At 46.4% G+C, this 104,693-nt stretch overlaps 3 protein-coding genes and 1 non-coding gene across 6 annotated transcripts; 2 read left to right on the top strand and 2 right to left on the bottom strand.

Annotated features, from left to right (window-relative positions):
* Positions 1-12,002: 12,002 nt before the first annotated feature.
* On the bottom strand, positions 12,003-12,131 carry LOC123461960. Its single transcript, XR_006638004.1, has one exon. It is a non-coding gene; the product is annotated as a small nucleolar RNA SNORA33 (small nucleolar RNA).
* A 38,372-nt stretch (positions 12,132-50,503) lies between these two features.
* Positions 50,504-58,795, top strand: Rnd1 (Rho family GTPase 1). The gene is made up of 5 exons (XM_004668567.3): positions 50,504-50,701; positions 51,462-51,549; positions 54,072-54,181; positions 55,625-55,759; positions 57,706-58,795. Exons 1-5 carry the CDS (start codon positions 50,582-50,584, stop codon positions 57,949-57,951), a joined length of 699 nt encoding a protein of 232 aa, XP_004668624.1. The 5' UTR covers positions 50,504-50,581; the 3' UTR covers positions 57,952-58,795.
* Positions 58,796-65,919: 7,124 nt separating this feature from the next.
* Ddx23 (DEAD-box helicase 23) lies at positions 65,920-87,816 on the top strand. Of its 2 annotated transcripts, none has more exons than XM_004668566.2 (17): positions 65,920-66,016; positions 71,699-71,907; positions 73,504-73,614; positions 77,202-77,295; positions 77,400-77,465; positions 78,961-79,099; positions 79,780-79,913; positions 80,029-80,141; positions 80,325-80,468; positions 80,562-80,787; positions 81,079-81,224; positions 83,134-83,311; positions 84,061-84,303; positions 85,152-85,303; positions 85,521-85,629; positions 86,356-86,530; positions 86,902-87,816. In XM_004668566.2, exons 2-17 carry the CDS (start codon positions 71,699-71,701, stop codon positions 87,123-87,125), a joined length of 2,463 nt encoding a protein of 820 aa, XP_004668623.1. In that variant the 5' UTR covers positions 65,920-66,016; the 3' UTR covers positions 87,126-87,816. The 2 variants fall into 2 exon arrangements, with proteins under 2 accessions (XP_004668623.1, XP_045007438.1); XM_045151503.1 differs by having other exon boundaries at positions 65,976-66,062.
* A 765-nt stretch (positions 87,817-88,581) lies between these two features.
* Positions 88,582-102,209, bottom strand: Cacnb3 (calcium voltage-gated channel auxiliary subunit beta 3). 2 transcript variants are annotated; one of them, XM_004668563.2, is made up of 13 exons: positions 102,068-102,209; positions 94,720-94,842; positions 94,418-94,540; positions 93,819-93,934; positions 93,547-93,611; positions 93,315-93,334; positions 93,066-93,146; positions 92,853-92,911; positions 92,597-92,706; positions 92,182-92,333; positions 91,849-91,944; positions 91,597-91,746; positions 88,582-89,928 (listed from the first exon to the last, which is right to left on the bottom strand). In XM_004668563.2, exons 1-13 carry the CDS (start codon positions 102,107-102,109, stop codon positions 89,614-89,616), a joined length of 1,452 nt encoding a protein of 483 aa, XP_004668620.1. In that variant the 5' UTR covers positions 102,110-102,209; the 3' UTR covers positions 88,582-89,613. The 2 variants fall into 2 exon arrangements, with proteins under 2 accessions (XP_004668620.1, XP_004668619.1); XM_004668562.3 differs by lacking the exon at positions 102,068-102,209 and adding an exon at positions 99,132-99,220.
* Between the last annotated feature and the right edge of the window lie 2,484 nt (positions 102,210-104,693).

The raw sequence follows: 104,693 nt of genomic DNA, 5'->3' as shown, positions 1-104,693 counted from the left end.
TTGTTTGCAGGAGGGCCTGGTGCACCTACACACAAGTAAATAAATAAAAATAAATAAGTAAAAGTATTTACTTTCCCAAGTAAATAAAAGGTTTTTTGTTTTGTTTTTCAAGGTAGAGTCTCACTGTAGCCTAGGCTGACCTAGAATTCACTGTGTAATCTCAGGATGGCCTCGAACTCATGGTGATCCTCCTACCTCTTGAGTGCTGGGATTAAAGGCACCACATGTGCTACCAAGCCCAGCAAATAAAAGTAGTTTTTAAAAAGTAAGTAAATAGTACTACAGGACTGGAGAGATTTCTTAGTGGTTAAGCCACTTGTCTGTAAAGCCAAAGGACCCATGTTCTACTCCCCAGGACCCACGTAAGCCAGATGCACAAGGTGGTGCATGCATCTGGAGTTTACTTGCAGTGGCTGGCAGCCCTGGTGTGGCCATTCTCTCTCTCCCTCTCTCTCTCTCTCTCTGTCTCCTTTTCACTCTCTTAGATAAATAAAAAGTGAAATAAAATAATAGTACTACAACCTATGTTAAAATTAATTAATAGCTGGGTATGGTGGCGCACGACTTTAATCCCAGCTCTCGGGAGGCAGAGCACTGGGATTAAAGGCATGCACCCTCACGATGGGCTTTCTTTCTTTTCTTTTCTGTTCCTTCGATTTTCCTCTCCTTTTTCCTTCCCTCTGTCCTTCCTTCCCTCCTCCTCCTTTTTTTTTTTTTTTTTTTTTTTTGAAGCAGGGTCTTGTTCTCGCTCAGGTTGACCTGGAATTCACTATGTACTCACAGGGTGGCTTTGAACTCATGGTGATCTTACTACCTCTGCCTACTGAGTGCTGGGACTAAAGGTGTGTGCCCATGTCCAGCCCTTCTTTCTTTTCTTTTCTTTTTTTACTAAACATTTTATTTATTCATTTGCAAGTAGAGAGAGAGCAATAGCTGATAGATGATGATAGAAAGATAGATAGATAGATAGATAGATAGATAGATAGATAGATAATATAGAAAGAATGGGCATACCAGAGCCTCTTGCCACTGCAAATGAACCCCAAATGCATGTACCACTTTGTGCATCGGGCTTTACATGAGTACTGGATCATTGAACCCAAGCCTTCAAGCTTTGCAAGCAAGAGCCTTTAATCAATGAGCTATATCTCCAACTTTCTTTATTTTTCTTTTCTTTCTTTTCTTCCTTTTCTTCCTTTTCTTCCTTTTCTTTCTTTCTGTCTTTCTGTCTTTCTGTCTTTCTTTCTTTCTTTCTTTCTTTCTTTCTTTCTTTCTTTCTTTCTTTCTTTCTTTCTTTCTTTCTTTCTTTCTCTCTCTCTCTCTCTTTCTCTCTTTCTCTCTCTTTCTTTTTTTTTTTTTTATAAGGTAGGGTCTCACTCTAGCTCAGGCTGACCTGGAATTCACTATGTGGTCTCAGGGTGGCCTTGAATGCATGGCGATCCTTCTACCTCTGCCTCTCAAATGCTGGGATTAAAGTCATGCGCCACCACGCCAGACTTCTTTCTTTTTAAAATATATTTTATTTATTTATTTATTTGAGAGAGAGAGATAATTGGCACACCAGGGCCTCAGCCACTGCAATAGGACTCCAGATGCTTGCGCCACCTACTGGACATGTTTGACCTTACACTTACCTCACCTTTGTACTCCTGGCTATGGTGGGATCTGGAGAATTGAACATGGGTCCTTAGGCTTCACAGACAAGTGCCTTAATTGCTAAGCCATCTCTCCCCTCCCCCTTTTTTGATAAGGTGTCATGTAGCTCAGGCTGGCCTTGACCTCACTGTGCAGCCAAAAATGACTTTAATCTTTCTACCTCCATCCAATTTCTATCCCATTTCTAGAACTTATTTAAGTATTTATTTAGTGTTTGTGTATATATGTGCATGAATGCACCTGTGTCGTGGTGCATATGTGGATGTCAGAGCACATTTGGGTCAGTCCATGCTCTAAGGCAGAGTCTCTTGTTGCTTACTGCTCCATTCAAAAGCTTCCCAATAACTCCCCTGTCTCCCACCTTTCTTCTTTATGCAGGTACACTGAAATTACAGTAGCCTGCCACTCATGTCCATCCATGTGTGTGTGTGTGTGTGTGTGTGTGTGTGTGTGTGTGTGTGTGGTTTTTCGAGATAGAATCTCACTATAGCCCAGGCTGACCTGGAATCACTATGTAGTCTCAGGCTGGCCTCAAACTACTCACAGTGATCCTCCTACCTCTGCCTCCCCAGTGCTGGGATTAAAGGCGTGCGCCACCATGCCAGGCGGACCCGGGTCTTTTATTTTTATTTTGTTTTGTTTTGTTTTATTTTATTTTTTGAGGTAGGATCTTACTCTAGCCCAGGCTGACCTGGAATTCACTATGTAGTCTCAGGATGACCTTGAACGCATGGTTGATTCTCCTACCTCTGCCTCCCAAGTGCTGGGATTAAGGGTGTGCACCACCACACCTGGCTCCACATTTGACTTCTTAAGGCATGAATCCTAACTATAGGATAATCAGTACACATGTTGCAGACTGATTCAGGGCATATACAGCCTTCTGGGAAATTTTGCCTTAACCCTGTAAGGCATTGCCATGTAGCTAACATGTTAACTGTATCTTCAAAAGGTTTGAAAGGTTTTGTGAAGGAATATGATAAGGCCAGTTAATGCCATAAGCATTGACCCATTGCCACACATCATTTGCTATGAAGCAAATACCTAGATGTGCGGAACACCATGATGGTTAAGGAGACATTTTGCAAGCCATGAATGGCAGTTTTGGCAAAAGCACTGTGGAGGAGGAGGCAAATCCGGGTGTGCTCTTTCCAATGTTTATTTGACATTTGGACATCCACTATTATGGTGTATCCATTCAAGTTTCTTTCCTGCTTTTACATCAGGTTGTATGTCTATTAGCTTTGTAGTAGTAGCTCATTTTATCTTCTTTCTTCCTTCTTCTTTTCTCTCTTTTCTCTCTTTTGCATTACTTGGAATTGAACATGTGGCCTCACATATGTAAGGCAAGTGCTCTACTGTTGCTGAGCCATATCCTTAGCCCTCATTTTATATTCTAAATTCTGGATAAGTTCTTTACCAATGTATTTGTCTCAATTTCTTTTCTCAGTCTATGACTTACCACTTCACTTTCTTTTCTAAAGTTTAATTTAAGACTTTAATTCAGGGCTGGAGAGATGGCTTAGTGGTTAAGGTGCTTGACTGAAAAGCCTAAGGATCCATGTTTGACTCTCCAGATCCCACATAAGCCAGACTCACAAGGTGATGCAAACATGCAAGATTGCACATGCACACAAGATGGTGTACACATCTGGAGTTGGATTGCAGTGGCTCGAGGCCCTGATATGCTAGTTTTCTCTCTTGCTCTCTGTCTCATAAAAAATAATAATTAAAAAAATTAATTCAGCCAGGCATAGTGGCTCATACCTATAACTCCAGCTCATGGAAGGCAGAGGCAGGATAATTGCCACAAGCTCAAGGCCAGCACATATCACATTACAGACTATCCAGGAATACATAGTGTGACTGTCTCAAATAATTTTTAATATTTTATTTTATCTTTATTTTTTTCTCAATTTTTATTAACATTTTCCATGATTATAAAAAATGCCCATGGTAATACCCTCCTTTCCCCCACTTTCCCCTTTGAAATTCTATTCTCCATCATATCCCCTCTCCATCTCAATCAGTCTTTCTTTTATTTTGATGTCATGATCTTTTCCTCCTCTTATGATGGTCTCATGTAGGTAGTGTCAGGTACTATGAGGTCATGGATATCCAGGCCATTTTGTGTCTGGAGGAGTCCTACCCTTCCTTTGGCTCTTACATTCTTTCTGCTACCTCTTCCACATTATACCCTGAGCCTTGGAAGTTGTGATCAAGATGTTACTCAGTACTCCAGTCACTTCTTTCCAGCACCATGATACCTTCTGAGTCATCCCAAGGTCACTGCCATCTGAAAAGAGAAGATTCTCTACCCAAAGTGAGAGTAGCATTAATATAAGGGTATAAATATTAAGAGAAGTGCTGACTGGGCAGTTTGGTAAGCATAGTATATACATTTTTCCAGACATCAGCAGATGTTACACTCCTAGAGCGCATGACTACCCCTGTTTTAAGTTTTTAGTATCAGGGATGTATTCCCTCCTATGGAGCGGGCCTCCAGTCCAATTGGAGGGCAGTCGGTTTCCACCATGACAGACCTGTCACTATTGCACCCGTTGGCTCATTTGGCCTGGCTGGCCAATTATAAGGCTTGCAGTGTCCACTGTTGAGTATCTTCACTGGTGGTGTGTCTTTCTCCCATTGAACTACATGTAGAATGGCTTCTTCCAGCTTTTTGTCAGCTGGTCTACATGGAGGAGGCTATCAGCTCAGTTCCAGCAGGATTTCTCAGTGGCTTTGCAGCCCAAGTATTGGAGTCTTCAGCAATAGGGTTTTACCATCTATTCCTGGTGGGAAAGTAAGGGCCTTGGCAATGGCCTATAATGTTTTTGGGGCATCAGGGACCACCCTAGCCAACTAATATTTTATTTTTATTCATTTATTTATCTGACAGAGAAAGAGGGAGAGAGAGAGAGAGAGAGAATGGGTGCAACAGGTCCTCTCCCACTGCAAACAAACTCCAGATGTGTGCGCCCTCTTGTGCATCTAGCTAACATGGGCCGTGGAGTATCGAACCTAGGTCCTTTGGCTTTATAGGCAAATGCCTCAACTGCTAAGCCATCCCTTCAGCTGTAAATTTTTAATTCACATGCCACCATATTTAATCTTTTCCTTTTCACTTTTTTGTTGTTCTAGTTCACTTTTTACACTTTCCTTGCAGATATCTTTAAATTTTCTGTATCCATCATTACATGATCTGTGAATAATTATTCTTTCTGCTTTTTCTCATACTTTTTACTTCTTTCTCTTGCCTTCCTACAATGGTTAGAACCTCCAAGGCAATGTAAAACAATACTGAATAGAAAGATACAGTAAGCATTTTGTTTCTTTCCCTTTACTCAGAGAGAAATTCTCTCCCCCCAGAATAAAAGCTATCTATCTATATCTATCTATCTATCTATCTATCTATCTATCTATCTATCTATGCTTTGGCTTCTTGGGGTAGGGTCTTGTTCTAGCCCAGTCTGACCTGGAATTCACTATGTAGTCTCAGGGTGACCTCAAACTCATGGAGATCCTCCTACTTCTGCCTCCTGAGTGCTGGGGTGTACTACCACACCCAGCTTAAAAGCTTTTAATAGGTTGGTATTGTATATATGTAAGTAGAATGATTGAGATGGGGAGGGGATATGATGGAGAATGGAATTTCAAAGGGGAAAGTGGGAGTGGGAGGGAGGGTATTACTATGGGATTTTTAAAAATTATTTATTTATTTGAAAGTGGCAGAGAAAGGTAGATAGATAGATAGATAGATAGATAGAGAGAGAGAGAGAGAGAGAGAGAGAGAGAATGGGCGCGCCAGGGCTTCCAGCCATTGCAAACTCCAGACGCGTGCGCCCCCTTGTGCATCTGGCTAACGTGGGTCCTGGGGAATCAAGCCTCGAACCGGGGTCCTTAGACTTCACAGGCAAGTGCTTAACTGCTAAGCCATCTATCCAGCCCGGAATATTTTTTATAATCATGGAAAATGTTAATAAAAATCGAGAAAAAAAAGCTTTTAATATTTCATCACTAATTAAGGTGTTTTCTTTTTCTTTTTCTTTTTATTTATTTTATTTTATTTTTTTTAATTTTTATTAACATTTTCCATGATTATAAAATATATCCCATGGTAATTCCCTCCCTCCCCACCCCCACACTTTCCCTTTTTTCCCTTTTTCCCTTTTTTTTTTATTATTTAGGATAAGGTCTCATCTAGCTCAGACTGTCCTTGAACTCTATATGTAGCCAAGGATGACCTTGAACTTAAAAAAAAATTTATTTATTTGAGAGACAGAGAGGCAAAGGAGAGAGAGAAAGAGAGAGAGAGAATGAGCATGCCAGGACCTCCAGCCACTGTAAACAAACTCCAGAACATGCGCCACCTTTTGCTTACATGGGATCCTGGGGAATTGAACCTGGCTTCTTTGGCTTTGCAGGCAAGTGCCTTAATTGGTAAGCCACCTTTCTAGCTCCAACCTTGAACTTTTTTTTTTTTTCAAGGTAGGTTTTTACTCTGGTCCAGGCTGACCTGGAATTCACCATGTAGTCTCAGGGTGGCCTCAAACTCTGGTGATCCTCCTACCTCTGCCTCCCAAGTGCTGGGATTAAAGGTGTGTGCCACCATGCCTGGTTTAAATTTATTCTTTCTTTGGGGGGGGGGTTGTGCAATGCTGCTGATTAAACCCAGGGTCTTCCTCATATTAGGTAAGACCTCTTCCATGGAGCCACATCTCCAGCTCGCTTTATTCTTTACACAAATTAAGAAAAATTTTGGACTGAAGATGTGAGTATTGCCTATCATGCTTGAAAGCCCTAGGTTTGATTTCTGGCACTGAATAAATTGAGTGCATGGTACACACCGGTAATTACATTCAGCAAATAGAGGCAGGAGGATCAGAAGTTCAAGGTCATCCTTAGCTACAGCAGCCTGGTCTACATGGGACCCTATCTCAAAAAAAACAAATTGAAGGCTGGAAAGGCAGCTCAGCAAGTCAGAGAATTTTCTATGTAAGCATGAGAGCTGGAGGAGGCCTGGCCTGAGAGAGCAAGTTTGATCCCCAGGACCCGTATCAAGAATGGGTCATGGCCACATGCTGCTGTAACCCCAGTCCTAGCCCAATCACTGGAGTTCAGAGCTCAAGAAAATGAAAATGCCGGGCGTGGTGGCACACGCCTTTAGTCCCAGCAATTGGGAGGCAGAGGTAGGTTGTTCACCATGAGTTCGAGGCCACCCTGAGACTACATAGTGAGTTCCAGGTCAGCCTGGACTAGAGTGAGACCCTACCTCAAAAAAAAAAAAAAAAAAAAAAAGCACACACACACACACACACACACACACACACACACACACAAAACCAAGGCAAGCCTCAGGATCAGCAAGAGAATCCAGCTTAAAAAAAAAAAAAATGGGAGAGGCTGGAGAGATGGCTTAATGGTTAAGGTGTTGCCTGCAAAGCCAAAGGACCCAGGTTTCATTCCCCATGACCCACATAGCCAGATGCACAAGGGGGTGCACGTATCTGGAGTTCATTTGCAAAGGCTGGAGGCCCTGGCCTGCCCATTCTCTCTCTCTCTCTCTCTCTCTCTCTTTCTCTGCCTGCCTATTTCTGTATCTCTTTCTCTGTCTCAAATAAATAAGTAAATAAATTAATTAATTTAAAAAAAAAAGAATGGGTGGGCTGGAGAGATGGCTTAGCGGTTAAGCGCTTGCCTGTGAAGCCTAAAGGACCCTGGTTCGAGGCTCGATTCCCCAGGACCCACGTTAGCCAGATGCACAAGGGGGTGCATGCATGTGGAGTTCATTTGCAGTGGCTGGAAGTCCTGGCGCACCCATTCTCTCCCTCCCTCTCTCTCTCTCTCTCTCTCTCTGCTTCTATCTCTGTCTGTCGCTTTCAAATAAATAAATAAAAATAAACCAAAAAAATTTAAAAAAAGAATGGGAGAACAAAAAAAAAAAAGAAGAAGAAGAAAGAAAGAAAGAAAGAAAAAGAAAAAAGAATGGGAGGCCAGGTGTGGTGGCCCACGCCTGTAATCCCAGCATTCAGGAAGCAGAGGTAGGAGGATCACTGTGAGTTTGAGGCCAGCCTTCGACCACAGAGTGCCAGGTCAGCCTGGGCTAGAGTGAAACCTTACCTTGGAAAAGAATGTGAGGCAACGTTTTGCTCTAGCCACTGCAGGGGAGCTCTTAGAATGCTACAAGGGCACATACAACATATATATACCGCACACACATACACGCTATGTTCCCCATTCAACACTACACTACATACATACCATACATACACACACACAAAGCATCACACCACACAGGTGCACACACACAAAAGCTGTGCATGGTGGCTCATGTCTTTAATCCCAGTACTCGAGAGGCTGAAGTAGAAGGATCACTGTGAGTTCTAGGCCAGCCTGGACTACAGAGTGAATTCCAGGTCAGTCTGGGCTAGAGTGAGATTCTGCTTCAAAACAAACAATGTAGTGCATGGTAGTGCACATGCACATTCGAGACCATCCTGAGATTACATAGTGAATTCCAGATCAGCCTGGACTAGCATGAAACCCTACCTCAAAATACAAAAACCAAAAATCTGGGAAAGTTAGAAAAACTAACCCAAGCACAGTTATATCTCAGCCCATCTGGAGGGATCATGAAATTGCTGGGTGCAATTAAGAGTGTTTGACAGGAACTACAAGAAAAGAGCCTTACCTTCAACTCAAAGAAACATCAGAGGGCTGGAATGTAGCTCAGTATATAGAGTGCTTGCCCAGCAAGTTCAATTCCCAACTTTGCTAAATTGGGGAGTGGTGGTGCAATCTTTAATCCCAGCACTTGGGAGGCAGAGATAGGAGGATTGATGTAAATTCAAGGTCAATTTGAGGCTACATAGTGCATTCCAGGTCAGCCTGGGCTAGAAGGAAACCCTAACTCAAAAACAAAAACAAAACAAAAAACCCAAAAGACAGGGGAGATAGCTCAGTAGTTAAAGGTGCTTGCTTACACCACCTTTCTGTCAGGGATTCAACTCTCCATTACCCAGGTAAGGTTTGATGCACATTTGCAGTGGCAAGGGGGGCCCTGGTCCCCATTCGTACACACACACACACACACACACACACACACACACACACACACACACACACTGTGTTTTAAGCAGGAGAGATGGCTCAGGAGTCAAGTGCCCTTCTTGTGCAAGCATGAGAGCCCCAGAGGGCCTTACATGACCTGAGTCTCCAGAACCCCTGTTAAACATTTGGGCATGGCTGTGCCTGCTTCTGACCCAGTCAGGCAAATGGGAACCAAGACCAGGGAACTGTTCTGGCTCCAAACCCTCAAGCTCAGGTATCAGTAAGAGACTCTGGCTCAAACAAGAACCCTTCAAGGAGCAGGACACTCACATTCTGACCTCCTGCTGGGGCCATTTCAGGAGAGCACATGAGCACATACACCATACACACCCCATTATGTATACACAAGCCAACAAAAAGAAAGAAAAAGGGCTGTGGGGTGGCCTCGAGCTCACAAGGTTCCTCCTACCTCTGCCTCCCAAGTGCTGGGATTAAAGGCATGCACCACCACACCCAGCTCACCATACACACCTTTAAGGCCAGCATTGGGGAGGAAAAAGTAGGCAGATCAAGTTCCAGGCCAACTTGAGATTACATAGTGAATTCCAGGCCAGCCTGGACTAGAGCAAGACATACCTGGAAAAAAAAAAATCACATAAAGGGCTGTAGAGATTGCTTAGTGGTTAAGGCACTTGTCTGCAAAACCTAAGGACCCAGCTGGGTGTGGTGGTACACGCCTTTAATCACAGGCAGAGGTAGAAAGATCACCGTGAGTTTGATGCCACCTTGAGACTACATAGTGAATTCCAGGTCAGTTTGGGCTACAGAGTGAGACATGAGACCCTACCTTGAAAAACCAAAACAAATAAAAACAAACCCTAAGGACCCAAGTTCAATTCCCTAGTACCCATGTGAGCCAGATGCATAAGGTGGGCCTGGAGGCCCTGGCACAACCATTCTCTCTCTCTAACTGCCATTTTCAAATAAATAAATAACTTTTAAAAAATTATCAAAAAAAATCACATAAATTCCTCCTTTTGAGCTAGGTGAGGTGGCTCACACCTTTAATTCCAGCACTTGGGAGGCAGAGGTAGGAGGATGGCTGAGTATTCGAGGCTACCCTGAGACTACTATAGTGAGTTCCAGATCAGCCTGGGCTAGAGTGAGACCCTACCTCAACAAAACAAAACAAAACAAAACAAAACAAAACAAAACAAAACAAAACAAAACAAAACAAAACAAAGCAAAACAAAACGAAGTAAAACAAAACCAAACCAAACCAAACAAAACAAAACAAAAATCCTACTTGTTTTTGGGCTAGGGTTCAAGTTCAATGGTAGAGTGCTTACTCATGCACAAGGCCTGACATTCAATTTTCAGCATTGAAAAAATAAAATAGAAAAGCCTTTCATTTTTAGATTAAGGCAAAGATTTTCATGCTACATGTATTTATTTATTGTATGTATTTGACAAAGGGGTGGGTAGAGGCAGATAGAGAAAGAGGCAGATAGAGAGAATGGACATGCCGGGGCCTCCAGCCACTGCAAACAAACTCCAGACACATGCGTCACATTGTGCATCTGGCTTACATGGGTCCTGGGAAATCGAACTTGGGTCCTTTGGCTTTGCAGGTAAGTGCCTTAATGGCTAAGCCATCTCGCTAGCCATCATGCTACCTTATTATTATCATTTGTGGTGGTTTGAATGTAAAATGAACCCCATAGCCTCATGGGTTTGTGATTAAGCCTCCTACTTAATCTCCAGCTGGTAGAGCCTTTGGGAGGTGGAGCCTTGCTAGAGGAGGTGTGTCACTGGGGGCAGGCTTGGGATATTATAGCCCATCCCTGCTTGCTACATTCAGCTCACTCTGGTGATTTGGAGGTTTGATGCTTGGCTGTCTGCTCTTGCCATGCTTTCGTTAGAACCAGAGTGTCTCCATCTTTGGGCTCTGACTGCCATTTTATTGTAACCCTCTGTTTCCCAAGAGTGACTCAGACCATCTCTATGCTCACTTTCCTGGAATGACCCCAAACCACCAGTCCACTTATCTTTCCTGAAATGGCCCAAGCCCTGCAGCAAAGTGGACCACCCTGTAACCATGGAATTCCAATTAGCCCACTGCCCCATAAATATCCCCTAGTCTGTAAGGGAAGCTGCTTCTGACCTGCCTGGGCTGAGCCCTTCTCAGACTTAACCCCAAATAAAGCCTGTCTCTGCTGTTGAGCTAAGTCTTCTCTCTCTCTTGCTCTCTCCCTCTCTCTTGTTTCATTTCCTACCTTTTCTACCAGCTTTCCTTCGCTGATGAAACATCCCCTTGAAACTATATGCTGGAAGTGAACCCTTTGCTCTCATAAGCTGCTTTTGGTTGGATGTTTGATCCCAGCAGTGAGAAAGCAATTGCTCCATCATTTTATTATCATTTTTTGTGGTGCTGGAGATTAAAACCTATGTCTCATGCATGCTAGGCAAGTGCTTTGCCTCAGCCCTTTATTACTATTTCGATGTTTGGCTTGATACTCTTTCCTTATTTGTTTCATTTATGATTTTTTTATAGTCTGGAAATGTAGCTGAGTTGGTACATTGCTTGCTTAGCATGCAAGAAATCTTGTGTTAGATCCCTAGCATCATGCTGTTGTGAATTTGTATAATCCCAGTACATAGGAGGTAGAGACAGGAGGATCAGAAGCCATCCTAGATTACATTAGAATATATATATTTTAATGTAATATATATATATATTCTATACACACCTTTAATCCCAGCAGTTGGGAGGCAGAGGTAGGAGGATCGCCATGAGTTCGAGGCCAACCTGAGACTCCATAGTGAATTCCAGGTCAGCCTGGGCTAGAGTGAGACCCTACCTTGAAAACCAAAATGAATAAATTTTTTTTTAAACAAAGGGCTGGAGGGATGGCTTAGCAGTTAAGGCACTTGCCTGCAAAACCCAAGGACCCAGGTTTGATTCCCCAGAACCCATTTAGCCAGATGCACAAGGGGGCACACACCTCTAGAGTTCGTTTGCAGTGGCTGGAGGCTCTGGTGTACCCATTCTCTCTCTCTTTCTCTCCTTTTCTCTGTCAAATAAATAAAAATTAAAAAAATACAAAATAACAAGTTATAGTAAATTCTTTTTTTTTCTTCAAGGCAGGGTCTCACTATAGCTCAGACTGACCTGGAATTCACTATGTAGTCTCAGGGTGGCCTCAAACTCACTGCGACACTCCTACCTCTGCCTCCTGAGTGCTGGGATTAAAGGTGTGTGACACCACACCCAGCATAATTCTTCAACATTATGCTATTGTAGCTGTTTTCAGGGACCGTAATGATCTGTTGTCCTTAAGGCTTATAAGATGTCATCACTATTGCCAGCTGTGTCTAAATTCCTGCAGAAACACATTCAGATAAGCAGATCAATTGGCTGGCTTTGTGGGATTTTTTTTTTTTTTTAAGATACTAGCCTTTTTGAAATATATTTCCCATTTAAGGGCTGGAGGGATGGCTTAGCAGTTAAGGCATTTGCCTGAAAAGCCAAAGGACCCAGGTTCAATTCTCCAGGACCCACGTTAGCCTGATGCACAAGGAGGTGCACGTGTCTGGAGTTTGTTTACAGTGGCTGGAGACCCTGGCGCCCCCATTCTCTCCCTCTCCCTCTTATTCTATCAAATAAATGAATAAATAAAAATAAAATATTTTAAAAAAAAAGAAATATATTTTACCATATGAAATGTGCAGCATGGGCCGGGTGTGGTGGTGCATGTATTTAATTCCAGCACTGGTGAGGTAAGAGGTAGAAGGATTACCATGAGTTCAAGGCAATCCTGAGACTACATAATGAATTCTAGGTCAGCCTGGACTAGAGTGAGAACCTACCTCAAAAATGAAACAAACAGGGCTGGAGAGATGGCTTAGCAGTTAAGCGCTTGCCTGTGAAGCCTAAGGACCCCGGTTCGAGGCTCGGTTCCCCAGGTCCCACGTTAGCCAGATGCAAAAGGGGGCGCACGCGTCTGGAGTTCGTTTGCAGAGGCTGGAAACCCTGGCGCGCCCATTCTCTCTCTCTTCCTCTATCTGTCTTTCTCTCTGTGTCTGTCGCTCTCAAATAAATAAATAAAATTAAAAAAAAAATGAAACAAACAACAACAACAAAGTACAACTTGGCTGGGGGAATGACTAAGCAATTAAAAACTTGCTAATGGGGGTGGGGGTTAGGGGTGGACATGCTTTTAATCCTAGCACTTGGAAGGCATAGATGGGAAGATTGCTGTGAGTTCTAGGCCAGCCTGGGTTTACAGAGTGAGTTGCAGGTTAACTTGGGCTAAAGTGAGACCCTACCTCAGGAAAAATAAATAAATAAATAAATAAAATAAAAAAAAATAAACAAACAAACAAGCCCTCTTGCTTCCCAAGCATGTTGGCCGGAGCTTGATTCCCTAATACTCACATAAAGCCAGATGCACAAAGTGGCACATTCATTTGGAGGTCATTTGCAGTGGCAAGAGGTCCTGGAGTGCCCATATTCACTCTCTCTCAAATAAATAAATAACAAGTAAACAAAAATATCTATTAAAATTTTTATTAACATTTTCCATGATTATAAAATATATCCCATGGTAATTCCCTCCCTCCCCACCCCCACACTTTCCCATTTGAAATTCCATTCTCCATCATATTACCTCCCCATTACAATCATTGTAATTACATATATACAATATCAACCTATTAAGTATCCTCCTCCCTTCCTTTCTCTACCCAAAAACATTTTTAAAATGGACAATTTAATAGTTTTTAGTATATACATCATCAGCACAATTTTAGAACATTTTCACTAATCCAGAAAGAAACTCCAAACTAGGCTGGGAATGTAGAGAGAGAGAGAAAGAAAGAAAGAAAGAGAACGGGCACACCAGGGCCTCTAGCCACTGCAAACAAACTCCAGACGCATGCACCCCCTGTGCATCTGGTTTACGTGGGTCCTGGAGAGTCGATCTGCAATCCTTTGGCTTTGCAGGCAAGCACCTTTACTGCTAAGCCATCTCTCCAGCCCACCTTTCTTTCTTTCTTTCTTTCTTTCTTTCTTTCTTTCTTTCTTTCTTTCTTTCTTTCTTTCTTTCTTTCTTTCTAACCAAAATGTAATAAGGGGGCTGGAGAGATGGCTTAGCATGCCTAACATGCCTGTGAAGCCTAAGGACCCAGGTTTGATTCTCCAGGACCCACGTGGCACACGCATCTGGAGTTTGTTTGCAGAGGCCCTGGTGTACCCATTTTCTCTCTCTCTCTCTAATAAATAAAAATAAGTCTTAAAAAAAGAAAATGAGGGCTGGAGAGATGGCTTAGTGGTTAAGTGCTTGCCTGTGAAGCCTAAGGACCCCGGTTCAAGTCTCAATTCCCCAGGACCCACTTTAGCCAGATGCACATGGTGGCACCCACTTCTGGAGTTCATTTGCAGTGGCTGGAGGCCCTGGTGCACCCATTCTCTCCCTCCCTCTCTCTCTTTCTCTCTCTGTTGCTCTCAAATAAATAAATAAAAATGAAAAAATAATATTAAAAAAAAAAAGGAAAACAAAATGTAATAAGGGTGGGGAGATGGCGCAGCAGGTAAGAGCACTTACACAGGCATAGGGACCTGAGTTTGATCCCCAGCACTCACTTTTAAAAAAAGCCGTGCATGCCTGTAATCCCAGTACTGAGGGGAGTGGAGACAGAAGATCAGTAGAGCTCACTGGTCAGCTAGTCTACTGGAAAAACAGCAGCTCCAAGTTCAGTGAGAGACTCTGTCTCAGAGAAATAAGACAGAACAGCAACAGAGTTCCCAGCAGACATCTTCCTCTGGCCTACACACACATACCTCTGGAGCTCACACAGTACATGCATAAATACCACACCTCCCTGGACATACACGAGCATACCACAAAAAGCAAAAAGAAAAGGAATAATAGCAGTTGCAAGTAAAGAAGCAGTATGAGAGAGTGGATGGAGAATTTTCACTGTGTGCTATAGAATTTTTCAACTTGCGAGACTAGTCAGCTAACTGTTGAAAACTGGAATAATAAATATATTTTAAGAGTAAATAAGGAAATACTTTAAAAAAGAACATTTTTATTTGGAGAGAGACAATGAAAGCGTGAGAAAATTGGTGTTCCAGGGCCTCTTGCCACTGCAAAGGGATTCCATATGCATGTAACACTTTGTGCATCTGATTTTATATAGGCACTGGGGAATCAAGCCCAGGCTGACAAGCTTTGAAAGCAAGTGCCCTTAACCGCTGAGCCATCTCCCCAGCTCAGAATTTTTTTTTGGGGTAGGGTCTCACTCTAACCCAGCCTGACCTGGAATTCACTATATATTCTCAGGGTGGCCTCAAACTCATGGTGGCCCTCCTAACTCTACCTTCTGAGTGCTGGGATTAAAGGTGTGCACCACCATGCCCAGCCAGAATTTTTCTTTTTTTACTATTTATTTATGTGAGAGAGAAAAAGAAAAATAGAGAATGGGTGTGCCAGGGCCTCTAGCCAGTGCAAATGAACTCCAGACTCATGCGCTAACATGTGCATATGGCTTATGTGGCTTCTGGGGAATTGAACCTGGATCCTGAGGCTATCCAGGCAAATTCCTTAACTGTGAAGCCATCTCTCCAGCCCTGTTTATTTTACTTTTATTAGTTTATTATACTATACTGGGGATTGAATCAAGGGCCTTGAGCATGTTAGGCAAGTTGTCTACCACTGAGCTATATCTCCAGGCTTCTCCTTTTTTTTTTTTTAAAGTGTGGGGCTGGAGGGATAGCATAGTGGTTAAGGTGCTTGCTTGCAAAGCCACAGGACCCAGGTTCATTTCCCCATGACCCAGATAAGCCAGATGCACAAGGTGGTGCAAGCATCTAGAGTTTGTTTGCAGCAGCTAGAGGCCCTGGTGCACCCATTCTCTCCTTCTCTCTCTGTCAAATAAATAAATAGAAAATATTTTTTAATGTGTGGTTTTTTTTTTTGCATGTGTATGTGTGTATGTGTGTGAGAGAGATGTGTAAATGTGTGTATGTGTACTGTGTGTATGTGTGTGCATGTGCATGTAGAAACCAGAGGACAATCTTGGATGTAATCTTCAGGAATGCCATCCACTCTTTATTTAAGCTATTTATTTATTTATTTTTTAGTGAGAAAGAGAGAAAGAGAATTGGCACACCAAGGCCTCCAGCCACTATAATCAAACTCCAGACAGGTGGACCACCTTGTGCTCATGTGTGACCTTGCATGTTGGCATCACATTGTGTGTCTGGTTTACATGGGATCTGGAAAGCCAAACCTGGGTCCTTTGGCTTTTCAGGCAGGCACCTTAGCCACTAAGCCATTTTTCCAGCCCTATTTAAGTTTTTAAAAAATTGATTTGGGGCAGGAGAGATGGCTTAGTGGCTAAGGTGCTTGCCTACAAAGCCAAAGGACCCAGGTTCGATTTCCCAGGACCCACATAAGCCAGATGCACTAGGTGGTGCATGTGTCTGGAGTTCTTTTGTAGCAGTTGGAGGCCCTGGCATGCTCATTCTCCCTACCCCCTGGTCTCTTTCTGTGTGTCAAATAAATAAGTAAATAAATAAATATTAAAATTTAAAGAAATGAGGGACTGAAGAGATGGCTTAGTGGTTAAGGCACTTGCCAGATCCCCCATATAGCCAGACATAATAGTGATATAAGCATGCAATGCCACACATGCCCACAAGGGCACACGGCACATACGTTTGGAGTTTGTTCACAGTGGCTAAAAGGCCCTGGCATGTCCATTCTCTCTCTCTCTCTCTCTCTCTCTGCCTCTCTTTCTCTTTCTCAAAAGAAAATTTTTTTTTTTTTTTTTGATTTGTACATGAGGGCTGCAGAGGTGGCTCAGCAGTTACAGGTACTTGATTGTAAAGCCTGCCAGCCTGGATTCAATTCCCAAACACTGATGAAAATGCAAAAGTGGCCAGGCATGGTGGCACACACCTTTAATCCCAGCACTCAGGAGGCAGAGGTAGGAGGATTGTCATGAGTTCTAGGCCACCCTGAGACTACATAGTGAATTCCAGGTCAGTTTGGGCTAGAGTGAGACCTTACCTCAAAAAAACAAAAAAACAAAAAAACAAAAAAAAAAAAAAGGGGGGGGTGCTGGAGAGATGGCTTAGCAGTTAAGGCACTTGCCTGCAAAGCCAAAGGACCTTGGCTCGATTCCCCAGGACTCATATAAGCCAAGTATACAAGGTGGTACATGCATCTGGAGTTCATTTGCAGTGGCTGAAAGCTGTGGCGTGCCCATTCTCTCTCTCTCTCTCTCTCTCTCTCTCTCTCTCTGCTTCTTTCCCTCTCAAATAAATAAATAAAAATTAAAAAAAAAAAAAGAAAAGAAAATGCAAAAGTGGAATGTGTCCATAGTGGCAAGAGACCCTAATGTGCTTCCCACACATATATGCATAAGCCAATAAATAATTAAACACATTTGTGTGTTTCCCATTCTTTCTCTCTGCCTCTTTCTCTGAAAAATAAAAAAAGCAGGCCAGGTATGGTGGCGCATGCCTTTAATCCCAGTACTTGTGAGGTAGAGGTGAGTTCAAGGTCACCCTGAGACAAAGTAGTGACTTTCAGGTCAGCTTGGGCTAGAGTGAGAACCTACCTGGAAAAACCAAAAGAAAAAAAGAAAGTTTGGAGAGATGGCTTAGCCATTAAGGTGCTTGCTTGCAAAGCCTGAGAACTCATGTTTGGATCTCCAGGTCCCATATAGCCAGATGCATAGTGGTTTAAGCACGCAATATCACACATGTGCCACAAAGGGGTGCATGCATCTGGAGTTTGTTAGCAGCAGGCTGAAGGTCCTGCCCCATTCTCTCTCTCTCTGCCTCTTTCTCTCCCTCAAAAAAAAAAAAAAAGGACTGTTGAGATGGCTTAGCAGTTAAGGTACATGCCTGTGAAGCTTAAGGACCCAGGTTCAATTCTCCAGGTCCCATGTAAGCCAGATGCACACACATCTGGAGTTCATTTGCAGTGGCTAGGGGCCCTGGTGTGCTCATTCTCTCTCTCTCTAATAAATAAATAAAAATAGATATTTAAAAAAATAAAATTTAAAAATGTGTGTGTGTGTGTGTGTGCGCACACGTGCATGCAGCACACCAGGGTTTCTTGCAGCCAAATGAATACCAGATGTTTACAACACTTTTTGGATCTGGCTTACATCAGGGGCTTGGAGATTGAGCCCCTGGACAGCAAACTTTGCAAGGAAGTACCTTTAACTGCTGAGCCCTCTCCCCAGCCCAAGGTTTTTGAAATGGGGTCTTCCGTAGCTCAGGATAGCCTTAAATTCACTATGTAACCAAGGCTGACCTTAAACTTGTAATTCTCCTGCCTTTACCTCCCAAGTGTTGGTATTATAGGTGTATAGCAGAACCAGCCCTTAAGCAAGAAGTCAGCCACCCTTTGAGCAGCTTAAACTTCAAATACACCTTCATCTGCAAAATAAAGAGAGTAATCCCTTCTTTATTTTTCAGGATTGGGGTTGGACAAATGGGAAAAAATAATGTTTTTTGTTTGTTTGTTTGTTTGTTTTTGAGGCAGGGTCTCACCCTAGCTCAGGTTGACCTGGAATTCACTGTGCATTCTCAGGGTGGCCTCGAGCTCACTGCGATCCTCCTACCTCTGCCTCCCGAGTGCTGCGATTAAAGGTTTGTGCCACCACACCCGGCTAAATGGGAGAATTATGTAAAGCACTTTGAAAAATGTAAAACATTAATAAGGCCTTATTATTGAGAGGCTAGTGATTTAGCAAAGGAAAACATAAACACATATAAATACACAAGTGTGTACAGTAGCTACATTTTAAACATTCATAATCTGCAAAGCACTGAGTTAAATGTTATGTATGCATTACCTCATAGGATTCTTACAATAACCCTGTGAAGTGCTATTCTTTTTATTTTACAGATGAGAAAAGTGATGCTTTGAGGGCTTAGTTCAAGGTTACGTGATTCCTAAATAACAGTTTTGGAGAGGAATCAGTCAGCTTGAATGGCCTGATGGTTCTTAAGAGGACTGAATTCATGTCCTGTCAAAGTGATTCTTTTTTTAAAATATATTTATTTATTTAATTAATTTTTATTAACATTTTCCATGGTTATAAAAAAAATCCCATGGTAATACCCCCCTTCCACTTTCCCCTTTGTCAAAGTGATTCTTAACAGAGGACTTATTCAATCATCTTTATAAACTCTTCCCCTCTCATTTTAAAACATTTTATTTATTTATTTAAGAGAGAGAAAGAGGAGGGGGGAAAGAAAGAATGGGTGTTTCAGGGCGTCTAGCCACTGTAAAGGAACTCCAGACACATGTGCCACCTTGTACATCTGGCCTACGTGGGTACAAGGACCCTGGTTTCTTAGGCTTCGCAGGTAAGCACGTCAACAGCTAAGCCATATCTCCAGCCCTCTCTCTCTCATTTTGTGTGAACATTTTCCCTTTTCTCTTCCTGTAGCACTCTGCACCACCTTCCATGACGTCCAGATTCTTCTCATAACTCTGGGAAGGATGCAGACTCTTGTTTCCATGGTGATGTGGGAGGCTGGGTACACGCATGCCACATGTAGGCGCTGCAGAGAATTAGCTTAGGATCCAAATATGTCAGCAGTAGTCCCAGGGAAAACAGATCACTGAGAATGCCAAGTCTCAAAGAAGGGACCTCCCTGGAGCTCCATCAGGGCCTCCATACCCACCAAGCCTCCCTAACTGCTTATCTGGACGATGAGCCCTGGAATGCCTGCGCAGGGGCCTGCAAAGCAGAGGCTGCTGCCTCGACTTGTTTGGCTGGCGCGAAATCTGCCCCAGGAGGGGCCCCTTTTCCGTGGCCCCTCCGCGTCGCCTCGCTCCCCTGTTTGGGGCTCAGGCTTCACGACTGGGTTCCGGAGGGAGGCGAGCGGCCGGCAGGGGGCGGAGTGTCCCCCACGCAGTGGATGCAAGTCGCCCTTCCGGCTCCCACAACACGCGTTTCCCAGGATTTTCAGCTGACAGGCAGAAAGGGCGCAGTGGATGGGTTTCAGGGCTAGAAATAGGTCCTGGCAGGGGCTGGGAGCCACGGAAGCGTGGATCTTGGTGCCGTGGACCCCACTAAAGAGAGGGGTACCTAGAGGCATAGGGTCAGAGGCTGAAGTAAGCTATACTTTTACATTTCCCTGGCAAATTCTTTTGAGATTTTTCTTGACCCATTGAAAACATTAAAAAACACCCTAATAAGGGGTAGGCTTATTCATTGAGTAGCTGCTTACTGAGTATCAACTATTATATTAACAGATGGATGAATCTAACCCAAACAAATATTTATGGAAGGACAATAGTACTTCTTAACCATTTTAGGGGTTGTCATATCTTTTGAGATTATGATTTAAGAAAAAGTATACACCCAGGTGTGGTGGAGTCATGAGTTTGAAGCTAGCCTGAGACTACATAGTAAATTCCAGGTCAGCCTGGACTACAGCAAAACCCTACCTCAAAAAAACAAAACAGGGCTGGAGAGATGGCTTAGCGGTTAAGCGCTTGCCTGTGAAGCCTAAGGACCCCAGTTCGAGGCTTGGTTCCCCAGGTCCCACGTTAGCCAGATGCACAAGGGGGCGCACGCGTCTGGAGTTCGTTTGCAGAGGCTGGAAGCCCTGGCGCGCCCATTCTCTCTCACTCCCTCTATCTGTCTTTCTCTCTGTCTCTGTCACTCTCAAATAAATAAATTAAAAAAAAAAAAAAACAAGCAAACAAATATATATGTATATTAGCCTAGCATGGTGGTGCACACCTTTAATTACAGCCTTCGGGAGGCAGAGGTGGCAGGAGCTTAGCGATCCTACCTCAAAAAACTTAAAAAAAAAAAAAAAAAAGAAAGAAAGAAGAAAAAGCATAGATTATTCACGCAGAAAGAATACATATAAAACTACAAAACTGCCAACATTTTCATATGATTTTGGTAGCCTCATGAGCCCTTGGAATTTTCTGGATCCCATAGTATAGACTCCCTCTCATTTCTTTCTTTATTTTCATTTATTGCGTGGAGGGGGGGGCGTGCACAAGCATGTGTGTGCATGTGTATGTGCATCAGGGTCTCTTACCACTGAAAAAAGATACCAGATGAGCCAGGTGTGGTGGCCCACACCTTTAATCCCGGCACTTGGAGGCAGAGGTAGGAGAATTGCAGTAAGTTTGAGGCCAGCCTGAGACTACATAGTGAACTCCAGGTCAGCCTGAGCCAGAGCAAGAAACAAACAAAAAAAACGATGCCAGGTGCATGTACCACTTTTTTTTTTTTTTAAATTTTTATTAACATTTTCCATGATTATAAAATATATCCCATGGTAATTCCCTCCCTCCCCACCCCCACACTTTCCCGTTTGAAATTCCATTCTCAATCATATTACCTCCCCATTACAATCATTGTAATTACATATATACAATATCAACCTATTAAGTATCCTCCTCCCTTCCTTTCTCCACCCTTTATGTCTCCTTTTCAACTTACTGACCTCTGCTACTAAGTATTTTCATTCTCACACAGAAGCCCAGTCATCTGTAGCTAGGATCCCCATATGAGGGAGAACATGTGGCGCTTGGCTTTCTGGGCCTGGGTTACCTGACTTAGTATAATACTTTCCAGGTCCATCCATTTTTCTGCAAATTTCATAACTTCATTTTTCTTTACCGCTGAGTAGAACTCCATTGTATAAATGTACCACATCTTCATTATCCACTCATCTGTTGAGGGACATCTAGGCTGGTTCCATTTCCCAGCTATTATAAATTGAGCAGCAATAAACATGGTTGAGCATGTACTTCTAAGGAAATGAGATGAGTCCTTTGGATATATGCCTAGGAGTGCTATAGCTGGGTCATATGGTAGATCAATCTCTAGCTGCTTTAGGAACCTCCACACTGTTTTCCACAATGGCTGGACCAGATTGCATTCCCACCAGCAGTGCAGAAGGGTTCCTTTTTTTCCACATCCCCGCTAACATTTATGATCATTTGTTTTCATGATGGTGGCCAATCTGACAGGAGTGAGATGGAATCTCAATGTAGTTTTAATCTGCATTTCCCTAATGACTAGTGACGTAGAACATTTTTTTAGGTGCTTATATGCCATTCGTATTTCTTCCTTTGAGAACTCTCTATTTAGCTCCTTAGCCCATTTTTTGATTGGCTTGTTTGATTCCTTATTAGTTAACTTTTTGAGTTCTTTGTATATCCTAGATATTAATCCTCTATCAGATATATAGCTGGCGAAGATTTTTTCCCATTCTGTAGGTTGCCTCTTTGCTTTTTTCACTGTGTCCTTTGCGGTGCAAAATCTTTGTAATTTCATTAGGTCCCAGTGGTTAATCTGTGGTTTTATTGCCTGAGCAATTGGGGTTGTATTCAGAAAGTCTTTGCCAAGACCAATATGTTGAAGGGTTTCCCCTGTACCACTTTTTGTGTCTGGGTTTATCTGGGTGCTGAGAGAGCCATAAGAAGGGCACCTACTTACACAGGGACTCAACAGAAACCTTTGGTAGAAATTGACAGGTAAAAGGACCTGAGGAGTAGGAGCTGGCCAGGCAAAGACCTACTGAAGAGCAGCTTAGACTGGGAGGAAAACACCGGTGAAGGCCTGAGGAGAGCAGGAACTAGAGAAGGCTGGAGTGGGCCCACGTAGCTGGCTTAGGTATGCTAGGGAAGGACGGGTGCAGTGAGGCTGGAGGAGTAAGCTTTGTATGTGAACCCTGGGATGCGGCACAGAACGAGGAGGCAGGAAAAGCCAGTGGTGAGGACGCACAACTGTAAGTTCCACATTGGGAATAGACATAGGGTGGTATGGGTACAAGGATCAGGGTCCAGGGCTCAGGGAATGGGGCTAGTCATGTGTTTAGTGACACAGAAAGTATCTGGAGGAAAGATGTGGACCCTCATAAGTGCACCTGGATTTAACTGCAACCTATCATGTCAAACATCTAGTTAAAATTTTTTTCGGGCTGGAGAGGGCTTAGCGGTTAAGCCTAAGGGGTCGGGTTCGAGGCTTGATTCCCCAGGACACACGTTAGCCAGATGCACAAGGGGGCGCACACGTCTGGAGTTTGTTCGCAGTGGCTGAAGGCCCTGGTGTGCCCATTCTCTCTCTCTCTCTCTCTGCCTCTCTGTCTGTCGCTCTCAAATAAATAAAAATAAAAAATTAATTTATTTTATTTTATTATATATTTATTTATTTGCTTGAGAGAGAGTGAAAGAAAGAAAGAGGCAGATACAGAGAGAATGGGCACATCATCAAGACCTCTAGCCATTGCAAACCAACTCCAGACACATGTGCCCCTTGTGCATCTGGCTTACATGGGTCCTGGGGAATTGAACCTGAGTCCTTTGGCTTTGCAGGCAAGTACCTTAACCACTAAGCTATTTCTCCAGCCCTCAAACATCTTTTTAAAAGTTTTAATTTTTATTTATTTATTAAAAATTGAAGGGGGGGCTGGAGAGATGGCTTAGCGGTTAAGCACTTGCCTGTGAAGCCTAAGGACCCCCGTTCGAGGCTTGGTTCCCCAGGTCCCACGTTAGCCAGATGCACAAGGGGGCGCACGCGTCTGGAGTTCGTTTGCAGAGGCTGGAAGCCCTGGTGCGCCCATTCTCTCTCTCTCCCTCTATCTGTCTTTCTCTCTGTGTCTGTCGCTCTCAAATAAATAAATAAAAAATTAAAAAAAAAATTGAAGGCGGGAGAGAGAGAATGAGTGTGTTAAGGCCTCTAGCCACTGCAAACAAACTCCAGACACTTGTGCCACCGATGCATCTGGCTTATGTGGGATCTGGAGAATCGAACCTGGGTTTTTAGGCTTCATAGGCAAGTGCCTTAACTGCAAAACCATCTCTCCAGCCCTTAAACATATTTTTTGAAAAATATTTTATTCATAGAGCCTGGTGTGATGGCGCATGCCTTTAATCCCAGCACTCGAGAGGAAGAGGTATGAGGCCTGCCGTGATTATGAGGCCACCCTGAGATTACAGAGTGAATTCCAGGTCATTCTGGGGTACAGCGAGACCCTACCTTGAAAAACCAAAGAATCGTTTTTCATTTATATTTATTTATTTATTTAAGAGGGGGAGGGAAAGATGGAGGCAGACTGAGAGAAAGAATTGGTGCACCAGGGCCTCCAGCCACTGCAAATGGACTCCTGATGCATGTGCTACCTTGTGCATCTGGCTTATGTGGGTCCTAGGGAATCCAATGTAGGTCAATGGGCTTCACAGGCAAGCACTTTAACTGCTAATCCAACTCTCCAGCCCTCAAACATCTTCTATTTATTTATTTATTTATTTTGAGGCAGGGTTTCACTCTAGCCCAAGCTGACCTGAAATTCATTATGTAGTCTTAGGGTGACCTCAAACTCATGGCGATCCTCTTACCTCTGCTTCCCAAGGGCTGGGATTAAAGGTGTGTGCCACCACACCCAGATCCTCAAACATCTTTTATTTTGGGGATTAGCCCCGCTTTGAAGGCTGAAGAGATGGCCCAGTAGTTAAGAGCACTTCCTGTGCAGGCATGAAGGCTCGAGGAGGCCCAGGAGTTTGATTTCCTACATAACGTGGTGAGTTCCACAAGAGAGATTTAAGAATCACCATGCTTATGAAAAAAAAAATGATACGCTTCAGGTTGGAGAGATGGCCTGGCACTTAAGGCATTGCCTGAGAAGCCTAAGGACCTATGTTCAACTCTCCAGGTTCCATGTAAGTCAGACACACAAAGTGATGCAAGTGTGAAAGGTCGCACGTGCACACAAGGTGACAAGGTGGCTGGAGGCCTTGGCACGCCAATTCTCTTTCCCGCTCGCTCTCTCGCACTAAAAAAAAAAAAAAAAAAAAGATAAGCTGCAAGATCAGTAAGAGACTCCAGCTCAAGAGCAGGGAGAAGAGTGATGAAGCAGGACACCCCACATCTAACTCCACCACAGACAACTGCACCCGACCCACACTCACAGCATGGGGTGCTACATAGCATATACATGTGCATATATTACACACATCCCACAGGCACACACTGTCGTTGAGGCCAGAGGCAATGCTGGGCAGAAAGCTGGGTGAGGAGAGAGTAACAAGCGTGGCTCCTGGCTCTCTGCTGTAGGTCTAGAGACTGGACTGGGACTGGGATGAGATCGGGAGGCAGATGATGCAACAATTCATCACCAATACTTTGATTTATTTAACAACGTGTAGGACTTGTTGTATGTAGGCACTGTCCTGAATACTTGGCAAATATTAGTTCATACTACCTACTGGAAGAGACGCATGATTATCAGCCTCATTTTATACACCTGTAAACGGGGGCACAGAGCAAATGAAGCAACTTGGTAAGGTCAAATAGCAAGTGAATATTAGGCGTGGTGATGCACACCTGTAATTCTACCACTTGGAAGGACGAAGTAGGAGGATCACAAGTTTGAGATCAGCCTGGTCTATGTAGTGAGACCCTGTCTCAAAAAAAGGGGGGGAGGGCTGGAGAGATGGCTTAGCGGTTAAGTGCTTGCCTGTGAAGCCTAAGGACCCCGGTTCGAGGCTCGGTTCGCCAGGTCCCACGTTAGCCAGATGCACAAGGGGGTGCACGCGTCTGGAGTTTGTTTGCAGAGGCTGAAAGCCCTGGCGCACCCATTCTCTCCCTCTCCCTCTATCTGTCTTTCTCTCTGTGTCTGTCGCTCTCAAATAAATAAATAAAATTTTTATTAAAAAAAAGGGGGGGGGAAGAAATAAAAGAAGGAAGTTAAGGAAGGAAAACCTTAAAAACAGCTGAGTGTTGTGGCACATGCTTTTGATTCCAGCAGTTGGGTGGCAGAAGTAGAAGGATTGCTGTGAATTTGAGGCCAGCCTGGAACTATAGAGTGAGTTCCAGGTCAGCCTGAGCTAGAGTTAGACTATAGCTTGAAAAAAAATTTTTTTAAGCAAAGAAAGAAACTGGGCCTCCCACTAAAGACAGGGAGAATTCTACCACCCTACTGTTAAGGTACAAGAACATCTACTACTAGAGAGGTCTCAAGGAATGATGAGTCCTTGTAATGGGTAGGATCTTCTAGAGACCAAGGACTAGAGGTCAGGCCTGGAGAGAGCAGAGTTAAGAGCTAAAATCTGGAGCTGGGCATGGTGGCCCACATTTGTAATCCCAGCACTTGGGAGGGAGTTAAAGACAGAAAGATCAGGAGTTCAAGGTAATCCTCAGCTACATAGTTACTTAGAGGCCACCCTGGGCCATAGAGACTTGTTCCAGTCCGGTTCACATTGCTGGTAAAAATCACCCAACTAAGAGCAGCTTGTGGGAAAAAGAGGGTTGTTTTGGCTTACAGGCTTGAGGGGGAAGCTCCACAATGGCAAGGGAAAATGATGACATGAGCAGAGGGTGGACAACACCCCCTGGCCAACATAATGTGGACCATAGCAACAGGAGAGGGTGCCAAACACTGGCAAGGGGAAACTGGCTGTAACACCCATAAGCCCACCCCCAAAAATACATTGCCTCCAGAAGGCATTAATTTCCATCAGCTGGGAACCTAGCATTCAGAACACCTAAGTTTGTGGGGGGGACATCTCAAACCATCACAAGACTCTGTCCCCAAAAGCCAAAAATAAAATAAATAGGGCTTGGGAGATTTCTCAGTGGTTAAGGTGCTTGCCTGCAAAGCCAAAGGACCCAGGTTTGATTCTCCAGGATCCATGTAAGCCAGATGCACAAGGTGGCACATGCATCTGGAGTTTGTTTGTAGAGGCTGGTAGCCATAGTGCACCCATACTTTCTCTGTGTTTACAAATAAATAAGTAAATAAAATATTTAAGGGGCTGGAGAGGTGGTTTAGTGATTAAGGCACTTACCTAAAAAGCCTAAGGACCCAGGTTCAATTCTCCAGGTCCCATGTAAGCCAGATGCACAAGGTATCACGTGGAGTTTATTTGCAGTGGATAGAGGCCCTGGCATGTTTATTCTCTCTCTCCTTCTCTCCCTCTCTATGTCTCTAATAAATAAATAAAAATAATAGCCAGGTGCAGTTGAGCATGTCTTTAATCCCAGCACTTGGGAGGCAGAGGTAGGTGGATCGCCATGAGTTCAAGGCCATCCTGAGACTACATACTGAATTCCAGGTCAGACTGGACTATAGTGAAACCCTACCTCGAAAAGCCAAAATAATAATAATTAATAATAAAAAATTTAAAATATTTAAAAATAAATAAATCTAAGGTCAAGACACAGGACAATATGGAATCTACATTCAGCCTTGGCTACATAGTTGAAGGCCAGCTTGGTCTACATAGAGAGACCTTATCACAAAAATCACCCTCCCTGGGCTGGAGAGATGGCTTAGCAGTTAAGCGCTTGCCTGTGAAGCTTAAGGACCCCGGTTCAAGGCTCAGTTCCCCAGGTCCCACGTTAGCCAGATGCACAAGGGGGCGCACGCGTCTGGAGTTCGTTTGCAGAGGCTGGAAGCCCTGGCGCGCCCATTCTCTCTCTCTCTCTCCCTCTATCTGTCTTTCTCTCTGTGTCTGTCGCTCTCAAATAAATAAATAAAAATTTAAAAAAATAAAATAAAATAAAATAATTTATTTATTTATTTGAGAGAGAGAGAGAGAAAGAGAAAGAGGCATTAAAAAAAAAGGGAGAATGGGGGCTGGAGAGATGGATTAGTGGTTAAGTGCTTGCCTGTGAAGCCTAAGGACCCCAGTTCGAGGCTCGGTTCCCCAGGTCCCACGTTAGCCAGACGCACAAAGGGGCGCACGCGTCTGGAGTTTGTTTGCAGAGGCTGGAAGCCCTGGCGTGCCCATTCTCTCTCTCTCTCCCTCTATCTGTCTTTCTCTCTGTGTCTGTCACTCTCAAATAAAAAAAAAAAAAAATCACCCTCCCCAAAGAAAAGATAGTTCTTCCTCATGGGAAAAAAAAAAATCTGATGACTTGTTTCTTTTTGATTCTGGCATGGTCTGGTCCTCTGGCAATTTGTCCTTAACAGGTGCAGACAGCTATCTGGCTCGCCCCCACCGCCCTGAAGGCTTCTTTGTGCCACCTAAACAGTTCTTTCAGTGCTGGAAGCTTGGTTTCATAACGCTCTCTCTCCTGGTCTCCCTTCTCAAGAAATACTCCCCGGGGTCAGCACCCACAATTACATTTTATTTTCACACACACCCCTCCCAGTACTCTATTGGATGGAAAGAAAACAGGTCCACAGGATGAGGGAGAAAGTGAGAAAGCAATTTCTTTCTCACCTTGTAACCAGATATATTTCTCTAGGAAATAGTATTATTAATGGTGGTTGGGGCCCCAGGCTAGTCCTGAACTAGATGCACCACTGTCAGCTGTATTCTGGGTCAAGTGGCCTTTCTGGACTCATTTAACATTTTTTTTCCTCTGGGAGAAAATGTGTTTTGCTTCTAAACAGCCAAGTTCTACATAAAGCCTTTAAATAACCAGCTTAGAATTGGGAACTGCTCTATAGAAGTATTTAGGTAACACCGAGTGGGAGCATGAAAGGATGAGAACAGAGTGGGTTTGCTCAGAAGTTTCCAAGAAGCTTTTAAAGTAAAGAAAGGAAAAATGTAAAAGACAGACAAACCTGGGTTTCAATCCGGCTTGGCCACTTCCTGGCTTGAGCACAGGCTTAATGTACCTAACCTCCCCTCAGATGCCTCTGTCTCATAAAACAAAACAAAACAAACAAACACACACCAGAAATGTAAGTTTGAGACTGGGGATGTGGCTCAGTTGATCGAGTGGTTGCTTAGCATGCACAAAGCCTTGGATTTAATTCCCAATACCACCTGCCTAAACCAAGCAGGGTGGTCCTGCCCGTAATCCCAGCACTAGGGAAGATGGAGGCAGGAGGATCAGAAGTTCAAGGTCATCTTCAGCTACATAGAGAGTTCAAGACCAGCTTGGGCTGCAAGAGACCCTGTCTCAAAAGAACAGCAGTAATTTTTACCTCACATAGCTATAGGAGGCAGTAGTCGAGAGACTGGCTTCAGCATAGTGCCTGGCACCCAGATAGCGCATGATTTCAATTTTAGAATGTTTCCAAAACGTGATCTTTCCACCTGAGACCCACGGAAGACCCTGACACTCCCTCTGATGCTCCCAGTGTGGGGTCTTGGGGTTGGGAAAGAGAGGCTCCCTCAGCCTTTCAGCAGACTCTGGGGAAGGTGAAGACTGACAGGGGGCCCCAGCGGACGCAGAGCGTGGGGTCTGAGGGTCCCTGCGGCGCTGGGTTTCCGCCTGTCGCCCGGGAGCGTCCTGTTGAGTTAGCTGGCAATGCACGCGAGCGAGCTGCCTGGCTGCCTGCTCTGCGAAGATTTCCCCTTTTTCTCTCGGGCTCCATTCCTCAGCTCTTCGCAGTTCCAGGTTGTAGGGCTTAGCTGTCTGCCCCGTGGCCTCTTCCCTTTGTTTACCAACTTGGCTGGCTTTCTCCTCTGGGGACAAAGGAGGTGTTCAGTTCTGGGCCGAGCCGGCTCCAGCTCCGCACTTTCACCTCCCGCCCCCTTGCCAGGAGGGTTAGCCCCACGTCACCCAGAACCCCTTCTGGGCTCTCAGAGGCCTCTTCCCACACTTTCAAGGACAGGGGAGAATGAGCTCTTTAGTTGGCACCCCCTTTTTCTTATCATCTGGCCCTCACTCCTGTCCCCAACGAGGCCCCTGAAGCTTCACTTGTCTACGTTGGAGACAGCTCCTCTCCCCATTGTCTGACCAGGATTTGGAAGCTCTGGTTTCCATAGCAACCCCTGGGCATTTAATTAAGGGAGGAGGCCCTTCATCTCTTCCAGGCTGGGCAGTTCCAAATCTCAGCCCGAAAAGGATACCCTGAGGGGGCGAGGGAAGACTTGTCCTCCCCAGTAGCACAATTCAGGCTTCTCCCCAGAGTCCATTATAGCTTTCCTGGCCCACTCCCTCCCACTGCCACTCCTTTCCTCATCTCACCCTGGCTGGGGAGATGTCTCAAACCCAGTTGGGCAAAGCCCTATCCCGGGAGGGTAGCAGGCCAGATGGGGAGACCCTGGCACACACACAAATAAATAATTTTTTGTTTGTTTTCTGAGGTACGGTCTCACTCTAGCTCAGGCTGACCTGGGATTCTCTATGTAGTCTCAGGGTGGCCTCGAACTCGGTAATCCTCCTACCTCTGCCTCCCTAGTGCTGAGAGACAGAGGAGAAAAGAGGGTTGGGGAGATGGTTCAGCACTGTTAAAGGTGCTTGCTGGGCTGGAGGGATGGCTTAGCAGTTAAGGCATTTGCCTGCAGAGCCAAAGGACGCAGGATCGATTCCCCAGGACCCACGTTAGCCAGATGCACAAGGGGGCGCATGTGTCTGGAGTTGGTTTGCAGCCACTGGAGGCCCTGGCACACCCATTGTCTTCCTCCCTTTCTCTCCCTCTCTCTCTCTCCCTCCCTCCCTCTTTCTCTGTCACATAAATAAATAAATAATAAAATATTTTTTAAAAGGTGCTTGCTTACAAAGCCTAATGGCGGGGCTTATTTCCCTAGTCATCCACATAAAGCCAGACTGGGAGACCCTGGTGAATGCGCACATGCACACACACACAAAATATTTAAAAAGAGAGAAACAAGAGATCAGAATGCCAGGAGTGCAGCAATTACCAGGGTGACACGCTTGTTTTAAGCACCCAACCCAAGTATATTGTTGCTTTGTTTAATGGTAAGAGTGGGAGATAACATGGCCCTGATATCCATGTTCTTTGCCTTAGAATGGGCTTAGGGGTGCTTTGAAACCCCCAAGTTGAACATAAAATATGTATATAAATTTATTACCATTTTACTTCTGAGTATTGGGTAGACTATCTTTCACCAAATCCTCAGAATGGATCATGGCTTTAGCAAGGGTCCTAGTGCTGACATTTGCCCAGCTGTAAGACCTTAGGCCAAAATTTTAACCTCTTCGTGCCTGTGACCAGTGTAAAGTGGCGATACTAGTACTTTACAAGGTTGTTGGCTTCTGGTGAGCTCCTAGTAAGGGGGTGTTGTGGTAGTGGCTATTATTACTACAAGAGGAGGAGGCGGGCACATTGTCTCTGTTCCACGCCCACAGCCCGGAGGTGACCAGGTCTGTCCTGGCATTCACCTCTCCCCCCTCATTCCTTGTCTGCCCCGCCTAGGCTGCTGGAAAATGCTCCTGACTCTGATCGGAAGCTGGCAGATTAAAGAAGTTCATCAGCCATCACAGGGTGGAATTTCCAAGCTCAGGTCGCTGAGTTATCCCAGTTCCTGAAATTCCTGTCTCAAATTTCTCAGCTGTTGCTGTGACCACTTTTCCCCATTTCTGGTTTGGTTAATGTGTGTGTGTTTCCTTTTTTCTATATTTTTAGACTTTGGAAAAAAATAAACACAGTTCACACACTAGCAGCTTCCTGATTTTTGCTTCTCAGCGTGGGTGTGGGACACTTCTTCCCCTGACCGGGCTAACCCTGCTGGCCCCCATCAAACATTATTACTTTCTGTTGAAAATTCCTGGACTTAGCTGGGTGTGGTGATTCATGTCTGTAATCCCAGCAGGCAGGAGGTGGAGGCAGGAGGATCAGAAGTTCAAGATCATCCTTCACTAAATGTCAAGGCCAGTGTAGGATATATGAGTCGCTGTTCTCAAGAAGTAAAAGAATCTTGAGAAAAATAGATTTGGGCACAAGGCCCTGGATTAGGAACCCAGCACTTAAGACAAATAAAATTAGAGTTCCGTGCTCTCCATGGCAATTCTATTTACTTCTTTAGGGAACAAGAAATGTTGGGGTTGGGGACATTGAGACTGGCCCAGCTCTGAATAGAACCCTAGCTCTGAAAATCCAAAGTTCTTGTTGAGGAAATGGAGGCTCCTGGGTTGTGGTTTGTCTAAGGTCACAAATCCGTGAGTGCTGGACCTGGACTTGGCCCTGAGCCTGCTGAATGCACAGCATTCCAACCTCAGGTACTCAGGCCAGAGCCCTCAGGGTCAGGTGGATGGAAGCCAACTGGAGAGTCCCAGTTTGCTTCAGATTCCCATTCCCCAAGAAGACTTCCTGGAGTTCTGTTGAGAAAACCTGAGGTGATGTAGCTAATGCCATCCTCATCTGAGACATGAGAAAGCTTGGAGAGAGGGGGAATGATTTACCCAAGGTCACGAAACTAGTAGCTGAGAGTGCCAGGGTTCAAACAGTGTGGTCAGTGTGCCAGTTTCAGCCCGTGGTGCTCACAAGTGTCAGAGCCAGGTTTTGAACTGAATCTGGCCTCCTCCTGACTAGAATGCCTCAGGATGTTCTCTTCCGCCCTCAGGGGACTGAGAGGTGAGTGATGATGCAGGCAAATATGCAGCACCCAGGAAGTCCACCACTGTGTTTTCCTTCATTGTGTCTGGCTGGCTCCTATCCTGCTCCGCCATCGTTTGTTCTCTGCCTAGGACTAGCAGGGTGCTTCCTCAGTATCTCAGCCAGTGCACAGGACTGTGGGCAACTAGCCTGACTTTCTCCATCTCACCCGCCATGCTGACCCTGGGAATCTGAAGCCCATCCTCTGATATGTCCTGGAAACCTAGAGGTACTGTCCAATCTTGCACATGAATGTTGAGGTCCAAAGAGAGGAAGAGCCTGGTGAGGATCATTTCTTCAGTTTACTAAGGTCACTGAGCTCCTGCTGTATTCTGGACACTGTTCTATGTGGAGAGCTGAGATGTGCCGCGCCCTAAAGATGGCGACGGCTTCCGCCTTCCGCTAGCCCGATAGCGAGCCTCTCTGGAATAAACAAGTCCTTATTTGGCTGAGGCTGCTTAACTAATTCTGCTTCCTTAATCGTGGACCTATCTGCATGGGCCACGTGGCTCACTAGGATTGGCTAGCGCAGGACTACTTAGCTTGTGGGTCGGCTCTCCCCGGGGTCAGAAGATTGTTCAAGGTTCCTGAATAAACTGCTTAAAGAAGAGCTCTCGGTCGCGTCATTCTTGCTAGTCGAGGTGGTTGCCACAGTTCTAGGTACTGATTAGGTCCATGTCCCATAGAGTTTACCCAATCATATTGAAAGAGAAAGACAATTGACAGAAGATAGGTAAACAAAGCTGGACATGGTGGTGCACACCTTCAATCCCAGCACACGGGAGGCAGAGGTAGGAAGATCACCATAAATTCCAGGCCACCCTGAGACTACATAGTTAATTCCAGGTCAGCCTGGACCAGACTGAGACCTTACCTCGAAAAACAAAACAAACAAACAAAAACCCCAAAAGACAAAAAACAAAAAGATAGAGAAACCAAAAAAAAAAAAAAAAAAAAAAAAGGATAAAGGTCCTATTGAGCACATGAACGAGAAGGCTCAGGTGGCTGTTTCAACCTGGGTTACTTCTTTGAGCAGGTGGCATTTACCTGAGATGTAAAGGAAATAAGGCCGGGCGTGGTGGCGCACGCCTTTAATCCCAGCACTCGGGAGGCAGAAGTAGGAGGAGTACCGTGAGTTCGAGACCAACCTGTGACTACACAGTTAATTCCAGGTCAGCCTGGGCCAGAGTGAGACCCTACCTCGGAAAAAAAAAAAAATTAAAAAAAATAAATAAAGGAAATAAGGTTCCAATTGAGACAATTAAAAAAAAAAAAAAAGCACATTCTAGTTGAAGGAACAGCCTGTGTAATGGTCCTGAGTTTACATTTGATGTGTAGAGCACATTTGAACAGGGAAATTGGTTGCGTCCTCAGAGGCTTTTTTGTTGTTTTAAAAAATATTTTAGTTTTTATTTATTTCTTTATTTGACAGAGAAAGAGGGAGAGAGAGAGTGAGAGAATGGGTGTGCCAGGTCCTCCAACCACTGCAAATGAACTCCAGACACATGCGCCCCTTGTGCATCTGGCTAACGTGGCTCCTGGGGAATCAAACCTGGGTCCTTTGGCCTTGCAGGCAAAGGCCTTAACCCCTAAGCCATCCCTCCAGCCCTGTTGTTATTATTTTTTTTTAATATTTTTTGTTTATTTATTTATTTGAGAGCGACAGACACAGAGAGAAAGACAGATAGAGGGAGAGAGAGAGAATGGACGCACCAGGGCTTCCAGCCACTGCAAACGAACTCCAGATGCGTGCGCCCCTTGTGCATCTGGCTAACGTGGGACCTGGGGAACGGAGCCTGGTACCGGGGTCCTTAGGCTTCACAGGCAAGCGCTTAACCGCTAAGCCATCTCTCCAGCCCCCTGTTGTTATTTTTGACGCAAGCTCCACAGACTATATATTTGAAGAAGAGTGAGAGAATGAGCATGCCAGGGCCTCCAGCCACTGCAGATGAACTCCAGACACGTGGGTCCCCTTGTGCATTTGTCTTATGTGGGTCCTAGAGAGTCGAGCCGGGATCTTTTGGCTTTACAAACAAACGCCTTAACTGCTAAACCATTCCTTCAGCTGTAGCCATTTTTTTTTTTTTTTTTAATGCGAGAGAGCAACAGCAAGAGAGAGAAAATTGGTGCGACTTCCAGCCACTGTAATCAAACTCTAGACATGTGGGCCACCTTGTGCACATGTGCGACCTTGCGTGCTTGTGCCACCTTGTGCGTCTGGCTTATGTGGGATCTGAAGAGTAGAACATGGGTTGTTAGGCTTTTCAGACAAGCACCTTAACCACTACGCCATCTCTCCAGCCCATCTTTCCAGCCCCTGAAAGGCTTTAAAAAAAAAAAATGAAGTAGAGAGGCTGGAGAGATGGCGTAATGGTTAATGCATTACCTGTGAAGCCTAAGAACCCAGGTTTGATTCCCCAGTACCTATGTAAGCCAGATGCACATGGTAGCCCATGCATCTAGAGTTTGTTTACAGTGACTAGAGGCCCTGATACACCCATTCTCTCTCTCTCTCTCTTTCTGAAGGAAGGAAGGAAGGAAGGAAGGAAGGAAGGAAGGAAGGAAGGAAGGAAGGAAGGAAGGCAGGCAAGCAGAAAAGTGCATCGTAAATGTCTTGGGACAGTTTAGAAGATATAGTATGATAAATCTACATGACTGTATATGTACAATTATATCTATATCTTGTGTCAATGTTTTTTTGGGATTGTAATTTAACATGTAGTCCTGTCTGCAGCTGTGGATGTAAAGTTTGAAAGCCATTATTAGAGGAATAAAATAAAAGTTCCACAATACAAAGAAGTTATAAATGTCTGGATTGTTAGATATGCTTATTACCCTAGCCTGATAATTACATGTTGCATAAGTGTATGGAAATGTCACACTATTCCCCATAAATACGGTCTTGGCTAAGCTCTGGAGTGCTAGTAGAGGAAGGCGGAAAGTTCACATGCTATGGTCTCTCCAGTCTCATGGTCTCTAAGTACCAGCCCAGTGCAGGGCTGCTGCTGAGCTGCCCGGGCTGTCTTACGCTCCTCTCCAGTCCTCCGTGTCCACCACCAGCTCAACCCCAAGCCGACCCAACACAGGCTTCTTCATGACTGCCCTCTCCCTGCCTTCCTGTGTCTGCTCCAAACCCATCCTTGGCCATTTCCACACTTCCTCTCTAATTCTTAGCCCATCCTTCCCTCCTTCTCTTCCCTCCCTCCCCACTCCTTCCCTCTCCTCCTTTCTTTTTTCCTTCCTTCATTCTTCCCTCTTTCCCTCCCTCCTTCCTTCCCTTCTGAAGATTTAATCCAGGGTTCTGTGTATGCTAGGTAAGTATTCTACCACTGAGCTGCATCTCACCATTAAAAAATATATATATTTTTTGAGCCAGGCGTGGTAGCACATGCCTTTAATGCCAGCATTTGGGAGGCTGAGGTAGGAGAATCACCACCCTGAGGGTACATAATAAATTCCAGGTCAGCCTAGGCTAGAGTGAGACCCTGCCTCAAAAAAAAAAAAAAATCATTTTGAGACAGAGTATAAATTGCCCACACCGACCTTGAATTCACTCTGTAACCCAGAATTACTCTGAACCTTTGATCCCTTTGCTTCACCTGAGTAGTTGAGATTACAAGCACAGATCACCACACCCAGTTTATTTTCATTTTCGTTTTTCTCTCCTTCAATACCTACTTTTATTAACACATACAAACATCAACACATATAATGGTCCTCTTCCTTAGACCTCCATCTCTTGCTCCCAAGTCATCCCGTTCCTCTAGAAAATTCCCCATACTCTAGCCAGTTCCCAGCATCCTATCCTTGCTTCATATCATAGTTCTGAAGTCTTTCTTCCATTATGTTTTCCAGGAAGATTCTTCATTTGCTTTTGGTTTCCTGTCCTGTTCTCTTAGCAGATGTAAGCAACATTTCAAGCTTCTGGGAATAGGAGCTAAGAAGGAGGCAAGCAGGCCTTTGCAGCTAGGGTCTAACTGGGCACTCTCAGGGATGCTTTGGTTTTCTTCTGTCAAACATAAGCCATGTCGCATAGGGTTATCAGGCAAGACTACTCTAATCATGACAGATCAAGATGAAAGCAAGACCTCTCTATAATCATATCAGAGCAAAGACCAAAATAAGAACATTGTTCAAGCCACAAGAATAAGTAAACATAAATCGGGCGTGGTGGTGCATGCCTTTAATCCTAGCACTAAGGAGGCAGAGGTAGGAGGATTGCCATGGGTTTGAGGCCACCCTGAGACTATATAGTGAATTACAGGTCAGCCTGGGCTAGAGTGAGGCTCTACCTTGAACAAACAAACAAACAAACAAACCAAAAACAGGGCTGGAGAGATGGCTTAGTAAGTAGTTAAGGTGTTTGCCTTCAAAGGACCCAGGTTCGATTCTCCAGGGCCCATGTAAGGCAGATATACAAGCTGGTGCATGTGTCTGGAGTTCATTTGCAGTGGTTAGATGCCCTGTGCAATACAACAACAAAAGAATAAGTAAACATGCATCTACCCTAGCTAGTATAAGTGAATGCTGCTTTGCTACCAGTCATAGCTTTAAAAAGTTGTAAACATTGTTATTTATGTATTTACAAGGAGAGAGAGAGGGGTATGTCAGAGCCTCCTGCCACTGAAAGCAATCTCCAGATGTGTGCACCACTTTTTGCCTCTGGCTTTACTTGCACAATGGGGAATTGAACCTGGACTGGCAGGCTTTGCAAGGAAAGGCCTTTAACTGCTGAGCCATCTCCCCAGCCCACTCACTATCAGTCATAGCTTTATCCTTGTTTCATTCTCCAAACTTCTAAATAAAAATTAGTTATATGTTGCTGGATATGGTGGCATATACCTTTAATCCCAGCACTCAGGACACAGAGATAGGAGAATTACTATGAATTCAAGGCCAGCCTGGGACAACAGAGTGAGTTCCAGGTCAGCCTGGGCTAGAGTGAGATCCTACCTTGAAAAGACCAAAAAGATATATATTTAGTTATATATATAACTTTCTGATAGCATCCAATCTAGAAAAATTCCTCACTTCCTTGACCTGTCCCTTAAATAGCCAAAACTAAGTTCAAACACAAGTCCCTAGTAGCTAACATTGGATGTGCCTCACTCTGTCATGGTGTGTGTTCTTGTTGAAATGAGTCAATAAACCCCAATTCTGGCCAATTTACAGGTGTCTGTTGCTAACCTTTGGCTGGAAGGCATTCACAATCAAGAACAACAGTTGGAAGCTGGGTGTGGTGGCGCACACCTTTAATCCCAGCACTCGGGAGGCAGAGGTAGGAGGATTGCTGTGAGTTCGGGGCCACCCTGAGACTCCATAGTTAATTCCAGGTTAGCCTGGGCCAGAGTGAGACCCTACCTAGAAAAAAAAAAAAAAAAAGAACAATAGTTGGGGGCAGTGGAGAGATGGCTTGGCAGTTAAGGCAGTTGCCTGCAAATCCTAAAGACCTAGGTTCGTGCTGCAGTCAGATTCTCATTACTGGTAGAAATCACCTGACCCAGATCAGCTTGTGGGAAAATGAGGTTTATTTTGGCTTGAGGGGGAAGCTCCATGATGGCAGGGGGAAATGATGGCATGAGTAGAGGGTGGACATCACCACCTGGCCAACATAAGGTGGACAATACCAACAGGAGAGTGTGCCAAAGACTGACAAGGGGACACTGGCTATAACACCCATAAGCCCACACCCAACAATACACTGCCTCCAGGAGACATTCGTTCCCAAATCTCCACAGTCTGGGAACCTAGCATTCACAACACCTAAGTTTATGGGGGACACCTGAATCAAACCACCACATTCCACCCCTGGTCTCCATAAACTGATAACCATCCATGATGTAAAATGCAATGCATTCAGTCCAACTTTAAAAGTTTCCATATTTTTTATCAATCCCAATGACGTTCATACATCCTGATAATCCAAGGTCTTTTAACTGAGCCATAATACCAAAAAATAACCTCAAAAAACCCATAATGGCACAGAATAAACATTCACACTGTAAAAGATGACATTGGGCATAGCAAAGAAATATTCAACCAATACAGGATTTAAAACTACCAGGGCAAATATCAAACTGTGTAGCTTCAAGCCCAGCAACTCTAACCAGTGACAAATCTCCAAGTTCTATAATTCTAACCAGCAACAAGTCTCTGGTATTCCAGTTCTGCCCCTCCAGCTAGGCTACTCACAGTTCTGGAAAACTTTATCTGGGGTCAGCAGCTTTCCTTAGCAGCCATCTCATGGTCCCAGCATCTCCACTGGGTCTCTACTGCAACCCAGGGTTCATCCTCATGGTCCCATGGGGTCTCCATGCAGGCATCCAGCAAACCTGCTTCACACTGCCCATGGCCATTTCCAAAACACAAGACCATGTTGCAAACTCAATGACCCTCTCTTTTCTGCATTTATTATACTCCACAATACCAGGTAGGTGCCAGTTTGTTAGTCCAGGGAGAAATAAAGCAGACTTTGAAGAACAGGACACTCCTTGAGCACTCAGGCCCCTTCAAAAGAGTCTACATTCTTCTTGCCCTAGTACAGGTTAGCTGGCCCAATCTCAAAGGTTGAAATCTCTCAACTGCAGCTGAATGGGCAGCAGTGCACCCAAAGATTCTTTCTTTCTGTGCCATATCCCTCTGCTCACACCAGTTCATTTCTATGCAAAGCAACCCTGCACAATTTCTCAGGACATGGGCATAACAAGCTTCCCACACAAACTGTTAGCCCAATCTAGGCAAAGCTCTTTCTCACCCTCATAAGTCAGACCTCACAGTCCATAGTTCTTACTGCATTCAGGTCTTGCAGCTCAGACCAGAATAGTCCATCAAGCTGTACTTACAGCATTGCAAGGCATCTCTTAGGCCAAGGTTTCAAATCCTTCCACATTCCTCTTGAAAATCAGCTCCAAAAGGCCAAAGCCAGTCAGGTGTCTAGCAGCAACCCCACTCCCGGGGTTGTTGCAGTCAGGTTTTCATTGCTGGTAGAAATCACCTAACCAAGAGTAGCTTGTGGGAGAAAAGGTTTATTTTGGCTTACAGGCTCGAGGTGGAAGCTCCATGATGGCAGGGAGAACAATAGCATGAGCAGAGGGTGGACATCACCCCCTGGCCAACATAAGGTGGACAATAGCAACAGGAGAGGGTGCCAAACACTGGCAAGGGCAAAACTGGCTATAACACCCATAAGCCCGCCCCCAACAACACACTGCCTCCAGGAAACATTAATTTTCAATTGCCATCAGCTGGGGAAGCTAGAATTCAGAATACCTAAATTTATGGGGGACACCTGAATCAAACCACCACAGTGTGATTCACCAGCACCCATTTAAGCCAGATATACATGGTGCCACATGCATCTGTAGCTAGAGACCCTGGTGTGCCTAGCCTCTCTCTCTGAAATATATAAATAAACAAAATATTTTTTAAAAGCCAGGCATGGTGATATACGCCTCTAATCCCAGCACTTGGGAGGCAGAGGTAGGAAGATCGTGGTGAGTTCAAGGCCATCCTGAGACTACATAATGAATTCCAGTTCAGCCTGGGCTACAGTGAGACTCTACCTGGAAAAAAAAAAAAAAAGACTAGAGCTGGTGAGATGGCTTAGCAGTTAAGGCAATTTCCTGCAAAGCCTAAGAACTCAGGTTACATTCTCTAGGTCCCATGTAAGCCAGATGCACATGGTAGCACATGCATCTGGAGTTTGTTTGCAGTGGCTAGAGACCCTGGGGTGCCCATTCTCTGTCTCTCTGCTTCTCTCTCAAATAAATAAATAAAAATAAAATCTTAAAAAAAGAAAAACCAAACAATAAAAAAATTAATATTTTTATTTATTTATTTGACAGAGAGGAAGAGAGAGAGAGAACAGGTACACCAGGACCTCCAGCCACTGTAAACAAACTCCAGACACATATGCCACCTTGTGCATCTGGCTAACATGGGTCCTGGGGAACTGAACCTGGTTCCTTTGGCTTTGCAGGCAAAAGCCTTAACTGCTAAGCCATCCCTCCAGCCCTAAAATATATATATTTAAATTTTTTTGTTTATTTTTATTTACTTATGAGTGACAGACAGAGAGAGAAAGAGGGAGAGAGAGGGAGGGGGAGAGAGAGAGAATGGGCATGCCAGGGCCTCCAGACACTGCAAAGGAACTCCAGATGCATACGCCACCTTGTGCATCTGGCTTACATGGGTACCGGGGAATCAAGCCTCGAATGGGGGTCTTTAGGCTTCACAGGCAAGCGCCCAACCACTAAGTCATCTCTCCAGCCCCTAAAATGTTTTTTAAAAAGAACAACAGTGTGTCGAGTGAATATACTTGTATGTCTTTAGACTACAAACTCCTATATCTTAGCATTTGAAGTGCATTTTGTGGTAGTTAAGCTGTAGCTTTTCCTTCCCATTTATATTCTCAGGCAAACCATTGCATTCATCACTTTGAATCTGTTCTAGGTAATGTACTAGCTCATTAGTACTTGGCCATATTAAATACCTTCTTATATTCAAAATCTTTCCTCATCTATTTTGTATCAAAATGGAAGCCCTGCCAGGCGTGGTGGCACACACCTTTAATCCCAGCACCTGGGAAGCAGAAGTAGGAGGATTGCCATGAGTTCGAGGCCACCCTGAGACTACATAATGAATTTCAGGTCAGCCTGAGCTAGAGTGAGACCCTACCTCGAAAACCAAACCAAAACAAAACAAAACAAAACAATTGAGGTCCTGACCAGATCTTTTCTCCCCAACACTCCTTATGCTCATAGTCTCAATCACTCACCAGGCTGTTTTCATGCCTCTTACCTGAGCTGAGACCCTTGGGATGAGAAGTTACAACTTCCCACCGTGGAGTACAGTTCCTGAGTCATATTAGGGGATGTGGTGAATGGGCTTGGCCTTGCCAGACACCTGGGAGACAAAATGGCAAAGTGCTACTTCCTAAGAGTTCCTAAGGCAGAGAAAGTGCTGGGCCTGTATACTCTCTGGTAAAGTCAGGGTGAATTTGCTATCTCCCTGAGCCCTTTTGTGCATTATGCCACTGGTCCAAAATGAGAACTTATCAGAGTAATCAGAACTGAAAAAAGATAAAGATAGTTTTGAGCTCTGACTCATTCTCTCTCTCTGTTTTTCTCTTTCTCCCTCTCTCTCTGTACAGCTCAGTAGAAGGTATTATTCAGTCTTAGTGGTTTTTAAGCTATGTTATCAGGAGTTTGTTCCTTGGAGTTACCTAAAAAGGGAAGTAGGAGCTGAATAAGCCCCACTGCATGTTTCTGTTCTGATTCAACTACAGAAGTTTCATTTTTCATCTTCTTTGTGTTTTAGGATTTTGCACAAGATTTAGTTTGTAAAAATTTAGCCTGTAGGGTTGGAGAGATGGCTTAGCAGTTAAGATGCTTGCTTGCAAAGCCTTAGGACCTATGTTCAATCCCCCACTACCCATGTCAGCTAGATGCACAAGGTGGTGCATGTGTTTGGAGTTCGTTTGCAATGGCTAGAGGCCCTGATGTGCCCATTCTCTCTCTCTCTCAAATAAATAAATTAATTAATAAAATATTAACAAATTTAGCCTGTAAATGACACCATTGGGGGATACAATCAGCTGAATCCAGAATACTATAGAACACTGGAACAAACAACCTTGTTTCTTGAAAAATAAGCTAATGAAAAGTGAAAGGTGGTAGAATTTATAAAATAAAATTCTATGGCCAGGCATAATGGCACACACCTGTAATCCAGGCACTTGGGAGGTGAAAACAGCCAGATCAAGACATCCTCAGCCTTATATAGCAATAGAAGACAAGCTATGTAAGACCCTGTCTCAAAAAAAGCTTATTAAGCCAGACATATTGACACACACCTTGAATCCCAGCACTAGGGAGGCTGAGGAAGTAGGATCACTGTGAGTTCGAGGCCATCCTGAGACTACACCGTGAATTGCAGATCAGCCTGGGCTAGAGAAAGGTCCTACCTTAAAAGAAAAAAAAAAAAAAAAAAAAAAAAAAAGCCCTTATGAAATAAGAGCCATATCCACTGAATTAAATGTGTAAACCTTCTAATTTGAATAAATCAATGTGAGACACAATCAAGGAATTTTTAAAATTTGTTTGACAACTTCCAGAATTATAGATAATAAATCATAATTCCCTCTCTCCTCATTTTCCCCTTCACAAATCTACCCTCCATCATATCCCCTCCCCCTCTCAATCAGTCTCTTTTTTAAAAATTTTTATTAGCATTTTCCATGATTATAAAAAAAATCCCATGGTAATTCCCTCCCTCACCCCCTCCACTTTCCCCTTTGAAATTTCATTCTCCATCATATTACCTCCCCATCTCAATCATTGTACTTACATATATACAATATCAACCTATTAAGTACCCTCCTTCTTTTTTGTTTTGATGTCATGATATTTTCCTTCTATTATGATGGTCTTGTGAATGTAGTGCCAGGCAATGTGAGGTCATGGATATCCAGGCCCCTTGTGTCTGGAAGATTGCATTATAAGCAGTCCTATCCTTCCTTTGGCTCTTACATTCTTTCTGCCACCTCTTTTACAGTGGAACCTGAGTCTTGGAAGGTGTGATAAAGATATTTCAGTACTGAGCACTCCTCTGTCACTTCTCACTATGGTGCCTTTCAGGTCATCCCAGTGGTCACTGCCTTCTGAAAAGAGAAACTTCTCTAACCAAAAGTGACAGTAGCATTAATATATGAGCATGAGCATTAAGAGAAGTGCTTACTAGGCAGTTTGGTGAACATAATATATGCATTCAGCTAGACACCAGCAGGCATTACACCCCTAGAGTTCATGACGTCTCCCATCATAGGTTTTCAGTACCAGGCATGTATTCCTTTCTGTGGAGTGGACTTCCAGTCCAATTAGAGATCAGTTGGTTTTCCCCATAACAGACATGCCACTATTGCCCCCATTGGCTTATTTGGCCTGGCTGGCCAAACATAAGGCTTGCAGTGTCCACTGTTGTTTATCTCCACTGATGACTTCTCTCTCTCCCATTGAACTGCATGCAACTTTTTCCAGCTTTCTGTCAGTTGGTCTACAAGGGAGGAAGTTTTTAGTTCAGCTCCAGCAGGATTTCTCAGTGACCTTGCATCCAAGCATGTAAAGTCTTCAGCAATAGGGTCTTATATTCCTGGTGGGAAACCAAGAGCCTTGGCAATGGCCTGTAATGTTTTGGTGGCATCAGGGACTTCCCTGGCCAACAACTCACTGAAAGGTATCCCATTCCTGGCATTGAAAATTTTCTAGTAACAATCTATGGCTTCTGGGTGTACCATTGTCCAAAAAAATAGATTTTTATGTGACTTATTCATACCCTGTTAGTTATTCAAGAAAATTTAACAATGTTAAGAGTATTTTGTAATACTAAGGAGTTAAACTAGTTTTTTTCTTAGTTGTGATAGTGGTGTATGGTTAACACATTGTCCATTCCTTTTAGAGACAAGTACTGAAATGTCTATAAATGAAATATGTCTAAAATTTGTTTTAGAATCATCCATACAGGTGGAGTGGGGAAATAAGTGGGTGCAGATATAGATGAATCAACACTTTGCTGTTAATTGTTGAAGCTGGATAATGGGAGCATAAATATTCATTATGTTATTCTTTTTTAAAGGTTTCTTTTCTTTTCTTTTTTTTTTTTTTTGTTTTTTCAAGGTAGGGTTTTGCTCTAGTCCAGGCTGACCTGTAATTCACTATGTAGTCTCAGGGAGGCCTCAAACTCAAGGCGATCCTCCTACCTCTGCTTTCTGAGTTCTGGGATCAAAGGCGTGTGCCACCACACCCAGCTTAAAGTTTTTAAAAAATATTTTATTTATTTATTTGAGAGAAGAGGGTGGGAGTGGTTGTGCCAGGGACTCTAGCCACTGCAAACAAACTCCAGACACATGTGCCACTTTGTGCATCTGACTTTTTACATGGGTACTGGGGAATCAAACCTGGGTCCTTGGGCTTTGCCAGCAAGTACCTTAACTACTAAGCCATCTCTCCAGTCCTTTACAAAAAAATATGTTATTTATTTGTTATTCTTTTTAAAAACTATTTATTTATTTATTTGAGAGTGACAGAGAGAGGCAGAGATAGAGACAGAGAGACAGAGAGAGAATGGGCATGCCAGGGCCTCCAGACACTGCAAACGAACTCCAGACACGTTTGTCCCCTTGTGCATCTGGCTTACATGGGTCCTGGGCAATTGAGCCTTGAACCAGGGTCCTTAGGCTTCACAGGCAAGTGCTCAATCACTAGGCCATCTCTCCAGCCCTTGTTATTCTTTTTACTATTTTACTTTGTTTTTCTTTTTCTATATTATGCTTTAATTTATTTATTTGAGAGAGAGAGAGACAGAATGGGCACTCCAGGGCTTCCAGCCACTGCAAATGAACTACGTGGTGCATCTGGCTTACATGGGTCCTGGGGAATAGAACTAAAGTCTCTTGGCTTTGCAGGCAAGCACCTTAATCACTAAACCATCTCTCCAGCCCTTTTTTGTTTTTTGATGTAAGTCTCACTCTAGCCCAGGTTGACCTGAAATTCACTCTGTAGTCTCAGGGTGGCTTTGAACTTACAGCAATCCTCCTACCTATGTCTCTTGAGTGCTGGTATTGAAGGCATGTACCATCACACCTGGCTTCCCCCCACCCTCTTTCTTTTTTTTAAGACAGGGACTCATGTAGCCTAGGCTGGACTTAAACTTGCTATGTAGTCAAGGCTGATCATTAACTCTTGTTCCTCCTCCCTTCACCTCTTGAGTACTACTGGGGTTATAGGTGTATGCCACCATATCTGATTTATGCCCAGTTTATGATCCCAACTTGGAATTGAACTCAGGGCTTTGAGCATACCAGGTAAGCACTGTACTAACTGAGCTGCATCCCCAGTTCTGTTTTTTCATTTAAAATATTTTATTTATTAGAGAGAGAGAGAGAGAGATCTGGACAGGTTGCTTAGTGGTTAAGGCACTTGCCTGCAAAGCTAAAGGACCCAGGTTCAATTCCCCAGGACCCATGTAAAGCCAGATGCACAAGATGGCACATGCACCTGGAGTTCATTTGCAGTGGCTGAAGGCTCTGTTGTGCCCATTCTCTTTCTTTCTTTAAATAAAATAAAATAAAATATTAAAAAGAGAGAAAGAGCCAGGCATTGTGGTGCATGCCTTTAATCCCAGCACTCGGGAGGCAGAGGTAGGAGGATTGCCATGAATTTGAGGTCACCCTGAGACTACATAGTGAATTCCAGATCAGCCTGAATTAGAGTGAGACCCTACCTTGAAAAACAAACAAACAAATAAAAAACTAAAAAATAAGGGAGAGAGAGAATTTCAGGGCCTCCAGCTGCTGTAAACATGCACCCCCTTGTGCATCTGGCTTACGTGGGATCCTGGGGAATCATACCCGGGTTCTTTGGCTTTGCAGGCAAGTACCTTAACTGCTAAGCCATCTCTCCAGCCCTGATTTGCCTATTCTTAATATTTCATATAGATGAATCACATAGTATGTTGTCTTTCATGACTGCTTTCTTTAACCTTGTCATGATGTTTTCAAGTCCAACCTTGTCTTAAATGTTCCTAGTCCTAGTAGAGAATAGCCATCTTGTAAACGTATTACTCTGGGTACAGAGTTTTAAATAGACACTTAGAGGAGGTCTAAACAAAGATAGGATCTAGGTTATTGGGGCACAACTGTAATCCCAGCACATAAGAGGCTGATGCAGGAGGAGTGCTGTGAGTTTGAGGCTAAATAGTGAGATGCAGGCCAGCTTGGGCTACATAGTGAGATCCTGGTTAAAACAAACAAACAAAAAAGTTGGTCGGTGGAACCTAACTACTGAAAAAAGGCTTAGGGAACTGGGGAGATTTCTCAGTGGTTAAAAGCACTTGGTCGCAAAGGCTGATGGCCCAGCTTTGATTCTCCAGTGCTCATGTAAAGCCAGATGCACAAAGTGTTACATATACCTGGAATTCATTTGCAGTGGCAAAAGGCCCTGGTGTGCCCATTTTCTGTCTGTTTCTCTGCTTCTCCTTACAAACAAATAAAAAAGTCTAAGAATCCCTTCTAAATCCCAACACACAGTTTAGGGACAAGGCTGCCTCCAACACTGAGCTCCGTCTTCTTTTTGTGTGGTCACATGCTACTTCCTGACCTAATATACACCACCACCACCTTCTATGAATGCCCCACAAGATAAAGTACCTTTGAAGACACATCTTGAGACTCCACCATGGTGGAGGCTGCTCTGTATCATGGCTCAGACCTACTGCTGACCCTCAAATGCAGCCACTCAGGGAAGAGTCAGTGTTGGCACTGCTCCTAGAATTCTACCTCAGAGGAGCTCAGGACTGTAACAGATGCCAGAGGAAGCCATCTGCATAGCCAGGACCATTTTGCTTATATTGATGTTTGTTTGGAATGGATGTTGAAGGGCATGTGTAGAGGGAGAGGCTGGGAAAGAACATGGGGAAAAGCCAGAACCTTTGGAGTTGTAGTTGGAGGATGCCTGAGAACCATACTGATGTTTCTGGAATTATGTCCAGATGAGGCAGAGGCTGGAGAACAGGAGGTAGAGAAGAATGTCAAACTGAAGGGAAGGACTCCAGGTTGAGACAGATCACCATCTTACAGCTGTTCTGGAACCCTTCCAGACCACACTTATGCACAGATCCGAGAAGCTGTCAGGATGCTGAACAAGGGCAAAAAGAGAACAACTTTCACAGAATATTATCTGAAGGTCGAAGATGAAGTGGAGCAGAAGGTAAAGGGGAGAAACTTCCAGAAAGCCTGGGAGAGGAGGACAATGGTTACTCTTGGATAACGCCTTCTGCCGAGAGGTTCCGTAACTTAGGTGATTGCACCCTTGAAGTGTTCGGTAGGAGATGGGTAGAGGGCAGTACAGGCTCAGGCTCCAGAGTCTACCGTCAAGCAGCCTGGACTTGGAGACCACAGGGTAGATTGAAGGGACATTGGCTAGGTTATGTTCTCAAAATAACCTCCACTCTCTGTCTATAGTGAGCATATGCAATCTTACAATTAGAGAACTTCTCTGTTGAGTCTGGAAAAATCATTTAAATATCCCTATTGTGGGAAAATGTCCTTGGCTAAGGCAGCAATGTCTGTGAATTCCAGTAAAGCTCAAGGCTGGGGATATCGCTTGATTGGCAGATTGCTTCATTCATGAAGCCCTGAGTTCAACCCCCAACACTATATAAACTGAGCAGTGGTACAGGCCTATAATCCCAGTTCTTGGGAGGTGGGCAGAAGGATCAGAAGTTCAAAGTCATCCTCAACTACATAGAGCTCAGACTAGCTTGGGCAACATGAGACTTGAAAACGAAAACAAGCTGGGCATGGTGGCACACAGCACTGGTGAAACCAAAGTAGGAGGATCACTGTGAGTTTGAGACCAGCCTGAGACTACGTAGTGAATTCCAGGTCAGCCTGAGCTACAGTGAGATTCCACCTTGAAAAACCAAAAAGTAAAAATAAAATAAAAGTAAAGTTTAGGGCTGGAGAAATGGCTTAGCAGTTAAGGCACTTGCCTGCAAAAACTAAGGATCCGGTTGAATTCCCCAGTACCCAGGTAAGCCAGATGCACAAGATGGCCCATGCCTGCACAGCTTATTTGCAGTGGATGGAGGCCTGGAATGGCCATATCTCCCTCTCCTCTCACCCCCTGCCTCTTTCTCTCTCAAAAAAATTTAAAAATTTTTTTTAAATGTAGGTAAAGTTTTGGACTGGAGAGATGACTTAGTGGTTAAGGCACTTGCCTGCAAAGCCTAAAGACACAGGTTTGATTCTCTAGTACTCATGTAAGCAAGATGCACAAGGTGGTGCACGAGTCTGGAGTTCATTTGTAGTGGCTACAGGCTCTGGTTTGCTCATTCTCTCTATCTGCTTCTCTGTCTCAAATAAAGAAATTAAATTAAAAAATTTTAATAAGTAAAGTTTAGCTGGGCATGGTGGTGCATGCCTTTAATCCCAGCACTCAGGAGGCAGAGGTAGGAGGATCGCTGTGAGTTTGAGGCCCCCGAGACGACATAGTGAATTCCAGGTCGTCCTGGGCCAGAGTGAGACCCTACCTCGAAAAACAAAACAAACGACAACAACAAAAAAGTAAAATTTAGAGGGATCAAGACCCAAGATGTACTCCAGAGGCGCTAGATTTGTGAGGTGAAAGGATGTCATATGGACCCTAAGCTAGGTTTGGTGGCTCCCACTTGTAAAACCCAGCACTCAGTAGGCTGAGGCAGGAAGATTGCCTGCCTGGGCTATATAGTGAGTTCCAGGCTAACTAACCTGGGCCCCAGTATAAGACCCTGTCTCCAAACAAAAGCAAAGAAGAAAAAGACAGATCCTGGGCTGCTCCTAAGTTTGCTCAAAGTTGGTCCCTAACTCCCTGGAGGCCTTGTCAAACTGCTTCAGTTGCTGGACAGTCAGTGGTTTATATGAGCCATGTACAAGCATGTGTCTAGTAGAGAGGTCCCCTAAGACACAAGGATTCTAAGGGGTACATAGCTTATCTCCAATCTTAGATTTTCTTCCAGTTCTAGTCCCAAAAGCCCAGGCCTTGTCTTCCAGATTGGACTTTCTTTTTTTTTTTTTTTTTTTTTTTTTCCAGGTAGGGTCTCACTCTGGTCCAGGCTGACCTGGAATTAACTCTGTAGTCTCAGGGTGGCCTTGAACTCACGGCGATCCTCCTACCTCTGCCTCCCGAGTGCTGGGATTAAAGGCGTGCGCCACCACGCCCAGCTTCCAGATTGGACTTTCACCAAGTGACACACATTAATATGTCACCAGCAGTTTACGTCAGCCTGGAGCTAGACCTGTGCCTGATTCATCCAGGAAGCTGAACTCAGGCCACAGAACAAATATGTTTAAACAGTTCTTGCTAGGCCCAGGGTGAGAAGCTGTTGGGCAGTCAGCTGAACTGAGCTTGGTTATCTTCCTTGCCCCCATACTCACTTGCAGGACATCTTCGTTCTCTTGCTCTGCCCGTCTCAGCGTCGGAGTGTTTTGTTGGCGTTTTTGTTTGCTTTGGTGGAAGTGGAGACTCCTGAGGGCAGGGCTCAGGCTTTGAAGGCTGGACCACGGGAGCCAATATTAGAAACGGAAGGCAGAAGTGGGTGTGGATAGAAGTGATATAGAACTAAGTAGTGAGAGTTCTCTGGGGCCACCTCTCCTCAGGGTGCTACCTGTGCATAGTTTAACAGGTTTTGCCATCTTCCTGGGATAGGCTGGGCAGTTCCAGCCGGATGCCACTTCCTGCTTCCATGGCTAGTTTAGGGATTTGCCACTGACTCATGGACACTCGAGATCATTTAACTTTGCTTCAAGTCCCCTCCCCACTTTTTTTTTTTTTTTTTTTGAGGTAGGGTCTGTCTCTAGCCCAGGCTGACCTGGACTTCACTATGTCGTCTGAGGGTGGCCTCGAACTTACAGCAGTCCTCCTACCTCTGCCTCTCCAATGCTGGGATTAAAGGTGTACGCTACCACGCCTGGCTGCTGCTGCTTCTTTTTCTTTTAGTATCTTATTATTTATTTATTTGCGAGATAGAGAAATAGGCAGGAAGAGAGAGAGAGAGAGTGTGGGAGGGATGGAGAGAGAAAATGGGTGCCCTAGGGCCTCTAGCCACTGAAAATGAACTCCAGATGCTTGCGCCCCCTTGTGTATCTGGTTTATGTGGGTTCTGGGGAATTGAACTTGGGTCCTTTGGCTTTGCAGGCAAGAGCCTTAACTACTAAGCCATCTCTCCAGCACACCCATTCTTTTTTTTTTTTAATTTTTTTGTTCATTATTTATTTATTTATTTGAAAGCGACAGACATAGAGAGAAAGACAGATAGAGGAAGAGAGAGAGAATGGGCGCGCCAGGGCCTCCAGCCACTGCAAACGAACTCCAGACGCGTGCGCCCCCTTGTGCATCTGGCTAACGTGGGACCTGGGGAACCGAGCCTCGAACCGGGGTACTTAGGCTTCACAGGCAAGCGCTTAACCGCTAAGCCATCTCTCCAGCCCCCCATTCTTTTTTAAAATATTTTTTTTATTTTTATTTAAGAGAGAGAGAGAAAGAGAGAGAGAGAGAGAATGGGTGCGCAAGGGCCTCTAGCCACTGCAAACAAAATCCAGACGTATGCGCCACCTTATGCATTTGGTTTATGTGGATCCTGGGGTATCGAACCTGGGTCCTTTGGCTTTGCAGGCAAGTACCTTAATTGCTCAGCTTTATCTCCAGCCACCCTCCCCACTTTCTAATACAACTACAAAACAGCGTGGGAATCCCCTTCCAGGAGAAAGCCACGGTGGATTCCAACAAAAAGGGAAGGGCAGAAGAGGGCGCTGACTCAGAGCTTCTTTCCCATTGGCTGCTGGAGGGGATCCCACCTTAACGATTGGCCGCGGTAGAGCCCGCCTTCTCTTGTGATTGGCTCAGCCTGGGCCATATAAAGGGGCCCGCGCCGGCTCCGTGCTCAGTTGGAGCGAGGCAGGGAGCTGCAGTGTGTCTCCGCGCCGCCGCGCCCCCCTCCTCACCGCCTCGGAGTTCAGGTCCTGCGGAGGTCGCGAGCATGAAGGAGCGACGGGCGCCGCAGCCAGTGGTGGTCAGATGTAAGCTCGTGCTGGTAGGGGATGTGCAGTGCGGGAAGACGGCGATGTTACAGGTGCTAGCGAAGGACTGCTATCCCGAGGTGAGCTGCTCTCCTGGCCAAATCCCAGCTCGCCCGTCTTCCGCAGCCTGGGGTCCATTCCCACCTGCCCAGGAGAGCCGTCTCTTCCACCCCCAGGCCGCCCCACCCCAGCTACCTTCTGGCTGGAGGACTGCCCTGCCTAGCTTCCCCTGAGACCTGTCCCACTTCTGCCGCCCCGCCGACTCCTCCTCACCTCGTTACCCATCAGATCCCCTCCTACTTTCCTTCTACCCCGGAGCCGGCTCTTTCTGGCTCGCTGTCCCCGGAGAGGCACCTGGAAGCACTGGAGAGCCTAGAGTTTCTTGACGCAATACCTGCCTGCCCCTCACCCCTCCCTCAGGTTTTATGAGGGTGGACACCAGCAGGCTTCTGTTACCTCCAGGGCTCTGCCGTTCACTTGTGCCAAGTAGCTTGAGGGCAGAAGATGGAGATTAGAATTGGCTTGTGGCTCTGGAATTGGGGCACAAATGTAACGATGAGAGGAAAGTGTGCATAGATATACGTATGTATGTCTAAACAGCTAGGGTATGGGGGCTGGGCAGTAGAGTGCCTTGCCTCTACAGCGCTTTCTCTCGTGCCCCATGAAGTCCTCCTGCCTTATGTGGTGCTACCTGCCCCGTGTGTCCCTTCCTCTGGCCCATCACCTGACTCGTTAGTCTCAGGATGGGCGAGTGACTTCTTGCGCAGCTTCCAGCATGTAGTGGGCGGATGCCTCGGGCAGAGGTGCCCAGGTGTGAATGCTTCCTCTCTCTCCTGGCAGACCTATGTGCCTACCGTGTTTGAGAATTACACAGCGTGTTTGGAGACAGAGGATCAGAGAGTGGAGCTTAGTCTCTGGGATACCTCAGGTAAGACTGTGGCCCCCAAATGCTCCACCCCACCTCCCCTGGCCAGCTGCAATTGCTGTCTTAGGAATTTTTTTCCTCTTTTGCTGGAGAAAGGTGCTTGTCAGGAAACTGAAGGGAGAAACCTACAGATTCTTTGGTTGGGCCCTTCAACATCCATTAGATAGTCCAGCGATGCAGAGGGATGAACTCACTTCTCTGGTCTAGTCTCATCCTTCAGAGGTCTGGGATGGTGAGAGGAAGAAGCCCTGGAAGTGGTCCTGGAGGGCAGCAGGCAGAATTTCCTTATTTCCACTCCCCGCTACCCACAGCCTTTAGTTCCCCAGAGCAAAGTGAAATGACAGCTAGGAGGCAGTGCTGACACAGACAGCTGTGGTGGGGCAGAAGGACCAGGCGGCTTTGGAGGGAATATTGCTTTTCTGCACTCCATTTCCGGCCACTGCTGTCCGCCTGCCGCAACTCTACTGTCACATTGCTGCAGCTCAGGGATGAAGCGATGCATCATTGATGTTTGGGAGGGCGGGGAAGATGGCAAATGTAGGGCATGGTCATACCGTAGATAGCGGCCAGTGTGAGGATGGGGGTCGGCTTTCACTGTTTTTTACCTGCATGGGGTGAGAGAGAAGATGTTCTGTCTTTCCAGAATGTAGGAAGCAATGTTTTCCCAGCTCTCTACCCCAAGCCCTCAGTGTTCAGCTATCCTTTGCTTTGATCTGAGATCCACAGTCTCTTGATCTAAGTCCCTTAGTTTTAAACAATCTGGCGCAGACATAACTAAGGAGCAGAAGCCAGCAATAGGAATATGCTGAAAAATGCATATTCAGACTAGAGTTTAAAGAGGAACTATCAATCATTATGGATCTACTGCATGTGCAATAATAACATGCCCCTTGTTCCTCGGGAAGAGCTGTTATTCCCATGCTTCAGTTCTGAGGTCTGAAAAGGTTAGGAATAGGGGATGGATAGACAGAAAATGAGACTTCCTCTTGTTCTCCTCTCCAACAAGAATTCCTCAAGCTGGTGTGCTTTCCTGTTGCAGTTTCAGGGGTAGAGGCAGGGTTCTGGTTTTCCTGTACTGGGCTGTGCTGGCTGGATCAGACCAGAATGCAGGGTGGCTGCATGATGTATGAGTTTTCTTCTCCTGTACCCTCCCACCTCCCAGTCTTCCCTGAACCTTACTGCAGCTCATCTCCTTTCAGTATTACCACCCCAAGTCTCCCACTGTTTCCCACCACTCCCAGTCAGAACTCAGCCCTTGAATCCCCAATTCAGATGATGGCAAATCAGCAAGTATGGTCTTTATATCCCGAGTCACACCCCCACCTCTTAATTTCCAAAAGGATGAAGGGTATCAGTTATCCTGACACCTTCTTTCCTATTAGGCTCCCAAAAATAGAGAGGAAATGGCAGAGAGAATGTGGGATGAATCTTCCCTGCACAGGGGCCAGGGTCAAACCTGTTTCCAGTATTCGCTTGCTGGGGAATTAGGGGAGGGGAATTGCTCGGAGGAAACAGAGACCTCCTCCCCTCCACCTCCCCCAGTACTGCAGTGCTCCCTGCCTCAGGACTGCTGTGGTCTGACCCCCACCTTGCTTGAGGAAGGGATGGGGGCGGGTTGCTGAAGGAGCAGGCAGCTATCCTAACTCCCTCTTCTTTTTTGTGACCGACACCCCCACCCCATCTTGGATTCCCCCCCAGTTTCCATGGCGATTGCAGTACAGGGAGAGGGGCTGCTTGCTATTCTGAGCACGGATTGTCTGGGTTCCAAATCTGCTACTGTTCCTTCTTCAGAGTGGAGGGGGACAGACTCAGCTCCTCGCATTCACCCCATCAGACTTTGGATCTGCATTACTCCTCCCTCCCCCCCCCCCCCCCCCCGCAGGCTTCACGAAGGACCCTTGCTCTAGCCTCTAACTCTGTAGCTATTGGTGCTACTGAGATCTGAGGGGAGGGGCCACAGCTTTCCCTTCGCCCGTGAGCTGATTTGGGTGGGAAGGGGAGTCAAACACTAAATCCTAGATGTTTTCACTCCTCTGCCAATCACCTACAGTTCTGACCCCTCGGTAAAGAAGTAGAGCGCATACTTATGTAACAGGAAGCTTTATTTCTTCATCAAAAGACCCCAGAGCAGAAGGAAGCAGAGGTTGGGCAGCAGATAGGCTCATGAGAAGGGAGACCTTAAACAAGCCCTGATCTCTTCAGTGGTGGTAGGGTCTTCTGGGATGAAAATGAGTACACCTTAAATTAAATCTGTTGGAGGAACTCCAGACAGGTTCAGGTTATTGTCTGTTCTCTTGTATTTTGCCTCCTTCCTCCTTTCCAGGAATAAGGGAGGTAATATTGATGCACAGCCCTCTGGCAGGTGGTCAGGCCCCAAGCCTCCATGCGGCAGCACTGTTCACTGGGAGATGGCTAAATATGAATGTTAAGGGATCAAGAATTGTATTTCCAGGGCTCCTTAGGGCTAGGAATACAAAGAAAGGAAGATGCTATGGTTCACTGTCAGCTGTTCTCCCCTTTACCAGGATCTCCCTACTATGACAATGTTCGTCCACTCTGCTACAGCGACTCAGATGCAGTATTACTGTGTTTTGACATCAGCCGTCCTGAGACTGTGGACAGTGCACTCAAGAAAGTAAGACTAAACTGGGTGTGGTTATGCATGCCAGTAATTTCAGCTACTGAGAAGGCTGAGGCAGGGGGGTTGCAAGTTCAAGTCCAGCCTGGGCTATGTAGCCACTTTAAGACTAGCCTAAGTAACTTGGTGAAACCCTCTCTCCAAATAAAAATAAAATAGGGCATGGTGGCACATGCCTTTCTTTAGTCCCAGCACTCAGGGATGCAGAGGAAGGAGGATCACTGTAAGTTCGAGGACAGCCTGGGACTACAGAGTGAGTGCTAGAGTAAGGCCCTACCTTGAAAAAAAGAAATAACCAAAGGAAACAAAAAAGAAAAAAAGGAAAGAAAAAGGAAAGAAAAGTAGGCCAGGTGTGGTGGTGCACGCCTTTAATCCCAACACTCAGGAGGCAGAGGTAGGAGGATCACCGTGAGTTTGAGGCCACTCTGAGACCACATAATGAATTCCAGGTCAACCTGGGCTAGAGTGAGACCCTACTTCAAAAAAAAAAATAAAATAAAACAAAATCAAATAGGGCTGAGGATGTAGCTTAGTTGGTAGAGAACTTGCCAATCAGAAGCAAGGCTTTGTGTTTAACACTCACAACTGGAGAAGTAGAAGATAAGCTCTGAAATTTCTAACCAAGTAGGAGAATTGAATTCTGAGGGTTTGTCCTCTAATTCTCTTGTGTGCTAGCAAAAACCTGAGGTCAGGGAAGGAAGAGTTTAGTCTGAGGCCTCACCATCAAGTATGGTGCTAGGCCTGGAACCAGGGTTTCCTTCCCCTTTGCCTTCTGCCCTTTCTTACCCTATGCTACTTCCTCAGAGGAGGGACGATGATGCTGAAGGCTCAGGAAGCAAAAATCTCAGTGTCAGAGAATCTTCTGGTGATGTGGTTTGAGTGTTGGGGATGGGACCTTTTATAGGCAGCTTCTATAGGCCTTGATCCCAGGCCTACCTCACCAGGCAGGCCAGAGCAAATGCCTGTGTTTGGGTGACAAGATCTGCCTACACCGAGGAAGTGCAGGAAACCCTGTGGAAGTAGCCTCGCTCCCCAAGAGACTCCGATTATATTTTTCCCCTGGGGAAAATTGGTTGGCTTCCCTTCTGGTATTCTGGGTTTGTGAGGCCTTTTGACCAGGATGAGGGGACAGTCCCATGTCCTTTCTTCGTGGCTTTCCTTGGTGACTGGGCTGTTGACTGAAGGGACAGACTCTTGGGTCAGCACAGTAATGCCACCAAAGGCCTCATGGACAGGAAGATGATGTAATTAGTGCAGCAGAGATGCTGTGACTCAGAGGGAGGACAGGGCTGGTGATAATCTGGGTGGTGTGTGTGTGTGTGTGTGTGTGTGTGTGTGTGTGTGTGATGTTGCCAACTGGGCTTCTCCTGGTATCTGTCTGCCATTGATTTTCCTTTTTTCCTCCCCTTCCTTTTCCTTTCTTCCTGCTCGGTTACTCAGTGGAGGACAGAAATCCTAGATTATTGTCCTAGCACCCGAGTTTTGCTTATTGGCTGCAAGACAGATCTGCGAACAGACCTGAGCACTCTGATGGAGCTGTCCCACCAGAAGCAGGCACCCATCTCCTATGAGCAGGTGTGTGTGGATGGGCACACGGGCTTCTCTGTGCTAGGGATGGGCTAGAGAAGACTACAGCAAAGGGTTTGAAATATGGCTCTTATTTAAATTTTCCCTCTGTAGCAGACAGACTTGCTACTAGGTGGTTTAAACTATAAACAGCAAGGTTTTCACCGTTCTGAAATAGTGGATACTTTTTACCCAGATGTAGGCCGTAGGTCAGCAGCTCCTGTGTGTGCCAGCATTTCTAAGAAGTTTTGGGTTTTTTGGCAGAGGGGAACCATATGTATCAGAATCACTGAAGATGCTTGCTGGAGCTGGGTATGGTAGCATGAGACTAGAATCTCAGAACTCAGGAAGTGGAGGCAGAAGAATTGCAAATTCGAGACTAGCCTGTATTACATAATAAGATAGTCTCACAAAACCAAAACCAAATTGAAACAAAAATAAGTGCTTGTTAGACTTTTGAATTCCTCTCTCATGCCTATAAAACCACTGATGAGGACTAGGAAGATGGCTCAGCAGGTAAGAGTACTCACTGGGCAAGCATGAGGGCCCAAGAAGGCCTGATTCCCTCTGAGTTCTAGTCCCAAGCCCTCACATAAGCAGCTGGGCACAGCCATGCATGCCTGTAACCTCAGCCCTGTGGTTGCTGAGAAGAGAGGACAATCACTGGGGCTCGCTGTGAGGCAGTGCTGAGTGGCAGCTCCGGGTTCGATAAGAGACTTCATCTCAAGGAAACACATTCATAAGCGATACAGGAGGACACCCAGTGTTCTCCCCAGCCTCTGCAAAAGTTCACACAAGCACGAACATCTGCACACATGTGTGCATGCACTACACAACATACCACACATACTACACACACATGTGCCAAAAGAGAAATAAAAACACGTTTGGAGAAAGATATGGAAATATGTATGTATGTGAAGCCAGTGTTTCTCATTAGAGTCACCTGAGGAAGCTCTTAAAAATACTAATGTTTCCGGGTGTGGTGGTGCACGCCTTTAATCCCAGCACCCGGTAGACAGAGGTAGGAGGATTGCCATGAGTTCAAGGCTACCCTGAGACTGCATAGTGAATTCCACGTCAGCTTGGACTAGAGTGAGACTCCACCTCAAAAAACCAAATAATAATAATAGTAATGATGATGATGTTGGGCTGGAGAGATGGTTTAGCAGTTAAGGTGTTTGCCTGAAAAGCCTAACAACTTGGGTTCAATTCCCCAGTGCCCATGTAAAGCGAGATGCACAAAGTGGCGCATGCATCTGGAGTTCGTTTGCAGTGACTAGACGCCCTGGCATGCCCATTCTTTCCCTCTCTCTCTCTCTCTGCTTGCAAATAAGTTAATTAATTAAATTAAAAGAAAGAAGACTGAGGAATCTGTTAAAAAATACTAGTGTTAAGGCTGTCAGTGTAGCTCAGCAGTAGAGCACACGGTTAGCCTATGAAGTCCTGGGCTCAATCGCCAGCACCAAAAGTCAAGTCTAAGGCCGGTGTCTGGTCCCCAGAAATCTTGCTATACTTGGTTTGACATCAGTATAGTTTTTTAAAAACAATTTTTAAATATTTACTTATTTATTAGAGACAGAGAGAGAGGGGAAGAGAGAGAATGGACATGCCAGGGCCTCTAGCCACGGCAAATGAATTCCAGAGGCATGCACCACCTTGTGCATCTGGCTTATGTTTTCTGGGGACTTGAACCTGGGTCCTTAGGCTTTCAGTCAAGTGCCTTAACCACTAAGCTATCTCTACAGTCCCAGTCTAGTTTTAAAAGTGTTCCAGGCGATTCTATTATGTAGCCAGGTTTCACCTTCACAAGAGCAACTGGCAGAGGCTAGTAGTGGGAGACTGGCAATGGGATGTCACCTGGAATACCCCTGAGGCATGACACATGGAGTGCCATGGGGTTTCACAGTCACCAATGACAACTGCATTCATGATTTCATCTTTCCCTCCTGCAGGGCTGTGCAATAGCCAAGCAGCTGGGCGCAGAAATCTACCTGGAGGGCTCTGCTTTCACCTCAGAAAAGAGTATCCACAGCATCTTCCGGATGGCATCCATGGTGTGTCTGAACAAGCCCAGTCCAGTGACCCCAAAGAGCCCTGTCCGAAGCCTCTCCAAGCGACTACTCCACCTACCCAGTCGCTCTGAACTCATCTCTTCTACCTTCAAGAAGGAAAAGGCCAAAAGCTGTTCCATTATGTGAAGTGGGAGTTGGAGGGGGCAGACAGTCCCCCATATCCTCCCTTGGGGTGCAGAGGCACGGGGAGAGGGAGGATGAGACAATTGAGGACACTGGACACGAGGTTTTCAGATGGCCACAGTGAGAGCTTGGAAGGAGAGAAGAATGGGATGAGGAAGGAGCCAGGCCTGGCATGAAGACCTAATTTAAGTGAGAACCATCACACCCCAATCCAGGCACTAGACTGTAGAGGGGGCAGCTTCCTCAGTACCCCCTCCAGAGGAAGGAAGGGGATGGAGGAATGGGTGACATGCTGGTCTCTCAGGCTTAGGGGCCTACCAGAGTCTCACGTTCAGCATCATGCCTCTTCCACACAGTGTTCCCATGCAGGCCGGGGGATGGGAAGGGTCCCTGAGCTCTTCTCTCCCCCTCTGAGAAGTGGCAGGGGAATGGAGAATGGGGAAGCCAAGAGGCAGCTCCCTTAGGAGCTTAGCCCAGGTGCTTTGTAATTGAAACCAGGAGGGCAGGGCTGGTCAGAGCTAATAAGGAAACCTCATCTTTGCATAGCCCATGCATCATAGAGGTGACATCATACATTTACATGCTTCTCACCTAAGTCCCCAGGGCCCAAGGGAGAAGCCCCAGACCCCCTTCTCTTGTGAGTGTGGGGGGTGGTGGTGCTGCAGGGGCAGGGCTGGGTGGGGTCACCAGACTTTTTCTGTCCTTTGGGCAGTATGGCTGGCATTTGTTTTATAGACTCTTGTCTTTGGAACTGGGGGGAGGGGGGAGTGTTTCAACCTGTTATATGTTCTGTGTTTAAAGAAGAAAACCTATTTATTATTGAAAAATATATAACACACATAAAGAAGTTGGCTCTGTTCTTTGTTGCTTTTGTTTTCTTGGTCATTGATAAGCAGGAAAAAGCTGTCTGGGAGCCCTTTCTGTAGCTACAAAGGGGCTGCTTCTGTCTATCTAGCATAGCCCACAAGGAACTCATCCTGCTCCGCCATCCCACCCAGGTACTTCTAAGCCAAGAAAGAGCTCCTTCGCCATCTCAGAATATCGACGTCACAGTCTAGGCATGTCTGTCTGTAGATGGCTGTCCTATGCAGGGTAGGATGTTTAGGAGCACCCCTGGCTTTTGGCAGGTGCTCGTTGAAGTAGCATTCTTAAATTGTCACAACCAAGAATATTTCCAGATATTGTTGAATGTCCCCTGAACGAACTCAGTTGAGGACCACTGCACTAGAGAATCTGAAGGAGAGAGAGAGAGCATGGAGTAGAGGATCAAGCTGTTGTGTCCTGCTCCCAGGAAAGGTGCACAGAGTAGACCAAGGCCCAGTAGGCTCCTGGGGTTCCCCTCTCCTCTGAGTTTAAGGAGAGGCAACCCTTGCCATTTACTTTCCAATTCTAATGTATGATGATAGTAGCTCAGGGGTCTTAACTTCCCTTCTCAGTGACCCATAGCTCTTGTTTCCCAATTTTCATAGAATAATGCTAGCAATTAAAAGTTACTGTGGCTGGGTGTGGTGGTGCACACCTATAATATCAGGATTTAGAACACTGACCTAGGATTTCCATGAGTTTGAGGTCAGCCTGGGTTATAGTTACAGAGTTCTAGGTCAGCCTGGTGCTGGTAAGACCCTACCCCAAATGTTATCTATATCTCTATCATCTTTATATCAATCAATCAATCAATCGATCGATCTTAGGCAAGTCAGATTGTAATGCATATAGAAATCATTGTTTTACAGCCAGGCATGGTGGTGCATGCCTTTAATCCCAGGAGGCAAAGATAGGAAGATCACTGTGAGCTTCAGGTCAACCTGGGCTAAAGTGAGACCCTACCTCCCTACCTCAAATTCCCAATCCCCAAAAAAGAAATAATTATTACAAACACCATGAAATATTCTTTTAAAAAAACACATATATTTTAAAAAATATTAGCCGGGTGTGGTGGCACATGCCTTTAATCCCAGTACTTTGGAGGCAGAAGTAGGAGGATTGCTGTGAGTTTAAGGCCACCCTGAGACTACATATGGTCAGCCTGGGCTACAGTGAGACCTTACAAAAAAAAGGGGGGGCTGGGGAATTGGTTTAGAGATTAAGGCACTTGCCTGCAAAGCCAAAGGACCCAGGTTCGATTCCCCAGAACCCACATAAGCCAGATGCATAAGGTGGCACATGCATCTAGAGTTTGTTTGCAGCAAATGAAGGCCCTGCCATGCCCATTCTCTATCTAGCTTGCTCTCTCTTTCTCTTAAATAAAATAAAATAATTTTTTTTTATTTGAGAGAGAGAAAAATTGGCATGTCAGAGCCTCCAGCCACTGCAAACAAAGTCTAGATGCATGCACCGCCTTATGCACCTGATGCGTTGGTTTGATTCAGTTGTTCCCCATAAACTTAGGTGTTCTGAATGCTATGTTCCCAACTAATGAAGATCTGGGAATTAATGCCTCCTGGCAGCGGTGTATTGTTGGGGGTGGGCTTATGGGTATTATAGCCAGTTTCCCCTTGCCAGTGTTTGGCACACTCTCCTGTTGCTATTGTCCACCTGATGTTGGCCAGGGGGTGATATCCACCCTCTGTTCATGCCATCATTTCCCCCTGCCATCATGGAGCTTCCACCTCGAGTCTGTAAGCGAAAATAAACCTCTTTTTTTTTTTTTTTCCCCCACAAGCTGCTCTTGGCTGGGTAATTTCTACCAGCAATTCGAACCTGACTGCAACACCTGGCTTATATGGGTCCTGGGGAATGAAACCTGGGTCTTTTAGCTTTTCAGGCAAGCCCCTTAACTGCTAAGCTATCTCTCCAGCACATGGCTCCAATATTTTAACTGTTTGGAGTTTGAAGATACATTTACTCATGAGCCACAATCTCCTTATTAGTAGAATTTAGATAATATTCATCTAATACTGTTATGCACCTAAGTAAGAAAGAAATGTACTGGACGTGGTGGAGCACACCTTTAATCTCAGCACTTGGAAAGCAGAAGTAGGAGGATTGCCGTGAGTTCAAGGCCACCCTGAGAATACATAGCGAATTCCAGGTCAGCCTGGGCTAGAGTTAAACCCAACCAAAAAAAAAAAAAAAAAAAAAAAAAAAAAAGCCCCCTGGGACGAATGGTGTGTGGACATGGCACAAAGGCTTTAGGGGGAGCACCTGAATCAAAAGGCCCTGGAGAGGGTGAAATGAAGCCTAACCTTCAATTTCTCCTGTTTCTCTCTCTCTCTCTCTTTTTTCTTTTTCCTTGGTGCTGGCCTGTAAGTCCCTGTACCAGGATGCAGTTAACACCCACAATGAGTTGTTGATCTAAGAGACCTACAAGGTCTCCCAAAACAAACGAGACAGACTTCTGTCAGAGCACTTGATTACTCACCAGAGGTTGGTAAGACCCTACTGCTGAAGACACCATACACTGTCGGCATGGACCATGGAGAGACTGGGTTGGAATCCGGAAGAGAGCCAGTCTAGTGCTGGAAGGCACTACATGAGCTACGAGGGAAAGTGGCCAATATCTGTCTGAGCAATTCAAAGTCGAAGCTACTCAAAATCAAACAACCTAAACTGGCGTGGTGGTACACACCTTTAATCCCAGTGCTCGGGAGGCAGAGGTAGGAGGATCACCAGGAGTTTGAGGCCACCCTGAAACTACATAGTTAATTCCAGGTCAGCCTGGACCAGAGTGAGACCCTACTTCGAAAAATAAAAAAAGAAAGAAAGAAAGCAACCTGACATGATACTCACACAACTGCAATAATAGTGGCACACAGCCATGGTGGGAAACCAGCTGCTCTTGCATTGGCTAACAGATCCACTCACTGGAAAGGAAACCACATCTGGAATTGGGAGACAAGTCAGAATCATATCCAGATAATGATTTTGCTTTCCAGTGTCAAGCTCCTACTAATCTTGGGCTATAAGAAAGTCTACACCCTTTAAATTCTAAATTAATAACAGTTATCCCATTTAACCAGTGCTGACTTCACTCTCCATTGGAGATTCTGCTTCCCTTTTTCAGACAGGAGCTGCATCTGAGTAGATAAACGACCCAGCACACTCCACACTGGCTCCAGCTGAAACCACAGAGGAATTGGGGAAATGAGTAAAAGTGCTGCTTTCTCAGTGAACCTGACATCAGCACAAGGATGAAGGGGATAGATACTAAGGACACTCAACATCTACCAAAGCAGAAATCCAAAGGCTCCTAAGAGCCCATCACTGAAGTAGACTTAAAATGCACCCAATATGACTCAGGGAATTTTGTGGAAGAGGGGGTGTGGAAAGATTGTTAGAGCCACAAGTTGGGACATTATGCACAGACACATTGCCTCTCCCCCATAACTGACTGCTGCCCCCACAATCTCCATGGGACTGACCTGCATCCCCGGCAGGGGTGAAGGAAAGGATGATAACAACATGTGTTGTTTACATACTGTATATGTCCATATCTAATAAAAATGTTTTAAAAACTGAAAAAATAAAGAAAAGAAAGAAAGTAATGTAGGCATGTTGGAGATGCAGCTCAGTTGGTAGAGTGCTTGCCTAGTATGCATGAAGCCTTGGGTTCCAACCTCAGCACCACATAAATCCAGGTGTGTGGCACACCTCTGTAATCTTATATAGGTGCAGGAAGATCAGAAATTCAAGGTCATTCTTGGCTACAAATTGAGTTTGAGACTACTCTGGGATACTCTTAAAAAGTAATTTAGGACTGGATGTGGTGGCTTACACCTTTAATCCCAGCATTGGGAGGCAGGAGGAGGATTGCTGTAAATTAGAGGCCACCCTGAGACTACATAGTGAATTCCAGGTCAGCCTGAGCTGCAGTGAAACCCAACCTCGAGAAAACAAAAGAACAAAAATCAAACAAACAAAAAAAAAGTAATTTAGAGTTGGGCATGGTGGCACATGCCTTCAGTCCCAGCACTGAGGAGGCAGAGGTAGGAGGACTGCTGTGAGTTCAAGGCCACCCTGAGAATACATAGTGAATTCCAGGTCAGCCTAGGCTAGAGTGAGACTCTACCTAGAAAAAACAACAATAACAAGTAATTTAGGCTAAGTATCTAATTCAGTGTTGGGCACTTTAAGATTCTCAGTAACTAGCTATAGGTTTTATAGGTTCCAGCTCATTTACAGTCTTACTGAGGAATCCAGTCTGTGAGTGGAGAGCCCTCTAGTGCTCACAGGATGAATGATACTCAGTACATCTCAGTCTTTCCCTCATTTTCTTACTTGGCTCCAGGTTGCAAAGCCAAAGGCTGCAGAGTTCTAAGAGCAGAAGTGTAGTTTCCAAGCTTACACATGCACGATGCTCAAGGTTTTTGGATTTGGGTGTATTATCAGGCCCTACTTGAGAACTGAAAGAGGAAAAAGCAGACGGGCTGAGTAGACAGATTGGCTCAGTGATTAAAGACACTTCTGGCAAAGCCTGCTGGCCCAGGTTCCATTCCCCAGTATCCATGTAAAGCCATATGTACAAAGTGGCACAAGCATTTGGAGTTCAAAGGCCCTGGCTCACTCCACTTCTCTCGCTCACACAAATAAGTAAAAACATTAAATTTAAAAAAATGGCAGGAGAGCTTGCCTAGTAGTTAAGGCTCTTGCTGTGAAGCTTAACAACCCAGGTTTCATTCCCCAGGACCCATGAAAGCCAGATGCACAAGGTGGTACAAGCATCTGAAGTTTGCAGAGGCTGGAAACCCTGGCACTCCCATTCTGTCCCTCTCTCTCTCTTTCTTCTTTCATATATATTCATCTTATTCATAGGTCAGCCTGGGATAGAGTGAAACCCTACCTTAAAACAACAACAACAATATATATATATATATATTTTTTTTTATATATATATTTATATATATATATATACACATACATACATACATACATACATACACACACATACCACACCTGGCTCATAAACAAAATAATTTAAAAAATAATTTAAAAAAATTTAAAACCAAAGCCGGGCGTGGTGGTGCGCACTTTTAATCACAGCACTTGGGAGGCAGAGGTCAGAGGATTGCCATGAGTTCGAGGCCACCCTGAGACTCCATAGTGAATTCCAGGTCACCCTGAGCTAGAGTGAGACCCTACCTCAAAAAATAAAACAACAAAAAAAAAATTGAAGCCAGACTTAGAGCCATATGGATTGAAAAGCTGATGATGGGAAAACAGGGAGGAAAGAAGCATTGGATATTTCCAGTTATCTCAACCATCTTAGAAGTTGCAATTTTTGTTTGGTTTGGTTTTGCTTTAGTGCATGATAATGTTGGAATTTGAACCCACAGAACCAAAGTGAAACAAAGCAAACATATCATTGTGGGCAGAGGAGCACCCAGTAGATGATTGAAGTAGGGAGAACTAGAAAGAGAAAGCAAAAATAACAAGACAGTCAAAGTGACCGGATCCAAACAGCGTGAAAATGAGGAAGCCAGGGCCTTATTTGGAATGTTGAATAAATAGATACCACAGCCCAGGAGAGACCATTCTTCCAGGAAGCCTTTGGAGTGTTGGCTCAGTTTGAATTGTGACACAGTAAGTGGAGGCTATTATGAAATTCACCTCACTGCAGACTGTAGTATTTCTACACAGTGAAGAATTGTACCACCCTCATTGTGAAATAGTAGGTTACTTCTGTGAACCTAATCTTTAATTTATCTGGCTGTAAAATGGGACCAATAATCAATCTGCTTTTCCACAAACAGTAAATTATTTCTTGCTACAGTAAAAATTCCCCTGCTGTATGTCATCACCTATGACAGTGATAAATAAATAAAATAAAAATAAATTGTAATTAATTTTTTCAAGGTAGGGTCTCACTCTAGCTCAGGCTAACCTGGAATTCGCTATGTAGTTTCAGGTTGGCCTCAAACTCATGGTGACCCTCCTACCTCTGCTTCCCAAGTGCTGGGATTAAAGATGTGTGCCACCACACCAGCTACAATTTAGTTTTTTGAAATATTTTATTTACTTATTTATTTATTTGCAAAGAGAGAGAGTCCAGTGACTACAAATGAGCTCCAGATGCATGTGCCACTTTGTGCATCTCGCTTTATGTGGGTACTGGGGAATTGAACCTGGGTCGTAAGGCTTCACAGTCAAGTGCCTTAACCACTAAGCCATCACTAAGGGCCTTAATGGATGAACTATCTCTCCAGCCCTTTAAATTTTTTTTTTTTTTTTTGAGATAGGGTCTCACAGCAGCTCAGGCTGACCTGGAATTCACTATGTAGTCTCAGGGTAGCCTTGAATTCACAGTAATCCTCCTACCTCTGCCTCCTGAGTGCTGGGATTAAAGACGTGTGCCACCATGCCTGTCTTCTTTAAAAAGAAAAGAAAAGAAAAAAAATGTTATTTTATGAGAGTGAAAGGGAGGAGAGGGAGAAGAGGGAGAGGGAGAGAGAGCTGGGTGTGATGGGGCATGTCTTTAACCCAAGCACTTGTGAGGCTAAGGTAGGAGGATCCCTGTGAATTGGAGGCCAGCCTGGGGTAGTGTGATTCTACCTCAAAAAAAAGAGAGAGAAAGAATGAGAATGGTTGTGCCAGGGCCTCTTGATACTGCAAGCGAACTCTAGATGCATGTGCCACATTGTGCCTCTGGTTTTACGTGAGTACTGGGGAATTGAACCTGGGCCGACAGGCTTTGCAAGCAAGTGCTTTTAAATGCTGAGCCATCTCCCCAGTCGCATTAACTGCAATTTCTACCAGCAGATTCCAAGCAAGACCTTTTAACCGCTAAGCCATCCATTTCCCCAGCCTTCTAATAGCAGATTTGAAGAAAACCGCCCGAAAGGAGGGCGGCCGTGAGCTGGAAGGTCGTCCACACAAAACTCTTCTTCCCTCATTGTCAAACGTTTGGCGAACTACATTTCCCAGCAGACCCCGCAGCCCAGCCGGCCCTGGCGCCATGCATTCAGGGATTGGTAGTTTCCGAGTCTGGCAGTCGCTTTCCGCAACGTAGCCTCGGGCACTCCACTTCCCAGCTTACCCCGCGGTAGTGGTGCACCTCCGCGACCAGGAAACGGGAAAGATGGCGGCTGCTCTACGACGTTGAGGCCGCGTTAGGCGGTTCAGGCTCAGGGTGGTGAGTTCCGGGCGGTGGAGGCGGTTCTCACGAGTTTGCCGAGTGGGTGAGAGCGGGGTCATGGCCGTGGAGTCTTTCTGCAGGACGAAGTGGGGAGGAACGCCTCGGGGAAGGGGCATGAGCCTGGGCAGCTCTGGAAAGCAGGGGTGAAGAGGCGCAGGCCCCAGGGAGGAGTGGTGGCTGCCTGGGGACACAGGTCGCGTTCCGGACGGTGGTATGGGTCCAGACCTTTTTTGTCGGTGGGCTCAGTGCCGTGCCCATGTCTGACCTTATTCTTGTTTCGAATAGCCCTTGCTTCAGCCAAACTGGAACTGTGGTTTACTCCCAGAAATTTGCCCATGGTTTCCCGCCTCGGAGACGCCAGTATTATTTCTCTTGCCTGAAATTACTTCCAACCCTTGCCCATAATTACACGTGTTTAAATTATTCCCATACTTAAAGGCTCAAAAGTTACTTCATGTATGGGTCCTTCAAAATCTCCTGTTACAAATGAAAGGAAACTGCTGTTCTGGATTCCCACAGTATTTATTTGAGCCTTCATCTTGGCATGTCTCATGCCTTCTGTTCTAAAAGCTTCCTGTGGACAGGTTTTCCTTTTTGTAATTCACAGTACCTAGCATTGGACCTTCAAGTAATGGGAAGAATTTGCCTTTGTCCTTCAGAAAAATAGGCACTTAAGGGTTCCTGGAAATCATGACCAGTCATCTGTAATAAAGTTGCCTATATTCACTGAGACAGGGCTTCATGTAGGCCAGGTTTCCCTCGAACTCACTGTAGACAAGGCTGTCCTTGAATTCCTGATCCTCCTACATTCATTTCTCAAGTGTCAGTATTACAGGCATCTACTACTTATCTTTTCTTAAAAATCTTTTATCTTTATTCGTTTATTTGAGAGAATGAGGATGGTTGTGCCAGGGCCTCCAGCCACTGCAAACTCCACATGCATGCAATTCCTTGTGCATCTGGCTTAAGTGGATCCTGGGGAATTGAACCTGCATCCTTTGGCTTTACAGGAAAGTGCCTTAAACTCTAAGCTATTCCTTCAGCCCTTATCTTTTTTTTTTTTTTTTAATGGTTTTATTTATTTGACAGAGAAGGGGCACACCAGGGCCTCCAGCCACTGCAAATGAACTCCAGATGCATGTGCACTCTTGTGCATCTGGCTACATGGCTCCTGGGGAATCGAACCTGGGTCCTTTGGCTTTGCACATAAATGCCTTAATCACTAAGCCATCCCTCCAGCCCTATCTTTTTTTTTTTTTAAAGACGATTTAGGGCTGGGAGAGATGGCTTAACAGTTAAGGCACTTGCAAATGAACTCCAGAGGCCTGTGCCCCTTCAAGCATCTGGCTTTACATGGGTACTGGGGAATCAAACTTGGCAAGCAAGCACTTTAACCACTGAGCCATCTCCCAAGTCTGATTTATATCTTAAAAAAATTTTTGTTTTTTCTCCCACTATTCAGGAGGCAGTGGTTGGAGGATCGCTGTAAGTTCAAGGTCACCCCGAGACTACTACATAGTGAGTTCCAGGTCAGCCTGAGCTAGAGTGAGATCCTACCTTGAAAAACAAAAACAAAACAAAATTTTCTTAAATTTATTTGCAAGTAGAGAGGGAGAAGGGGAGAGAGAGTGAGAAGGAGGAGGAGGAGAAAGGGAATGAGAATATAGGTGTACCAGGACCTCTTGCCACTGCAAATGAACTCCAGACACATGTGTCACTCTGTGCATTTGGTGTTATGTGAGTACTGGGAAATTGAACCCAGGCTGTCAGGCTTTATAAGCAAATACCTTTAACCTCTGAGCCATCTTTCTATCCCCCAGTTTCTATCTTTTTTTTTTTAATTGTGTAATAAAAATAAAAAGAAAAGAAAAAAATTGTGTAGACAGACATGGTGGTACATGCCTTTAGCCCAGCACTGGAGAGGCTGAGGTAGGAACATTCCTGTAAGTTTGAGGCCAGCCTGGGACTACAGAGTGAGTTATGGGTCAGCCTGGGCTAGAGAGAGACTCTACCTCAAAAAAAAAGGCTGGAGAGATGGCTCAGCATCTAAGGTGTTTGCCTACAAAGGCTAAGGACCCAGGTTGATTCCCCAGAACCCATGTAAGCCAGATGCACATGGTGGTGCATGCTTCTGGAGTTTGTTTGCAGTGGCTAGAGGCCCTGGCATGCCCATTCTCATAAATTAAAATTTAAAAATTGTGTATGTGTGTATAGGTGTGGCAGGATCTCTTGCCATTGCAAACGAACTCCAGATTCATATGCCACTTTGTGTGTGTCTTTATATGGGTGCTGGGGAGTTGAACCCTGGCTGGCAGGCTTTGTAAGCAAGGGCCTTTTACTCCCACTTCCCAATCCCTGTTTACTGTCTTTTGTTCTCACTCATTCCCAAAAGTTTATTTTTCTTCCTTCCTGTCATTGAAACAGCTTTTGCCCAGGTCACCAGTAGTCTCCATTTTTTTCAAAATCTCTAGTCTCTAGTCTTGGTATTTTATTTATTTTTTAATATTACTTATGTATATATTGATACATGTATGTGGAAGTCAGGAGACATCCTTGGGGTGTTGGTCCTCTCCTTCCACCTAGTTTGAGACATCTTTTCTTATTTTTAAATTTTTATTTACTTTTATTTTCATTTATTTGAGAGTGACAGACAGAAAAAGAGGCAGATAGAGGGAGAGAGAGAATGGGTGCTCCAGGGCCTCCAGCCACTGTAAATGAACTCCAGATGCGTACGCCCCCTTGTGCATCTGGCTAATGTGGGTCCTGGGGAATTGAGCTTCGAATCGGGGTCCTACGGCTTCACAGGCAAGCACCTAACTGCTAAGCCATCTCTCCAGCCCTTTCCTTGTTTTGATTCTGAGGTCAGAGTAGATGGCCTGCAAGCTTCAGGGTTCTCCTGACTCCACCTCCCTACTCCCCACTGCTAGAGCCAAGTTGGGATTACAGACGCTAGCCATTTTGTGTCTAGCTTTAGGTTGATGCTGGAGGTCCAAACTAGTTGGCAGGCTTGTAGAGCAAGTCTTTAATCACTAAACCATCTCCCCAGCCAGCCCCAGTGGTACTTTATATGATTACTCCCTCCTTGAAAGATATTTTTGGTTTCTGTCATTTTCTTTGGTTTCTCCTAGGCCCGACTTTTAAATGTTAGCATGTTCTGGAGATCAATTCTGGATCTTCTCTTTTCTTTTCAACTATGCTGCCTATTTAGGTAATGTTGTTTAATACACAATGTGATTCAATTTTTTTTGTCTCTTCCTCTTTCCTCTGAGTTTGTTTTCCATTTGCTTTTCTGGAGTCTCCTCTTGGTTTTATTGACATCTCAAAGTCTGACCAAAGTAGGACTTTTGTTCTTTTCTTTCCCTAGTTTTCTCTGGTTTCACTAATGGCAATGAAAAGCAGTAGGTTGCTCAAATATACTTAGGAGCTATCTCTGTGTCTCTTCTTTATCCTTTCTCCCTTCATCAGTAAGTCTTCTCAGCACTGCTTCCAAAATATGTCTTCCTGTCTCTTCATCCTCCTAAACTAAGTTGTTGGCATCTCCCAAATTGTCCTTTGTTATCCAAGAAGGATTGGCTCCAGGACCCTTGGTGAATACCCATATCTTCAGGTGCTCATGTACCTTACATAAAATGACATAGTATTTTCATGTACCTCACACATCCTTCTGAGTAGTTGCTATATTTTATAGGAAATAAGAAGGAAAATAGTCTGTACATGTTCAGTAGAACTTTAAAAATATTTTAATTAATTTATTTGATAGAAAGAAGCAGAGAGAGGGGGAGAGAATGGGTGCACCAGGGCCTCCAGCCACTGCAAATGAACTCCAGATGCATGCGCCCCCTTGTGCATCTGGCTTATGAAGGTCTTGGAGAAACGAATTGGGATCCTTTGGCTTTGCAGGCAAACACCTTAACTGCTAAGCCATCTCTCCAGCCAGAACTTTATTTTTATTTTTATTTATTTGAGAGCGATAGACAGAGAGTGGAAGAGGCAGAGAGAGAGAAAGAATGAGTGCTCCAGGGCTTCTAGCCACTGCAAACTAACTCCAGATGCATGCAGCCCCTTGTGCATCTGGCTAACATGGGTCCTGGGGAATCAAGCCTTGAACCAGGGTCTTTAGGCTTCACAGGCAAGCGCTTAACCACCAAGCCATCTCTCCAGCCCAACTTTTTTTTTAATTTGTTTTTTATTTTAGAGAATTGGCATGCCAGGACCTCAGCCACTGCAATCAAACTTCAGATGCTTGTGTCACCTAGTAGGCATGTGCAACCTTGTACTTGCCTCACCTTTGTGTGTCTGGCTTATGTGGGATCTGGAGAGTTGAACATGGGTCCTTAGGCTTTGCAGGCAAGCGCCATAACCATTAAGCCATCTCTCCAGACCTAGCTTTTTTTTTTTTGTTTTTTGTTTTTTGAGGTAGGGTCTCCCTCTGGCTCAGGTGGACCTGGAATTAACTATGTAGTCTCAGGGTGACTTTGAACTCACCGTGATCCTCCTACCTCTGCCTCCTGAGTGCTGGGACTAAAGACGTGTACCACCATGCCTGGCTCCTAGAACTTTTTTTATTGACATCTTCCATAATTATAGATGATAAACCATGATAATCCCCACCCCTCCCCCACCTTCCCCTTCACAAATCCACTCTCCATCTTATCCCTTCCCTGTCTCCATTAGTCCCTCTTTTATTTTGATGTTATCATCTTTTCCTCCTGTTATGAGGGTCCTGTGTAGGTAAGTATTAGGCATTACAATGCAGGTCATGGATAAGGAAGCCATTTGGGGTCTGAAGAGTGCATTGTAAGCAGTCCTACCCTTTCTTTGGTTCTTAAATTCTTTGTGCCTCCTTTTCCACAATGGACCCTGAACTTGAAAGGTGTGATAGAGATGTTCCAGTGCTGAGCATTTCTCTGTCACTTCTCAGCAAGATGGTGCTAAGTCATCCCAGAGGTTACTGCCATTTGAAAGAGAGGCTTCTGTAACCCCGAAGTGAGAGTAGCATTAATATATGAGTATGAACGTTAATAGAAATGTTTACTGGGCAGTTTGGTAAGAATAATATATATATTTAGCCAGACAACAGCAGGTGTAGAACTTTGTTTTGTTTTGAGACAGAGTTTCATGTATGCCAGGATGGCCTAAAACTTACTATGTAGTCAAAGATAACGTTGAACTTCTAAATCTCATGCCTCCTAACTCCTGAGAGCTGAGATTACAGGCATATACAACCACATTGAGTTTATGAGGTGCTGGGATGGCCTCATGCATGCTAGGCAAATACTCTACCAACTGAGATACATCCCCAGCCTGCCCACCTGCCTGCCTGCCTTTTCCTTCCTTCCTTCCTTCCTCTTCCTTTCCTTTCCCTACCTTCCTTTTCTCCTTTCTTCCTTGCTTCCCTCCCTTCCTCCCTCCTTCCCTCCCTTCCTCCCTCCCTCCCTTCCGTGTATGGGAGTATGGTCATGTCAGGTCCTCTTTAATAAACTCCAGACACACATGTACAACTTTCTGTGGCTTTACATGGGTACTGGGGAGTTGAACCCAAGTCAACAGGCTTTCAAGCTGGCACTTTTTCATTCTTTGGTTTTTCAAGGAAAGGTCCTGCTCTAGCCCAGGTTGACTTGGAATTCACTAGGTAGTATCAGGTTGGCCTCATAATAAGTACTTGTCTTACCCACACAGATGGCAGGAGAACTGGCTGACAAAAAGGATCGAGATGCATCACCTTTCAAGGAGGAAAGGAAGCGATCACGGACTCCTGACCGAGAGCGTGATAGAGAACGGGACCGGAAGTCTTCCCCATCTAAAGATAGGAAGCGTCATAGGTCAAGGGATAGACGTCGAGGAGGCAGCCGCTCTCGCTCTCGTTCCCGTTCTAAGTCTACAGAGAGGTAAAGTGACTTTACCTATCTGTTATATGAAGAGGGAGAGACATTTTAGACTTGTCCAACTACTTTTCATGCATCAGTCTACTTTTGTCCCAGTTGGAACTGCAAATATTTTCTCTCTCTTTTATTTTTTTATTTTTTGAGATAGTGTCTCACTGTAGCTCAGGTTGATCTAAAATTCACTGTGTAGTCTCAGGGTGGCCTCAAACTCATGGTGATCCACTTACTTCTGCCTCCCAAGTGCTGGGATTAAAGGTGTGCTACCACCATGTGTGGCTTTATATATATGTATGTTTTTTGTTTGAGAAAGAGAGAAAGAGGCAGAGGGCGTGAGTGGGTACACCAGGGCCTCCAGCAAATGAACTCCAGACCTGGGTCCTTAGGCTTTGTAGGCAAGTGCCATCTCTCCAGGCCTCTCTTCTTTAGGTTTTCTTTCATCTTTTTTTTTCCCCCCTAAGCTTTATTTAATTATGAGAGAGAGAGACAGAAGGAGAAAGGGGGCATGGGCATGCTAGGGCCTCTTGCCACTGCAAACTCCAGACATTGTGCCGTTGGCTTTACATGTGTACAGGGGAATTAAACCCAGGCCAGCAGGCTTTGCAAGCAAGTACCTTTAACTACTGAGCCATCTTTCCAGCCCTTCTTTTGTTTCTGAGATATGGTTTTGTAATAGCCCAGACTAGATTGGAACTCATTGTGATCCTCCAGCCTCAGCTTCCTTAGTACTTGGATTGCAGTGTGTGCCATGATACCCAGCTTAGTCATGTAGCTCTTTTTTTTTTTTTTTTGATGTGTGTGTGTGTGTGTGTGTGTGTGTGTGTGTGGTTTGTGTGATGAGTGGTGAATGCATGTGTGTGCACATGCATGTGGAGGTCAGAGAAGACTGTCAGGCATCTTTCTATTTCCTTGAGATGGGGTCTTTCCCTCAATCTGGAGCTGCTGTCAGTCAGCAAGCCTCAGCAATTCTTTTGTCTTCACCAACTCTCTGCCCTCTACTCCTTGAGACTGGAGTTACAGACATGTGTGGCCATACCCAGCTTTTTGTGTAGGTTCTGGGGATTTGAACTTGGCAGCCTTTGGCCCAAAAGGCCCTCATGCATAAGTGGCAGTGCTCTTAACTGCTGAGCCATCTCCCCAGTCCTGAAACCCAGCTCTTAAGGGTTGAAAACTTAAAAGATGAAGATCCAGATGATATAGGAATGTGGTTCAGGTGTTATAGCCCATGGTCTGGCACTGCCATTACATGTTAGCAGTACAACTCTGATGTGTAAGATCTTAGAATTCCTCTTAACTTTTCTGAGAAATGCATTTCTCAGTTTTTAAAAATATTACTAAGATACATGAGCCAGGTGTGGTGGTGCATGCCTTTAATCCCAGCACTCAGGAGGCAGAGGTAGGAGGATTGTTGTGAGTTCAAGGCTACCCTGAGACTACATAGTGAATTCCAGGTCAGCCTGGGCTAAAGCCAGCCCTTACCTCAAAAAAATCACAAAAAAAAAAACCAAACAAGCAGAAAAGGATATATGAGAACCTTCTCAGGTCTACAGTGAAGTAAGAAACTCTAGAAATATCAAATGATTTAAATTTGCTGTCTTCCAGAGAGCGACGACACAAAGAGCGAGAGCGAGAGAAGGAACGGGATCGGAATAAGAAGGACCGTGATCGTGACAAAGATGGACACAGACGGGACAAGGACCGGAAACGATCTAGGTATCTAAGGGAATGAGGGTGGGTTTCAGGGGAATGCACCAATCTCTTCTTCTCTGCAGTCCCTCATGCACAGCTTCATAGGGAAAGGAAAATTGGTTTTCCTTAGCAGACAGTGTTGGTAGCTATTCCAGAACTATCTTCTTCAGAAAGGATTTAAGTTTTCTGCATGTTTTTTGAGAAATGGGGTATTGGGCTGGAGACATGGCTTAATGGCTAAGATGTTTACCTACAAAGACAAAGAACCCAGGTTCAGTTCCCTAGTACCTATGTAAAGCCAGATGCACAAGGTGGCATATTCTTTTGGAGTTCGTTGCAGTGGCTAGAGAAATGAGGTCTTGCTATGTAATCCTGGCTAGCCTGGAACTCGCTGTGTAGATCAGGTTGGCCTGAGACATGCAGTGATAGTCCTGCTTCTGCCTCTCAGGCATGAGCCACCATCTAGCTCAGTTTGTATGTTCTTCAGAAAATAAAATGGAGCCGGGCATGGTGACGCATGCCTTTAATCCCAGCACCAAAAACAAAAAATAAAAAAGGTTGGGCTGGGGTTAAAGGCACTTGCTTGCAAAGCCTGCAGGCCTGAGTTCAATCCCCAGTAGATAGTGGGGACCTCTGCAATGACTCAGAAGGCACCACAGTGCTGAGAAGAAGTGTTAGAGGAGTGCTCAGCACTGAAACATCTCTATCACACCTTCCAAGGCTCTGGGTACATTGTAGAAGAGGTGGAAAGAATGTAAGAGCCAAAGGAAGGATAGAACTCTTTACAGTACACTCTTCCAGATCCAAAATGGCCTGGATATCCATGACCCCACAGTGCTTGGCAGTACCTACACAAGACCATCATAACAAGAGGAAAACAAGATAACATCAAAATAAAAGACTGATTGAAAGGAGGAGGGATTATGATGGAGAGTGGAGTTGCAAAGGGGAAAGTGAGAGCTAGAGGGAATTGTGATTTATTGTCTATAATTATGGAAGTTGTGAATAAAAAACTTAAAAAAAGCCAGCTGCACACAGTGTTTCTTGTACCTGGAGTTTAATTGCATGAGCTAGAGGCTCTGGTCCATATTTTCTCCCTCCCCCACTCTCCAAAACACCCCCCCATACACACACACATACACACACATAATGGTTCATAAGGTCAAAATGGTTAGAGGTTCAAATTGGAATTTAGAAATTGAAAACGTTATCAGCCTGAAACACATTCTTTTTTTGTTCTTGTTGTTGGCTTTTCAACATAGTGTTTCCCTGTAGCCAAGGCTGACCTGGAATTCTCTATGTAGTCTCAGGCTGGCCTTGAACTCACAGTCATTCTCTTATCTCAGCCTCCTGAGTGCTGAGATTAAAGGCATGCACAACCACATCTAGCAGAGAGAATGGGCATGGAAGGGTCTCTAGCTGCTGCAAAGGAACTCCAGACACATGCTCTATTTTGTGTATCTGGCTCTATGTAGGTACTGGGGAATCAAACCTGGGTCAGTAGGCTTTAAGTAGGCGCTGGGTCAGCACCTTAACAGCTGAGCCATCTCTCCAGCCCCAATTTTTATTTTATTTTATTTTTTTATTTGTTTTATTAACAACTTCCATGATTATAAACAATATCCCATGGTAATGCCCTCCCTTCCCCCACTTTCCCCTTTGAAACTCCATTCTCCATCATCTCCCCTCCCTCTCTCAGTCTGTCTCTCTTTTATTTTGATGTCATGACCTTTTCCTCCTATTATGATGGTCTTGTGAAGGTAGTGTCAGGCACTGTGAGGTCATGGATATCCAGGCCATTTTGGGTCTGGAGGAGCATATTGTAAGGAGTCCTACCCTTCCTTTGGCTCTTACATTCTTTCTGCCACCTCTTCCCGCAATGGACCCTGAGCCTTGGAAGGTGTGATGGAGATATTGCAGTATTGAACACTCCTCTGTTACTTCTTCCCAGCACCATGATGCCTTCTGAGTCATTCCAAGGTCACTGCCATCTGAAAAGGGAAGGTTCTCTACCAAAAGTGAAAGTAGCATTAATATATGGGTATGACCATTAAGAGAAATGCTTACTGTTCCAGCCCCAATTTTTAAATTTATTCTTTCTTTCTTTATTTTGTTTTTTTGAGGTAGGGTCTCACTCTAGCTCAGGCTGACCTGGAATTCACTATGTATGTATGCATGTATGTAGTCTCAGGGTGGCCTGAAACTCTTGGTGATCCTCCTACCTCTTCCTCCTAAGTGCTGGGATTAAAGGCATCCGCCATCACGCCCAGCTACAATCTTTTTTATTTTACTTATTTTCAAGCAGAGGAAAAGAGGTAGAGAATGAATGGCCATGCCAAGGTCTCCTGTCACTGCAGACAATGTCCATATGCATGTGCCACTTTGTGTATCTGGTTTATATAGGTACTGGGGATTTGAATTCAGGCTGTTAGGCTTTGCAAGCAAGTGTCTTTAACTGCTGAGCCATCTCTGTGGCTGATTTTTTGGTTTTTCGAGGTAGGGTTTTGCTCTAGTTCAGGCTGACCTGGAATTTACTATGTAGGCTCAGGGTGGCCTCAAACTTACAGTGATCCTCCTACCTCTGCCTCCCGAGTGCTGGGATCAAAGGCGTGCACCACCACACCCGGCTATTTTGTGAGATATAGTTTTCATGTTGTGACTCACAGTTGGCCTCAGACTTGCAGCAGTCCTGCTCAGTTTTCAAATACTGGGCTTATAAGTGTGAATTACCCTGCTTGCCTTGCTATTTGAAATTTTTCATAATAGTACTTGAAGTCCCACTTCAAATTATTATTTAGAAATTATTTAAAATAGGAGATTCAGTAAGTGAAGGTTGAGTGCTCAGTGCTAATTGAGACATCCTTAATATTCCTTCCAAGGCTTATGGAACATTACAAAAGAGTAGGCAGAAAGAGTCTATGAGCTAGAGAATGAGTACTTTGGGACACTATCTTCAGGTATGAAGTGACTGTTATTTTATGACCTCATATTGGCTTGTTGGCACTGCCACAAGACCTTCAAAAAATTGAGCTTATTAATACTTGGACATGGATGATGGAGGAGGACAGGAAAAAAAAGTCATCAGAATAGGAGAGTATATAGTTGGAAAGAAGGTCAGTGAAGGGGGATGGGTGTGGGGGGGAACTATGATCAAGTTATATTGTCTTCATGTATGAAAATTGTCACAAAACAAAACCAAAACACATATGGTGCATGTCTAGTCCCAGCACTCAGGAGGCTATTAGGAGGATTGCTGTGAGTTCAAGGCCAGCCTAGGGCCATAGAGTGCTTTCCAAGTCAGTTTTGGCTACAAAGTGAGATTCTGCCCCCCCGCCCCCCCCCCCCACACATACACAGAGCAACAACAAAAAGAACAAGAAAAAAGAAAAAGAAGGTAGCAGGTAGAATAGAGCCAAGACAGGGCCATAATTAGGTTTCAGATCATGCTGAGAGATTGGGCCTTGCTAAGAGGTTTAGGACACGCTGGATGACCATAGATCAGTCTTGATGATTCATGAGAATGCTTCTTTCCTCTTTTGGGGGCCCAGCCTGAATCTCATCCAGAGGCTTGGGTGAGATCAATTGTACTTCCCATTTTTTTCTTTTTAAAGTTTATCTCCTGGCCGAGGAAAAGATTTTAAGTCTCGGAAAGACAGAGATTCTAAGAAGGATGAAGAGGATGAACATGGTGATAAGAAGCCTAAGGTAACGAAACTGGCTGAATTTTTGTTCTTCTCAACTCACACCTTGCCTTGTGCATCCAAAGGGAATGAGCCTTTCTGGACTGAATTCCTGTGTTTTATCTTTAGACCCAGCCATTATCCCTGGAGGAACTTCTGGCTAAGAAAAAGGCTGAAGAAGAAGCAGAGGCTAAGGTAAAAACTTGAGGGTCTGTATTAGTATGTCCTGGCTGCCATAACAAAATACCAGACATGGGGCCTTCAACATCAGAGACATAAGATACTTATTTTCTCATAGCTCCAGAAGTTAGAAATCCAAGCTCAAAATATCAGTGGGATTATTTCCTTTGGGGCCCCTGTCCTTGGGTTACAGATGTACCTTACATCTAATTAGGCAAGTACTATACTGTTGAGCTATATCCCTGGCCCTATATTTTTTTAAATTTTTTTCCAAGGTAGAGTCTTATTCTAGCCAAGACTGTCTACCTCAGCCTCTCAAGTACTAGGATTAAAGGTGTGCACCACCATACCCAGCCCTGGCCCTCCTTAGTTTGAGACAGGGTCTGACCAAGCTGCCTAGGCTGGCCTTGAGTAGCTGGTACACAGGTCTGTGCTACCAAACCAGGCTGTCTTACCATATTCTCTCATTCATTCTCTCTCTCCTGCTGATTTAACCCAGGGCCTTATGCATACTAGGCAAATGCTTTAATACTGAGCTACATCCATTCGTCTTCTTATGATAACATTAGTTAGATTGGGCTAGGGCCCACTCTGGCAGTCTTATTTTAACTTCATTTCTTTTTCTTTTTTTCTTTTTCCTTTTCTTTCTTTTTTTTTTTTTTTTGTTTGTTTGTTTTTTTGAGGTAGGGTCTCACTGTGGGGTCCAGGCTGACCTGGAACTAACTCTGTAGTCTCAGGGTGGCCTTGAACTCACAGCAATCCTCCTACCTCTGCCTCCTGAGTGCTGGGATTAAAGGCATGCACCACCACGCCTGGCTTAACTTCCATTTCTTTTTTTTTTTTTTTTTTTTTTTGGCCCTTTCTAGTGGCAATTTCACCACATTTATTTAGCCAAAGGGAAGGCTGCCTTGCGTGCACATGTGCACTGGGAGACACAAGAAAGAGGTTGATCCATGGCTTCTGTAGAACTGATGGCAACCTACAGGCTCAGCAGGGTAGTTTAAGGAAGGCTGGCCACTGGAACTTGTGGGCCATTAACTTCCATTTCTTGAAAGCCTCCTTCAAATATGTCAAAATTGGGCTGGAGAGATGGCTTAGTGGTTAAGTGCTTGCCTGTGAAGCCTAAGGACCCTGGTTTGAGGCTCGACTCCCCAGGACCCATGTTAGCCAGATGCACAGGGGGTTGCACGCATCTGGAATTCGTTTGCAGTGGCTGGAGGCCCTGGCATGCCCATTCTCTGTCCCGCTGTCTATCTGCCTCTTTCTCTCTCTGTCTGTTGCTCTCAAATAAATAAAAATAACAAATATGTCAAAATCCTGGGGCATTGGGGAGGGTTAGGGTTTCCTTATGAATGGTAATTGGGGTGTTTAGCACATAACAAAAGTCCTAGGCCTGTATGTGTTTTTTCAGTAGGTTTAATGCCTAAACAAGTACTTTTTCAAGGTCCCTAGCAGTGGTGTGATTGTTCCATGTTCCCAGATAATTTAACAGTGCCCATCTGTCTTCTAGCCCAAGTTCCTCTCCAAAGCAGAGCGGGAGGCTGAAGCTTTAAAGAGGCGGCAGCAGGAGGTAGAAGAGCGACAGCGGATGCTTGAGGAAGAGAGGAAAAAGAGGAAACAGTTCCAAGACTTGGGCAGGAAGATGCTGGGTTTGTCTTTTTGCCCTGTGTGGATAGGGTGGAATGGGATTATGGTGCCATTTAAGAGAGATTTAAAAACCAGGGTTGGAGGTAAAATTCCATGGTAGAACATCTTTTTGTTAGATAAGGTTCATTTGTATCATAAATACATACATTTTTCTTTATTTAATTAATTTGAGAGAGAGAAAGACAGAGGCAGATAGAGGAAAAAATGGGTGTGCCAGGGTTTCTAGCCACTGCAAACTAACTCTAGATGCATGTGCCACTTTGTGCATCTGCCTTTATGAGGGTACTGGGGAACTAAACCTGGGTCCTTTGGTTTTACAGGCAGGCACCTTAACTGCTAAGGCATCTATGTCCAGCCCTCCCTTCCTTTTCTTTCTTTTTTTTTTTTTTATGAGAGAGAAAGCAGGAGAGAATTGAGAATTGGCATGCCAGGGTCGCTAGCCACTGCACATAAACTCCAGATGCATGTGCCACCTTGTGAGCATGCATGTGTGCATATGCATCATCTTGTACATCTGACTTACATGGGTTCTAGGGAGTCGAACCTGGGTCCTTAGGCTTCACAGGCAAGCTCCTTAACTGCTAAGCTATCTCTTCAGCTCTTTCTCATTTGTATCTATTGACTGAATTCCCTCTTTTCTTCCACTGAGCTCTTCTGCAGCTTTTCTTTCTTTTATCTGTAGAAGATCCTCAGGAACGAGAGCGTAGGGAACGCAGGGAGAGGATGGAGCGGGAGACCAATGGAAATGAGGATGAGGAAGGGCGGCAAAAGATCCGTGAAGAGAAGGATAAGAGCAAGGAACTACATGCTATTAAGGTACAAGTCTTGCCCCCTTCCCCATTCCAGAGAGGGTTAGTTATTTGGCCATTCTGGTCTCTGTATGTTAGATTTGGACCTTGAGATTATGGCTTTCTGCTCTCTCCCTGGATAGGAGCGTTATCTGGGTGGCATCAAAAAACGACGCCGAACAAGGCATCTCAATGACCGCAAGTTTGTGTTTGAGTGGGATGCATCTGAGGATACCTCCATTGACTATAATCCTCTGTGAGTGGCTTTGTGCCTGCATGCTAAGATGCTGGAATGGGGAAATTAGTAGACTAGTATTTATCCAGATTTTTGGGCAGGGGACAATGCTGGTCAGGAAGAAGAATTGATGGATATTGGCAGTCTGCTTTTTGTTCCTTCAGCTGTAATGGACTTCTTTTTCTACTTCTGTCTCAATCCCAGGTACAAAGAACGTCACCAGGTGCAGCTGTTGGGGCGAGGTTTCATTGCTGGCATCGATCTAAAGCAGCAGAAACGAGAGCAGTCACGTTTCTATGGAGATCTCATGGAGAAAAGGAGAACCCTGGAAGAAAAGGAGCAGGAGGAGTGAGTGGTTGGGGCTAAGTGTGATTAGGGAGAGCCCAGAATCTCTGCAGAAGGGACTGTACTGATTCTGCTTAATCCTCATGTCCTGTTCAGGGCAAGACTCCGCAAACTTAGAAAGAAGGAAGCCAAGCAACGTTGGGATGATCGCCATTGGTCCCAGAAGAAGTTAGATGAGATGACAGACAGAGACTGGAGGATCTTCCGTGAAGACTATAGCATCACCACCAAGGGTGGCAAGATCCCTAATCCCATCCGATCCTGGAAAGATTCTTCTCTGCCTCCACACATTTTAGAGGTCATTGATAAATGTGGCTACAAGGTAAAGAGGAGAAGATTGGCCTGGGAAATCTGCCCCATTCTAGCATTCTAGACTACAACTGTAGTTTGTGGTTGGAGAACCTGTTCCTTAACTATTTCATGTCATCTCTGCCCATGAGCACCAAACTAAGCACGTCTTTTTCTTTCTGGTAGAAATATGGGCCTCTAGGGATTGTGTTCTTTAGCCCCCTTTCCTGCATACTGTACTTGGACCAGGTATATCATGGTAGCATATAACATCCCGTGAAGGCAGTTCTGCCTGTACCCCATTACCCTTGCGCTCTCACTGCAGGAACCAACACCTATCCAACGTCAGGCCATTCCCATTGGGCTACAGAATCGTGACATCATTGGTGTGGCCGAGACTGGCAGTGGCAAGACAGCAGCCTTCCTCATTCCATTACTGGTCTGGATTACCACGCTTCCCAAAATTGACAGGTAGGATCACCTGGTACCAGTTGGAATGGGTTTGGTTGGGTAGAAAAAATGAAAATGGCAGTTGAGTGAGTGAGTGAGTTTTTATTGTTGAGACAGGGTCTCATTTAACCCAGGCTGGTCCTCATTTCCTGTAGAACAGAGGATAATTTTGAACTTGTGATCCTTTTGCCTTGTTGGGCTTCCAGATATATGCCTCAATACCTGGTTTATATGGTGGGGATTGAACCCAAAGTTTCATGAATGTTAGGCAAGCACTCCACCAACTGACCAGTATTCCTAGCCCTGGCTTTTTGTTGTTGTTATTGTTGTTAATATAAGGAAAAAAAAAATGTTTTTTTTAAGGTAGGGTCTCACTCTAGCCCAGGCTGACCTGGAATTCACTATGTAGTCTCAGGTTGCCCCTGAACTCATGGCGATCCTCTTACCTCTGCCTCCCAAGTGCTGGGATTAAAGGCATACACTACCATGCCCAGCCAGGAAAATAGTTTTTATTTATTTGAGAAAGAGAGAGAGGGAGCGAGAGAGAGAGAGAGAGAGAGAGAGGGAGGGAGGGAGAAAGTGTGTGTGTTTGTGTGCGCGTGCACACGTGCACTTCAAAGCCTTTTATTGTAGAAGAACATCAGAAGCATGTGCCACTTAGTGCATCTTGTTTTACATGGGCATCTGGGAATCAAACCTGGGTCCTTAGGCTTCATATGTAAGGGCCCTAACCACTAAGCCTTCTCTCCAGCCCCTATTTGCTTATTTTTAAGTCTATAATCAGAAGCTTTGGTGGGGGTCACGTGTATGTGTGCACATGTGGAGTACAGAGGTCAGTGACAGGTATCTTACTTAATTATTCTCCACATCATGATTATTATTATTTTATTCTCCGAGGTAGGGTCTTGCTGTGGCCTAGCCTGATAGAATTTACTATGTAGTCTCAGGGTGGCCTTGAACTCACAGTGATCCTCCTATCTCTGACTCCCAAGTGCTGGGATTAAAGGCGTGTGCCACCACACCCAGCTTTATTATTTTTAAAAATATTTTTATGCTGAGCGTGGTGGCACACACCTTTAATCCCAGCACTTGGGAGGCAGAGGTAGGATCACTGTGAGTTCAAGGCCAGCCTGAGACTACATAGTGAATTCTAGGTCAGCCTGGGCTAGAGTGAGGCCCTACCTTAGAAAACAAATACATACATACATACTATTCTTATTTATTTATTTGAGCGAGAGTGTGTATAGACACACTAGCACCTCTGGCTGCTGCAAACTAACTCTAGATGTGTGTTTGGATTTATGTGGGTACTGGGGAATCTAGTCCAAGCTGTCAGGCTTCATAAGCAAGTGTCTTTAACCATGGAGCTATCCCCAGCATTCCACCTTATTTTCTGAGACAGGACCTCTCACTGAATCTAGAGCTTACAGATTTGGCTACACTAGGTGTTGTAGTCTGGTTCACATTGCTGGTAGAAATCACCCAACTAAGAGCAGCTTGTAGGAAAAAGAGGTTTATTTTGGCTTACATGCTTGAGGGGAAGCTCCGTGATGGCAGGGGAAAAGGATGGCATGAGTAGAGAGTGGACATCACCCCCTGGCCAACATACAGTGGACCATAGCAACAGGAGAGTGTGCCAAACACTGGCAAGGGGACACTAGCTATAATACCCATAAGCCTGCCTGGGCTGACTTGGACTTCTCTCTGTAGTCCCAGGCTGACCTCTCTCCTACTTCTGCCTCCCTAGTGCTGGGATTAAAGGTGTGCACCTCTACTCCTGGCTTGGTCTCTGATTTTTACATGGGATCACTGCATCTTTTCCCACCAGCCTATATTCATAGCTACCCTTAAGAGTGACTTTGCCTTGCTTCTGTTTTGATTAAATAAGACCCCAAGTTTATGAGGCCTTGGGATACCCTGTTTACCACAGGATTGAAGAGTCAGACCAGGGCCCTTATGCCATCATCCTGGCTCCCACCCGTGAGTTGGCTCAACAGATTGAAGAAGAGACCATCAAGTTTGGGAAGCCACTAGGCATTCGTACTGTGGCTGTTATTGGTGGCATCTCCAGAGAAGACCAAGGCTTCAGACTACGCATGGGTTGTGAGGTTTGTTTCTGTAGCCAGCTGCTGCTTGCTGGGAAGGCTTTCTGGCTTGGGCGTTTGTTTCTAGCTGCTGGCATAGATGTGCAATGAAGTGAGGAAAGGCCTGGCTTATGTACATGTGCTATTTGTTGAGAATTTATGCACTAGAGGTTATAACACACATTATGTATACATACATACATACACATATGTGTGTATATATGCTCACTCTTATAAAAGCCATATGTGGCATCTCCACTTTATTGATGAAGCTGAGGCTCAGGTTAGTAACTTGGCTGTCATGACACCCAGCTGCCAGTGAGCCATATGGAGGAGGAAATGATTCATATCTAAAGCCGTGCTTCTATCGTTCCACCAGACCATGTTGCCGGCGGTGTGCGTTGCCTTCTCAGAAAGGTCGAGAGAGTCTTAGGAGTCTGTCATAGGAACTTAATCTTGGTACAGATTCTCAGTGTAATTCTTCCATGTAGCTCCTTACATAGTATTCCTTAGCTTTTCTCACATCTAAGAAAGTTCCTTCTGATTTTGCTTCCTGGATCTTAAAACCCCATTCATTCCTGGAAAAAAAGTGATTGTGGTAGCTAGTGATTTCATGTCAGTTTTCAGGAACCTTCGTTGTTTAATGTGACTGGAGGTTAGGGTCCAAGTTCCTTGCATTGGAGATAAGTTGCGCAAGTGAATGGATAGGTTATAGCAGAGAAAAGGGAGATGTCTGCCAATCTGATTACACCACCCCCCCTGCTCACCCCCAGATTGTGATCGCCACCCCAGGACGTCTGATTGATGTGTTGGAGAACCGCTACCTGGTACTAAGCCGCTGTACATATGTGGTTCTGGATGAAGCAGACAGGATGATTGATATGGGCTTTGAGCCAGATGTCCAGAAGATTCTGGAACACATGCCTGTCAGCAACCAGAAGCCAGATACAGATGAGGCTGAGGATCCAGAGAAGATGTTAGCTAACTTTGAGTCTGGAAAACATAAATACCGCCAAGTAAGTCTTCTTTCCTGGGAGAAGTTGGGAAAGTTCTGAAACCCGCTTTTGGATTCTTGCCTATGGTGGGCTCAGTGTGTGTTTCCAGAATGGTAAAGTGTGCCTAGGTAGAGTCTTCTGGCTTGGAGTGGAGTCATTTAGCTTAGCTCTGCAAAAGAATTATGCTCCCCCCCACCCCCAAAACAAAAGCCAAAAACAGGCTGAGGCAATGGCTCAGTGGTTAAAAGAGCTTGCTGGGTAAGCGTGCTGACTGGAGTTTGGATACCTAGAACTCATGTAAAGCCAGATGTAGTGGTACAAGCATCTAATATGCCTCTGGTAATGGGAGCTAGAGTTAGAAGAATTCTGAAGCTTACTTGCCAGCTAGTATTATTAGCAGTAGCAAACAAGAGACTAACACTCTGAGATTGTCCTTTTGTGCCCATACATGCACATTGTACACATGAACACCAAAAAAAAAAAAAAAAAAAACACAAAAAACCATAAAGCAAAAACAAAGCCAGGCATGGTGGCCTACTCCTATAATTGCAGCACTTGTAGATGGAGGCAGAAGTGCCGTAAGTTTGAGGCATACTGGACTACATAGGGAGACTCTCTAAGCCCCAAAACAAAACAAAGAATTATGCTATTGCCTGGACCACAGTACTAGCAAATGCTTTTTGTACTAAGATGAACAGGTACTAAGGGAATGTGGGAAGGCAAAGGACATTATAAAGGTGAGTGTTATTAGACTCAGAGCAGGATTCATTTTAAGGTTTTTTACCTGGGCTGAGTGAACTGCCTGTGGTGACAGTGTGCTCTGTGGTTATGGATGCCTGGGCTGAGGGCTGAGCCTCCTGTTTTCATAGACAGTCATGTTCACGGCTACCATGCCCCCGGCAGTGGAGCGTCTAGCCAGGAGCTATCTTCGGCGACCTGCTGTGGTGTACATTGGCTCTGCAGGCAAGCCCCATGAACGCGTGGAACAGAAGGTCTTCCTCATGTCAGAGTCAGAAAAGAGGTATGGTGGCAGCCAACCCATGAAACTTGTGAAAAGAGGGCTTTTGACAGATTCTTTCAGTGTGAGTGTTGGCTGTGGGGTGATTATTGTCATATTGAAGAGCTTCTGTTTTCTTGTGAATGTAATGGGCATTGAAAACCCTGAAGTCGGTGTTTGTAAGTCAGGGTTAGACTAGGAAGTACAATACATCTCGTTTTCCTCTTCCTCTTCTACACAGGAAAAAGCTGTTGGCAATCTTGGAGCAAGGCTTTGATCCTCCCATCATTATTTTTGTCAACCAGAAGAAGGGTTGTGATGTGCTGGCCAAGTCCCTAGAGAAGATGGGGGTATGGCTCACAGGGAGTAGCACTCTAGCCCTGGTGGTGCTGCTTTCTGAAACTAGGGTGTCTCACAGGCACCTGCTTTCAATTCTCTCTCATTGCTTAACCTTTCCAGTATTTAAAAATCAGGGCCAAAGAGAAAAGTGGTTTCAGGGGAATAGAAAGAACCAGTCCAAATGCTAGGAATCCCTTCCATTCCAGCAGCTGCAAGCAACGCCACCATGGGTGCTTATCCGAGATTGCTATGTCTAGTGAAAGGTTTATGAGACTCCCTGAGGGTGTGGAGTAGAGTGGGTCCATGCTCTTTGTGCATGTTTGAGAAATGAGATGGGAGGTCATGGAGGGGGATGCTGATCACAGTCTTGGGACTTGTTCCTGAGGGGAAAGGTGTGCTGTTGCCACTTAGCTTTCCTGCTTCCTTAAGTGTCTTAATCCCTACTTTCCACCCTAGTTCTCTTTGAAAACTTCTCAACTGTCTGACTTTGTATTTTGAGAAATTGCTCTGTCCTGGCTCTACTCTGTCTGCCCTACCACGCCACACCACACCCCATTCTCTTTCATCCCTTGCTTTAGCTCACTTGTTTTCTTCTTGCTGCACTTGAACTCATTCTTTCTCTGCCTCTTGTGCTTCTATCTGCTGCTCTTCCTAGCCCTCCCCTTCCCCATTTTGTCTTTATTTCTCTGTCTGCCCATGATCCCATTGTACTCTACACCTCACCATTCTTCCAACAGTACAATGCTTGCACACTGCATGGTGGAAAAGGCCAGGAGCAGCGAGAATTTGCACTGTCCAATCTCAAGGCTGGAGCCAAGGATATCTTGGTGGCTACTGATGTGGCTGGTCGTGGTATCGATATTCAAGATGTATCTATGGTTGTCAACTATGATATGGCTAAAAATATTGAAGGTAAGTGCTGAGGAGGTAACCTTAATCCAGGGTGAGACGAAACTATTTTTATCCTCTCACTTAGAGTCAGGGTGTTGTACTGAGGAACTCATTCCTGTAGTCTGGGATGCTTGTCCCAGCATGTGGGTTAACACTTCTATCTTCAGGGGTGTGGAGATAATGGAACTAGGAGACCCTTAGTTTGGAAGTATGACCAGTAGCAACGGGAATGGGGACAGGCAGCACTGGAGAAGTCTGGGTGCTTTAAGTGTGGACAGCATGAAGTGGATTTCCTGCACATGAAGTCTGATGAGAAGGGTGCCTTTGGGAATGGAACACCACTCACTGGGACATTTGGTCTAGTCCTGAGTAATATTCCTCTTGCTCCCCAGATTACATTCACCGCATTGGCCGCACAGGAAGAGCAGGCAAGAGTGGTGTGGCCATCACATTCCTCACCAAAGAGGACTCAGCTGTGTTCTATGAGCTAAAGCAAGCCATCCTGGAGAGCCCAGTGTCTTCTTGCCCCCCAGAGCTGGCTAACCACCCAGATGCCCAGCACAAGCCAGGCACCATCCTCACTAAGAAGCGCCGGGAAGAGACCATCTTTGCTTGACACAACACTCTTCCATTGGGTTTCAAGGCATGCTGTGAAGCTGCCTGATGCCAATTCCTAAAGATCTGCACATCCCTCTTTCCAGGCTCTCATTCTTGGGATATTGGGCTTAGGGAACAACTCCCTGGCCTAGGCCCTCAGGTTTGGAGGCCTGCACTTAGGGCTGCTGCAAAAGGACAGGAAGATGCTGTGGGAGCAGGGAGAGCAAACTGCCACAAGCTTTGGCCCAGCCACTTACAGGAACTTTAGGGTTGTCCTGGGCCATCAGCTCTTCCCAGATCATGGGACAGCCGGTTGGCACTACTGCCTCAGATTAAACAAACACCTGGCCACCTGGGACCTTCAGGACAGACACAAGTGTGTAACTGTATGCTGCAGCAATGTTGCTGCCCTAAATGGACCCACAGGACCTGGCACCGTGAGGATTGTGGACCTTGGACTCTCACTGTCACTTTGACAGCTGTTTTCCTATTTGGAGTATAAAACAGGTTGAGAGCCTTTAGAAATGTGCACAGCCCCGTGCCAAGGGGTGCCATGCACTCTAGGTGTCCCTCCCCCAGGGAATTTTTTTTAGATGTGGGGGTGGGGTAAGCTGGCTGTGCTCATCTTTAACTCACTGAGTGAAATTTCTGTTTTCTATTCTCTGAGAAGATAAGTTTGTATGTTCTGAGAATAAATACATGACTGTTAAGGCTGTGTCTAGTTGTAACTCACTTTCCATCTTCTCCCTGGAATCAAGAGGATAGGAAGGATAGCATTGGCTGCACCCTGTGGGTTGGTTGGGGGAAAAATAGCTTCACTGAGAGAAAGGCTTAGATTCTATATAGACTCAGATACTTGAGCATTAACAGCAAAGTCATAATGCATCTCCCCTCTCCTGCTCTTGCCTCATGTAACTTGTGGCCTTGTGATGGTTACCTTCCAGAGAACTCTGCACAGGACGAGAGAAGGAAGCAGTTATAAGTTGGGGTAGGTAAGGCACAGTTGGAACTGTTCTACCTGTTACGATGACCCTTATGCTTGTTCTCAGTGCCCTTGCTGGGTACACTGCTCACGGAAAAGGATGGTGAAGGGATAGGCAGCAGGGTCTTTGAGGGGAAAGCAAGCTGGGTCCAGCTGAGTTTGGTCCCATAGTCCTCTTACACACATGCTCTTTTACCCCTCCAAGCCAAACAAGTACATGAAATTCAAGTTGTGGCTAGTTCTAGGGCCCTTCCATCCTGTGTGTGGCAGGAACAATGGAAAGCAATGAATAAGCCTCTTCCTTGCTTCTTAGAACCAGTCCCTTCTATGCAGCCAAATGGAGTTTCTGGGAGGTCCTGTAGCTCTGCCATTTCTGCTTCCCCTCTCCTGGATCCTTAAAGAGAAGGGGCCAGAATACTACCTGGACGACCCCACACTTGGGCCACACAGGCACATGGCCACCTGAGCCAGCAGACAGACCCGACACATGATGGAGTGTGCATGGTGTTTTATTGGTGATGACAGTGAAGTGGGCAGGGTCTTGTGGAGCATGCTCTGTAGATCACACACGAGAGCCATAAGGCAAGGGTAGCTGGGTAAACAGGGCCTCTGGGGCTGTCCACTGTGTCCTATTCTCCCTATCTAACCCTAACTTAACAAGCAGCAGCTATGAGTCAGGAATAAGGTCAGGAGCCCCTATCTTGCAAGAGGCTTGAAGGGAAAGAACAGAAATGACAGATGCAAGGGCAAAGAATGAGAAAGGCAGGGGGGAGACCCAAAGTTGTTCCTCCCTCCCCAAATCCCAGTCCAGGCTGGCTCCTGTCTGCCTTTTGGCTTGACTATGCTCCGGTTCCCTAGTCCTGTCAGATGCTAGACTTCCTGGTATGACGAAGAGGACCCTTTTCCCCCAGTGCTTCAGCTGTGAGGTCTTTGGACCATCCTAGTCTGCCTGCTACTCCAGTCTTGGATGTGGATGTCCCACCCCAGCTGATAGAAATACCACCATGTTGGGCTCTGATTGTCTCATTTCTGATGTGTGGCAGTGAGGTGAGTGGAGGCCCCTTGCACCTAAAAGCATAACCCAAGTTCCTTAACTTAGGACTTGTGACTGCTCAGGAACTTTGTTTCTTACTTGTGCAGTGTTACCCACACCTCTATCCTCTTGTCACTCAGAGGAGGCATCCCTTCCCTGAATTGGTGGGAAGGCCTCTGCTAAAGTGGTCCTGGTCTGAGGTCACTGCCCTGTAGGGCAGGGTCTTGTGCAGGAGGTGAGGAAGGTGCCAGAGGTGCAGAACACAGCTAGTAACTGGAACAGGAGCCTATGGGGTCACTGTGCCCAGGAGGTGAGGGGGCCCCTTGCTTCTCCCAGAACTTTAGGACCACAGTTTGCCCTGGTGCTTGGGCTGGGCATGGGGTTGTGGGAGCTGAGCCTAGTGGCAGTCTAATGCCAGTCTAACTCCAATCTGCCTAGAGAGGGCATCCCAGCCAGCTGTGCCTCTTCCTGCCAGGGTGGGGCAGGAGGTGATCAGTAGCTATCCTTGGACCAAGGCCGGTTGCGCTGCCAGTTCCGGTCATTATGGTTGTGCTCCGAGTCCTGGGCTAGGAGCCGGTCTTGGGGATCATGCCCATTAGTACTGGGCAGCCCCGAGGTGTGTTGGCGGTGAGGCTGGTACAGGTCCTGGTAGGCATCTGTGTAGTCCTCTTCCAGGTGGCGGGAGCTGCGCTGTGAAGATCCGGTCCAGGCTTGGCGGGAGCTCTCGCTGGCCTCATCTGAGGGCATCAAGCTGTCTCGCTCCAGGGGTGAGTGTTCCTCACCTCGTTCCCCCAGCAGCTGCTGGTTCTGGGGGCCACACAATAGCTCTAAGTGAGGCAGCACAGACCTGGTCTTTGCTTCTCTCCCATCTGTGGCACCTTTCTTCCTCAAAGCTAGGGCTTTGTGCTCCCTAGGCAAGGGCTCTTCTAGGGGTGAGCTAACCTACCCCTTCCCCCACTTTCAATTCCCAGGTTAAGGAAATAGTGGGAGGAGGAAGAAGTGTTGTACCAGTCTTTCAGATCCATACCAAAAACTGAAGTTTTTAATTCCTGCAAATTCAGGCTTTGCTTTCCAAACCAGGGGTTCAGCAAATAAAGTCCTTGCTAGGCAAGTATGAAGACCTGAGTTTGGTCCCTTAGCTCCCACAGAAATGCCAACTGGGTATGGTGGCCCTCCTCCAGGAGGCAGATATGGGATCATGGGGCCAGCGGCTAGATAGAATCAGTGAGCTCTGAGTTCAACTGAGAGACACTACCTTAGTAAAGTGGAGAGTGACTGAAAAAGACTCCAAAGTCAACCTCTGGCCTCAACATGCACACACCCATATGTGCACATGTACCTGCATACGTGTCTATACAAATATGCAAAAAATAACTCAGCTGAGGGGCTGGATGGTTCAGTGGTTAAAGGCACTTGTTTGCAAAGCCTGACAACCCAGCTTCAGTTCCCCAGTACCCACATAAAGCCAGATGGCACAAAGTGGCACACCCACCTGGCATTCATTTGCAGGGGTAGGAAGCCCTGGCACGCCAATACTCACTCTGTCTATCTATCAAATAAATTTTTTGTTTTTTTTTTTTTTGAGGTAGGGTCTTACTCTAGCCCAGGTTGACCTGGAATTCACTATGTAGTCTCAGGGTGACCTTGAATTCATGGCAATCTCTACCTCTGCTTCCTAAGTGCTGGGATTAAAGGTGTGCCACCATGCCCGACTCAAATATTTTCAAATATATTTTTATTTATTTATGCGGGAGATAGTTAAATAGATAGACAGACAGATAAATAGATAGAGTGCACCAGGGCTTCCAGCCACTGCAAACAAACTCCAGACACATGAGCCACCATGTGCATCTGGCTTACATGGGTACTGGGGAATTGAACCTGGGTCCTTAAGTTTCACAGGCAAGCACCTTAACCACTAAACTATCTCTCCAGTGAGCTATATGTATGTATATATATATATTTAAGTATACTTTATTTATTTTTATTTATTTAACAGAGAGAGAATGGGTGCACCAGGGTCTCCAACCACTGCAAACGAACTACAGATGCTTGTGCCCCCTTGTGCACCTGGCTAATGTGGGTCCTGGGGAATCGAACCAGGGTCCTTTGGCTTTGCAGGCAAACACCTCAACTGCTAAACCAGCCCTCCAGTGAGATTTAAAAAAAAAAAAAACTGAGTTAACTATAATAAAATACTTAAAACTTAGCAAGTTAAAAAAAAAAAAAACTGAGTTGAAGAAGAGTGTGGAGAGAATCCTTTGACTCCTACACGGCCCATCTCTGATTACTCACTTCACTGATTTACTCCCTCTCCCATCAGGAAGTTTCTTGGCCCCACAACAGAGCAGAAGCAGAGCTGAGAACCCTATAGTACTTCAGACTGTACTGCAGGCCAAGCACGATCCTGTGAGCAGGGTTGGAGCTATCTTGACTGAATTAACTTGCATATCTGTGCCCATTGGAAATGGTTACCTGAAGTCCAGGAATGGCACTGGGAGGGCCCAGAAGTCCAGGGCCAGGAGCTGGGTGGTGGGTGGCTCGCCAGTAAACCTCCAGGTACTCAGCTAGGTGCTCGCAGGCATCTTCCAGCTGGTTCTCATCCAGAATCACGTCAAATGATTCCTGGAAGGGAGGGAAGGTGAGGGGAGAAGGCTGGGTGGGTCCCTGCCCATCTCTGCAGATTTTACAGAATAAGGGTGTGGTTGCAGCTGACCCAGGCATTACCGGTGGGCACTGAACCAGCTTATCATATGCCATCATCTGCACAGTGAGGTGCTTCATCTGTGACTTCCCCCGGGAGCGGATGAGCCGCTGGAGGACCTGAGGAGGAAAGGCAAAGCTAGACCTGAAATTTCTTGAAGCTGCACTTGGAGGGGGCCCTGGAAAGAACTAGGCAGATCCCCCATTTGTGATCTGGCATCCGTAGCAAGTGAGAATGACTCAGTGGTGTTAAGGAGCAGCAGGCAAAAGGAATTCAGGCATCTCAGGCAGGGCTCAAACAGATATGCTACATTCTAGAGAGCAATTCTGGGTTCCCCATCACCCCAGCTGACTTACCTTAGGTGAGGATACCTTGACAAAGACGATGATGGGAGCCAGTGAGGTCTTTGCTAGCTGTGCTGGGTGGTTGATGGTATCAGCATCCAACACTACTAGCTGCAGAGATTTGGCCAGCTCGAATATGCGCTCAATCTCACTCTGAACTTCAGCTAAGGAAGGTGAGCAGCAGCTCAACAGGGGTTCTGCCATCCCACTGCTTACTTCCCAGGCTTTGAGGGCTGCTTGCTACATAGTAGGTAGGAAGGAAGGAGGCCTGGGCAGGCACAGGACTGGTGAACTGAGGAGGGCAATCCAGGGGCAGATCCATGGTAGACATGGGCAAAGAGACAAGGCATTGACAAGAGAGAAGGGAGAAGAAAGTTCTCACTAACATGGAGTGAGGAAGCAGAGAAACAGGAGATAGAGTCCTCACCAATGCTGGAGCGGGCAGAGGAGCGCTCAATGATGGTCCTCTTGCCAGGATTGTTGAGGACAGACCGCTTTGCCAATGACAGGTCAGCTGTGACACGGGTGATGGAGATCCTGGGGTGAGGGCAGAGAGACATCTTCCTTCACATTTAAGGCCTTCCTTACCCAGCTCTCTTAACTTCCCCTTTAGAGATTTGCTATGAACATATGGAAGGAGACCACTCCTCACTCTCATTCCATTCCAAGCCAGACCAGCTTACCTGCCATCAAACCTGTGCTTAAGGAAGTCAAAGAGAGCCTTCTGCATCATGTCTGTGACCTGGAGGGGAGAGTGTGGCGCTGACACAGGGCTTCTGGAGAGAGGCAGCAACCCCTTACAGAGTCCACCCTCTCCATACACATCTTCCCACTGTCTTTGGAACTTTATTGTGTCAGGCTTGGTAGGGGTAACTTTGGGGTCAGGGTTCTCTCACCTCATAACCTTTCAGTGAGGGTCCCACCAGCACCACGGGCCGCATAGAGGGCACCACATCATATGGAGGAACATGTTCTGTCTGTAAAATAGAAGGTCAAACAAGATCTTGGCCCTGGTGTCCGCCTTATGGGGCAGAACCAAGAGTCCTGGACTCCCTCCCCTCTGTTCTGCCCGACAATGGTAATGACTACCCAGAAGTGTCCCCAGAACCATGAGCTCCCCAGCCCAGGTTCCTTCCTTAACTCACCTGTTTCTGCTTCTGCTTAGCTTTTTGGAAAAGGAAATAAAAGATTCAAGTTGGTGAAGGGAAAAGGCTCTGGGGGCATGACAGTCCCTTCCCCAGGGAAGACATTGGGTTGTCCCAGCTCTTCTGATCCCTCCACCAGACCTTTCCCACACACAGTTCACTGGGGAGGGGCCCCTTTCCCTGTGTCTTAGTTACCCATATATCCAATGCGGGCAGGCTGGGGGGAGGCTACCTATAGATGGAGGAGGGGAGCGTCTGTTGCCAATGTCACTCAGGCTGGAAGGGTTCCCGGATCTCCTGAGAGAAGGGTTGGGTGGTTGAATATGAATGGGCATCTGTAGGTTCTATACATCATTTAAAGTTGTACAAATTTCTACCTGCTTTGGTGAGGGCTGAGCATGTACAGTGTGTAGTCCTTTGTAGGTGTGGTATAAATGTATAGCTGTGATATGTGGGTCAGATGACATGTTTGGGGTGCTTATGAGTTTTCAGGCCTGCTCTCACCTGGCCTTCTGCTCCTGTTTGAGCCGTATGCTCTCCAGGCGTTGGGGGCTGGGGATGAAGGCGATGTCCCCGCCCTCTTTCACTAGCCGCCCGATCCACCAGTCATTGCTGTACTTCTGGGGGTGGGGTGGAGCAGGAAGGAGCTGTGAGGAGCTAACACAGGCCACTGCCTGGCTCTTCCAAGAGCCAGGGAAGCCTGCGGGGAAGCTGGTCTAAGGAAGGCAGAACAAGGGACTTGGGGAGGGCGCAGGCATCAGAGGCAAAGGACAGCCAGGTTCAAGCCGCAAGCCTCCAGTGGGGCTTCAATGTGTGGCATCACAGACCATCAGAGGTAGCTACTCTCACTGCTCACTTCACAGACACAGAAACTGAGGCTCAGGTCAGGTCTCAGAAGGTTGGAAACCCTTGGAATTAGGTCTTAGGCCTGGGGGGTATATAGTTGTGTGTAAAGGTTAAAGTGGAGAAGTTGGGGACTTGACAGAAAACTGAAGTTAAAAAAAAAAAAAAGAAAGAAAACAGAAGTAAGAGGCATTGGGATCTGGGGCAGCTGCAGGAGAATTAAGTTTCTGGAGGTTTCTGGGGAGAGGGGTGTTAATCACCTCTTTAATGTGCAGAAAATCTTTGGCCTCAAAATTGACTCCGGAGCCCTGGACTGGGCACTCCTCATCCAGTACACCACAGTAGCTGACATTGGTCCTCACAGCAAATGCCACAGGTTTGTGCTGGGGATTTTGGTGCAAGAAGCATTGTGGAGCACCTCACCAGGAGGCAGAGACCCCAGAGGAGAAGCCTCTGCCTGTCAAATACATTGTTCCACATGCAAGGACATCTTGGACATGACCCTGGGGACCCAGGACCCAGTACAGGTTTGCACCCAGCCTGACCTGCCCAGAAGGTATACCTTTGCCCTCTCAAGCTGCTGCTGAGCCTGACTCTCCACTTCACGCCGGGCACTCTCCCTGTCCTCTTCCAGGGAGACGTCGGAGTCCAGAGATGGGCGGCTTGTGTAGGAGTCTGCTGAACCCTGGCATGAGGGAGAGGCTGTGAGCCCTGGACTCCATGTGAAAGTCACCATACAAGCTCACTCTCCTAACAGTGGCAACTCCTCCATGTATACTACCTCCTGTCCATTCACCTCCCTCCATTCCCTCAGAAGAGCCCCAGTGTCTCTGAGGTGACAGGGAGGCTGGCCCAGTCCATATCACAGAGGACCTCCTGCCCCCACCCCCACCACTGTACCCTGGAAATACTGAAGCTCTAAATGGAGCCTTCAATTCTCCTCTCTCTGTTCTCCTCTACCATGTCCTCTGAAGCAGAGGGAAGGGAGACATACTGAAGATGACTATGATGGTGATGATTCAGGACACTGGGCCCTCCTGGTCACAACAGCCTGAAAATAGTCTGAACACTATCCCTTTAAGATGCCTTGCAGGAGTACAGTTAGCAAAAACAGTGGTGATGCACGTCTTTAACCCCAGCACTCAGGAGGCAGAAGAGGATCACCATGAGTTCAAGGCCATCCTGAGACTACATAATAAATTCCAGGTCAGCCTGGGCTACAGGGAAATGCTACCTTGAAAAACAACAACAACAAACAAAAACAGATGATAGCTAGGAGCCTGGTCACCCCATAATCTTAGCACTTGGGTGGAGAGTTGAGGCAGAAGAATCAGGAATTTACGTCCACCTTCAGCTACAGCTACACAGAAAATTCAAAGCCAGGGCTGGGGAGGTTGCTCAGAGATTAAAGGAACTTGGTTGCAAAGCTGCTGGCCCAGGTTCCATTCTCCAGTGCCCACATAAAGTTAGATGCAAAAAGTGGTGGATATGTCTGGAGAATTTGAAGCCAGTCTGGGCTATATGAAACCCTACTGAAAGAGCGAGTAACACTGAGATCCTTTTGGGACATAGTCATTTGCCTGACCCCTTACAGCCCAACAAGGTTTTGAAGGCTCCCAAACAGGTGCGTGCTTACCCTTGCAAGGTGAAGACTGGGCCCAAAGCTCTGACTCCTAGAAGTTACCTCCCCTTTGCTCTCCCCACTCCCTATTTCCTCCCATATCTGCTGGAAAGGCAGCTGGTCAGATAAGACAATGTGGGATAGCTACTCAAAGCCAATTCCCTGGGCCCAGGTGAGGCTGGGCCACACCTACCACTTGGCCTATAGAGCTCCCTACCCCTTTCTTGGACCCAAGGGATGTCAAGCCTGGAGGGAAGCCATGCTGGTGCCAGGCAACCTAGCAAGACCTTGGGGATGGGATGAGGGATAGGCCTTTAGTAATATAAGCAAGGGCAGCCTGAGTACCTGGTTATAGGAAGGGTCTGGAGGCAAGGAGGGTACATTTGAAGGGTTGTAGAGTTCACCTTCAAAGTCATGAGGGAGATACCCAAACAAGGGAAGCTTAACTTCGAGACCAGTAGCTGAAAGTTAGAATATATGAGTCTTTCCTTTAATCGGGGAAAAGGGAATCTTTTCTATTTTGATTTCTTATGGTGGATGTTGGAGGGGTACTTTCCTCAATTCTGAGATTTCAGGGCCATACAGATGGTAAAAGCTTGGATAAAGGGTCCATACAGGAGTGTGCAAAGGGGGAGGCTTCAGAATGTTCTCAGACTGAAGACTATTCCCTCAAACTCATTAGGCATGATCGCCCAAAAGGCAGTGGAACCCAGCTCTCAGTGGAAAAGGCAAACACACACTTGTTTGTGCATCATTCCTCCGCCCCGGTTCTACCTATATAAGAGGGCTGATCAGTTTGGTTTCAGCCAGCCCTGAGCCTAAGCTAAAGACAATGCCTGTAGTAGATCAAAATCATGAAGACAGTACCAAGGGGAAAGCTGTTTTTGTTGTAGTTTTATGGGAGGAGAGTCTGCCTGTGGCTCTCCATCTCTCCAGAACAAGGCAACAGAACAGAGAAGCTGAGCCCTAGAAAGAATGTTGACATAGGGCTGCAGAGGTTGCTTGCAAAGACCAATGGGTTGGATTCGATTCCCTAGCACCCACATAAACCAAATGTGCAAACTGATGTATGTGTCTAGTCTAGTTACAGGGGCAAGAGGCCCTGGCATGCCTGTGGTCATTCATTCTGTCCTGTCTCTCCTTGTAAATAAAAATATATTTGGCCAGGTGTGGTGGCTCACGCCTTTAATCCCAGCACTCAGGAGGCAGAGGTAGGAGGACTGCCATGAGTTCAAGGCCACCTTAAGACTATATAGTGAATTCCAGGTCAGCTTGGGCTAGAGCAAGACCATACCTCAAAACAAACAAACAAACAAACAAACAAAAATCCTAACTTAGAGTGACAGTCTTCACTTTCAGGGGTCTTAGAACATAAGTTTAGCTCTATAGAACATGAGTGGATAGAGGCTGTTTAGGCCAGAGGGCAGCAGGCAAGGTAGGATGCCCATTCACAATACATGTATCATGCTCCTTAGATACCCAGCACAACACTTGGAGAGGAGATTGCCTTTGACTCTCTGCTGTTAAAGTGGCCTAATTTAGTCCTCTTAATGCCCCTGTCTGGGGTATCTGGGCTAGCTGACCTCTTACCTTAGGAAGGGAATGGCAGGCTGTTTCCTTAAATATTTAATGAGTTGTGCTCATAATGGAAGGCCCTGTCCATGACTTCCACTTCCTCAGGGTTCGCCTATCTTCATTCTGCTCTGATATCACTTGGGGAGGTCAGAAGCACCATGTGAAACATATGCCGGGGTCTTACCTTCCCTAATATTATGCTAAAACAGCCAGAGGCTCAGTACTTGGGAGCTGTCAGAGTTGGCACAGTGCCCTGGTAGTGGCCCCCTTGCCTGGTGAGTGTGTGGGCAGGCTGCAGCTCCTCTCTTGCCTGGCATGGGGGAAGGAGAGGAGGGAGATGAGCCCAGTAGATTTATTTAGAGCCTGATCTCCCTCCTACTGCTTCAAAGAGGGCCTCAAGGAGAACCAGGAGCCAGCAAGGAGGAGGGAGGTAGAGAGAGCAATTCAGGGGGTCAGGGGGGAGCAATGGATCAGCAAGCTGCCCTCAAACTCCATCTACATGCCAGTCTCTTCCCTGCTACAGCCCTTGACTTCTCACCAGGGATGGGAAGAACCTCCTACCGTCTTATAGCTCCACAGAGAGGCTTGTTCTCAAGCTCACCTTGGCACCCTGGGCTACACCAGCTGTCCCTTCAACTGTCAGAAAGAGGTGCCCATCAGAACTCTGAAAATCATCTATCTGCTCTAGCTGTGATGTAATTAGGTCCAAAGGCCCTAATAAAAATTGGGCCCTGAAGGAGACCAACCTCAGAACTGACAGATGCCTGTTGTGAGCCCCAGCACTCATCTATCCTGGGCCTAGTGAAGAAAAGCAGGAAAAGACTCGACCTACCCTTTCTAAGAATGCCTTTTGGGGTGTTTGGCAAGAAGGTTGGTAGCTCTGGGGGGCTGTGAAGCTGCTCCCCACTCATTTCCCATCTTTCCAGGCATTCTCTCTACTTTCTGAGCTCCGGGAATCACTGCCTAATGAACCGATTTGTCTCAGTGGGTCAGGAGATAAAAGCAAAAGGGGGAATTAAATATTTATTGGTTGCCTGGTTCTTTGAGCAAAGAGCTTCCTCTCCATCCCCAGGCCCTTGGCTCCTCACCTCCAGCTCCTCCATGCTGAGCTGGAGCTTAGGCTGCCCAGCGCTCAGAGGAAGCCTCAGCAAGGGGGCTGGGGAATGGACAGGATTCAGCCGCTGGCCCACCCATGTGCTCAGAGGCCAACCTGGGATAAGCTGAGCTAGAAGCAGAATGAGGAGTTCAGGCAATGCGCAGAGGGAGGGCACAGAGGAATAATGTGGTTCCTCAAGTTCTATGATTCCTCCTCTGGAGAGGCTGGTACTCGCCTCTAATGTTCTCCCGGCTCCCTAATTTATCATTTACTTGAGGGGCAGGTTTGAAGTATCTCCCCTGGAGCTCAGCTTCTGTTATGTTTAGACCACATAAACCCAGAATTTGGAATTCCAGATGTTGCGCGTTCCCTCTCTTAAAACCTCAGCACTCACGGCCTCCAGCCCATTCTCCCGGTGCCCCTTCAGTCTTGAGCTTCGGGGCCACCTGCACCTCCCCCGCCCCAACAGTGTCCCTTCCGTGGGTGCCCAGGGATCTAGGTCTGGGGAGCCCAGGCCGTGAAAACACATCTCCCCACTTTCCTAGAACCAAGCGCCTTGCCCCGCCACCAAGGTTTTTTTCTTTTTCCTCAAAGTCTTGAACTAGGGGCTGCGGGGAAGGGTTGAAGAGAGAGGCAGTGTCACCCCAACTCGCCCACCCCAGCCCTCCCGGCAGGCACTCACCGCCTCCGAGTCCTCAAACCCGGGCACGTAGGAATCTTCATACATGGGGGAGTCCGGGGTGGGGGGAGAGCGAGCGGCGCCGGGGATGGGGGGAGGGGGCGGGAGGGGCCGAGGACCGCGGGCCGCGCCCGAAATGCCACCGAGCCGCGCAGCCCCTGCGGGCGGCGGCGAGACGAGGCGAGGCCGAGCGCCCAGGAGGGGAGCAAGCGGCGACGACCAGCAGCCGGCAGCTCGGATCGCCGCTCCCTTCCCCACCCCCCAGCCCAGCCGGTCCCACCCCGGCTCGCGAGCAAGCGAGCAGCGAGCGCCGCTGAGGAATCCGGCGCCCGGCTCCGACAATAGTGCCCGCCCACCTGACCCCCTCCCGGGAAGGTGCGGGCGGCGGGGGCGCCGCGGCCCGGGAGCCCCGCCGGGGCGGCGGAGCGGGGCGGGCGCGCGCGCGCGCGGGGAAGGTGGGTCCTCCGCACCTCGGGGGGCCCGGGCGGCGGGGAGCGAGGGGCGGGAAGGCTGCGCACGGGGGCGGATCCAGGCGGGGAGGAGGCGGGGCGAGGAGAGATGCGGAGACAGGGACGCTCCGTAACCCAGGAACTGCTCCGCCGGGAAACAAAGGGCTGGTGCGGGGGAGGGGTGGGGGCGACGCGCCCAGAGGCGACCCGATCCGCGCGCGGGGAAAAGAAGAGAGTGCGGGCGTCGGGAAGGCAGGAGGGACCGAGGGGCGGGGGGGGGGGGAGAGAGAGGAGGACCCGAAGCCGGGGAGGAAACGGGGAGACCGGAAAATGGGGAGCCTGAGCGAGACTGGAGAGGCTAGGACGTGGGCTGCAGATGGGGAGGTCCCAGGTGAGAAGGCCGCGTGTCTGGTCCCAGGGGACCCAGGGAACTCCAGCAGCAAAAACCCGCTGTGATACTAAGGAGGAAAAGGTTTGGCTCCACACCAAGACCGGGAAAACAGCTCCTGCGCCAACAGGTGCCCGACCCTCTCGGTTCTGGGCTGCAGTAGGGTGATGTCCTCCGAGCCTTGAGGAAGGGAGGGTGTTTGGGTGAACTAGGTAGGCCTCCCCACACCGGTAGAGCGGGCAAATTTCATCCTACTTGGGCCAGGATGGAGATTCCCGTCCTTACTTCCGTGCCAAGGATTGTGCCAAACATTATTACCAAGGCATCCCTGGGAACTGGGGCAGAAAGGGGTTGTTTTAGGTGAGCCTAAAGGGAAAGGAAACCAAAGAGTGGAGACAGGATAGTCGTGAGTGGAACCGAAAGTGGAATCCTGACACTCTAAGGTTGGGAGGAGGAAAGGGCGGCACGTCTCCCACTTTGCAAAAGGGCAGAACTGAGGTGGGCAAGGATCCGGGTACCACTCAGTCCCCTTCAAAGGAATTAAGATTTGCAAAAAGGGACAAAACAGCAGCCCTTCTCTTGAAGCTTCCCTCAACCTCTCTCCATTTGAGTTTCTTTCTTTTTTCATCCGCTGGGCAATATTACCCTTTTGAATTTTGTCTACCTGTCTGGTAGACAAGAGAAGGATGAGAGAGACTGGCTACACTTAGAGCACGCATTTCTGTTGAGCTCTTGCCCCTAGCCCAGTCCTTTTCCATTCCCTTTCCTTACCTGTGCTAGAGGGAAATTAGCCACAATTTGAAAGGATTTGATGAGATATGGAGAAGAAGATGGCTGGGGGAGGGGGGAGGGAGAAACCACTCAAGCCATCTTGGTTTCCCATCTATTCCACATCTTTCTGTTCCTTTGGCAAGGAAGAAAGAAAGAAAAGATGGCCTCATCTTTAAACTGCCCCCAGCCTGCCTCCTTCTGCTAGGGTTGGCAGATAAAAACTTTTTTGGAACCCCTGTGGCTAAGGGTACCAGTCACAATGAGGGATATAGCTTTCATAGTCTCCTCTCCGAAGTCTTGCATGCTTAAAGATTCCAAATACATTGGATTCTTCTGTATTGGAAGACCCCAAACCCTGTCTTCTCACTTTTGTGCCTGTTCCTCAGTATTCCTTGTACCTTCCTTTTTCATTCTGTCTCTTCAATTCTCTCTCTCCTTCCAGAGGGTGGAGAAGAATGAAAAAGTAAGAGGCTCAAGGTGTTCTTCTCCTGGGTTAGATGGTCCTCACCCTGAATCCACTTTCCTGACCTCCTACTCTGGCATTCTCTCCACCCTCAGGGACATCCTGCGATTGTAGTTAACAGTGGATCTCCACCAACAGCACTCCTTCCTCACACCTTGCTGTCTTCATCCCTGGCTGGGACAGTGGTGTCTAAGACTGCTCCCGAGCCATGGATTGCCATGCCAACCACCCCCAGGAGATGGGTTCCGGTTCCTCATACCTGCAGGCATCCCCTGGGTCCTGCAGGCACTTCAGAGGTTCCCTCCCTTCTTCCCATACCTCTGGGCTGCTCCCAGTGCCCATTCATTTCTTACATCACCCGCATCTGCCTACTCCAGTTCTCATGCCAACCTATTAGGGAAGCAGGACTAAAGAGGAAAGCCTAAATAACCAAGTTTGGGAGTTGGAGGTCTTAGGAACCTCCAGAAAATACTACAGCTTTTCTGTGTGTTCCAAGAATCTGGGTAGACCCCAATCCCTGGACCTGAAGAGGGTAAACTAAGGCAGGACCTAGGACTCTAGATCAGGTGGAAGACCTTCTGATTGCTAGGCTGACCCCAGGGAGCTCAGTGGGCATGAGAAGAGAGAGCATTGCACAGCCTCTTCTAATCTAGCCCCTGTCTACTCAGTCGATTCTCCCCGCCCAGCCTAGTCTCGGTGGGGGGTGGGGAGCTACCAGTTCCAGCCCTCCTCTCCTCTTGGACCCAGACGTCTCACCTCCTCAGGGTCCCTCTCCCCCACATGCTGTAGTTTCCACCAAATGCAGTTCTGCCTAGCTTGGTGTAGAGCCCTCCCTCCACCCCCCTGGGGAGGGGGCCCCAGTGATTACCTCGTTCAGCAGAAAGGTTGCACTGGAGTCAGAAAAAGACATAGACCGAGCTAGTGGCCTCTCCCCCTCCCCCGGGCCACGGGCTCCGAGGCGGGAGCAGGACCCGGCCGCTTCTCTGCACACTGCTGCCTGCACGCCTGGCCTCGCCCCACGCCCGCCCGCCCATCTCCCGCCGCCTTCTCTCTTCCCTCGCTCCTGGTACCTCCCTTTTTCCTCCTCCCTCCCTCCCTGCTTCCCTCCTCCCTCCCTCCTTCCCTTTCCCTTTTTTGCCGCCTTCGTCAGTCTCTCTCGCTCTCGCCTCACCTTTCAACCTAGCCTCTTTCCACTTCTGTCTTTACTCTCTACCATTCCTGATTTTTGTTTATCTAATGCCTCCCACAGTCCTTCCATCCCCATCTCTCGCTCCCTTCACCTCCATCCTCGTCTTCCCTTCCCCCTCCAAGTCTTCCTCCACCTGGTTTCTAGAAAGGGCTGGGTCTGGAGCACAGGCAGAGAGAGGGCTGGCAAGGCGCGGGTACCTGGGCTTTAGGCCAAAGGTTCAGCGCACCCCTGGCCCCAGCTCTGTGGTCTAGCGCCCAACCTCCAGCGCCCCAGGAAGAAAGGTGTCACTGCGTCCCCGATCTCGACCGGGGAATAGACCGAAAGGCAGAAAGTCTTGCCCAAGCCTCAAGGCACTCCCTCTGGGATCCGGGGAAGCCATGTCCATCCACCTAACCAGGTCCCGACCCCGAGGCTCCTGCAGGTCCCTCCGGACACAGCCCAGCAGCGACGCGCCCCGCTCCCGGGAAGTCTCCGCTGTCACCCCTCGCAGTTCTGGCGCTGCGGGGCTCAGCTCCGCTGAGGGGAAGGTCAAGCCTAACGAGACGACCGCGTCCCTACGGCTGCAGCGCCCCCTGGGCTCGCTGGCCCTCCAGGTGGCGGCAGCTGCCCGGGGTGCGGTCGCTTGCCAGCAGGAGGCGCTGCCCGGGGCGGGGGAGGGGCGCAGCCCTGATCAGACCCTGCTGAAGACCAGGATGAGCCGCTCTCCCTCTCCCCAGAATCCGCAGCCCCACCTCCAGACCCTCGGAAAGGGATCCCAGGCTGCACTCTGTCTCTATCTCCGTTAGACTCCCGCGCCCCCTTCCAGGACCCTAGACCGTTCCTACCTCCATCCCGGTCTCTGGGGCTCCTGGCCAAGCCGGGCAGCATCCCAGCTCACACTGGGCAGCAGGGAGCACAAAGTAGCGGGACCGCTCCTCGGGTCAGTACCCTCTCCCGCCCCCTCCGGCGGGCACGTCAAACAGGACAAGCCCAAGTTCTGGCGGGGAAGAGGGGGAGCGGGGGTGTAGTCCCAATTGGCTGGTGCTGGCGCTGTCTCTCTTTCCTCTTCTAAGCGGACCAGCCTCTCATTGGTCCTTGCACACCTCCAACACCCAGACTGGACCCTGTACCCTTCCTAAGAAAGTGGCGTGGGGGTGGGGAGGAGATAGACCTGAGACCGAATCCGGGTCTCAACCTTACCTTAGCACCAACTAGAAGGCTCCCTTTACCAGCCCTTTTCTGAACCTACTTGGGGAGGGGGGGGGCTGGGTCCTGGGTTCCTTCCCCTCAAGCTTCCCATTCCCAGAAAATCTGGGTGACTATTCCACCTTCTCGGCTCAACTGACGCTCAGAGGAGCTAAATAAGAAGAGCATCCTTTCTCAGAGCTTGCTTTCTTCACTTCCTGCTCGTCCTTGGACTTGGCTGGCTTTAACCTGGAAAGTGCCTGGGGAGGGCACCGCTCCCCTCGGTCTGTGGTCTAGTCCTCAGACCCAAGGCTCCCTTACCGCTTACCCACCCCAATTTAGCTTTAACCCTCCAGAGGAGACAAAGAGGATGCGCACGCACACACACACACACACACACACACACACACACACACACACACACACACGGGACAGGGAGGGGATTCATGGTTTTGGTGGGGGCTGTAATGGAAGAAGCAAAAGTTTTTTGCCTCATTTGGCAATAAGGCCTGGAGGGAGAGGTACGCCCCCCCCCCCGCACCGCGCCCCACACACATTTCACCGCTGCCCCCCCTGCTGACCACAGCTAATGGACTAGCTCCTTTGGGCCTTGGGGCAGCTTCAGTTTCCACGGGAGAAGCCATTGTCCCTGGCTTGCCTCCTCCCTCCCTCTACCCAAACCTACAGCCTAGAAGCCATCACCACTCCTTTAAGATAGAAATTTCAGTTCTTCTCTTTGAGTTTATCAGAGGTGATCTGGGGTGCACAGTTTTCTTCTTTCCACTTCAACTGCTGGTTATACTCCATCTTAGGAATCTCAGAACTGCTTCTACAAAGCCTTCCCTGTGACGTGACTAGCAGAATCAAGTACCCTCTACCTCTTTACTTAAGGTCTTTTGACTCTCCTTCTCCATCTCTGACCACATAGTTTCTGGGCAGATTATCTTGAGGGGCCCCTAGTATGGATACCTTCCTGGGACACATGCCTCAGTTTGGCCCTTGCTGGCGTTGCGCTCTGGCATACAGCCCCCCGGGTTGTCACAGGAGGCCTTTATCAGCTCACCTTGTTCCTTGACCTTCCCAAAGCCATGTTGTCAAGACTTAGGATTATCAGGTAGGGCCTCTCCTCACCCCTCTGGCT

This window comes from Jaculus jaculus, chromosome 6 (genome assembly GCF_020740685.1).
Source record: "Jaculus jaculus isolate mJacJac1 chromosome 6, mJacJac1.mat.Y.cur, whole genome shotgun sequence".
NCBI lineage: Eukaryota > Metazoa > Chordata > Mammalia > Rodentia > Dipodidae > Jaculus > Jaculus jaculus.
This window is presented reverse-complemented; position numbering and strand designations above follow the sequence as displayed.

Excerpts from the sequence above, each read along its gene's own strand:
- Rnd1 (XM_004668567.3), top strand. The coding sequence starts at position 50,582 with ATGAAGGAGCGACGGGCGCCGCAGCCAGTGGTGGTCAGATGTAAGCTC. Across the intron at positions 50,702-51,461 it reads CGAAGGACTGCTATCCCGAG|ACCTATGTGCCTACCGTGTT; the intron begins GTGAGCTGCTCT and ends CTCTCCTGGCAG. Across the intron at positions 54,182-55,624 it reads TGGACAGTGCACTCAAGAAA|TGGAGGACAGAAATCCTAGA; the intron begins GTAAGACTAAAC and ends TCGGTTACTCAG.
- Ddx23 (XM_004668566.2), top strand. The coding sequence starts at position 71,699 with ATGGCAGGAGAACTGGCTGACAAAAAGGATCGAGATGCATCACCTTTC. Across the intron at positions 71,908-73,503 it reads CGTTCTAAGTCTACAGAGAG|AGAGCGACGACACAAAGAGC; the intron begins GTAAAGTGACTT and ends GCTGTCTTCCAG. Across the intron at positions 86,531-86,901 it reads TATGGCTAAAAATATTGAAG|ATTACATTCACCGCATTGGC; the intron begins GTAAGTGCTGAG and ends CTTGCTCCCCAG.
- Cacnb3 (XM_004668562.3), bottom strand. The coding sequence starts at position 99,176 with ATGTATGAAGATTCCTACGTGCCCGGGTTTGAGGACTCGGAGGCG. Across the intron at positions 94,541-94,719 it reads AGCAGCTTGAGAGGGCAAAG|CACAAACCTGTGGCATTTGC; the intron begins GTATACCTTCTG and ends CAAAATCCCCAG. Across the intron at positions 93,335-93,546 it reads CTCCCCTCCTCCATCTATAG|CTAAGCAGAAGCAGAAACAG; the intron begins GTAGCCTCCCCC and ends TTTTCCAAAAAG.